Source organism: Spermophilus citellus (genome assembly GCF_964194105.1).
Source record: "Spermophilus citellus genome assembly, chromosome: 3".
Taxonomy (NCBI): Eukaryota; Metazoa; Chordata; class Mammalia; order Rodentia; family Sciuridae; genus Spermophilus; species Spermophilus citellus.
Genome location: NC_138184.1, coordinates 17,322,666 through 17,444,727, shown reverse-complemented (window position 1 = coordinate 17,444,727; position 122,062 = coordinate 17,322,666). Strand labels below are relative to the sequence as shown.

General features: G+C 44.6%; 1 protein-coding gene across 11 annotated transcripts; it reads right to left on the bottom strand.

Moving 5' to 3' along the window:
- Nucleotides 1–1,756: 1,756 nt before the first annotated feature.
- Nucleotides 1,757–115,431, bottom strand: GATAD2A (GATA zinc finger domain containing 2A). Of its 11 annotated transcripts, none has more exons than XM_081285312.1 (14): nt 115,162–115,295; nt 70,309–70,404; nt 48,849–48,969; nt 41,247–41,515; nt 16,965–17,097; nt 16,723–16,854; nt 15,657–15,746; nt 14,687–14,818; nt 14,357–14,524; nt 12,458–12,737; nt 9,735–10,045; nt 9,053–9,127; nt 8,581–8,776; nt 1,757–5,369 (listed from the first exon to the last, which is right to left on the bottom strand). In XM_081285312.1, the coding sequence occupies exons 3-14, from the start codon at nt 48,891–48,893 to the stop codon at nt 5,239–5,241; spliced, it is 1,962 nt and encodes a 653-aa protein (XP_081141438.1). In that variant the 5' UTR covers nt 48,894–48,969; nt 70,309–70,404; nt 115,162–115,295; the 3' UTR covers nt 1,757–5,238. The 11 variants fall into 11 exon arrangements, with proteins under 11 accessions (XP_081141438.1, XP_081141435.1, XP_081141441.1 ...); XM_081285309.1 differs by lacking the exon at nt 115,162–115,295 and adding an exon at nt 97,380–97,693; XM_081285315.1 differs by lacking the exon at nt 48,849–48,969.
- Nucleotides 115,432–122,062: the final 6,631 nt, after the last annotated feature.

Sequence of the window (122,062 nt, the reverse complement as noted above, 5' to 3'; positions counted from 1 at the left end):
TATGAGAAATATGTCCCTCAACCCTAACCTGCTCGATTTCATCTGAACCTCAATGGTACTAGAGGGAGTTTCTCAGCTGTGGGTGTTGCCATGCCAGCCACTACTCACTCACCTGCCATGCTTTCTGTTATCTTGGAGTTTGAGCACTAGCTCTCCCCTTACCCCCTTCAAATGGACTGTGGCCCCATCCCCCTCATTTTGCCCATGAGGCAACTGAGGCTAGAAGAGAGTGTGCTTGACCTTCAAGTTCTGACTGGGTTGTCACAGCTGAGGCAGAAAACTCAGGCCTTCTGCTTTACACTGGAGGATGGAGCCTCCAGTGTTCCCAGGGCCTCCACTGCACTTAGAGTGCATCCACATCCTCCTCACCTGTGTCCTTAAAGTGCAACCACTCTGTCCTCTTTGTTCTTGACCTGTGCCTCATCCCACCACCAAACCATTGCCCAGGCTCTTCTCACTCCTGGCGTCACTTTCCCTCGCTTCATTTGAGTTAACTTGATGTTACCTCCTCTGGGACACCCAGTTCTTTCCACCTGGATGGCTACTGCCACATGCCATCGGTCCACTGATGAATCTGTAGGAACCTTTGGGGCCCTGCTCCATGGCCACACAGGCCCAGGGCAGGGGGCAAAAAGTTTCAGGGACCAGGGCTATTGTCCCATTTCTCAGCTTGAGAAACTTGCTGAGACCACCGTCCAGGACTAGATCTGCCCCTGGTCCAATGAGGTGCCTATATGTGATCCAGAGAAGCACAGGGATCTTGAGGGTGGAGATAGGGCCCCAAAGTACCCCATAAGTATGTTTCTTGAGGTCAGTGTTGGGTTATGGGGCACTAGTTGGGATCTTACAGGTGGAGAACAGGCTTGGGTTTAATGTCTACTCTGCCCTCTACCAGCTCTTGTGCGTTGCTGAAGTGACTCAGCACACTATTGGGAGGCTATTGGGAGGTAGTCAGCTCCCAGGGTAGAGGGAAGGATGCCACCCAAACAGCAAAACAAGGTCATATTTTATGCATTGGAATGCAAAGTGATCCCAAGTTTCACTTTAAAAATAAAAATGTGCTAGTCACTGTGCTGTGATCCCAGTGACTCAGGGGGCTGAGACCAGTCTCAGCAATTTAGCAGGACCCTGTTTCACAATGAAGTAAAAGGGGCAGGGATGTAGTTCAGTGGTAGTAGAGTGCTTGCCTGACATTGAGGCCTTGGTGTTCAACCTCTATTACTGAAAAGTTTTTAAAAATGAAAACAAACGTGAGGGGCTGTAGTGTAGCTCTGTTATGCTTAGATGCACATGATCCTGGGTTTAGTCCCCGGCACCAAAAATAAAATGTGAAACTTTTAGCATCTGAAAACAAATTTTCATCAGATATCATTCACTTTTGGAGACACAGCCCACAGCTCAAACTGTGCTTAGAATGTGCATCTGTAATATCAAGTTCTGCAGCAAAGACCACTTCTCAAGGTACCAAGCCTGAAAATTGCTCCAGAAAAAAAATCCTGCACTGACTGGAGTTTGGAGGTTGATGGGCAAAACCCACTGGGATCTTGAGCCCATTCCTCTGGTCTTGTGGGGTTAAGTTAGGTCCAGAACCCCAGGTCTTGGTGCAGATATTGCCTAGGACCAAGGGTAGGTAGGGAGGGACACCATCCAGGTAAGATGCCCTAGTTGCATTCTTCCCCCATTAACAAAGCTGCCCTGAAGCTGGGACAAAACACAGGGAAATCAAGGTAGAGGGGAAAAAGAAAAGTACAGTTGACACATTATCCATTTCTTTATTGTCCTTCAGAGTCTAAAAGTTCCTCATGATACAAAGTATGACCACCAATTCCAGTCTCTTTGTTTTGGAACTTCTATTGGTTTGGTGGCAAACATTTTTTTTTTACATGTTTTATTATCAAAGATTTATAGTCACAATAAATACAAGTGACAACCTCCCCACCGCCCCAAGATTCCCTCATACCCTGCACTAGTGTAACCATCTATTACACTTTCTTTGTTAAGGATTATAAAAATGTTTGCTGTCCTTTTGATAAAAGCTGTTGAAATTCTTTAGGCTAACGTCATGTGCAGCATATAACTCAGCATCAAAAACAAAAAAAAAAAAACAAAACCCTACGGCAGAGTGGCATGGACCATCCTTTATTTCCGATATCCCTGTTATAAGAATATTTATATAGAAAAATTTGTGTTTCTCCAGCCAATAGGAGAGTGCATATGGAAACAAGACACAAAGAAGCAGCTGATTACCTCATTCCCTCTGCCTAGGGTGAGCTTCACAGAGGTCCTGGAGAGGTAGTTAGGAACCAAAGCTGCTCAGTGCTACTGTCCCACCCTCAGGGGACACCCATGCTCAGAGGTGTAGTTCTTCTTGGACTGGAGTCCCTATGATACAGTCAAGATGGCTAGAGCCGTGGGTGGCTCCAGATGGGAATGTGTGAACATAAACTGTCATTTCAAACTTGCCCCAACTTCAAAACACGTGATGTCCCCACCCTCGTTGACCACAGGTTTCCAGTTGCCTTGGAGGTTTGTATTAGAGGTAACTGGAGATTGTTATAATCAATCTTTGGGCCTGTGGGTTCCCATAGGCTCATGGCTCTCAAGAGCTAGATCCCTGCAAGGGCACTCAGGGAAGACCAGGACTTGCCAGCACTTCAGGGAATGGTGGCTGGTTTTGAGGTGCACTTTGTAAATACCCTTAATGCTAATAAATATCCTTTCCTGGTATGGCTCAACCCACACCCAGAGAGGTATTCAGTCATGCCTTTAGGTGTTAACAAATTTCAGCACAGAATCACCCACTTGGGGCTTTATCACACAAGTTATATCACAAAGAGGGAACTCAAGAAAAAAAAAAGTGAACTTTCAAGACAGTCAAAATGAAAGATTAAGGCATCTCACGCTGTCCCCTTTAAAAAAAAAAAAGCTATGTTCATGTCACAGTATGTCATCCCTGGGAATGCTCCTGGGTCACGGGATGGAGGGAAGGGTGCTGGAGGAGCCAGGGTCCCTACCACCCTGTCCTCTGCCTATGGCACCCTGGAGTCATGGTCTGAACTACAGACTGTCCTAGTTAATAGCCCTAAGTCCCAGAGGAAAAGTCCAACAAGGCTTGGATAGCTCAGGATGTGGTATGGGTGGGTGGGACTGGGCCCTCTCTTCAGACCTGGTCAACCCAAGCTGGGTGCTTAAACCCAGCACAGGGAGGACTCGGCTTGGTTGCTTGATCCTGAGTTTACTGCATAGAACCGAGGTTTGTTCAACAGGAAGAGGCCTCCCAGGCGCTCCTACTTGGGGAGTTGGAAGATTTGGCCCATGTCACTGAACAGAGAGGGCTAACAGCTCAGGGTAGTATAAGACAGGTATTTATTTGCCAGGCACACAGAAAAATGCGAGGAATAGAAATGCTTGCATACTTTTTTTTTTTTTGGTGTAAAAACACACCCTCCCCCCCTCCAAAAAAAAAAAAAAAAGTCAATTTCCCTCCTCTCCCCTGAATTCCTGGATACTGGAATGAAAGCCACCCTTCCCTCCCCCTTCTCCTACTGTAGCCCAGCGAAGTTATGCACTCAGAACAAACAAAAAAGTTGGTGAGAAATTCAGAGTTTAGCACAAAAAATTGGAACAATTTCCAAAAACTAAGTTCCTCTACTATCTGTCAAAAAATGTTTTCTAAAGACTGATGATATTCACACGTGAGCATGGGGGTTAAATGAGCCTTTATTAGAATGTTGTAGCAGTTGTGTTTGGAGAAGACGGTCCTACAGATAAGGATTTTAAATTAAAGTCCCTAAATGCATCAGTAGGAAAATGGGCTGGAGAGGAACTGGGGAATGGCGGTGCCCAGTCTTCTTGTAGGCACACAGATGTGCATGTACAGGGGATACCCTCACATGGGCCCAGGGTTGGCCCAGTGTGTGGTAGACGCAGAACGGCTTCCACCTTTCCTCACAGAACCAATTTTTAAGGAGTGAGAAGGGCAAGAAATAAAAAGAAAATAAAACTATAAGCAGACCTGATCCTTTAAAAAAAAAAATTTCTGTAGATTCTAAAGGGGAATAGAGAAAAGAAGTCTGAAAGCAGACCCTGACAGCAACCCCCAGCTTGAAGGAAAGGCTCTAACTAAACCCAAGTGGAAATCCTTAAGTCTGGGGGAAAGCAGCTTGCCACACACCTGGACGGCGCCTCCTAGCCTGGACACACCTGTGCGTGCTCACTGACAGGTGCACATGCCAGGGTGGCTTGAGATTGTGTCCATCAAAAAGATAGGAAAAGAAAAGGAAAAAATTTAATAAAATAAACCACAACAATAACAACAACAACAAAAAACCCCCACAGCAGCCCTCCCCCGCAACTTCCTGCTCAGGCTCCTGGGTGTGGCTGCCAGTTGATTCTCTCCTCCCTGATTTGAGGGCAGCACACGGCTTCGGGAATCCCTGGGTCTCTGGCTGGGTCTGGCTGCAGTTTGTTGTTCTGCTACGTGTGGGAAGTCTGGGGGTCTCCGAACGAGCAGCAATGGAGGCTTTCAGCTGAAGCAAGAGCCATGTTGGCTGTCCCTGTGTCCATCAGTCATCTGGGTTGGGCCAGCCATCTCTGCTGGGGGCTGCGGCACCATCAGTGAACCACCTTCCAGCATATGGGCCTGGTGGGACTACACTGTGCACGACAGAGACCCCTGGACCTGCACGGTTTACTTTAAACTCCATCATCATGAGGTGATTAGGGGGAAAAAAAAAAAAAAACAAAAAAAAAACAACTTCAACCTATAGGTTGCCATGGGGGGAGGCAGTTGAAGACTGGGAGTCTAAGATGGGGAAAAGCAAAAAAGAAAATGAAATGCCTCGCTCGACTTCAGAAGCCCTGGGTGCCAGCCTCGCCTGAGTGTGTCACAGTGTCCAAGATGAACCGCCTGTGTGTGCCTGCCAGGGGCGGAGGGAGGGGGCCAGGAGCACAGCCAGCCCCCCGAGGTCCACTTTTCTGCTGGTGTCGGGCAAACTAAAGGCAAAGAGAGAAAGGAAGAAAGCCCACGGAAAGGTCCCTCAGTTATGATCCTTGCCCACCATGAAGCAGCACCCCTCTCCCCAGCTGCGATGAGGCTCTGCAACCAAGGACTGAGGTCTTGCTTCAGTAGCAGCATGGCCATCACTCGCTCGCAGAGGGCAGTGTGGTGTGTCCTTTTAGACCAAGGGCCAGGTGGGAGGGAGGAGGGAGCCTGTCCTCCACTGGGCCTGGCTCACACTATTTCCACGTGGCCGACTGGGGGATGGAGCGTGGTGGGATCATGTCGAGGAGGTATTCTCGCTGGCGGTCCACAGCAGAGGATGTCTTATGAACTGCCAAGCTTGGACTGACAAATGTCAGGGTCCCGCCTGCAACAGAACACAGTGACAGGTCGAGATGGCCCCCAGTCAGCAGAGGCTCCTGGGAGAATCCTACCCACAGTGGAGGAGAGCACATGCTGTAGCCTAGACCTTGCCCATCACACAAACAAGATCACAAACCTACCAGCCCTACAGCACTGTCATCATCCCAAATCCCAGGCCTTGCGCTAAAGAGAATGCAAGAAAACATTTAGATCACCCTGAAAATATTCCCTGGCTCTGCAGAGTTAGATGATGATTAGTCAGTTATCAGGTGCTACGTGGACCAAGGTGCTTACCATAGTGCTGGGTAGAACAGTGAAACTTGCCATCAAGGGACTCGACCTCCAATGCAATGCATGAAGTCTGATGAAATACTATTTGGCCATTAAAAACAACCTGACCCTCAACTGTTTTGGGGATAAGGTGTTAGTATGTTTACCTAGGCTGGCCTCAAACTCCCTGGGCTCAAGTGATTATCCCACCTTAGCCCCCAAGAACTGGAATTACTGCATGCTCCACTGCTGGGTTAAGAATCTTCTTCTCCCCAGTTTTGGGAAATGAACCCAGGGGCACTCTACCATTGAACCACACCTCTATCCCTTTTTGAGAAAGGGTCTTACTAAGTTGCTCAGACTGTCCTGGAACTTGCCATCCTCCTGCCTCGGCCTCCTAAATAACTGAGATTATAGACATGCATAACTGACATGGCTTCAGCTAAGATTTGTTTTTTGGTACCAAGGATTGAACCCATGGGTGCTTAACCACTGAGACACACCCCAGCCCTTTTGATTTTGAGAAAGGTCTCAGTACATTGCTGAGTCTGGCTTTGAATTTGATTCTCTTGCCTCAGCCTCCCGAGTCATTGGAATTACAGGTGTGTGCCACTACACAAATTTCTAATGAGACAGTAAACTCATTTACACATTAGAGGGGTTCTGGCTGGCAAACACAAGAGAACGCTACGCACGTGACGGAAGAGGGCAGAAGAGAGATGGAAAATCCCCTGTGGTATTTATTCTCCTGGTGTAGAAATTATTGCCACTGCCATGGCCTTGTCTTACTATATTTTCCTATTTCTACAAATAACACTCTTATAACTGGAAAATAAACTAATGATTCCCATCCAGCACATGCCATTTTCTGGACTCACCAGAACTCTGAGCAACACTCTGCTACCTATCCTTAGAATATTTTTAGTGGAGGCTAATACATTTTATGGAACAAGGGCAAAGGACACCCCCCCCCCCTCACACCGCATGCAGAGTTAAGGCCTGCATTCCAGAAACCTGGCACCTGGGTCCTGCTAAGAGCTTCCCTCAAACCACAGCCCAGAAACCTGAGGCATTTGGGAACACCAGCAAAGCTGTTGGGAAACCATTATGCTTGATCTGTAATCCTACCAACCGATGCAGGGACGTACTACTTGTGCCTTCAAATTTCCTTTCAAATTTTACCCCTGAACACACATAACCAATTTCTTTTCCTTTCTCTGTGGTGGGTGCCAGAGATGAACCCAGTGCCTGCGCATGTTAGGCAAGTACTCTACCCTCTCACAGTTTCCTGATGGATTTCTGTCACTATGTCCACATATACTCATTTTTTACTTTTCGTATTTTTTTGTTTTTAGACAGGGTCTTGTTATGTTGCTGAGAATGGTCTCAAACTCCTAGGCTCAAATAATTCTCCTGTCTCAGCCTCCAAATGGCTGGGACAATAGGCCGGTGCCACTGTCCAACTTTCCTTCTTACTTTATTGCTTTCAAATTTTCCACAAAAGTAATTTCTGACTAGCCCCACAGTTCTTATCTGTTTGTTAAACATGCCAGGCAAAAACATGTCTGGATGGTCTATATTTACAAATGTGTTGTGATCTCCCTATGACCAAATAAATGGCCTCCCTTTCCTGAACTATCTTTACTGGTGCTCTGGCAGGGGCACATCCATAACCCCCGGGTCGCTACTTGAACAGAAGGTTCTCAACTTCTGTTGCAGAAACAGCCTGATTTCTCAAGTTCTGACATCTTGAAATGATGCCTCTTCTTCCTAAGGAGACTCAGGCTGCAGGGAACAACTGAGGACGCTTGGCAACTACATTGAGAGCACTTGCCCATCCCCTTCACTTGCCTTCCTGCCTACTTTTCATTTTCCTGTGCTTGGCAGACACACAAAATATTGAATCCTTATGTTAGCACATAAGTGAGAATATGTTACAAATAGGGAAGTAGGCTAGGAAATGACACCAGGGACAGTAGAGCCACAGTCAACTGAGTGCCTGTGTCAGGGTCTTCCTCTCCCCCAGCTATTCCTCCAGAAGGCTTCTGCTGCCACCTCATTTCACCCCAGCCCTCCCTCCTCCCTGCACTCCTGTTCTTTTGTACTTTGTACCACTTCATGTGTCCAAAACAGGATGGGAGGAAAGGGTGCCCCAGAGCAGTGGACAAAGGGCATGCTCTGGGTGAGTGAGAAACACAGTGAGTATATGATGAACAATGCAGTGACAGCACAAACAAATGTTAACTGTGGCAGGAAAAAGGTAGGTAGCCATGAGTGGGTAAGATGGGTCTGCGCTGAGGAGTCTGCACAGAGGCTTGGGGTGGGGGTGGATGGGTGGGCAATCACCTGCAAACAAGGTCTGCTCACATTTGAGTGTGGTTACAGCGAGTACAAACTGCCAGAGTGATCAGAATCTACTGGGGGCTGTCACTTATTCAGGACACACTACTCAGGGACTGGAAGAGATAAAGCCAAATTCAGAGGTGGCTCTTCTAAGGAAGCAGGTCTGCAGCATGGGGCCTTTTGTGCCACTTCTGATCATCGGGTGTATGAGCATCCTTGTTAAGAATGAGGAAGGCTGGGCGCAGGGGCACATGCCTGTAATCCCAGCAGCTCGAAAGGCTGAGGCAGGAGGACATTCGAAGCCAGCCTCAGAAATTCTGCAAGAATCTAAGTAACTTAGTGATAACCTATCTTAAAATAAAAAAAAGGGCTGGGGATGTGGCTCAGTGGTTAAGCACCACTGGGCTCAATCCCTAGCACCAAAAATAAATAAATAATGATGATGATGATGGTGATGATGGAGAGGCTAAGATATGAGAATCATTTGAGCTTATGATTTTCAGACCAAGGAAATGGCAAGATTCTGTGTCAAAAAGAGAAAATAAGGAAGGGTAGACCCAACAGCAGCAAGGTCTGAGCATGGAGCTGCAGAGGCCACCCACCTGTGCTCAGGGGCGTTTTTTTCCAGTTGGAGGTGGCACTGCCCTTGGCAGCACCTGCAGCTCTCTCGGAATGTCTGCCAGTCCTGCTGACCAGGGCTGTGGCTGAGGCTGTGTTCTGCAGTTTGGGCGACTGGCTGAATGTGTGCAGTACACCACGGGGCGTTGTGGCTGAGCCTCGGGACAGCTGGCTAGAGGCCTGCAAAGGAGAGAGGGGACAATGGATCATGAGGGGAAGGGGCAGCCACAGGCAAGATGCTCAACGCAGCCTCTCCTTGTTCTGGCTGACCTCTGCCCACCCACACAGGGTCCCTAAAGTCCAAAATCAGGAGACCAGGTAAGTTACACCAGGGGGAAGGAAAAACAGGGAGAGAGAGAAAAACAGAAAGACAGACGCAGGCAGCCTGACAGTCGGTGACTGACGTGGTCGCATCTGCGGTTGGGGGCATGAGGCTCCCGGTGCAGCGGTTCTGACCTGTAGCACAGCCCCGTTACTCCAGTCTCGGGCCTCTCCTGAGCGGAACGCCAACTTACGCCGGGGTTTTATGACCTACACAAATAGGGGTTGAAACTGAGATCAGCAAGGTCTGCTCCACTAGCTGGCCCAGGGTGACCTAGGGTGACTGAAGGTGTGCCCCAAAGGACAGGCCCATCCCCTGATGGCAGCACGATTGCCTGCCAGCTTTAGATGCCATATGAGGTTCTTCAGAAAACCTGTTTAGTGATTTACAGATGACTTCCGAGGAAACCAAAATTGCCAAAAGGCAGCTTCAGGTCTACAGAGGATGGGAAGGAGAAGCATTAAAATAATAAAAACAATAAAAACAAAAAACTTAATTTCAAACTTGCTTCTCTCCTTAATTTAGCAAGAATATTTCTGCTAAACACCCCTTTGGTATCTCAATGTGGCTTTCAGAATAGTCTTTTCAGACAAGAAGTACTTGTCAGCCAGCACACTGCAAGTCAAAGATACAAAATCTAAAGAAACTGCAAATTAGTGTTTTCGCCGCCAAACATCACCATTAAGTGCAATTTAGACGCGCAGTTAACAATCAGGCGGATGAGCGCTGAGTGGGACAGAACATCAGAACATCCTGCCTTCTAAGGACAGCTCGCTGCTAAGGGAGCAGTCCCCTCCTGGGGCAACCGGTTCTCACCTGCTTCAGGGCCAAGTGGGGGGCAGCAGTGGGCTCAGCCTTGGTGGTAGTTGTGGGGGCCGTGCCCTGCTGCAGGAGGCGCTGTTCAATCTCTTGCTCCTGTTGCAGTGCCTTCACAAAGGCAGCCTTCAGGCGGCTAGTATGCTCCACCTTGAGTGCCTTCTTCTGGTTGGATGTCATGCAGTTCTCGCACATGATGGCCCCGCCCTTCTCCTCCCGCCAACGGCATGTGAAGTCTGTCTTGCACTGTGCACACATGTAGGGCTCCCGGGATAGCACAGCGGCAGCTGCAGCAGCCGACATCCTGCCTGCTGCAAGGAGACAGGTGGGCAACTTGTATCAAAGGGACAGGCTGCTAGAATTTGGGGGCCCCACCACCTTCTGCCAGGACTGGACATGGGACCCCAAGCAGAACAAGAGCAGCAGATAGGGCCATGCTTCCCAACAGGATAGAACACCCAAGCTTCAGGGAATATATATAGTCTGTTCATTGCGCATCAACTTTGTGCAGGCACAAAGTGGCCAAAAGTTGTGGAAAACTGTGGGTTGAATATCCTTGGTATCAACACTTCAAAGACATCAGCAATGCTGGTCTGGTTTCCCTATCCTCCTGTTCAACCCACAATGCAAACAGGAGATCTCAGAAGAGGAGTTGATAACCATGTGAGGTTTCAACTTGCCATGGTGGGCATTCCAACTTAACAGACATGTTAACAGAATGACAGTGCCTTGTGGGTATTAAAGGCTGTGCATTAAAGGGGAGGGGACTTATCCTAGGAAGGAAGCTGAGGCCAAGAAAGGACCCAAGTGATCTCCAGATCACAATGTAGATTAGTGGCAGAGCCAGGACTTGAACCCCAAGATAGGCCTTAGAGCCTGGGCTGCACTGTTTGGCCATGAGAATAAAGTACTCAAAGAGAGCAGCAGGTGGCAGATGTTCTGGGTCCTTGGTCCCTTTCATCTGGAGATAGGAACAATGTCTCTTTGGCTGGCCATAAGGAGAGTCATTGGCATCTGCTCAGGTGCAGGGTAAGTATTCTCATTTGCTTTTTGTTCCTACCTTCATGGTGTTCAGCTCTTGGGGCTTAAATATTACTTGGTCACTACAGGCCACAGCACAAGACCAGGGGACAGCTGGGGACTGATGCTAAGAAACCCTCAGGTTTCCCTTTCCTGCTTGGCCTGGCCTTCCATAGCCCTGAGCACTGAGACATTTTGTGGGGCCCATCTCTGGGGAGGTCCCCTGTCCAACAAAGCAGATGGGATGTCACTTGTCCAAGCTGCCTGTGCCCAGGGTCTGCCTCAGGGCCCCTGTTCTAGCCCATGACTGCATTTTACAGGGACTGACAATAACAGCACATCTTGCACACATCCAATCCCAGAGGAGGATGTGGCACTTGTTTCCCAGACAGCTGCGGACAGTGTAACCAGTACCAGGTGAGACGCCAGGCAAAGCTGTGCTGAGCTGCCAGACCTGGGGGCTCTGAGAGGTGTCATGGGATGCTTTCAGGAAGAACCCAAGAGTTAGGTCCTATTTTGGGCAATGATAGAGGGAGACTGGCCCCTCATGACAGAAGAGCCACTTGCATAGGCAGTGGCAGAGTAGGCAGGTACCACAGTCCTGAGGGGCCTCCGGCCCACCCTGGTACCCTAGCAGCCTTTTTGTTATAGAGCACCTCAGCAGCAGTGTTTTTGCCAACACTTCCTTGTTGCAAAGGGCCCCAAACACAAGCCAGATTGTGCCAGAGCCCTCAATTCCCTGACAGTGCATCCCCTCAGTCTCTCTGGTAACAAACAAGACCATCTTAAAAAGGATGTTGCCTAGCCAAGGGGCCTGGTCCAGTCTCCTATGAAGCAAATTCCCAGATGACTGCACTATTCTGGGGTTGTCAGTGGGCTCAGAGACCCTGGGCACAATTATTCTTCAGGAGCCTGGGGAGTGAGAATGCACCCTCCTCATGCCCCAACAAAGTGGTGGGCATTGGAGGACCACAGTTCTGTTGCCCACACATCCTTTTTTATCTCTGCATCCCAAGTGGTTGGCAGGGAAAAGGTGCTTCTCCTCTGTATATTCCCTATACTACCATTGCCTCAAGTCTGCTGAGGGGGGCCAGTACTGGCCTGAGCTGAGAAACCAGTGGTAAAGCATCTGAGACTTCTGGGCCCTGACCCAGTATGCCTCCTCCTCTTCTCAAAGCATATGATGTGATCACTTGGGGAAAGAACTGAGGCTCACTGCCCTTTGACCTCACCACCAACTCCATCTCAGGACATAAACGTCAGTCTCTGTCTGAAGAAACAGGTTCCCAGAAGGCCAACTTTGTGACCCACCTCCTTCCAGAAGTCTCCAAGGCCGTTTCTGATAACAACCCTGCAGGCATCCTTTTCACACTGTCCCCAAAAAGGGTAATGAAGCGAGCCTGGTCCAGGCAGTCGTGTCCCTCCTCCTGCTTAGGGACCGAAAGAACTCAAGCCCATGCTTGCCCAAGGGTCCTGCTTAAGCCTGCCAGCCTCCCACAGATGCCTACCCTTCACCCCTGCCCCTTCTGTCCCAGGGCCATTGATGGTGGCTCCCTGGACCAGGGCCTCCCAAGTCCCAGTTCTCAGAGGTCCCAATAGGAGAACAGTGTTCCCTTCCATAGCAGAACTGACAATAAATGGTGTCACATCGTAGAGGCTCCAGTGCCTTCAGCAGCAAGCTGAAACCAGCCATGGCTGCTTACCTTGTGTCTCCAGTAGGTTCTGCACCACCTCCTCCAGGCCAACAAGGTAGATGAACTCATTGTTGGCAGCACTGGGCAGGAAATTCATCTCTGGGGCTGGGGGTTTGGGTGGGGGGATCTCCAGCAGTGTCTTCTCTAGTTGTTTGCGTAGTGCAAGCTTGGCGGCCGCCTGCCGGCTGGCTGGAGACTCACCAGAAGTAACCACAGAAGCCACACTGGTAGGGGTGGAGTTGGCCTGAGCGGAGGCAGCTGTTGTCCCCTTCAGTGATGCTGGGGTGGGCTTTGGGAAGACAACAACCAGGTCAGTGTGCCCAACTAGAGGCAGGCTTCCGCAGACTCCCTGCAGTACCAACATCAGTTGCACTTGACTGATGAGTCCTTAAAAAAGTAAATCTGAGCACTGGGGGTGTGGCTTAGAGGCAGAGCACTTGCCTAGCATGTCCAAGGCTCTTAATTCCACCGCCAGCACCCACATCCCAAATCAAAAAACCTCAGTAAATCTGTCTGAAATGAACAGCCCTAGGAGGCAAGTGATAGTCTAAATATGCTCATGGAGGCTTAGTGGACATCCAATACACTGCACACCATTAAAACTGATACTTTGCCTAATAAGGACACCCACGAGACCACCACAACCAAGACAGGTCTCAGAGGAGGTATGATAGGGGCTGCTTATCCCATGAACATATGCTGGTGCTTATCTGGGATGCTAATGCTCTAGTCAGTTCTGAATCCTTATTGGTGTTATAAGGGAAAGCAGCTCCAGGGCCCAGCCTGTCCCTTCACCCTCCCCCTTTTCCCCCATCCTCACTGCTCCTGTACTAGGTTATTGTCCTCATGTGGATCACAGTGGTTGCCCCTTCGTGGTCTCCACCTGCCCCACAACTGCTCACCCCAAAATCCAGAGTTAATTATACCAGTGCCCTTAGCCAGACCCCCTCCTCCAGTCCAGCTGGCAGCAGACTCCAACAATGGGGCCGCCTCTGCCCAACCTCACAGTGCACTGAGGACAGCAGAGACAGGATAAAAGTTTATGGATAGGTTAAATGGCTTGCCTAGGTCAGTCTTTTGCTGTGCCCAGGAGACCCCTGAGTAGAAATAGGACTGGTCATCATCTCTGCACTTGAACTCAACCTTAACAAAGGCAGGTCCACTGCCCAAAACTGCCAGCCTTGCTCTTGTCTAAGGAAGGCGGGCAAAAAGGAACCTTATCAAAGAAGGAAGAAAGGATGAACATGCTTGTCAGCAAAAGCCCCTGCAGACCCAGTAATTTTGTACGTCAGGCAAGGCTCTTGCTTCTAGCCTGCCCGCCTCCTGGTCCTTCTCTTCCCATCCTGCTACCCAGTGGGTGGGGACAGATACTCCCCATCTCAGAGGCTCTGTACAGAGGTGAAAGGACGAGTGGCTAAGAATAGAAGCACTGGTGCTTTGAGAACATCTGCAGACGTGCTCTCCTCATACCCGTGCCTGAGGACACAAGTCAGCTCGACTGCGCCTTGGGCAGATGGCCCTCAAGGGCTCTGGTGCCCCCCAGACTGTCTCTAGATCCATCTCCCATCTCACTTAACCCTCAAATCTGAGTGTCTCCCATGTGTTACCAGAACATGGATCAGGACAGCAGACCCCACTCATTTTAGCCTGGTTTTCACTGGTCCCATCCTTGCCTTCTCAGCAGCAATCCACCTTTGCTAGATGGCAAATCTGCCCATAAGCTTCATACCCCTATGGCCTGAGAAACTCGGGTTGGAACCCCTGTGGGAATGTTTAACATACCACCCTTCTTAGAGGAAGCACACAGGCCATATTCCACAACCTGGGAGACATATTGGTACCCTAGGACCAACTGGGGGCCCTTGAGAGAATACACACACCCCTTCCAGCCTTGGAACAGACCCTCACCTGTGGGAGGTTGACAAGCAGACTGGTGTTGGGGACGTTGGCGACACGGATGAGTCCCTGCTGGATGATTCTCTGTCCCTGAATTTGCACACTGGGCACAGAGGCCCGGGGGGCCAGAAGGAGAGGCGGTGGCCCCGTGGTGGAATGTTGTCGGATGTTGTGGATTTGCTGTTGGGTTAGGGAGGACAAAAACTAAGACAACAATAGAGGGAGGCACAAGGAAGAAGTGGGCACCACAGCCCCAGCCTTAAGACCAGAAAGAGTCTTCCTCTGGAGGTGGTGGTCAGTTGCTGGGGCTGCCAAGCTCCCAAACTTTGTGGCCCTGCTCACCTGGGCCCCCCTGACGAGTGGGGGCATGACGACCTGTGAGCTTGCCTGCGGTCCCAGCTTAGAAGACACTTGCTGACCGCCACGGACCAGGGGTGGCGGGATGACACTGCCAGGCATTCGAGTTGAAGAGGTCTGTCAATGACACCAATGTCCACATTTATGTGGCCTTTTATCTTTTAGAAAACTGATTTATTGTTTTTGTAAAAGAACGTAATTTTTTTTTAATGCAGAACAATGAAAACACGAAAAATGAGCTAAAACACATATTTATGTTAAATGCATACTCCCACAAGAGCCATGGAAACCTGGGCTCACACAGGAATGAGTTAGAACAATATAGTAACACACTGCCACAAGAAACTGGCCCTACATGTGCCCCCAACAGAGAGCACGTTAGATGGGGTGAGCACCACCTGTTTGAGGGAGGGCAGAAAAAGCCCTTTTAGCCCTGTGTCTGGAGTTAGTTCAGGTTGTGCAGGATTGCAGGCCACCCTTGGGAGAACTTGGTTCTTGTTCCAGACTTACTTAAGATGGTCACTTGGGGGCCCTCCCACTGTTGACTGTGGTTTTTTTTTTTTTTTTTTAATTTTTTTTTTTATTTTAATATTTATTTTTTAGTTATTGGCTGACACAACATCTTTGTTTGTATGTGGTGCTGAGGATCGAACCCGGGCCGCACGCATGCCAGGCGAGCGCGCTACCGCTTGAGCCACATCCCCAGCCCTTGACTGTGGTTTTGTCTGTGACATCAATAGTAGCCTGGTTGGGGGAACATATGCATGTTTTTCCCCCCCTTTTCCCCTGGGCTATTGGCTGAAGGTCTCACTCCAGCCTTTTCAGAAGGAACAGGCAGCCTCTGCTTCTGTAGGACCCGGGATCAGAGCTTCTCAGGAGCCTGATGGGCCTGTTCCAGACTACAGACAGCAGTACTGCAAAATGGGCATAATCAAGACACAAGGGGGACACTGACCTGAAGTGATGTCTTGCCAACAGGAAGGTTCTGGGTGCCTCGCACGAGTGGGGGAGGGGTAGTCACAGTGCTCCCAGTGGAGCCCGTGGGCTGCAAGAGAAAGAAATAAAGGAGATTGGAGGTAGAAAACGGATAACATCAGCCCCTTTCTCTCACTACAGAGTCACCAACATGCTGTTAAGACTAAGAGGAGAGGATTGATTTCCTTCCTCCTCCAAGAACACTAGGCTTTCAACCTGAAAGTGGCCCTGTCTGTACCAAGAGTTGGCCCATTCTATATGAGCCAAGGAGAGATTCTGCAGTAACCTCTCAGCATACGTCCCAGTTGTTTCCTGACTACTCCCACATGGGGTCCAGGCACCGGCTCTGGGCTACACGGGATGGATGTAGCAGCTGAGATAAAGGGCCCTGGGCCTAGACAGTTTAATCCCAATCTTAGTGAGAAAATGCTGGGCATGAACATTTTTTACTTGATTTTACTTGATTAACTCTATTTTTTGGAGTGATGGGGTGGGTGCTGGGGATGGAACCCAGGGCTTCACATATGCTAGGCAGACACGCAATCACTAAACCACACCAGCAGACCATCTGATTGTTGTCTAAAACTACATATTCCCCTAGAGAAGGGAGAGCAACAGACTTGATTTGCTTGACTGAGTCTTTAGTAATAGATGCTCTACATGTTAAACTTCACAAAAGTGACAGAAGTAGCAGGCTTTTTTGGAAATGAGCTCAGGATAGACCTCTAGACTCAGAACTGTGCTTCTAGCAGCACCAGAGACAACCATTTCCTAGACATGTTCAGTCTAAGAGAAGTGAGTTTTACATAATCAGATGAAATTATTTTGATATCTTCTTACTTGGACATCTTTCTAGCTAAATTCAAAATGCACACTTGAGTTTGCAAATGTCTGTTTGGACCTGCCCTACATTTCTGGGAGGAAACCCTAACCCTCTGACCAGCCTTTTCAGTCTCCGGCACACTGAGGAGGGGGTTGTCAAGGTAAGATAGTGGCTGATGGCCCCTGGTTCTGAAAACAGCTCCCAGAGTCCCAGAAGCACATACCTTCTGGGTGGTGGCTTCTTTTTGTATTTGACTCTGCCGCAACTTTTTCAACAATACAAGCTTTGCTTCTTCTAATCTTAACTCTTCTTTTAGCTGCTTGATCATTCTTTCTCGTTCTTCAGGACTACTTTTCTGAAAGGGTATGAGAATGAGGGTTGAGAGAGGGTCCTCAGTAGGGATGAGTGTAGCTGGGGCTGCAGTGGTAGTGTGAACAGAGGAGGCCCTCCCACCACCAAACTCACCAGGAGAGCCTCAGTGCTGGTCTCCTTCAAGGCCATCTTGGTCAGTCCATTCACCCTTGGGCTTGAAGGTTGCTCATTGTCAGAGAGCACAATCACATCGGGGGAGGGTGGTCTCCTTTCAGACTTCATGTCACTGGGAGCAGAGACAAAGGGTGATTAACAGAGCAGCAAACAAGACACACACACTGGACAAGAAAGTAAGAAAGTGAAAAGCATGTCAATTTGGCCAGACCTCCCTGCTCCTGTCTCTGCCACATGGTCAGCTCTTTCCTTCAGTGTACCGTAAGGCCCATCTGGTGCCAAGGCACCCAGGCCATCCTCTCTCCATGTATCACAGGGCACTCAAATCTGCCAATTCATAGCTAGGCCCCTTAACCCCTGCCTCCAAGTCCCCTGGGCTGAGGGTGTATGTGCTCCCAAGTCTAACATGGACATTTTGGAAAATGCTGTGGCTCTTTCTTTTACCAGGTGGCCTGGTTTTGGATAAAACATTTGGCTTCAGGTCCGAGGGCCCCAGCTCAGTCTCAGTTGGTTAGGCTCCTGAGTACTAGGCGTGATGGGATGCCTATGCCTCGAAAACCAGAGGCTGCCATCTATCTAATTGAAAACTACCTGATGGGGAGGAAGCTCAGCTCTTCATGAACCATTCTTTCTTCTCTGCTCAACTTCTCTTTCAGACATACTAATGACCTCATACCTAACAGTCCATCTGCCTCTAGAAAACAGAAGCTCTTTCCACTTCACAAGGCATCCTGAGGCTGCCTGGCAGACAGTCCTTTCTAGAGCATATATGGCAAGTGGCAGCAATGGCCACAGGTTATGAGACCAACAAGAATATCTCCCAAAGATCCAGATACTCTCCACCCCACCTGATGTATTCACAAACTAGTTTATTTATGACCTCCCCCATGCTCTAATACTGTATAGACTTTCCTGCAGATGACAGGGCCACCCTGTCTGTGATATCCTGTCACCCTCTGAACTCAACCCTGACCACCCCACAAGTCCCACTTCAAACTGCATTATAAAATGCTCTGATTACTTTTGTCCACAACCCCTTTGCTTTCTAATAAAAGTGCTTTCCTCCTTGCAATGGTCCATTTTGGGAGCTTACTTTTACTTGTGAACTTGACCTTGGTTCTGTTCCCCCTCTTCTCATTGATGACTCATGGCATCTTCCTACAAGCTGGGCAGTGTCAGGGGGTGACAGGGAAGCCCCCATAGCTTTCTTATTTTGTCAGGATACAGTCACAAATATCTAAGTATATGACTGTGAACAAATGCTGTTATATATCAGAATCCAACAACAGTAAGTTTCCATTCTATACTAACTTTGAGCCAGGCTCAGAACTAAGAACCCCATTGTACAATATACCGTTTAACCCATGTGGGACCATATCAGTGTCTGGGATTTTTCCCTTTTCTGTGAAGGATTACTTAGGATGTTCATTCACATTTGATGCTATTAAAGCCATAGGGCTGAGTATGTGCTTTGGTGTCACTGATATGGCACATGGGGGAGAGGGGAGCCACTCTCAGAAACAACACTTTGCTCCCAAATCAAGCAGCTACATTTGCTAATGACTGACACACTGCCAATTTTCCCCTGAAGATGCTTAGTATTTGGGTTGAAGGAATCAAATTCTTGGTTTTGTAGTCAAGAAAAGCTGCTGAAAACACAAACATGTACACTAGGTGGCACTGTGACCCAGGGAATAAACTTGGATAAAGTTAACTGGAAGTCACAGCTCAAAGTTGTCCCTGCTTTTTCCACTAGACCTCAGCGGGGTAAGGAGACAGTCACTAGGATGCAGAGCTTCACACTACTTTAAGAGCACAAAGAACACTTCCCACCATTCCTGAGGAAGCTGCATCTTCAGGAAGGGCATGCACAGAGTACCAGAGGATCAGGCTTTACCACCAATTCCCTAGATTCACCAAATGTCTACTTTGGAGCTGCCTTCATTGCTCTTTTCTGGCTCTCCTTGTTTCACAAGTCAGAGCTCTGTGACAGCTGCACCTGAACACTAGTCCTGTCCCTGATCTGACAACCAGCATGGTTGCTGACTGGACTGCCACAGAAATAAGAGGAGTTGGCCGATTCAGTATACAGTCTCTGAGCATGGGGTTCTCATCTAGACATTCAGATGTCTAGAAATGGGTAGTTTATAAATGACCCAGGATATTTATTAAAGTCTCACCCAAACCACCTCCAGATCTGTGCTATCTCTTCTCACTGACACCACCCATGATCAACTTTCAAGGTGACCGGATGGCTCCAATTCCATGCTCTCTGGATGTGCACACAGGTGAACACGTCCAAGGTGAATGGACCTGTGGCCCCAGCAGAGAGCTACAACTTCTGGTCTCTGTTCAGATGGGCTCCCAGGAGAACTGAGGAGCAGTCTAGGTGGCAGACACACTTCCTGGAAACACACAGGCTGAAAACAGCTGATCTCTAGGGGTTTATCACTTTTCATTATCTTATAGAGAGAGGGGTATGCACTTCTTTCAAAGATGAGATATCTACTAAAACTTGAATTTGCATGAGGAAAGAGGGCAGGGCTAGGGACAGAGGCCACTAAGCAGCTGAAGCTTCCTGAGAGGGCCACCCTGACCTCAGTGCTCCCAGGCCCCATCTTGGCTTGAGACTAATCAATAACTCATCCAAGAGATGATGTCATCACCCATCAATGATCACTCTGCATCCTAGCAGCCAGCAGGGAGTGAACTTCCTGTATGCTAATCAGGCCACCAAAAAGTCATGTGACAAAGGCATTTCCCTCCTTGGTCACATGACCCTTTAACAGTGCCTTCCAACGTGAAAACCATGGCAACGGGCGGTTCCAACCGGTTTGTGACACACAGCCTTCATTTTGAGACGGGAGGTAAGGGTTCAGGTGCTGTCAGAAAATGGAGGCGCCAGGCTCACCCCAGGGCCGCAGGCATTTCCTGTCACACCATCCCCCAGGGAACTCTGAATGTGTCCTGAGCACCAGGTTATCATCTGCAAGCAGAGTGGGCCACTTGCCCCTCTACTTTCCAAGATGAAAAACTTTCCTAAGCTCAAAATTTTAAAGAAAGGGCTTCAAGATGCTGAGTACCTTTCTGGAGAGTTCTTAATTAAAAAAAAAAAAAAAAGTGGCTCAAAATAATTGCAGGCATTATTTCAGAGTTTTTCGTTTTTTTTTTTTAATTTTATTTTTCATTTATTTATTTGTTGTTGTTGTTGTTTTTAATTATAAAAACCACTTAAGGTCAGGAGAATAAAAGCTGAGGAAATCTAGCCCACTATACTGCTTTTATCCATGGCAGTTCTCTCAGGCATCAACTTTATTTGGAAGATATTTCAGGGCAAATCCAATAAGCCCATCCTGCCTGCCCATCTTGAGAATGTTTATGTAAAATACAGTGATCAAAAGAGATTTTACATGACCTACAAAAATCTTTGGAAACAGGCCAGGCTGTTATAGGTATAAATGTCTTACCACAAGCCAGCAATTTTGTTACCTACCAGGAACTTTAGCAGAGTTTCCTGGAGGGGAGGCTGGGATTATAAACTTCACATTCCAATTACAATCCTACCCCACTTGCACAAGGCTATCTATTGCTCTTGTCTGATCACCAACCAGAAGCCAGCATGTGGTTAATATTTAGCATCTCCTTGGCCCATGCCAGGGAAGGACTTTTGTGCAGGGAACAGAGAGAGCCGCCACTGGGAGCTTGGACTTCATGGGTCTCCTCTGAACAGAACTAACTACAAGATATCCAGGGAAAGCATACTTCATCCCTCACATATTCATTTATTCACTCATTCACCACTCATTCACATTCACTCACTTGCTTGGATTTGCTTTTGAAAGTCTGGCTAAGATTCAGGAGCTGCCCTAGGTGGTGGGAAGAAAACTCTAGTAGGGCTGTCAAGCCAAGGTAGCGGTCATGGTTTGGGCAAGACAGAAAAACTAAGAAATAATGGTCAAAGACATAAACACAGTAAGATCTACTCTAGACACATCTTACTCCAACAACAATAAGTCAAAGAAGAAGAAAACTTTGAAACTACAAATAGCCTTGGCTTACGAAGCAGGTAAGTATGGCTTCTCCAGAGCTTATGGAAACATAGAACCTTGTGATTTGGGGCCTGGTTGATCAAAATCTGCATTCTTTTTTTTTTTTTTTTTTTTTTTTGGAGGGGGGTGTGACAGAATCTCACTGTGTTGCCCAGGATGACCTCAAGTGATCCTCCTGTCTCCAGAGTAGTGAGAACTACAGGCACACATCACCACGGCTGGCTCAGGTTGTACACTTCTGTAAATGCTTGCCTTGGAATCCTCTAGTCGTTCTCCCACACAGGCAGAACTGCTCACACCATCTCTCAAGGCCACACTGATTCATCCTAGCACCCATGTACCCCAAGTTCCTATCCACCAAATCCAGAACCTATGTCCCACACTGTTCAACTCAGTGACACCCTTCTCAAAAAATAAGGACTGGGAACATAGCTCAGCAATATAGCTCCCCTGGATTAAATCACCAGTACCCCCGTAAAAGAGGCAATAGTAATAGGGCTGTTCACTCTGAGGGCAAATGCTTACACCCAGGAGCCCTTTTACCAGTGCAGAGGATAGAGAAATCTCCGGTGGCCATGCCCATTCCCACCTAGAAGGAGCTATCTGCATGTAGTCATTCCAGGGTTCTCACAAGGCAGGACTGGAGCATCCTAACATCAGGTCCTGTACTGCCTCTGTAGAGCCAGTAGGATCATGTCTCAGGGGCGCCAGATAGGCCTGTAGGCAGCCTTGAAAACTCAGTGGCAATACCAGACTCCTGAAAAGCCTCAAGAGATTTCAAGGAGTAGAGTCCAACCACAGTGCCCCTCAAGGAGAAGTTTCTAGTCTCAGAGTGATCTTCTGGATCAGAACTGAGAGCTTCCTAGGGTCCCCAATTCCCAAGGCTAGGGAGACAAGGGTAGCAAACAGACTTCCTTGCAGACCTTCCTGGGCAGAGATTACAGAACCTACTAAATCTTTGTAAGTGGGTGCCCAGAGAGCTTTTCAAGGAGAATAAGTGAGCCTGGCCCAGAGCAGACAGCCTTGAGGGCAGGGATTGGGCCTACTGTGTGTGCTGCAGTAGCTAGGACTGGCAGTGCTGGCAAGCAAGGGCCCTGGAGAAGGGTTCCAGGATGAGGCTTATGAGTTCAGGAAGGATACAGCAACCCATGTAGGACTGAAAATCTCACACATGTAGGAGGCTACTTTCCACATGCACACAGATGCTGAGTTGCTAAAGGAAGTCCAAATCCATTTTATAGGATTTTTGAATTCTGTATCATGTCTTTTAAAGCAACAGATTCTGAAGCCCAACCTCTATCCTATGAGTCTAGGCACTTAGAAGGATATTAATAAAAAGTCCTAACATTCAGGTCAACCTTGACAAAGCGTACCTACCCATTTCCACAGAGGTCCATGGAGGAGGACAGAAGGTGCTAGCTGAGGGCAGCATGTTGGTTTACTTACAAGCCTCCTACAGTCCCCCTCATTGACCTAGGCTGGCCTTGTGGCTTGATCTCTGAACCAAAGTACAGAAGCTGCTCTACTGAAAATTTTCAAGGCAAGGTCACTGAAGCCTGTAGCTTCTGCGTAGGCTTTCATAATACCTGCTCTGGGGGAAGTCCGACTGCCCCAGACGGATATGGTATAGTACACCCAAAGCCAGCTGAAGGAAAGAGATGGAAATAGGCACAAAGATGACCAGGCCAGTCAGCCCAACAAGCAGTACCCAGGTGGGTGGAATCAGCCAACCAGCAGAACAGATAGTAGTATGTCAACATTGTTCCTTCAAACCACTAAGCTAATAGGGATACCAGCCCAGCCCACCCCTGGCGAGCTGATCCACATCCCCAGGACTCTGCTTCCTCCTTCAGATTGTCCCAACAGAGACCAACCATTCTAGACACTACCTTAAGACAAAACAGGGAGAGGGAAGGCAGGAAAAGAGGTTTGAGCAAGTCACCACCGCACTGAACTTTAAAGTTATCGCCACAAAGGGACCAACAGATCAAGACCTGGGGTGACACAGAACAGCTCTGGGAAGGGTGAGCAGAAGACCAGAGCTATGCAATGAAAAAAATGTGTCCCATGAAAGAGACTGGGAAGACAGAAGGCATCTTGGTGTCAGGCACTTCCTAGAGCAAGATATGAGGGGGCTGGGGATGTGGCTCAAGTGGTAATGCACTGGCATGCATGGGGCGCTGGGTTCGATCCTCAGCACCACATAAAAATAAAGATGTTGTGTCCACCGAAAACTAAAAATTAAAAACTTCTCTCTCTTAAAAAAGATATGAATCAAAACCAAAAAGAAATTCCATATGCTGCATTCACTGTACCCACTACCACCCAAGAAGCACTTCTAGAAAAGTCCTATGAGAAAAGGGTGGGGGGGGGGGGGGAGAAGGGAAGAGTCACCACTGGTTCTCCAGGTCAGTCCTACCACTGGGCAAATCTCATTTGACAGGACCTCGCGCACTGGGTGTGTCAACACACAATTGTGAATTATTTCACAGTCACTTGGGCATGGGACAGTTCACTGGAACCCCACAAGAGCCCATTCTCCTTTCCTAAAGGGTGGCCTTCTTTCAGAGCCACTCAATGTGATTAAAAGGGGAGTTCTACTACCTACGCACAGGCTGCAACCCAAAGCCAAAGAATATCTTGACTGGAAGAGAACACAGGCAGTGGACATGATGCCTGGTTCTTTCCCAAGGCCCCCGAGTCCACCTGCTTCTCGCCAGCCACAGGCCCCTCTGCAATTCCTTTGCCTTCCATCTTAGCATCCATTACCATAGCTCCAGCCCCGTAACCTGAGATCCTCTTGGCTGGGATGTCAAGAGAAAAACCCAGCATCTGCTCTGTAGGGGTCTGGGAGTCAGAATACATTTTGCTTCTTTGCCACAGAGGCCATAGAGGTGAACAGCTGGGATGAGATTTTTGAAACCCAGCCATCATTTTTCCTGGAGACTTCAGGTCCAACTATCACTCTGGGATTCCATTATGGTAAGCACTGCTATAGCTATGGCTGAACATCTCAGGAGAGAGGGAGTGAGCACTGTTCCCTTCCTACCCCCAACTGCAGCCCTGCAGCAGCAAATGGGCCCAGGCCCCCCAGTTGGGCCTAAGGGGTTCCATAAAGCGCCTTCTCTCAGTATCAGCAAGGCCAGGAGGTATACCCCAGCTTGTGCTGGAAGGTCATCTTCCAGGAATGCAGCAGGCCCCCAGGAGTCAAATGGCCATACTAGGGAGGCCCAGAGAAGCTCACTGTAACAGGAACTACTTTAGGGACATACACTATGGCTAAGGGCTATAGAGACAAGAGGAAGGCTCCAAAGGCCTACCATCTGCCCCAGGAGGCCAGTGCAGCATAACACTGCCAGTAAATGGTGTAATAGGGAGGGCTAAATTTCTAAGCATGTTCAGCTTAGAAATTCAGGAAGAAGCATTTGATAGAAAAGATCACAATCACAGAGGTGATCCTGTATTTTTTTTATTTGTCTTGATTATGGTAAAGGGGAAGTACCAGGAATTAAACCCAGGTGCACTTAACCACTGAGCCCCATTCCCAGCCCTTTTTATTTTTGAGACAGGGTCTCACTAAGTAGCTTAGGGCCTCACTAAGTTGCTGAGGCTGGATTTGAACTTGTGATCCTCCTGAGCTGCTAGGATTACAGTCATATGCCACTGTGCCTAGCTGATCCTGTCATGTATGAGAAAATCATCAACAACATCTGCTAACCCTTTGTGATGGCCAACCATCAAAATGTACCCTTTTTTTTTCCTGTAATCTTCAACAGCTTCACAATCACCCCCCAGTGAACAGGTAAGGAAGTGGCTCTGAGGGCTCAGGGATTGTTCAAGGTCACAGGGTTAGGGTTAGTATCCTGGGCTCACACTAGAGATTGGGCTGCCATATACACCCTTCACTGTGATGGGCCCTCAAAAATGGAGATGCAGGGGCTGGGGATGTGGCTCAAGCGGTAATGCGCTAGCCTGGCATCCGCGCGGCATTGGGTTCAATCCTCAGCACCACATACCAATAAAGATGTTGTGTCCGCAGAAAATTTAAAAATAAATATTAATAGCTGGCAACATTTGCGTGCTATGTCCTAGAGGTAATATGGAACAGGGATGTGGGCCTCCAACCTGACCAGGAACTTGTTCAGCCATAGCTATAGCAGTGCTTACCATAAGGGAATGCCTGGTTCTTTCCCAGGGCCCCAGAGTCTACTTGCCCCCAGAAAGGATCAGGGGACTCTCAGAAACAGAATCAAGAGGATAGGGTCATGGCACTCAGGAATCTAGATTCTGAGAGGGCCTAAGCTCAAGGAGCATGAAGGACAAACAGGAGGATGAGACAGCAACTGCAATATCACCAGCATCCCTCCTGTCTCTGGTGCCTGCACACGTGCAGGCCATGGAATTCCTCTAATGAGGCACATGGTGAAACTCCCCAAGCAGAGCAGAGGATGGACTCCTATAGCAAATGAACAGAATCACATCTCTTGGGAGAGAGACCAGCTCGCTCATCAACAAAAAGCAAGAACGAATTTACCTGTATACAAATGAAAACCACAAACAAGAAACAAGCTTTACTTTCCAGCTTGCAATGACCACAAACTTTAGCAGCACATGGAAAGTACTCACATCCTTTCAGACTTCAGGGTTTACAGTTGCTGAATCCTCACTAGCATCTGGCAAATTCCAACATGTCCTCCTGGCCCCAGGTCAACTGTGCCCATCCCCAACAGATGATGCCTGTGAGGACCACTAAAGAGCTAAATGAACCTCTGCAGCTTTGAAGGACTGTGGCCCAGTCATCAAACCACAAAAAGGGCTTAGTTTCTTCATTTACAGATAGGATGCCATGAATTGGTTATCATGAAATGTGATTAAATTTCAAACTGAGTATACAACTTTTCAGTGTTCTGGAACACAGGGTGATAAGATGAAGCACTCCTTTTGCATGTTGAATTAGGACAGTACCACGAAAAAACCATGTGTCAGCATTTGTGCTACTTGAAGGAAAGACTGACAGATACACCAAGGAAATTCAGACTTGGGGGTTGGGCAAATATTTCCCCCCAAATGTTCAAGACAAAGCCTGTCACTTCACAAAAAAATCCTGGAGGTCAGCGAGTGATCAAGTCCAAGCTTCTAATAGGCAAAATTTAAAATTTTGGAAAACTAATATTTACTATTCACCATGAGTTAACACCTTCCCAACAGAACAGTGGTGATATGTAGAGATCTGATTGTGATACAACGATGAAATGTGTTTCTGAATCATTTGTGTAACTCCATAAACTAAGTCATATTGACAGTATGCACCTTAGCTATGATGTGATGAGAAGGGAACTTTACCCTTGTGGTCTTTCTCCCTATCTAAGTCAAACCGTGAGAAAAACATCGTTCTAATGGAGGGATACAGACAGAAAACCTGACCAACACTCGTCAACACTGTCAAGATCATCATAAATAAAGAAAAGTTTGACAAGCTGTCTCAGGCCAGAGGAAACTTAGGAGATATAAGGACGATAAGGACTAAAATGTCATGGGATCCTGGGACAGAAAAAGGATATTAGGGAAAAACTAAGGAAACCAGAATAAAATGTGAACTTAGTTATTAACAGTCTATGCATATTGATCCACTACTTCTGACAAACGTTTTACAGAAATCTGTTAATAGCGGGGAAACTAGGGTGAGGTGGACAAGAATGATCTTTGCAACTTTTCTGTGAATCAAACTATTCTAAAAATTTTTATTTTATTTTTTTAAATTTATTTTATTTATTTATTTATTTATTTATTTTTGCTTATGAGACTTTGATTTTTATTGATTTAGATTCTAACCAGGAACTGCTTTTTTTTCATCAAATAATTTTTAAATACAATTTTTTGAAGTCTCCATTTCAGTTAATTCTTCTACTAGTTAGTTTCTTTTGATTAAAATGAAATTCACATAACATAAAATTAACCACATTAGCCTGGCATGGTGGCATGTGCCTGCAGTTCTTAAAATTTTATTTTTAAAAATATTTTTCTGTTCAAAATGCAAAAGAGTCCAATGGATTTTAATATAAGCAAGTATAAAAAGCTCACTAATGAAGTCTCAGAGTCTAAGATGCAACTAACTGGTAGAGAACAGCCACTTTTGTTTTGGTTTCACAAAGTGGGGGGGAAATGCACAATTATCCAAAATGATAACTGGAAAGCTCCTCTGTTCTGTCCCCACCACATGCTTCAACTCTAAGAGCATATCACTAAATGCAAAAGCAGAGAGGAGGATCTAATAGTGGTCTTCTTATTAAGCCAAGTATTCAAGAGATGGTTGATGATTTTTCAAATTTATGATAGTGAGGAATCAATATGCATTCAGTAGAAATTGTACTTGGAATATTGAATTTGGATCTTTTCCTGGGCTAACAATACACAGTATGATGCTCTTGTCTGATGCTGGGCAGAGGCAGTGATCGTAGCTCCAAGCCAGCCAGGCAATTGTGAGAAGCAGCAGCGACACTACAGCATGGTGTTAAGGTGCTCAGGAGGTCAGGCAGATTCTGTGCATTTTCAACTTGTGATATTTTCAAATTACGATGAGTTTACTGGTATTTAACCCATCGTAAGTAGAGGAGCATCAAAAAAATTTTATTCACGCTAGTATTCATAGGCTTATTATTGTCATTTTTAGTTGAATAAGAATCTTCAAAATTTCTAACAAGGTAAATGTCATAGATATATCCCGCAAATCTAAAGGCTGTTTGGAGCCCAGAGATGGAAAAGGGGCCACAGTGCTTCAGGCAAAGAGATTACTGTCATGGGAACCCACTCAGCCTCATCTGGCTCCATGGTCTAGCCATGATACATCCTGATGTATCATGGCTCATGTAAAATTTTTTCCCTGCTGCCAAAGTTGCGCTTTGAAAAGCAAGACTTACTAAAAGTTCAATAGGGCTCACCCCACAGATATGACAGTTTCCTTGCAAAATCTATTCAATCAGATGCCACCCAAATTAGCAACCCTGCTGGGCACAGTGGCACCCATCTGTAATCCCAGCAGGGTTAGGAGGCTGAGGCAAGAGGATCTCAAGTTCAAAGCCGCTCTTGGCTACTTAGCAAGGCCCTAAGCAACTCAGTGAGGCCCCGTCTCTAAATAAAATATAAAAGGCGGCTGGGGATGTAACTCAGTGGTTAAGTGCCCTTGGGTTAATTCCCGTTACCTACAAAATTTTTTCAAATTTAAAAAATTAGTAACTGTAATGTTGTCGGACCCTTATACCTACTATACAGCCCCTACAGAGTATTAAAAAAAAACCTATTCAGAAAAAACCTGGCACAGCCCAGGGTGACCTGGACACTGTGTGCCTGCAGATTGGGAGGTCAAGAATAGGAAGGTGGCTGGTCAGGGTTTCCTTAGGCTTCAAACATTGGGATACTACCCTGTATCTCATATCCCACTGCTCCCAGATCACCACTACCCTGGCCTTGGAATGTCCTATATTGTCCAGCATGTCTGTCTTTACTCTCTCATTAAAGTATCCTAGCCTACTGGACTCGACACAGGTCCAGAACATCATCTCTCCTGTCTTCAGAGGGGGACAACCAAACCCAACACCCAGTCACAGCTCCATGACTAGCCCTTCCCAGCTTCCAACAATCCAACCCAGCCTACCTTTCTGGCATCTGCTTTTAGCACTGTGTACCTTCTGACCCTGACCCCGTGCAACCTGATTTCTAGGCTATGTGCTCCCTTGAGTATATTACCTGGACCATTCAATTCCATGTTATCAACAAGACACTCCAGGTCCTCCTGAAGGGAGGTAAAGATGAGTCCCTGAGCTGACAGTTCTCTCTAGAAAGCTCCCCTGTGGGCTGGGGATGTGGCTCAAGCGGTAGCGCGCTCTCCAGGCATGTGCTGGGTTCGATCCTCAGCACCACATACAAATAAAATAAAGATGTTGTGTCCACCGAAAACTAAAAAAATAAAAGATTCTCTCTCTCTTAAAAAAAAGAAAGAAAGCTCCCTTGTGTTCAAGTTGTTTTTGAAAGTTGTCAAGAGTCCCTGCCTTGAGGAATTCTGCCATGTCAACAAGGTTTCAGTTCCACTAATACCTGAAGCTTTTCAATTTGGTTATTACATCACAGCTATTTTTAAGATTTACTTCCAAAAAGAAGCAGCCCTATGACTTGGAACATGAGGAAGGGGCACAGAGCAATGTGTGGTATATCTCCCGTCTCTCCACCCATCAGACACTACCTCCCTGTCTCCTGCTCCCAAGGGAGCACAGGGCCCTTCCATGTCACCATGGCACCTGCAGAGCCATGGCCACAGGAACTCAGTGTCTCCAAAGGCAGATGGTTGGGCCTGGTTGTGTGCCTTCCTCCCTTGGGGCCTGTCCCCTGTTCTTTTATTTTCAGATACTCTTGAGTTTCCAAGGTTCTTCTCATCAGCATTATGACAAATCTCACTCTACAATGAGATGTATACAAGTGGGACTCAGAGAGGAGGGGTGAACCAGCTCAGGCCACAAGTCAATCAGTACACATTGTATCAAAATTGCCAGACACCCATGTTCTTTTTCTAGCACCAGCTGTCCCCTCAGACTAATATTGTTATAATTTGTGTGCTTACTTTGAGAAAAAAAACAAGAACTCTTTCCAATCAGTAATAATTTTTTAGTTGTAGGTGGACATAATACATTTTTATTTTATTTATGTGGTGCTGAAGATCGAACCCAGGGTCTCACACACAGGCAAGACCAGTGCTCTACCACTGAGCCACAGCTCCAGCCCCATCAGGTAGGCTTTTCTTTTCTTCCCAGAGCTCTTTCAGAAAAGTGGGGAAATACTTCCAGGTATGATTCCTGCTCTCCCCATCACCAACATCCTGGGTCACACATGCCCTAGTAAAGTCCCAAATATCCACTCTGTTTCTATCTGTTCTATATACACAGGCTCCTGCATTCTGGTACTTCTTACTCCCTTCATTCTTCCTCTTCACCAGATCAGGGTGCAATGAGGGAGATATGAAGGGCTCCCTTGGGCCTAGGGAGCACTCAGGATACAAAGTGGCTATAAAACTACCGGGCATGGTGGTGCATGCCTATGATTGTAGTGGCTTGGGAGGCTGAGGCAGGAGGATTGAGAGTTCAAAGCCAGCCTCAGCAACAGAGAGGCAGTAAGCAACTCAGTGAGACCCTGTCTCTAAATAAAATATAAAATAGGGCTGGCGATGTGGCTTGAGGGTTGAATACCCGAGTTCAATCCCTGGTACCAAAAACAAATAAACAACTGGCTATAAACTAAAAGCAACCTATGTGAACCCAGTCTTAACTAGCATGGTAGAAGCTGGCCTTCCTCCTGGGACACCACAAATTAGATTTAAATTACCCGCCATAGTGTCTGAAGCATTAGTTACAGGAAAAGGAGCCTGTGGGCATGTAACAAAGCACCAGCAGGAATGTGTGCTGGAAGGAAGATGTCAAGAAGCACAACAGCAGAGATAGAAGTCAGTCATTTTAAGGTAGGGTAATGCTAAGGAAGAGTCTGAGGTTTGGTATGTGGACGGAGGTGGATATGCTATCCACCTCTATCATGTGAGCTGAGTCACTTTGGGGACTTAAGAAATAGGGCACCATGAGTCTGTCATCCTCATGCCTCAAAATAATCTAATGATTTTTTAAGTACCCGTGTATTTCTTAGATTTCAGTGATTTCAAATCTCCATCAAAGGTGTGGGATAAGGGAAATGGATAGAAAAACAGAAATGGGATAAGGGGCCCACAGGGAAGGGGCAAGGCAAAGACAGAAGCAACAAAGCCCTGGATGGGTGGCAACAACCAATGGCAGGAAGGGAGCACAGAACCCAGAACCAATTTCCAAGGGAACGTACCTCTCAGTTCCCAAGAGCTGAACAGCTAAGAAACTCAGGCAGGCTGTGGATTTCTAGGTGGAGCTGAAGGAGCCTCTCCCTGGGGGCCACCCAGCCTCTACTGTGAAGTTGCAGAGCAGCAGGCAGAATTAAAAGTGAAAGGCAGCAGCTAGTCTCCAACAGGTGCTGGGGAGGGGCTGGAACAGTGGCAGGGGAGAGGGCTGCTGAGTGTGGGGCCCAGAGAAGCTCAGAACATCAGAGGATTCCCAACCTCCAGACTGCAACATGTAGGGGAAGTAGGTTTCTTATTGTAGGACATCTAAAGCTATTGCACAATGACAGGGGTCAAGGAAGGCTATAGGAGAGCTATAGCGAGAGGCCATATACCACATGTTCCCTTACTATGTGAGAACCCAGCCCTGTCCCAAACCATCATCCTGACAGCTGGGCCACATTCATCCATCTTGCTCAAGCATGCATTCCAGCAGACAGCTGGCTGGCGGGCCATGCACAGCTGTGGTGGGACATGGTCGTGAGAGCAGGGGACAGAGATTCAGGTCTGCATGTTACTGGTGAGGACTCCCACCTACCCCCACACACTGGCAGCCAGTACAGCCACGACCAGATGAGTTTCAGCTTTGTGACAAACACATTGGGCAGTCATTCATCTCTTCCCACCACAGATCTGGCCTTGTGCATCCATGAGAGAAGAAAGGGAGACAGAACTAAGGACATGATAATACTTATTGGTCAGAGCCTGGACCCTCACTTCTCTGGGGACCAGTGGCTAAAATTGTAAATACTGACAACATCTAAAGAGGATAAAGCACCCAGGTCATCACACCCATGAGTATAAAACAGTTCAGACATTTTGTGGTAAAAATCTGGCAGTTTAACACAACTAAATACACAGCAACCCTTTGACCCTGCAATCTACTTGTCAGATTGGTGTATATTAAGAGAAAAACTGTAGCTCAATGGCAGAGCACTTGCCTGGCACATGTGAGGCACTGGGTTTGATCATTAGCACCATATAAAAATGAACAAATAAAACAAAGGCACACTGTCCATCTACAGCTATATATTTTTTAATTGGAAAAAAAAGTTTTTAAAAAAGAGAAAAGCTAATCATCCACATGGCAATATCTGAAAGGTCACGCACAGCAGCAGGACTCAAACCAGCCACAAGCCAGAGACCGTGCAGGTGGCTATTAAGAGAGGAAAGGATGCACCATGCGTTTTGCTCAGCAGCACACCATACACACACCAGGGGTAAAACAATCCCAGAACACTAGCAGTGAGGGAAGTCAGATCCTAAGGAGCACATACTGTGTGAGTTCTTTTCTAGGAAGTCTTTGAAGAGGCAAGAATAGTCTAGCATGAGGAAGTACACTGAGACAGGGAGGCAGGAAGTATATGAAGGGCTCTCCTCAGGGAACATTCTGGGTGATAAGGTTCTCTACCTTGATTGGGGTTTGGATTACTCGAGGGCATGCATATATCAGAACTTATGGTCTGGAGCTGCACCAGTACCTCTCTTGTTGGGTAAGTGTCCTCCAAAGATCCACATGATACAGGTTTGGTGCTCAGGCCATGGTATTAATGGAAAGTGGTGGAGCCTTTAAGAGGTGAGGCCTGGTGGGAAGGTTTAGGTCACTGGGGGCATACTCTCTGAAGAAGACTCTGGGACCCCAGTCTTTTTCTCTCTTCGCTTTCTAGTTTCCACAAGGTGAACAGCTTCCTCCACCACACACTCCCACGAAAATGTGCTACCTTTCCACAAGTTTAAACAGTGCTCAAAATAAATCTTTATATTCTTTTTAAGCTGATTAAACTTCAGGTATTTTTATTGCAGAAGTGAAGAACTGACTAATATAAAACCTCCTTGCAGAAACAGACCATTCTATTACTACCTTTAACATTCCTTCTGGAGCAGCTAGTGTAAAAGATCATTTACTCAACAAGAATTCTACCTACAGCCCTTGGTGTCATTTTGGAAGTTAAGTGATGCATACTTTTTCTGGCTGTCCCCATTTCTGCACAGAATGAAAAGAGGTTTTCCACACAATCCCACGTTCTAGACAGCAGGTAGTTGTAATATAACTTGGCTTTCAGATTTGTTTTTGCTTTTGGAATGGGAGTCAGATATTAATGAGAGTATAAAAGATGCCCACACAAATACATGACTGCCACACCAAATCCTGTTCATTACTTTTAGTAAGAGTATACAGTTATACAGCCATCACCACAATCCAATTTCAGACAACATCCACCATTCAAAAAGTTCCCTTGTGTTGCTCTGCAATCCCTACACTTGCCCTGGGCAACCACTAATCATTTTCCACCACTTATCTCCAATAAATTTGCTCCTGTGTGACACACATGAGCATGCTTGCATTTATCTTGTGTGTATTGGGTGGGGGCGGGGGATGTTGGGGGTGGAACCCAGGGCCTCTGTACTCTCCACTGAGCTCATGGCCAGCTCTGACCCTTCTTTTTTGGACACATCCTATAAGTGAAATTAAGGATTATGTAGTAAATCACTGTGGGTCTGTCTTAAATCCTTTTTTTTTTCCCGTACTGGGGATTGAATCCAGGGGCTATACCACTGAGCATCCCAGACCTTTTATTTTTAAAACTTTGAGCAGGATCTTGCTACATTGTCCAACCTGGCTCCAAACTTATCAAATCCTCCTGCCTCAGTCTTCCAAGTAGCTGGGATTATAGATGTGCACACAGCTTAGTTCCTCCTTTTTAATACTGAATAGTAACCTATTATATGAATGTAGCACCTTTATTTTACCCATTGAAATTTGGGTTGTTTCCCCTTTGGGACCATTATAAAGCATGCTGCTATGGACATCAATGGGTATGGGTTCTGATGTGTGGGTGTGTTTTAATTTCTCTTGGGTAGACTGCTAACCACACAGTAAGTTTTAGAGTTTTGTGTCTAGCTTGGTCAGAAAATGCCTACTCGTTCTATTTTATATTCCTGCTAGCAATATATGAGTTTCAGTTTCTATATATCCTTGTCAACACTTGTTATTATTTGTCTTCTCCTATTATACCTATCCTTGAGACAGTTTCATGGTCTAAGTATGGTATATCCTGGAAGAAGTTCTGTGTGTACTTTAGAAGATGTATCCTGCATTCTACAGATGTCAGTCAGGCCAAATGGGTTGGCAATGCTCTTTGAGTCCTCTATAAAACTACTGACTTTGTTTAGTTGCTCTATAAATCATTGATAGTGAAATCTCTAACTATAACTGATGAATTGCCTATTTCTACTACTAATCCTATCAGTTATGCCTGAGGTATTTGGGGGCTCTATTGTGGTACAAATACATTTATGATTGTTTTGTCTTCCTGATGAATTACTACAAAATGTATCTCTCTGGACAGTAATAGTTTTTATCTTGAATTCTATTTTCTCATAGGACAACTCCAGTACTCTAATGATTATCTGTGGTATATCTCTTCCCATCCTTTTACAATTATCCTTGAAACTAAGGGGTGTCGCTTATAATTAAGCAGGATCTTGCTTTTCTATCCAGTATGACAATCCCCGTCTTTCAATTGGGATATTTAAACCATTAATATTTACTTAAATTGTTGATATGGCTGTGTTTACACTTGTCATTTTGCTAGTTGTTTTTTTGGTATCTGTCTCCTCTCTCTCCCCCATTTCTCAGTAAACTCCTTTTGTGCAAAATATTTTTAATGTAACTGTTGGTGAGCTGCTAAGTATAAACATCATGGCAGTCAGTATGGAGGTTCCTCAAAAATACTAGGACTGGAACCACCATATGACCCAATTATATCATTCCTTAACATTTTTTCTAAAAAATTAAAGTCAGCATACTATAATAATATATAATACCCATCTTCTTGGCAGCACAATTAACAATAGCCAAATTGCTGAATCAGCCTAGGAGTCTTTCAACAGATGAGTGGATAAATAAAATGTGATATATTATCTCAATGGAATCAGACATAAATAATAATGAAATTATGTAATTTTGCAGAAAAAAGGATGGAACTCAAGTATTAAGTAAAATAAACTCAGAAAATCAAAAGTTATATGTTGTCTCTCATATGTGGAAGCTAGAGAGAAAAAAGGAAAAACGTGGCGAGGGTTGGAGGATCTGATGAAAACAGAAGAGAGACCAAGAGAAGAGTGGAAAGGGACTCAGAAGGAGGGAAGAGAGAAGGGAAAGGAGAGGTACTAGGTAATGAAACTGACCAAATTATATTGTGTGTATATGTATGTGTGTATACACACAACACACACACACAAACTGTACATATACAAAAATGTAACCACAAATTCCACTACTACATATAATAATGATGTATCTATAAAAATATAAATAAAGGTCTATCAACAACTAAAATATATATACATATTTTTAAAAAAACATAAAACTTTAAAAATTATTTTTAGTTTATCACCTTAATTTTTCTGTTATTTTTCAACTATATTTTAGAGTTATTCTTAACAGTTGCTTCAGTGACTGCAACAGCATTTTAATTAGTCACAATCTATTTAAGATTAATATTAGCTTGATTCTAGTGAAATATAGAAATTTTGCCGTAATACTGCTTAATTTCATTCCCTTTTTATTGTACTATCATTACACACACACACACACACACACACGCAACAGGTAAACTGTATAGGCCCTTTGGTCAGTTTTTAAAGTGTTCAAATCGTAAGGCTTTTCCATTAACCCACACATTTACTATTTCCAGTGCTCTTTTTCTTCCTGTAGACAAGTTTTCTTCCTGTAGACAAGTTGTCAACATGTCATTTCTCTTCAGCCTAAAGAACTGGCAAATGTGCCAGTAACAGTTTCTTCTCAATCTTTGTTTATTTGACAATGTTTTAGTCACCTATTTCTGACAGTTTTGCTGGATATAAAAGTCTGGGTGTGGTGGCGCATGCTTGTAATCCCGGAAAGTCAGGAGGCTGAGATCAAAGAATTGCAAGTTTGAAACCAGCTTTAGCAATTTAGTGAGGCCTGTCTCAAAAGTAAAAAAGGATTGGGGATGTGACTCAGGGTTTGAGTGCCCCTGGGTTAAATTCCCAGCACCCTTCCCTTGCCATGCCCCCAAAGTCTGGGTTGCAAGTCAGGCATGGGGGCTCACGCCTATAAATCCCAGTAACTGGAGGCTGAGACAGGAGGATTTCAAGTTCAAGATCAGCCTCAGCAATTTAGTGAGACCATGTCTCAAAATAAAAAATTAAACCAAAACAAAAAGGGACTGGGATGCAGCTCTGTGGAAAGTGCCCCTGGATTCAATTCCCAGTACCGAAAACAAAAATTCTGGGTTGACAATTTTCTTTTAAATACTTTGAATGTCATTCAACTCCCTTTTAGTTCCACTGCCACTAGTTAGAAGTCAGCTATTAATCACAGCAATGTTCCCCTATATGTGATAACTGGGGTTTTTTCCTGTTATTTTCAAGATTTTCTTTTCTTTTTTGACTTCTAACAGTTCCACAATGATGTGTTCTTGTATAAATCTATTTTTGCCACTCAGGATTTGTTGAGCTTCCTCCTCAACAAATTCCTCCTCAAATATGTTTTCAGCCATTACTTTTCAAATAGTTTTTTTTGTCTTACTCTAAACATAACCAAACCTGGCTAGTAGACTCATTGACCTCATCATTTATCCATCTCCAAGACTGTCATTTTGACCAACAAGGACAAGGGGCACGGAGGCAGGGATGCTGTTCTCCACTCCAAACTGAACAATTTCCCATTTTCACACCTACAGAAAAGCTACTGGTCCTCAACCTGCATGGGCTGGGCAAAACTTCCTCATCAAGTAGCAAGGAGAAAGTATAGGAATATAGTCCCTGGCAATTGCCATAGAATCTCACAGTTCTTACCCAGAATTTAGCAGGGTGTTTTTTGTTTGTTTGTTTTGTTTTTTAAATATAAACACTTTCAGATTGTTATGTGCCTCTGGCTAATTTCCAGAGTGCTAAAGTGATTTTGTTTTGGTTTTGTCACTTCCGATTTGCTTTATCACTGCATGTTTTGGAAAGAGGATTTGATGATCTCCTTGCTCAAAACTGAAAGTTGTCCTCCAATTAATTTTAAATACAAAACATATGTTAGGAGCTTAAGTTGAAAAAACTATCAAGTTAGCCAGGTGTGGTGGTACACACCTACTGTAATCCCAGCTCTGCGGGCGCTGAGGCAGGAGGATCACAAGTTTGAGGTTAGCTGAGGTAGTAAGATCCTGTCTCAAAATAAAAACTAAAAATGGGTGGTTGTAGCTCAGTTGTAGAGTGCCCCTGGGTTCAATCCCAGTATTCCCCACCCCCACCAAAAAAGGCTGGGTATATGTCTGGTTTGGTGGTAGAGTACTTGCCCAACACACACAAAGCCCTGGGTTCAACAATCCCTAGTACTACAAAAAGAAGAGCAAACGACCAAGTTAGACAGGAGTCAGGGAAAACAACACAGCCATTGATCCCATCATTTTATCTGCCTCTGCATGCTCCAAATCATCCCTCTATACATACAAACATGCATATATATGTATGTATGCACAAATATATGAATACACACATAAATATATATCTACACCTCTTTAGCAACTTCAATTCACTAGCTAATTTCTTAAAGAAAAGGGAAATTCCCTCTCCTAGAAACCATTCCATCTCTAACCTTTAAAATACCCAAATTGGGTCAGAAGATGGTAGTAAGACAGTTTTTTTTTTTTTAAGGCATAATTTTGAAAAAGAGCCAAAAAGAAATTCTAGAAAAGAAACAGGCAACCCTTGGTATTGGTAGAGGGGACTGGTTCCAGAACTCCCTATGGATAACAAAATCTGAAGTTGTCCAAATCTCTTAAAATATATATATATATTTTATATATTTTATATATTTTAGTTGTTGATGGACCTTTATTTTATTCATTTATGTCTATGCAGTGCTGAGAATCAAACCCAGTGCCTCACACATGCTCCACCACTGAGCTACAACCCCAGCCCATCAAGTCTCTTATATAAATGATATATTAGTATCTGCATAGAATCTATGCATACACACACACACACACACTTTAAATCATCTCTAGAACATTTTAATACTTAACACAGTTTAAATACTATGTAAATGTAAAATAGTTACACTGCATTGTTTAGAAAATAACCACAAGAAAAGAAGTCTATATGTCTCAATGCAATACTGGTGTTGAGCACTGAACTCAAGGACTTGTGCATGATAGGAAAGCACTATACCACTAAGCTACACCCCTAATCCCTAACCAAATATTTGATCTGAGGTTGGTTGACTCTGTGGATACAGAACCCACAAAAGACCAACTATACTACGAAGCACTAAAAATGAATCACTGCTACACACAACAACACAAGTAAATCTCACAAAGACAATGCTGAAAGAAAGCAAGGGCATATACTATACAAATCCTACAAAAGCAGAAAAAAACTAATCTATGCTGTTGGGAGTAATCACAAGAAAGTGATTACCAGCTGGACAAGATGGCATATGCTTACAATCAAAGTGACTTGGGAAGCTGGGGTTGAAGGATTCCAAGTTCAAGGCCAGACTGGGGAACTCAGTGAGACCCCAGTCTCAAAAGGCGCAGGGGTGCGGGGGGCACTCCCCACCTTGGGATATAGCTCAGTGCTAGAATGCCCTGGGTTCAATCCCTAGACCAAGAGTGAAGGTGAGAATGGTGGTGCAGAGAGGAAGGGGAGGAGATAAGAAAGTGATTACCCTTGGAAGTGGGCACAAGGGGGGGCGCTTCAGGAGTGCCAGCAATGTTCTGTTTCTTAATTTGTGTGGTTTACCTTTCACTATTCTTGCTATATTTCAATTTTAAAAGATGAAAATTAAATCATCTTGGCAGGACAATTTAAAATTGACATGCTGGATCTGTAGTCAAAGACTGTCACCCAACCCACACTGTGGTTAGATAAAGCTGTGCCCTATGTGAAATTAAATGCTACCTGAAAAACCAAGGCACAGCCACAATGTGCTGAAGGGAGGTCTCTCAAAGGGTGTTCCCAGCCAGACACATCCAACAGGGATTCAAAGACTAACTTGAGCCACTTACTCCAGAACGGATTACAGTTTTAGAATGGTCCTGGGCTAGACATGATCCTTTGTTCTCCTTTTTTCTTTCTCTCTTTTTTAAAATATTTACTTATTTGTTTGTTTGTTTTAGGTATACACAATATCGAACCCAGAGCCTCGTGCATGCTAGGTGAGCACTCTACCACTGAGCCACAATCTCAGCCCCCACCCTTGTTCTCCTCGATTCTGTCAAAACCTCACAAATGGACTTGCCCAAAGAACCAGACAAGATGCTCAATGTGAGAACTTGGGGTGAAGGGTACATTAGACTACCTGAGACATCTCATTCTGAGTAAAGCTACAGACTGAAGGGAAATTGTCATCAACACTGCCTAGGTGGGCTTCCGGCCTTACACTCTAAGTGCCAAAGCTGATGAGTATCACAGTCCTTGGTCACCCCATCAACCTGCAAAGCCCATTTTACCAGCAAAGGAACTCGGGCTAAGGTCAACCATTGAGGAATAGTCAGGGAGCATGGCTTGACCCCAGCTTTGCCTGCTAGTCTCCAGAGCTGGGCCATTTCCCTGTTCTCACACTGCTACACAACAGACCTGGAATGTCTCTAGTGCTCTAGGAGGACCCTTGCCCACTTCCTGGGCTAATCTCTGTTCTCTGCATCCTCATATCCTTTATATATAAGAAAAACATCCAGACTAAATTCGGTTAACAATGATATATTGTCTAAGTGACCTTAGTTTGGAAATTAATGGCTCATTGGGAAAAGGAACCAAGAAACTCGGAGGTCCAGTGTAGCCTTGGGCTTTGACAAAAGAAAGATCTGGGTTTGATTCTCAACTATGAGTTCTTTTGACAGTAAACCTCTCCCTCACATTTCATGGACCTACTCTGCAGAGAAGCATGGTGATTATGGGAGAAAATGCAGACTGGAGTAAGAGGAACCAGGCAGTTTCCCATATCCCGGTTTCTCATGCCTCGACTCCAAACCCACCCCTGGCTGCTCATCGATCTGAAAACAGACTATGTTAAAGGGAGGGTAAGGAGTCTTGCACCATTTATACATTCATCTTTTTATTCTCAGAACTGAAAATGAAGTTCTAGGTTTAGAAGCAGGGTGGCAGAAAGCAGTCAGAAAAGCTTTTTTTGGATGGCAAGAATACAATGCATGTCCCTGAAGTCAAAGATGCTTTCCCAACAGGAAGGGTGTTGGATTTTCCCACTTATCTCACATAGATATTGATTCTAAAAGCCAAGAGACACCAGGCTAGACAATCTCCTAAGTTCTTAGGATCCCTACACTCTGGACTCCAAAATGAATTTAGCACAAAGACTACAGTCTGGTAACCCTATGTCAGTCAACACAGATGGGGAGGGCGAGGAAGGTAGCAGTTTCCCCTACTCTGCAATGGTTGTCCCTGGGCAAAGAGATGTGGAAAGACAGGCTCCACACAAGGGAAAGACTTTGGTTAGCAGTAAGGGAAGATGAACCAGGGGTTATAGAGGAGACTGTCAAAGGGCTAGGGCCTGAAGTGGGCATCTGAGTGTGAACATTCTAGGGAGCTCTGAGGGGAGGGGTGATACAAGAATAGATGCTAGGTCTGAATCTCTCCCTGCAGGGAAAAAAGGGAATTTTTTTAAATGAAGAAATGAGGAGTCTGATTGCTTTTAGGCTCTGAGTCCTCACAAGAGCTAAGCATCAGGCAAAGTCACCCGACATAATTAGTGATAACATAGAAGGAACAAAAACAACAAACTGAACTCAGGCGCCACCAAGACAAGCAACTGAGAGGCCCCTTCCTCTGATGAGTAGAACCCCAGGCTGGGCTCCCAACTCCAATACCAAGTGATTAAGGCAGAGTGTAGAATCCCTAGCCTCCTGACCCACAGATCTGAAGAGCAGGGAGATAAAAACCACATGACAAACTCAAGTTTTCCTATAAACCAAAAGCACTGAGATGATTGATGTGATACATGTACATGTTTAAAAAAAAATATGCTGACAGTAAGGTATCTGACAGGGATAACACCCTCCTCCTCCTCCACCTCCTCCTCTCATACCCTATTCCCCAGGATCCAAGACCCCAGGAGGGAGGAGGGAGGTTCCTTGGCCAGGATGGCACAGCTGCCAGTGAAGTGATGTCAGAGTGGAACCTATAGATATGTGTATGACAAATCAGTAAAGGTGTTTCCTCCAAGCCTGCTTGGGTCCTAGAGTGTGGCTCACCTCTGCCTCTACAATGAATCTCTCTTTGGCTCCAGCACATCTCCCTCCAGGTCCTCCCACTCACCTGTGTGAGGTTCGCATATCCACTGGCCCTTCGCTCACCAGTCCATCACCTCTGCCCATTGTGGTGGCCTCTGCTGCCCTCAGCAATCCTTGGGCTGGACCTGCTCCTGGCTCAGGTGTCACCCTTGTATCTCCATCAGAGTTTAAGTCTGAAGCTGATGATCCTCTCTCCATTTTCATTTTCTTGCTCTCCACATCATCCTCTATAGGGTCCGGTTCAAGGGCTCGTTTCTGACTTCGTGTTCGGCATGCTTCCTCAGTCATTCTGAACTTTGAGGGGAGAAGACACAGCATTTTAACTGGGCATAAGGAAGTTACTACCTTTAAAAAACTTTTCAGGGTATTGGCTTTGACTGTATTCCTTGCTGTATGGTGATGGCAGAAGTAGGTACAACATACAACAAATGCAGGTCTGCAAAAGCATCTCCAGGATATTTCTTTATGGCTGGGGGAGGGGGGGCAAGCTTTATCTCAGTCTCTCAGGGGCTAGAAACCTGTGGGTAGCTGAACAAAAACAATGGCTGGGGGCTACTTATCAGATAGGAGGAATTCTGTGCTCTGACAAATCAAGAGAAAATAGAGGAATATTTTTCTAGATGGGAAATAAGATCTAAGGGATTGTGAGCATCTGCACTGGACTAGAGACATGTGGAAATCAGGAAGGGCATAATCACACTGTCCTAGAAGCAAGGTAGGGCCAGCCCAACCCTTCACTAAAGTGAATGGGTTGACCCCTGATGCTCCATCCACTTCAGTGAATGGAGGTCTCCTCACTCCCTGCTTACCTCCAGGAAGCAGGGAGTGAGGGTGACTTTTAACCCTCTAGTTGCCAGAATGGTACACTTTGAGGAAAATGAGGCCTGGCCCATCAATGTGCCACCACCCTGTACCTGCAGCATACACATATCTTGATTTAAAGAAGAAAGAAAAGAAGGAAAAAATAGCTGAATCAGTTTTTGATCCCGTGACATCACTGGGCTCCACATGACCCTTCCCAGGATTCAGTCTGAGAGACAAAGCACTTTCCAGAAAACCAGTCTGAACCGGTTCCAGACAACAAGCTGAAGTGCTGTTAACCCTCACAGAGACAGGATGAAGGACAGTGCAGCATGCCTGTCTGCAGGGAGGCAGCAGGCATTCCACAGCAGGATCCAGAACACAGGCACTTTTTTAAAGGGACCACTTTAAGCCCAGGCCAGCCTTCATGTCCCAACAGGTCAAGGGAAACAAGACTTGGGAAAGTTGAGGTCTAACTACTCCAGAGTTCAATAGGGGACAAGAAAGAAACAAGTTGCTGAGCTCTCATACAACTTCCCATGTCATAGTTTTCCGTGGGATAGTTAGAACCCATTGTGTGTGAGCCCCACAGAAAACCCTGGCTCACACCTTTGGCATGCTTTGTGCTGAAGCCCTATGATTCTTTCTGTGCTCTTGAAGGAGGGTACCCATCTTCCCAGCGCCTCAGTTTCCTTATTGGTGAATACCCTGGGGAGGCTTATCTCAGGTAGTGCTGGGCAGATCCAGTTTCAGAAACCACCTTCTGGCAGGCTGGGGGCTGAATGGCAAGAAGGGGTTCCATAATCATATACAGAACCTACTCCTGAGCTGATTCACTTGCCACCTCTTTTAAGGCACTGACTTCACAAGTGAACAATAGTGCAGGAACCTGCCCAAATGTGCTCTTTCGTGGGCTTACACTGAAAGGAAAATGTGACAGCTGCTTCATGCTCCTGGAGCCAGAGAAAGTAGACTGTTCGCACATGCTAGCCTGGCTAAGCACAGCCAGCCCATCCACAAGGGTCAAATTAAATAGGTCTCTCAGCCAGGGCAGACTGAGCTGCTCCTCATAGGTCTCAGAAAGCTCTGTGCTCCTGACCCCATACTGATGGAAGAGGGTGGGACCTAACAACTTCTCTCTCAGCACTAACCACATGCCATGATTTAGCTCTAACATGACCTAGACTAGGGATTTAGAGTTGGGTCCCAAACCTGGATGACTTTAGGCATTCAGATTTAGCTTCACTCACCCTCTCTGCGCCTCCTGCAGTTCCAGTCTACACCTACCACACACCCCACACCAAATGTTTGGCCCCCAGCTGCCTTCAGTTTGCCTGCTCAGTGCCCTTTTGTCTAATCCAGGCCAGCTGCCCCTCCAATTCTTCCTTCCTTCTAAAGTTATATGGCTTCTGCCTTTCCACCAACATGCCTTGACTACAAATGCTGTCAAACCTGCTCAATGACAATCTGTCTGTCCTGTCTTCCCATGAGACCCCAAACAAGTCTGCCCTCTGAATGTCCATCACCCTTCCCCACTGTGAGAGGGATGGAACACCTCTCCTTTAGGCATCACCCAAACCAAGAGTTTCTCAGATGTTCTTGTCTCAGATTAGACAAGAAAAGAGTTTCTGACAACTATCTTGGATGGCAGGTACATGCACTCCAAGGCAAAGACCAGAGAGGAGACTATCTAGTGAAAGTTGAAACCAGAACTTCAAAAAAGAAGCCAAACACAGTAGTGCACGCCAGTAACCCCAGGAAGCTGAGGCAGGCGGGTTACAGCTCAGTGGCAGAAGATCCCTAGGTTCAATCCTAGTACCAAAGGGTTGAGGGGGAAGGCCCCACTGAGGTTGGAAAATTCTTCCACTTAAAGGTGAAGTTGCAGCTGGGGATGTGAGGATGTGGGGATGTGAGGATGTGGGGATGTGGGGATGTGGCTCAGTGGTAAAATTCTAAGCCTAGGATGTATGAGGTCCTGGGTTTGATTCCCAGCAGCACCAAAAGGAAAAAAGTGGGTAAAGCTCCTGGTTTGGCCCAGTGCCTATAGGGGCTGGGGGTGGGCCAGACCAGAGATATGGACATATGACACTGACCCTTCCCTGTGACTTATAAACACCCCCATCTCCAGGCTTTCCCACACTGCCTCTGCTCCCACTAGACAGGGCTCCTCTGGACTCGTAAGCTCTGTTCCATGAAGCTCATCAAAACCCAAGACCTGGGCTGGGGTTGTGGCTCAGTGGAAGAGCACTTGCCTAGCACATATGAGGCATTAGGTTCAACTCTCAGCACTGCATAGAAATAAATAAATAAAATAAAGGTACTGTGTCCATCTACAACTAAAATATATACATCCTAAAAACAAACAAAAATTAGAGCCTAAGACCCTGCTTGAAATCCTCCCAATTACTCCACTTCGCCACATAGCTTCACTGTTAGCATGAGGGGCAGGGAAGAGCAGACCCACCCCACAAAGAGTTCTGGGGTCAGTGTCTCCAACAGAGGTCCCAATGCCAGGGTGTGCTTAGTGTGCAGTGTCTGGGGGAAGCCAAACCCAGGTCCAGAGTTGATGGTTGGCTTCATGTCCTGGGCCTTCCAGAGACAGGTCACTGGGTGGGTGCGGGGCCCATCCTGCAGAGGTCTCAGTGAGCTCTGACCTCCCCACTCAGACCTGAGCTTCCTTCACAGTCCTGTCCTTGAAGTGGACCCTGCTACTGGCCAATTCCTGGTCATCAGCGAGTGTGATCCTGGGGAAGGGTATGTGCTTGCAAGGCAAGGCTCCTTCTTCCTCAAGGCAGGCAGAACCAATATCCCCAGCAAACCAGGGTTTCTGGCCACTGCACTGCAAGCACAGACACAGTGACAACTACAAAATTGTCAGAAAGAAACCAGTTTTGATGGCTGCTGCCTGTAAATCCAGAAATCCCAATAGTAGTGGGCCCACATTAACGGTGAGGGCCCTGAGGCTGCCAGGGCCACTTATCAGCACCCACATCTCACTCCAAATACCCCAACTCCAGGCCTCAGGCCTACAAAGCAAGCAACACTTGCAGTGTCAAGAAAAACCTGATGCTTTGTCCTCTAATGCCCCCGGGCTAACAGGTAGGTGGGGGCACAGCACAGGTCTCCCTCAGCTGGAGTCTAGGCAGGCAGGTTCCAGTAGCCCTATGGGGGCCCTATATAGGCCAAGCCATGGGGCCTTCGCCAGCCCAGGGCAATAGGGCCACTGAGGCTTTAACACTTTACTGATAGTGGGGCTTTACGAGAGTGCAAGTTTCAATAATCTCTATTCTATTCTGCTTTATTTTAGTAAAATGCCACTATCCAACTGGTCTGAGAATCTCAGTCAGAAAACATGTTCTAAAACAATTGCAAGAGACTGCTGATAACAGAAAAAAAGAAGACTCAGGAAATCAAAGAACCCAGCACACTAGGCCAGTTATTGTCATCCCCCCCGACTGCCACTAGGGATTGAACCCAGGGGCGCTTAACCACAGAGCCACACCCCCAGCTCTTTTCATTTTTTATTTTGAAACAAGATCTTTTTTTTAAATAGTTAACTTTATTTATTTTTTTTAAAGAGAGAGAGAATACTAATATTTATTTTTTAGTTTTCAGCAGACACAACATCTTTGTTTGTATGTGGTGCTGAGGATCGAACCTGGGATGCACGCATGTCAGGCGACGCTTGAGCCACATCCCCAGCCCAATGAAACAAGATCTTGCAAAGTTGCTTAGAGTCTCACTAATTTGCTGAGGCTTTGTTTTTTGTTTGTTTGTTTTTTTATAAAGAGAGAGAGAGAGAGAGAGAGAGAGAGAGAATTTTAATATTTATTTATTTTTTAGTTTTCGGCGGACACAACATCTTTGTATGTGGTGCTGAGGATCGAACCCAGGCTGCACGCATGCCAGGCAAGTGCGCTACTGCTTGAGCCACATCCCCAGCCCATGGCTTTGAACTTTTGATCCTCCTGCCTTAGCCTCCTGAGCACTGGAATTACAGGCGTGCACCACTGCATCTGGCTAGTAAATGTCTCTTGATAACTTAAAAAACAAAGTTAATAGAAACAAATCTGAGCCCTACCCTTGAGGTCTTATTAACGATATTGTCTACACTATAACATGGTATCTATATTGTACTAACATTCTACAGGTTGAGTATCACTTATCCAAAATGCTTATGAGCAAGAGTTTCAGATCTGAGTTGTTTCCACCACCACCACCACCACCCCAGATTTTGGAATGTTGGCATAGACCTCACCAGTTGAGCATCCCTAATTAGAAAATATGAAATTTGAAATGCTCCAAAAACCCAAAACTTTTTCAGCTTCACGTTAGCACTTGGGGAAAAAAAAAAAGAAAGAAAGAAAATTTAAAAAAAATGTTTAGAAACATTCTAAACAAAAAAGTTTAGAAACATTTCTGGTGAGGGATGCTCAACCTGTACAAGTATAAAAAATATCCATATTCCAAACATGAAAATGAGACTTAGTAATAAGGTGGGTTAAGGAATGTGGTAGAAGTGACAGGACTGATGTTCTGAAAAGTAGATTTTTCTGGGGTTGGAAGGGAATAGTCAGTGAAGCAACCAAGAGTGTCAGGTGACAGTGCTGTGGGGACATAAGGGGTGGACCTGGGGTGGTCAGAGCATACAAAGCAGCAGGAAGCCCAGAGAGAAAGGACAGCATCAGAATTCAGTTTTGAAAGGAGACATGCCCCAAATGGAGTGCCCACAGGAGGAACAGCAGTCTAGTGCCCACTTGTTCCCACCAGTACAGAGGCAAAGTTGGAGAAGGTACAGGAAGGTGCTGAGCTCACAGTGACACCACGAAAGTGGGGTAAACTCAGGAATCTAGGAAGACAGGAGGGTTCTAACTTTTTCTAGAGGGTCATGCGGCTGGAGAACAGACAAAGAAGGAGGGCCAAGGAGAGCAGAGGGTGTGGGGAGTTCCCAGCACTTTGTGACTCAGATCTGGAAAGGGACAGCATTGGGGACACAGACTGAATGAATGGTGGGTGTACTCTGAAGATATATCAAAAGTTGGATGAGAGGGGAGGAGAGCTGCTTTGTTTGGTTTTATCTTCCCTGAGCAACCAAGATGGAATTACTTTTCTGAGATGGGGAAAGAAGGTCAAGAGTTTATTTAGATATGAAAAGCATGGGGGTACTGCACCTGGGGGCAGCCACTGTTCTCAGGGAAGCTAGAGACACCTTTTCCTGCCAGAAGGGAAGACAGTCTTCAAATCAGCAGGGTCAATGATAGGGTGCAGGTATGTTATTGGCCCATAGCTAGCCTCACTAGCATTGGGCCAACCTAAACTTCAACAGCATCAGAACATATAGGAATGACAGTGACACAGAGGTCTGCACATGGGTACTCACCTCCAGAGTGCCCCTAACTCCATGAAGATGCACAGTGCAAACAAGTCTCTGCATCCTGACAGTACCAAGGGTGGGGACTGTGCTCTTTCTCTCTCTCTACACCTTCATCTCCTGCCTGGGTCCAGAATCCCCATCTACTCTCCCCACTGTAGCATAGCCTGAGGAAGTTGCATCCCTTCTGGTGGCTTCCTATCTTTAAGTCAAACTCAGGTGTCTCAATGTGTCCCAGAAGTACCTGGGGATAGAGAAAACAGCTAAGCCATGTTCTGATGCTGTGTTTCACATATCTTCCTGAGTAGAACAGACACCTCAATCTGCCTAGATTGGCCTGAGTCACTTCCTGACTCACATCTCCGAGTAAAAGAATGGCTGGGATTCATTTCAGAAGGAACTGAAACCAAAAATGCCAGCTTTCAACTTTTAAATAACATCAAATCTCATTAAGGACAAGTACAAGGAATACAATTTAACTCAGGAGATAAAAAGATGTTCCAGGGGCTGGGGATGTGGCTCAAGCAGAAGCGCGCTCGCCTGGCATGCGTGCGGCCTGGGTTCGATCCTCAGCACCACATACCAACAAAGATGTTGTGTCCACCGAGAACTAAAAAATAAATATTAAAAAAAAAAATTCTCTCTCTCACTCTCCTCTCTCACTCTCTCTTAAAAAAAAAAAAAAAAGAATTATGTTAAAAAAAAAAAAAAAAAGATGTTCCAAGCAGTCAACTTCCATAACCAGAAATAGCACTGAACAGAGAGTGAGCCTCAACTCCGTCTTGCACCCAGTGGCTGGCTACAGGAAGTTGAGCCTCAGTTTTCTCATCCTTACATCATTGACATGCAATGATGCTGAATACAGTTTGAAAGAGAAGGACCAAGTTGCAGGAAAAGTACAGTAGCACACAGCTACTGTTACCAGGCCAAGCAATGATAACCATTGTACACCAGCAACTTGGGAGGCTGATGCAGGAGGATCCCAAGTTTGAAGCCAGCCTAGGCAACTTAGACTTTTGTCTCAAAATGAAAGAACAAAGGACTGGGGGATGTAGTTCAGCTGGAAAGCATCCCTGAGTTCAATCCTCAGTACAAAATATGAAATGAATCATCTATAGGGGAAGAAAACTGAAATAAATATTACTCAAATCAAAACTGAAAGGAACTGAACTAAAAATCAGCAGATGACTATCTCTAAAGGATGGATTATTAAGGAACTTTCACTTTCTGTAGTTAACATTACTGTACTGTCTAAACTCTTTAATGGTAACTATGCATTAGTCTTGTACATTAAAAAAAAAAAATCGAAGAATAAAAAGGAAAACCAGGGATTGGAGGTGTAGCTTAGTGGTAGAGCACTTGCCTCGTATAGGGGAGACCTTGGATTCCATCCCCAGAACCAAGGGAGGAAGGAAGAAAATAAAGACGCAATCTAGATAAAATAACACCACCAACCTGCTCAAAGTTCAAGTGTAAGCCAAAGGATGGGATAAGTGGCATCCAGACTGCAGGGAGGAGAGAGCTAGGAGCAGAGACAGGGTTGGGGACGGAGGCCAGCTCCTTCAATGGTTAAGACCTAGGAAGGACACAAGGTGAACATATCAACTTTAGCAGTCCAGGAGAGGCCACTGTCCCTTTCCCACTGTTTATCTGAAATGTCTACACAGCTTAAAAAATCTATCATGTGTACCACTTAACAGAGACTCAAGCTCTAAAACAGTAAATCCAACCCCTTGGCTCATCTCCAAAGCACATCTACCTGGGCACTAGCCTCCCTGAGTGATCACCACAATAATTACCAGGACAGTATCCCTTATCAAGGCACTGATGGGGACCCATAGCAACAATGCCCATATCACTCAGCAGTTTCATTTCTCCTGGCTTGATGCTAAACTCTTCATCGACCAAATTTTCTTTTTCCCATTCATCATTTGCCTTCATTTCAGTGAGCAGCACAAGTATGGGCTCAGTATGTACTATTGAGTTAAGCCTACATTTCTGTAAATTAGCCTTGCAAAAATCTGTGGTTCCTGTGGTGCCCTATAACAAAGCCAACAAGTCAAGTACCTTCCTGAAAAAATCCACCACTCCGACTCTGGAAAGCATGTGGTGTGGACTGAAGACTGCCTTCAGATGAGGCCAGGACAGAACAGGAGAGACGTTCCCCGCAGGGAAACGGCATGGGCCAAGCCACTAAGCAGGGAGGTCTCATGCCCAGGAAGGAGGCCCTGGTGAGTCCTGTGCTAAAGGTTTTCACAAAAAGAAAAAAAGACTACTCGCTAACTGAAACTGGATTATAATCTTAGTGGTTGTGAAACTAAAGACACACCAGAAATACAGGCATTTTTATTCTTATACATAATATCAGAATGGGCTCACAGCCCAGTTGTATGACAAGGAGCTCTGTGGGCCTTCAAGGACCCAAAATTAAGGTGCCAGAAAGAGACTCTCTCCTTGCAATGGTTCTAGAACATGACAAGCAGAGGTGAGGTTCCACTGGCTTATGCCAAATGCTTCTCATGCATACTAGGAATGACAGCTGCCACTCACTGAGAGCCTCCATGAGTGAAAGCAGGCTTGTGTGCCCCTCAACAAAGAAAGAAAATCGAAGTCTAGATGACCTAGATCTGAAGTCCAGGCCCATCCCTTCTCTTTCTACCTTAACACTCTGTGGACAAGTTGCCCAAGGCAACACCTTCCACTGTAGGGCTCAAAAAGTCTTTGGTTAACCACATTTAACTTCCTGTTTTCTCCTGAAATGATAAGACACTTGGTAGGGTTCAAGTGACACATGCACATGCCAGTATAGGAGAATAATGGAACACCCATCGTTGGATGCCTCCATGGCAGCCATGCTGGACAAAATGAATACTTATGCTGGAAGACCAGGCCACAAACAAAGTACAAACTCCCTTACCCCATGTCAAAGTATTTGGGATTCCACTGCTATACCCACTAGGTATGAGAACAGAGACAACTTGTCAACATTCCTGGAAGAGTGCCAGCCACACACCAGGAAAATGGCAAACACTTAATTCATGAGCAGATTCAAGTTTCAGAGGGGAGCTAGCTCTCTGAGGTGACTAGACTGAACCCCTCAGACCCCCCTTTTCAACAATGGGATCCTCAGATCCCATTCCAAGTTTATTGCTCCTTTATTGTTAAACAGAAAATGTGTATTATTCTTCCTAAAAAGAACTTTTACCTTAAAAAGGGCAAAACTCCTAACACCAATTGTGCAATTACCCCACAGATATCTCCACAGATGATACTCATACCCACGTACTATAAGATAAATACTATCAACTCTCATTGTACAAGTGGGGAAACTGAGGCACAACCTGGTCATGTGGACGTCAATAGTGAATGGCCAAAGCAATGCTGGGGGCTGAAAGTCATACTCTTCTAGGCAATGCCCTTCAAAATACTCCCCAAGTCAGACCCGAAGTTTCCAGAGGACTTGGAAACACCTCATGAGTAGCAGCTCAGGCTGACCTTGTATTCCCCACCCCACAAAACCCGAAATGAGAATGTTCATGACAATATATTGAGTGTCAAGAGTGAGTCCACACCTTTTGGTGTTTGCTTTCGAAGTACAATAAGTTCTGCTGTATCACAACACTTACACAGTGTTCCTTAAATCACTGCAGAATGTGAGACCAGGCCTTTAAAATGCAGAGCTTGGGCTGGGGCTGTAGCTCAGTGGCATAGCACTTGCCTAACATGTGCGAGGCACTGAATTCAATCTTTAGCAGCATCTACAAATAAAATAAAATAAAGGCATTCTGTCCATCCACAACTACCAAAAAAAATTATTTTTTTTAAATGCAGGGCTTATGGGAATAATGTGGCTAAGCACCATATTTCATCCAAAAGTTCATTCAAAACACACAAAAAAGTTAGACATCTGCTAAGTGTGGGTACACAGGCAGTGTGTTTGATGACTAAGAAACACACAATGTCACATGAAGTCTGGCCTCTCACCTTGGAAAGAGCATGTACTTATTGTGACACAGTGGGAAGCAGGTTAGTGTAACCTTACCATGAACTACACTGTAAGGAGCCAGTCCAACCACACTAGGGGATAGGAGGGGCTATAACATGCAAGACCTGAAAGGAACTTGGTGTACATCTGTGGTGTGGGCACTTTGATTTTGTGTACCATTAGTGTCCTGTTTAGATGGGAACCATTTTCTAGAGTTCCCTAGGGCAAGAGAACCAAACTTTTTCTAAAGGGAGACCACTCAATAACTTTGACTTCTGGGGACCATTTGATCTCTTCATGTGAGACCTCATGGTTCAGATAATGCATACTTGAATGGCTGTAGCTATGTTCCAATAAAAATATATCTAGGGGCTGGGGATGTGGCTCAAGCGGTAGCGCGCTCGCCTGGCATGCTTGCCGCCTGGGTTCGATCCCCAGCACCACATACAAAAAAAAAAAAAGATGTTGTGTCCGCCGATAACTAAAAAATAAATATTAAAAAATTCTCTCTCTCTCTCTCTCTCTCCCTCTAAAAAAAAAAAAAAAAATATATATATATATATATATCTAATACACTATCATTCCGCAGACCACAGTTTCCTAATCTCAGCCTGTGTTTCTCCTAGAGAAAACCACACATAAGCAAGCACAATATTTGTGCCATGCTCCAACTCTTCCCTAATGTATGTTGGAAGAAGCCTGTGTTTCCTAAACAAGTCTGATAACAGAATTGACAGGATTCAAATGAGTAAATTCAATTTGAGCCCTGAAGGTTAACTCTCTATTTTTTCATACTTTTTTTTTTTAGTTGTTAATAGACTTTTATTTATTTATATGTGGTGCTGAGAACCGAACCCAGTGCCTCACACATGCCAGGCAAGTGTGCTACCGCTGAGCCACAGCCACAGCCACAGCCCAAGGTTTACCCTTCAAAAGAACTTCTGTTTCAAAAAAATACCAATTACAGACAAGAGCACTTGCTGTGGCGTCAGTTTTATACTATCTAAAAAGCCTTACACGCGGGGCTGAGTTGTGGCGCAGTGGTAGAGTGCTTGCCTAGCATGTGTGAGGCACTGGGTTTGATCCTCAGCACCACATAAAAAAAAAAGCCTTACATGCTTGGAACTCTCAAGATAAACAGGCGGGGGAGGGGGGTGTGGTGGCTGGGGTTAAGGCTCAGTGGTAGAGCACTCGCCTCACACACAAGGCCTGGGTTTGATTCTCAGCATCACATAAAAATAAATAAAATAAAAGTTATTGTGTCCAACTACAATATTGAAAAAAAATTTTTAAAAAGATAAACAGGCCCCTCATTGAAGGAAATTATGTGCTACAAATCTCAATTACTGTGGCAGACAAAACTTTAACCCTTGTTTCCTCGGTGTGGGTGCTAAGTGTCAAGGTCAAAGCCCTAAGGAAAAGCATGAAGCTGGAGGGCTGCAGGCCTAGTGGGGATAGGGTGAGTAGCAAAGGAGAAGTCTTGCGGAGGACGGGGTGGAAAGTAACCCAAACACATTAAGGTTGAGTATCTGGAGGACTGGGGGGTCCCTATGGATACCCTGTGATGTGATGGAGCTACAGAGAATGGGTTTACCAGGTAATGAGGACTGGCCTTCATGAACCTCAAGGATGTTTTACCAGGTGGGGTGGAGGGGCATCCAGGAGGCAGAGTGCATATTACCTTTCTGGATGCTGCTCTGTGCTGCCTATGACCTTCCCACTTCAGAGCAGATTCTAGGAAGGCAGGCATCCTACACCCTGTGTTCTGTCCTGAGGAATGGACAAAGATCCCAGAACTAAGTCACTGGGCAGTCAAAGGTCAGTACTTAGTACATTTCACTTGAAGCTACAGCTCCACAACTCAGTCTCAGCCCCAGCCTGAGGACAACAGAGGAATTGCTGGGACCTAGCAAAGTGCAGGCTCCATCTGGTCAGCACCTTGGTCCTTCAATTCTGCCAACATTCTCATGAATACTGGGCCTGGTCATCACTTCACCCTCAGTCTGGTAGTATCCTGTCCAGCCTGGACTTCAGGACTGGATACGGGTTCTCTCTTTTGCTTGGGGTAGAGAAAGGCCAACAGAGCCACCACATAGATGACCACTTTATACAAAGAGAAATGGGAGGGGCTGGGGATGTGGCTCAAGCGGTAGCGCGCTCGCCTGGCATGCGTGCGGCCTGGGTTCGATCCTCAGCACCACATACCAACAAAGATGTTGTGTCCGCCGAGAACTAAAATATAAATATTAAAATTCTCTCTCTCTCTCTCTCTCTCTCTCTCTCTCTCCCTCACTCTCTCTTAAAAAAAAAAATTCTCTCTCTCTCTTCTCTCTCTCTCCTCTCTCACTCTCTCTTAAAAAAAAAAAAAAAAAAACAAAGAGAAATGGGAGAAACAAATCTTCCTGTCTTGTGGAAGGGGCTTTGTTGCTCTTTCAAAGGCTTTTCATAAGGTAGGCAGTGCCACTGTTAGCCTTCCACAGACAGAGCAAGGTTCTCAGGGCCTGAGCAGGAGGCCTTTGGCCACAACTATGCTGTGGGTTCCCAGGAAGCCACAGGCAGAAGAAGGAGGAAAGGGACAAGGAATACTCAGTATCTGTGACTTAAGAGCATCTGAATCTTTAAAAAAGACCTTCTCGAGAGACAATGGAGGGGCTGGGGATGTGGCTCAAGTGGTAGCGCGCTCGCCTGGCATGCATGCGGACTGGGTTCGATCCTCAGCACCACATACAAACAAAGATGTTGTGTCCGCCGAAAACTAAAAAATAAATATTAAAAAAAAAAAAAAGAGAGAGAGAGACAATGGACACAGGAAGGCAACAGAAACACCTTCCCACCCCTCAAACTGTAGCACTCTGGGCTAGTTACAAATGAAGAAACCCTGCTCCAAACACACACATAGGCTGTGCACCTATACTCACACAAATTCATATTCATTCATTCATTCATTCATTCATTCATTCTCTCTCTCTCTCTCTCTCTCTCTCTCACACACACACACACACACACACATTTTTACCCCCTCCTCCCATTTCTGAAGTCTTACCCAAATAGCTCAGAAAAGATCTCTTTCTTCTATGTTTAACTCTAAGCAAAAGAAACGGAGTTCTTGTAATTGATTAGTGTCTGCACAGCTAAGTGTCCCAAGAATAAGGTAAACTACAAAGGTTGGAAATAAGAAATAAGACCAGGTACAAGGGCCAGAATAACCAATTTGTGAAGTACACAAAGGAGCCCAGAGCCCTGCAGAATCTCTCTCCTGCTGCATTCCTGCCTACCTCCCTCCACCTCAACCCATTCTTCCTCAGCCTGGTGGTTTCTCACTCAGTTGGAGCAACAAGACATTTTCAAATCACTAGCAATAAGACTTCACTCACTGCTAGCACTTCATGCTGAAAAAACCACAGTAATTTTAGTATCCAAACAAGTCAAAGAAATGGCTACTGTGTGCTTCTATGGACAATGCATGAACTCAAAAGGAAACTTTTGCAGCATGAGGAGCTGGTCAGTTACTAACTGCCTAACTTCCTCCTAGTTCACAACTCACTTGGTCTGACATGGACTGTTGCAAGGCTCCTTAACCCAGACAATTCCAACAAGTACTCATCCTGCTCCAGATGGTAACTTGGAGGGACTAGTGACACTTCTTCTGTGGAGGGCAGGAGGAGGAAGACCTTAGGGTTCTGACCTTTGAGGGAACCGAGTTATGAGATGAGAGTTATCTGGTTACAGGACTACACTGGAAAAGGAGTACACCATACTGATCTAAACAAAAAGAAGAATCTAAAAATTACTCATTTGAGCTGGACCCTAAGGGCAGAAATTGAAAAGATGGAAAAAGGGGGAAGTAAGTAACAGAAAAGGTGACATGACAGATATATACAAGAGAATTAAAACCTGTCTCCTAAAAGGTAGATGAAGACAAATAAAAGGAGATTCAGACTTTTAACAACTGTATTTTAAATGCAACAAGGTAGCTTAGAAGCAACAGAGAGGTGACTTGCATGTATTCAATATGAGAGGCTCACAATGAAAATGGGCCTCCTGAATGGTTTACAGCCCTGAAAGAGCCCAGGAATAGGGAGGAAAGAATCCTGTCTTTCCACCTGTGAGAGTGAGAAGAGCTAAAACCTTTAATAAAGTCCTGAAAGACAGAGGAAAGTAATGCTGAGATCTGAACAGTAGCACAGAACATGCAAACCTTTTTTTTTTTTTTGGGGGGGGGGGAGGGGGCACTACTGGGGATTGAACCTAGGGCCCGTTCATACCATGCAAGCATTTTACCACTGAGCTACATTCCCAGCCCAGAACACATTACAAAAAGACATGAATACATACAATTTAAATGAAGTGTCTTGGGCTGGAGGTGTAGCACAGTGGTAGAGTGCTTGGGCTAACATACACAAGGCCCTGGATTCCATCTTCAGTACCACAAAAATAAATAAATAAATGAAGAGTCTCCCCTCATGCCACCAAATACACAAATTTAAGCACTGATGCTGGAAATTTAAGCACTGATGCTGGGGGTGTGCTACTGCTGAGCCATAGCCACAGCCACAGCCACAGCCTAAGGTTTACCCTTTGACAAGTCAAAAGAACTTCTGTTTCAAAAAAATACCAATTACAGACAAGAGCACTTGCAATAAGTGGGCTCCTTTGTGTACTTCACAAATTGGTTATTCTGGCCCTTGTACCTGGTCTTATTTCTTTTTTCCAACAGGGATACAACAGTCCTGGCAAGAGTTTTCTATCCAACTTTTGCAGGATCAAAAACTATTTACAAGTGTGTTAAATGTAGGTGTTGAGAGAGAAGCTAGGTCCAGGAGCATCTCAACTGCTGCCTCCTACCAGAGGCACTATGACAACCTAGGTGCATCCCCACTGCTAAATAATGGGTCCACTACTGGTTCTCCATCTAAAATGCTAATGACCACCAAACAGTGTCGCCAAACAGTGGGAGGAATCTGAAGCAAAATCAGACAAAACATTCTATCCATCATCTTCAGTCCTTGGTGAACAACCCAGAGACATGGGTTATCAAGAATGAAAGGAGTGCTGGGCACAGTTACACATGCCTATAGTCCCAGATATTCCAGAGGCTAAGGCAGGAAGATTGCTTGAGCCCGGGAGTTCAAGACCAGCCTGGGCAATGCAGCAAGACGCTGCTCAAAACCAAAAAAATAACAAAAAGGGACTAGGTTGAAGCTCAATGATAGATCACTGGCCCAGCATGTACAAAGCCCTGGATTCAATCCCCAGCACCACAACAAAATAGAATGAAAAGGAAAAAAAAAAAAGAAAGAAAGAAATGGTATATCCGGTGTTTGCTCTTACAAATAAACAAGTTTACAACAACATTTTCTTAAAGTAGAAGATTTATGTCATGCCTCCAAAAATGCATATTTGGATACCTTTAACAAAATTAACATGGAAAGCAAATTATTACAAACTGATATACTCAAGCTAAGTAATAGCCAACATTTAAAAAATAGAACTTTAGGATTAGGTATGGGAGCTCAGTGGTAGAGCTCCTGCTTATACACAAGGTCCTGGGTTCAATCCCCAGCACCAACAAAAAAAAAAAAAAGGCTGGTGGGGGGGATAAGTTAAATTTTGATGGTCTTCAAATTCCTATCTGCAAACCACATCTAAACCTTCTACAGTGGAAGACAGCACTTGGTAGCGTCTCATCCCAGCCCTGTGTCAGAACAAAGCAGGTTTTCGTTTTTTAGTTATAGATGGACACAATACCTTTATTTATTTTTATGTGGTGCTGAGGATGGAATCCAGTGCCTCATATGTGCTAGGCAAGCACTCTACCACTGAGCCATAGCCACAGCCAGAACAAAGCAGTTTTTAGGACAATTCATCTCTAGAAAATACAAGCTTCTTGCCCTAATAAGTGCCAGCCCGCTAAGAGTGCACCCAGCCACAGGGTATGTAAAAAGAGGCCCAGGAGAACCAGATTCCCAGGCCTCAACCTGGAAACAACTAGGGGATAAAACTGGAAAATCATTCCTTCCAAGGCAAGATGGTATAGGACCGGGCTTTAATCTTCCCTTAGACACAGCTGGATTGCCTGAAAATCTGAAACTGCCACAACATCAACAACATGCTGGTCACTGAAGTTCTCACACAGAACCCAATCAGCTCTTTCTCTCTTCACATCAGCCTGTGTCCTGGCCTCTAAGCATCCTTTCCCAATAATGAGATGAAAGTCTGTTTCCATCTTTAAGTCACACAAGACAACAGGAAAAAGTGCACCTACAATGATTACAAGTTTATGAAGAGAAAGGCAAGTAGCAAGTAATTGTCTTTAAAAGTACCGACAGTTCCAAGGGCTCAAGACTTGGCTTCATGTGTAATACCTTGGAAGTGTTCTGAACCCAATACTGCCTAACTGAAGCACTGCTGGAAGCAGCCCCACATAGGCTGCCTGAGCTCAAGCTCAACCCTATAGCCCCAGGGAGAGAAACAGATGCTGCTGACAAGCACACAACACAAAAACACAGGTGCCACCTATGAAGGGGAACCTAGGCAGTATTAAACCAACACAGATGAACAGTAACCAGAGCCCCATTTGAGGTGCCACAGTGAGGACTAAACTGGCTGAGTTTCCCCCTCCTGTGGGAGGAGACCAAAACTATGTCCTCTTTCATCTGCCTACTGGGCTGGGATCTCCTCAGCCTATGAAGAGTTAGGCCTGCCATTTCCATGCCATCTGTGATGTTCACATCACAAAATGGGAGGCCTTAACCCTTCAAGGGCTGTACTCCCTCAGGGCCCAGCTTAGCTGCAGTCAAGACCCTAGCTCCATAAAGCCCCAAAGATGAAAATGACAGGGAGGTTTTGCACAGAAAATTCCTGGAAGGGCAAAAAAACCTTTCTCTATTCCCAAGAGGGAAACAATGGAAAATGAGGGACGCGCATATTCATCTCTTATCATTTTCATCAGGGCACCCAATAATAGCGTAAAGCCATGGGCAGCTGGAGGCCAAGCACACAGTCCCTTTATCAAGTTCCTTCCTGCAAGTATCCGTACTCTTCAGTATCTAAGCTTCAGGGGAGGATCAGAACCAGTAGAGAAGGTTACTTCTTACTAAAAAGAAAGTGTCTGCACAGGGCCTACCACAAACAGTTCTTGGAGCACTTCCCCTACAATGTGAACAGCTGGAACAGAAATTCTACTGATATCTTCTTTCCTGTAAAAAAAAATCATCCACCTGTAGTGGGGGTGAGAGGTTCTGTAAACACCTATACTGCAGCAACCTCTGGGCAAGTGCTGAGCTGAGCATGAGTTCTGCACAAAGGGAGGGTTTCAAATTAATTCTCCTTTAGTAAAAGCATGCTACCTAATAAAATAGAAGCAAAGCCATGCAGCCTCTCTGACCATCTCCAGACACTCCACCCAAATTATTTTCTCAGCTGATAAGCTCACTCCCACCTCAGAGCCTTTGCACCTCTGATCTCTGCAGGAATAGTTCTTTCTTCACATTTCAGCTAATACTTTACATAAGCCACTTGACATTCTACTTACTCATCTCTGTATCCTTCCACTCCCATTAAGAACAGGGGACATGAGGGGCACAGTGGTACTTGACTGTAATCCTAGCAGTTTGGGAAGCTGAAGCAGAAGGTCAGCATGAGCAACTTAACAAGACCCTGAGCTACTCAATGAGATCCTATCTCTAAATAAAATATAAAAATAAAACATAAAGGGGCTGGGATGGTAGATGAGCGGTAGAGCGCTTGCCTAGCATGTGCAAGGCCTTGGGTTCAATCCTCAGCTCCACATAAAAATAAATAAATTAAAGGTATTGTGTCCAACTATACCTAAAAAGATATTAAATAATAAAAATAAAACATAAAAAAAGGGCTGGGTATCTGGTTCAGGGCCCCTGAGTTCAATCCCTGGTACCCCCCCCCCAAAAAAAAAAAACAGGGAACAAACACAGCTTCTTGTTCTTATTCAGTGCCACCAGGGTCATGTAGACACAATGCTTGGCACAAAAGAAACAATGGATACACATTTTTTAACAGATTGGAATAGATAATTTCAGAACTCCCAGCTGTTATCCCATTCCCCTTCCCTTGTTAAATCAGTCAAAATGTTTTCAGTTTAAAAGAAAAGATAATGATCAAAAAACTCAGCAGGGTAGAATGGCCCATCTAGGCAGCACTCAGGAGTTATAATTAGAGCCCAGGAGTTGGAGATTATCCTGGACAGCATAGGGAGACCTCACCAAAAAAAATAATAAAAAGCGGGTGTGGTGCCACATGCTATAATCCCACCTACTTGGGATGATAAGGAGGAGAACCATAAACTTAATGCCAGCCTGGGTAATTTAATTTAGCAAGACCCTGTCTCAAAAATAGGACAGAGATGTAGCACAGTGGTAGATCACCCCTGGGTTCAACACTTAGTATCACAAAAACAAAAAATCCCTTGTCTCACACCGTATATGAAAATTAAATCACAATGGATCAAAGACCTAAGTCTATGGAATTCTGTGAAGGAAACATAAAAGGGTAAAATTTCATGATTTGGCACAATTTGGCAATGGATTCTTAGATATCATAACAAAAGCATAACATTAAAATAAAAAAAGATAATTTTGACTGCATTAAAACATTTTGTGCATTAAAAATCAATACTGATATAGTGGAGTTGGGGAGGGGTGGAAAAACCATCAGTGAATCATGTACACAACAAGGATTTAGTGTCCAAAATACATAAAGAATTAATAGAGGCTGGGGATGTAGTTCAGTGGCAGAGAACTTGACTACTATGTGTGAGGCCCTGGGTTCCATCCCTAGTACCACCCACATCCCCAAATTTTACAACTCAACAAAAAGACAAGCAACTCAATTAAAAAACAGGCAAAGGGACCAGGTATGGTGGCAAACGCCTGTAATACCAGTGACTCGGGAGGCTGAGGCAGGAGGATCATGAGTTCAAAGCCAGTCTCAGCAACTTAGTGAGGCCCCAAGAAACTCAGGGAGACCCTGTCTCTAATAAAATATAAATAGATAGATAGATAGATAGATAGATAGATAGATAGATAGATAAACAAATAAGGGCCTGCAGGGGAAGTAGCTCAGCAGTTAAGCAACCCTGGATTCAATCCCTGGTACAAAAATAATGAAAATGGGCAAATGATTTATAGACATTTCTCTAAAGATATACAAATGCCCAGGAAGCCCATGAAAAGATAATAAGTACCATTAGTCTCTTGGGAAATGCAAATGAAATCATGATGACATACCACAGCATACACATTAGATGGCTATAATCAAAAAAGTGAAAAATAACAAGTGAGGGTCTAGAGAAACTAGATCTTCACAGATTGCTAGAAGTAATGTAAAAAGGTCCAGTGATATGGAATACAAACTGACAGTTCCACAAAAAGTTAAACACATAATTACCGCATGATTCAGCAATTCTATCCCTAAGTATATACCCGAAATAACTGAATACAAGCATTCAAACAAAACTTGTACATGAATTTTTTAATATATATATATTTATTTATTAGTTATTGGCGGACACAACATCTTTGTATGTGTATGTGGTGCTGGAGGATCGAACCCGGGCCACATGCATGCCAGGCTAGCGTGCTACCGCTTGAGCCACATCCCCAGCCCGTACATGAATATTAAAAGCAACATTATTCACAATAGCCAAAAAGTAGAAACAACCTAAATGTCCAACCATGGAAGAGTGTTTACACAAAATGTGGTATGTCTATATTCGATGGAATATTACTCAGCCATAAAAAGGAATGACGTTTTCATACAATGTAGATGAACCTTGAAAAGTGAAAGAAGCCAGACAAAGGGCTCACATGATCCCATTTACTTGAAAAACCAAAAGAGGCAAATCCATTTAGACAAAAAGATTCGTGGTAAGCCAGGGGCTTGAGGAGAGGAGAGTGGGAAGTGACCGTTGATAGGTACAGGGTTTCATTGTAGGATGATGAAAATGTTCTGGAATTAGAAGTGATAGTTACACAATATTGTGAATGTATTAAATGCATTTAATTGCACACTTCAAAATGGAGTTTTGGCAGGGACATTTATTTCTGTTTTTGTTGTTTTTCCTGGACTAGGGACTGAACTCTAAGGGTGGTTTACTGCTGATCTGCATCCCTAGTCCTTTTTCTATTTTAAGACAGATGTCACTAAGATACAAAGGCTGGCACTTTTTTTTTGGCACCACAGATTGAACCAAGAGACGCTTAACCACTGAGTCACATCCCCAGCCCTTTTTTATATTTTATTTAGAGAGAGGGTCTCACTGAGTTACTTAGGGCCTTGTTTAGTTGCTGAAGCTGGCTTTGAACTTACAATCCTTCTGCCTCAGCCTCCCCAGCCTCTGGGATTACAGGCATGCACCACAGTGCCCAGCTTGGCCTTGAATTTTTGATCCTCCTGCCTTAACTCCCCTAAGTAACTGGGATTATAGACTTGTGTCATTGCACCTGGCTAAAAAATGGTGAATTTTTATTATGTGAATATTACCTGGGTGTTTTTTTTTTAAAGAGAGGGGAGAGAGGGGAGGGAGAGAGGGGGGGGAGGGAGAGAGGGGAGGGAGGGGGGGGGGGAGAGAGAGAGAGAGAGAGAGAGAGAGAGAGAGAATTTTTTAATATTTATTTTTTAGTTATCGGCGGACACAACATCTTTGTTTGTATGTGGTGCTGAGGATCGAACCCGGGCGGCACGCATGCCAGGCGAGCGCACTACCGCTTGAGCCACATCCCCAGCCCCTCTTTTTTTTTTAAGAGATGAGAAAAGAACTAACAGGGAAAAGCAGTCTTATTCCATGACAGCACAGACTCCGATCCTCAGGGAAAGACACTTGTTTGGCACAAGATCCCAAACAGTCATAGAGCCTCCAATCATGTCATGAACTATGCATTTTCACGAGGATCTATGAGGCCACAGCTAGCCCACCAGACAGATGGGATTAAGAACCTTCTCACAGCAAAGGCACTGATGCCCAGGAGTGTGACCACATGGGACAATTCACTAATAAGAACCAAGGTGGGAAGAGGAAAAGGCCTCAGACTGCTGGGGTCACATGGGCCACTACCAGCTGAACACCTTGGTTTTTTGTTTTTGGTTTTTTTTGGTTTGGTTTTTTAAATATTTATTCTTAAGTTTTAGGTGGACACAATATCTTTATTTTACATTTATGTGGTGCTTTTTGCATGCTAGGATGCACTCTATCACTGAGCCACATCCCCAGCCCACCAGGTGAACACCTTTTAAGTCAGGCCTTGTCACTGGTTGCACAATGATTAAAAATAACATAATAAAATATTGGTATGGCTTTATATTAACATACTGCTGAGAATATGCCACAGGCCTCAACTCACAAGGTGTTTTGCTAATTCACTTGTCCAAACACTGGCTTCCCTTTCCACCAAGGACCAGGATAGGCTGGGCCCCAGGCACACCCCTGGGGATTCCAATAACATTTCTTCCACCTGAGAGTGGTCCATGCCTCAGGATTCTGTGGAAGAACAGGGCAGTGGGGGTGACAGTTGACACAGGACAAAATCTAAGATTCTTGGGGCTGAGGACCTTCCCACATTGTCAGTTGAATCCCCAAATCACTACTGCTAAGCTCTATGTTTCATGAAACAAAGTATGGATATGTTTAAAATTTTCTGTAATAAAAGGTTTAAAGGGGCTGGGGATGTGGCTCAAGTGGTAGCGTGCTCACCAGCCATGCGTGAGGCACTGGGTTCGATCCTCAGCACCACATAAAGATAAATAAGTGAAATAAAGATATTGTATTCAACTACAACTAAAAAATAAATATTAAAAAAAAAAGGTTTAAAGGTTGGGTTTGACCTAAGCCTTCCCTCAGTTTAACCCAAGTTTGACTCCAGTTTCTTGACAGATCATCCAGAGCAGGGAAACTGGTATAAAGTAGGTGGTCAACTGGTATTAATTGATAATACCAGTTGACCACTTAATTTATCCACTCCTGATTGGATACAACTGCTGTGGATGCAGGATACCAATAGGGAGAAAATACTGTTGTTTGAGGGAGAACTAAGGATGGAACCTAGGGCCTCACACATGCTAGACAATTACTCTACCACTTAGTCACACCACCAGCCCTTGACACTGGTGTTTAATAAAAATAATAACAACTTACATAATGGAGTCAAAGTATTAAGTGAAGAAGCACAAGAGGTGATAAGACATGTTCTAGGTACCCAGCAGGGGAGGAAAGGGTGGCTCAGAAGCTCACCTTCTAGAAGCTGCCATCAGCATCACAGCTAGTCAGATCAAAAACTGCCCAACTTACCACAGTGCTACTTGGGAAGCTGAGGTCAAGTTCAAGACCAGCCTGAGCAACTTAGCAAGGTCCTATCTCAAAATAACTTTTAAAAGAGCTGGGGATGTATGTAGCTCAGTGATAAAGCACCCTGGGTTTAGTCTCAGTATCAAAACAAAAAACAGAGCCCAGTTCACTTCTCAGTTTCCTCACCTGCAGGAATAGCACCCACTTCATGGCTAAAACTGTCCAGGAAACCATGAAGGGTAACTTCATGTGCTGTTATTATATAAAGAAAGCAAGCTGTAGGGGCTGAGGATGTGGCTCAAGTGGTAGCGCGCTCGCCTGGCATGCGTGCGGCCCAGGTTCGATCCTCAGCACCACATACAAAGATGTTGTGTCCGCCAAAAACTAAATAAATAAATATTTTTAAAAATTTTTAAAAAAAGAAAAAAGAAAGCAAGCTGTAAAGAGAAGCTGTCTGGTGGGCCAACAGGCATCAGGCCACAGCCTCTCACTAGCACGTCTACTAAAGGTTAAAATTCTGACAAGTTCACACTCCAACTTTTGTAAACTGCCAGTTTCCCTGCTCTGGATGATCTATGTGTCAAGAAGCTAGGGTTAAACTCAACTTTTAAACCTTTTATTACAGAAAATTTCAAACATATCCATAGAAGTAGTGAGAAAAATTGCCAGCCCATGTCCACCACTCAGGTCCCATGGCCATCAGGGGACAAATCTTGTGGGTTCTATATATGCTGCTCTTTTCTCCTACTCCTCCATTAGCTTTCTTGAAGCAAATCCTTCACAATATACATTTATAAATGAAGGGTTTAATGTTGGTGTCTACATGGCAAATGTGATCACAATGATACCTTCAACAATTTAAGAGCATCCCTTAATCTTTGTTGGAGTCACACACTTGGTTGAAATTTTTTTTTTTAAGTCGTAGATGGACACAATACCTTTATTTTTATTTATTTATTTTTATGTGGTGCTGAGGATTGAACCCAGTGCTTCATGCATGCATGTTAAGTAGTAGTGCTCTACCACTGAGCCAAAGCCCCAACCCGCCTTGATTGAAATCTTTATAGCATATGTGTATGCCACACTGGAGGCACACAATCACACCCCCAACCAGCACCACTTGCTTGCAATCATGTTCAAGAAATTAGGTCATTTGTCCTGTTTCCCACAGTTGGGTTTTGTGGGTGGTGTAACTTGGCCACACTCCTGATTTCCTGTAGTCTGGTAAGGTACAACCAACACACATCTCTCTAGAAGTACATGATGCCCTCCGTGGAAATTAGTGGTCACTGAAGTTTGTTGTCTCCCTTCACATCGCATTTCAACAGGTGTCTTCAAAATTAGAAATTTTTAAAAAATATTTATTCGTAAGTTTTAGGTGAACACAATATCTTTATTTTACATTTACATGGTGCTGAGGATTGAACCCAGTGCCTCCTGCATGCTAGGCAGGCACTCTACCACTGAGGCACAAACCCAGCTCCTAAAATTAGAATTTATAGTTCCATTGTTTCAGATAATTTAACAAGAATATGTCAATAGTAATGCTGTTCATTAGTTACATGTGGTTATTTAAAGTAAAATTAAGACCTTATTTTCTCAATCACACTAATCCAGGTATTACAAATGGACCACATGTATACAGAACATCCTCCATATTCCAGAAAGTTTTATGGGACAGTGTTGCTCAACTTTGCCCTCATTTACTATATCTTGGTCTTCCATAGTTCAGTTCATAGAAAGGAGGCAGGATAAATGCTTCCTTCTAACAATTTTCTAAACAAGCTGGTTTTCTAACAACTTCTAAAGAGGACTGATGAGTTTCTTCCTTTGAGCACCAACATGAGCCTGAGGATCTTTACATTTTTATTTATAAAATTAATTAATTAATTAATTAGAAACAGGGCCTCACCATGTTGCTTGGGATGAGATAACAATAATCCTCCTGCCTCAGTCTCACAAGTAGTAGGACTACTAAACTCAAGCTTACCTGTGGACTTCTTTTTTCCCCCACTTCAGCTAGGGATCAAATTCAGGGCCTTGAAAAGGCTAGACCAAGTGCTGGTCCACCACTGAGTCACATTCCTAGCCCCCACCCATGATTGATTGATTGATTTATGTACACCTGGGATGGAACCCAGGGCTACTCTACTACTGAGCTACATCCCAGCCCTTTTTCTGAGAAAGGATCTCACTAAATTTCCCAGGTTCGCCTTGAATTTGTAATCCTCCTTCCTCAGCTTTCAAGTTAAAGGATTATAGGTATGCACCACTGTGCATGGGTTAGAATTCAATCTAATTCTATGTTTTACATAAATACTGTTATTTTGTATTTATTTATGTTTTCTTTCATGTTGAATTTTTTTATTCTTATGTGTGAGCATTACTGCTAGGTTTTGGGATACAAATCTGAAATCCCAGATACTAGGAGGTTGAGCCTGGGCAGCTTGGCAAGACCCTGTCTCAAAACAGAATTACCAAGTGGGGGAACAGGTGGCAGCGGGTGTTATAGCTTCATAGAACACTTGCTCTAGTTCACAGGCCCTAGATTTGATCCTCCAGGACACCAAAAGGGAAAAAAGTTTTCTCCTATAATATACAACAGAAATAATGTTTGTATTGTGACCCTGAAACTAAAACCATGATTCTGAAAAAAAATTTTTAAAAATTTCTGTTTGGGGCTGGAGATAGAACTCAGTAATAGAGCGCCCTTGCCTAGCATGTGTGAGGTGGGGTTCTATCCCTACACAAAAAAATAATAATACCTATTTGCCTTTAAGATATATCTCACTAAAACATTTAATGTTGTGTGAAATAAATCCTCTCTGAGAAATCAGTTAATAGCTTGAGTCATAGTTAATATATACCTAGATACAATTATTTAATTTTGTCCATGATTTTTAGGGATTTTTCTGTTGCTGCCACTACCACTTGATGAGCTTTAGTTTTATAATTAAACAAAATATACACACATAGGGCCACAAAGACACAGAAAAGTCTCTCAGAATTCTAGTGATCTCTCCACTGCTCCTCCTGGAAGTGATCATGTGATTAATTTCTAGTTTATACTTCCTTTGGGGGATATATATATATATATATATGCAATAAATATATATATATTGCAAATACACAAATGACAGTATACCCCCAACTTTTTATTAGGTTAAGTAGTAGCATGCTGCATCTCTTCTTCCTTCACCTTGCTTTTTTCCCCACTTGTCATTTCACCTAGAAATCCAGTCACCACAACATATGAAGACATCCCTCTACCTCCCTTCACTCAGGGTCTCAATTACACCCACTGATGGATTTACTCCATCAGTTACCCAGCCTGAAGGAAAGTACATCTCTGCCATCCTGTTCTGCTAGTTCCAAGTGTGGTTAATAAATAAACCTGTCACAAATATTTCTTATTTTAGACAGTGTATCTTGGGGAAACATTTCTAGAAGTGGAATTGCTGGAGCAAGGGGGTAAAACATGTGTGGTTTGGGTTCTTGTTGTTTGTTTTTGTTTTGTTTTTGTGGTGCTGGGGATTGAAACCATGGCCTTGTGCATGCAAAGCAAGCACTCTACAAACGAAGCTATATCCCCAGCCCCCCCGTATGTGGTTTTGCTAGATACTACATATCCCCTCTGAGGAGTTGGGAATCCCCAAAGCAACTGCAGAAGTGCCTGACTCCCTCCACTAGGACAGTGTGGTCACCTCTGGATGTTTTCCCAGGTGACTTTCCCGCACACATAGTTCTTATTATCAGAACGACTAAGTACTGTTCATACTTTGGTCAAGGGTCATTTGCATTATTTTTTCTGTTGAAGCATCTGCTTTTCAAGTCACACCTATACTTGAACCTAACACCCAACACAAGGTCCAACTTTTAGCACATGAGCAGTGTGTCCCTAACCAAATGAACAAAACTCTTAACAAGTGAAATTCAGGGGCAAACATCACATTCACAACCCTGAAAAGACAGTCTGTGCTCTGAAATAAACAGGAACATGTGTAGGGTATTGTGTGTGGACTATCTGTATGCTTCAGGAATGGAAGGGAGCTGCTGGACATACCACAATTATCCTTTCCCCTTCTGTGACCTGCAAGGCAGGAATAAATAAGGGTCTGGCTGACCACAGACCACAGCTTCAACTAAAAGTGGATATAGGCTAGAGAGACATGCCCAAACTTATATTCATTCTATGGAGAAAACCTAAAATCAATTTGTATGCTAAGCTGCCTTAAATACCACAACAAAAAACGCACAAATTTACAAATCTTAAAAAAAAAAAAAAAAAAAAAAAACTACCCAATGGTGGCTTTTGCCAGTTTTAACACTAAGCATCATAAGCCATGACTATTCACAAACTCTGTCCTTTCTTATTAAGTTCCTCCGTGCACTGGGCAGGGAAGAGGATGGGCCCAAAGGAAAACCTGAGATGGCCTCTAGAAGTTTCCTTCTGAGCTCCCAAACTGTTCCCAAAGATGTTCTGTCTTTGTCTTCCCAGCTCTAAAATGAAGAGGGAGGTTGCCACTATGCATTCAACCAGTACTTGAGACTCAGAACATGTGCTTATGAGTTAATAAAGGGCCAAGATCAGGCAGGGGTGCCCGTGCTTGGAGAACTTTAAGTGAGCCTCACTGCCCTCAGACAATACCTTGGGATATATAACAAGGAGCAAGCTGCAGGTGCTTTTCCCTGAACAAAGGAGGTAAACTTTATAACACAAACACTCTGAGAGGTACATGGTTTCAAGATTCTGAATCTCTGGTCCTTCTCTTCATTCTATATAATGTTAATGTCTAACACACCCAAACAATAGTGACCTGACAGCACAGCAGGATCCTCAACTATCTCTAAGTAACCAACATAGACTTCAAATCTGTCCTTGTCTCCAAAGAATCCCTAAGCAGGGTTGGGGAGACCTGAAACTGTGCATCTGCCATGGACAACAATCTGGCAGTTGCAGAAAAAATTTAACATGGAGCTAACATATGACCTAGCAATTCCACTCTTAGGAGTAGACCAACAAGAATGGAATATAGGCATTCAAACAAAAATGTGCATGATTGTTAAATGCAATACTGTTCACAACAGCCAAACAGTAGCAACAACCCAAATGTTCATCCATGAATGAATGGGAAACAAGACATAAAAATGAAGTGTTAATAGATGCTACAATGTGGATGAACCTGTAAACAGATGTGGAAACAGATATAAAAGACCATATTATGCATGATTTCATTAATATGAAATGTCCAGAACAGGAAAATTTAGAGATAGAAAGCAGATAAGTGGTTACCAGGAACTAGGGAAGGAGGTATGGGGCATGACCTCTGATAGGTATGGAGTTTCTTTGGGGGGAGATGACTAGTGTGGTGACAGTTGAACTACTCCTCAGTATATACACAGACTCATATAAAAACCTCTGAGATTATATACTTTAAATGAGTGAATGATATACTTTATGTGATATAGCATGCATGAGACCCTGAGTTCAACCCCAAGCATTGTTTAAAAAACAACAACACCAGGAGAATTTGGTTTTGTCAGAAGACCATCTTAGAAATGATTTCCTAATACCAGATCGCTTGACCATATCTTCTTGCCATAGGCAGATAAGAGCTGAAACCTCACAAAACTGACCTCAACACTTGTCATATACCACACTCAGCACAGCAGGCAAGTCAGAGAAACCAGCTCTCAACATTGAGCAGCCAATAAGACACCACCAGAGTGGGGATAAGCCCCTGGGCAAGTTACCTGCCAACTCTGGACTGTGTGCACTGCAATCTGTAAAAGCAAGCAGCTGACCCAGGAGGTGATCAAGTTGCCCACAATATTCTAAGACATCTCGGTTCTATATATATATTTTTTTAAGATAGAAGGGGGAGGGGAGAATTTTTTTAATATTTATTTTTCAGTTTTCGGTGGACACATCTTTATTTTATTTTTATATGGTGCTGAGGATCGAACCCAGCGCCCCGCGCATGCCAGGCGAGCGCATTACCGCTTGAGCCACATCCCCAGCCCAGTTCTATATTCTTTTTCAGGTAGGTGACCCTGAGCCAAAATGTTACTGCTAAGCCCTGATGGTAACAGAGAAAATCCCATGCAGGTGTCAGGATATGACCTACTGGATTTGGACTCCACTTTAAGAGTTCCTTGAAGGGAAGGCCAGATCAGCTTTCCCACAAGGCACAGGGTAGGGTGAGGGGAACAGCTCCAAGCACCAGCGCAAGGCTTCCCACTGCACAGTGATTAAGGAAAAATTCTTAAAACGTTTAGAGCAGCATTGGGAAACTACAGGAATGGCCAGAGGGCAAAGGCCATCTGGCTGGAATTACCCTCTACCTCTGATCCTCACAGAGAGTGGGACCATCCTATTTAGGACCAGGCTTCAAAAACAGTGACCAATGGGAATGTTATCTTTACCCAGAAACTCAGGGTAAGATGGAGACAGCAAAGAGTGCAATCCCACAGCAACATATCTTCCTGTCTTCTCTAGAAGGTGGCTGTCAGTTTCTGAGGCAGTGCTTACTTAAAATGCCCAAGGAGCTACTGAGGCCCACTGAACAAGTTAGAGCTTTTCATTCCACACATACCAGACCCCAAGCACTCACCTGGCCTCAGGGTATAGGAAGAGAAGCACTGGTCCTACCAGTTGGCCATGGCCACAGCTATGTCAAAAGACAACTTGCATCAATGTGCTGACCAACCTAAACCAAAGGACAAAAAAAGAAATGCTGAGTTCCCAAGGAAGGATTCTGGAATATACTGGCAATTTAAAATGTCTCCAGGACAAAATGTGCAGCTCAATGATAGAGCACTTACCTATCTACCATGCACAAGGCCCTGGGTTCCATCCCCAGCCCTATAAAAAAATAAATAAATAAACTATCTCCAACCACTGGAAAAGCATTCCATAACAGGAGCAAGCTGAAGAAATAAACTTCTATCTATTCCAAGGTATGAACCAATATGAGGACAGCCAATAAACACCAATCATTCCAGGCATTGTTTTCACCACTATAAACGGAGATGTGAAGGTGGTAAAGAGTCATGTGAAATTAAATTATTTCTACCTTTCACATACTGAATGCACAGATAAATGGTTTGAATTTTTGTTACAACAGTAGTGACATTAATAACAGAAATAATAATTGCTGTTAACCCAGCATTTAACAGATGCTTAACAGTGTGTACCTGATACTATGCTTGAACACCACATAGATCTAAATCCCCAAGACAACATTAGGGGTAGGTTACAGGATCATGCCCATTTTATAGATAAGGGATCTGATGTATATGGATTTACCAGGATCACAGAGCACACAGGTAGTAGTGCTAAGAGCTCACTCAAGAATCCTATCCAAAAGTAGCCTCTTAGGCACTGGCCCAAGAAAGTCACCCATCATTCCAGGCAGTGTTGGGTTTGTTCTCAAGAAAGATGGGAGAACAATGTGATTGGGAATGGACAGACTTCACCTCCCCAGATAGAAGCAGCCTTACCTCTAACCTCAGGGATTATATCCACAGGGTTTACAACTACCCAGGGAGGAAGGGGCTGCCTATTGTACAGACAGGAAAACTAAGGCTCAGGAACATTTAAAAGGGTAGATGGTCTGGTTCAGTGGCAGAGCATTTGCCTAGCTTGTGCAAGGTCGTGGATTCCATCCCCAGCATCAGAAGAAAAATGTTCAGGAATTCTCAAGGTCACAGAGACAGGATAGCCCCAGAGCATCCACTCCTGGTTTGTGGAGTCAGACATCCAGGGCTGTGGGCCAGAGGCTGAACCTAGTGAATTGGCCAAATCCCAGACTCCCAACAGTTAGTCCTGTTCGTTATAGCTTGACAGATAGTGTCAACATCACCTCTGTTGTCATTCTTTGCACCCATATGACTACCAGGAGCTTTCTCTGATATGAAACCTTTATTTTTAAACTGGGTTCACAGGAATTCACAGGTCATGGGCAGCAAGAAACACTCCTACAGAAAAACCTGCAAAATAAGGATGAGAGCAAATGCCAGTGAACTCTGTTGAAAGAGGAACAAAAGAACACAAGGCACCCTCCTAAAAGAGGTCCAGGGTTGACCATAGACACCAGGAGGCTAGCTTCACAAGAGAGGTACTTTCTGCCATTCTTTTTGGCTCCATTCAGTCTGGGAAACCCAAAGGTTTCTTCTATACTTAAAATGAAGCCTCTTTACTGCAGAAGTGGAAAAATCTCCAAAGCCAGAACCCATACTTGCCAAGCACCTGCTTTATTACAGGACTACTAAGGTCAAAACATACTATTCCCATCTTAGAATGCTTTGACTTTTTTCCCCAACTTTACAAGAAGCAACTTTTTCCCCAAACTTTATAGAAGCACTACCAATGCAGTAGAAAAACATAATTCTAATCTTGAATTTAGACCTTTCCTGGGGTGGTGATGTGCAGTTCAATCCTGTCTCAAAATGGAAGGTAGCAGCACACACTGCAACTCCCTATGGGTCCTTTAACAAACAGAGGAAACAACTAATACTACAGTGTGGCGTATTATCAAGGTAGGATGTTTGTTCAGTAGATTAGATAGATTCAATGCATTTTTTATTTTATTTTTATGTCACTGTGGATTGAAACCAGGGGCACTTACCACTGAGCCACATCCATCCCCTACCTTTTTATTTTGAGACAGGGTCTCACTAAATTGATGAGACTGCCTTGAAATTGTGATCCTCCTGCCTCATCCTCCTGAGTCACTGGGATTACAGGCATGCACCAACACACCTGGCTGCATTTTTTATTTTTATAATATTTCCAATTATGATGGATTTTGTCCCATTGTAAGTCAATGTCATGACTTACAATGCCCTCATATGTATACCAATGTCAACTTTGTTTCTATATACTAGCAACAACCAAAACTCAAGGTCTTAAAAAAATCAATTTACATTAGCATAAATATGTGAAATACATAAGGATAAAGAAATTATAATGAAAACTTAAATGGAGAGAAATGCTAGAATATATTGATTTCTCTCCCAAATTTATCTATAAATTCAACATAATCCCAATAAAAAAAATTCAGCAGACGTTTTTGTAGAAATGATAGGAATTTCATTGAAATTCTAAATTTTAGGTAAAGGCTGAGGGTGTAGCTTAGTGGTAAAGCATGTGCTTTAGCATGTGCAAGGCCTTGGGTTCAATCCCAAGCATGTACAGAAAGCAAGTATATAAGAATGTAAAGGACCCAGAATAATGAGAACATTGAAAAATGGACAAATTTGATAGACCCTACCTGATTTCAAGACCTACCATAAAGCTTCAATAACTAAGACTGTGATATGTACACAGAAACAAGTAGATCAACAAACAACAGATCCACTCATGTGGGAATAACTCATTTTCAACAAAGATCCAAGTACTGGGCTCTGTGCAACCACAAAACACACAAAAATCACAACATAACAGTGCACCAGGGGATATAGTGTAATATGCAAGTTTTAAGGCACCTCAGTCTTTCAAACTTCACTACAGCTTTCCCCAGTTTGTGACAAATCCATTCTTCCAGTTAACCAGACTGAAATCTAGAATTGCCCTCTTGAAATTCCCCCAATATTCATCCCATAGGCAATCCTGATGGTACTCCCATCAAATACATCTGGAATTCCAACCACTTCCCACACTACCAATGATCATGTATTCCCTTCCTGCCAGCACAAGCACTTCCAAACTCGACTAGCTTGTTCAAGTCCTTAGCTCAAAGTTCATTCAGGGGGGCTGGGGATGTAGCTCAAGCGGTAGCGCGCTCGCCTGGCATACGTGCGGCCCGGGTTCAATCCTCAGCACCACATACAAACAAAGATGTTGTGTCCACCAAATACTAAAAAATAAATATTAAAATTCTCTCTTAAAAAAAAAAAAGTTCATTCAGTACAGCTGGGCCCGATGGCGCACACCTGTAATCCCAGCAGCTTGAGAAGCTGAGGCAAGAGGATCATAAGTTCAAGGTCAGCCTCAGCAAAAGCAAGGTGCTAATCAACTCAGTGAGACCGTCTCTAAATATAAAATACAAAAGATGTGGCTCAAGCGGTAGCACGCTCGCCTGGCATGCGCGGGGCCTTGGGTTCGATCCTCAACACCAGATTAAAAAAATAAAATAAAGATATTGTGTCCACCTAAAAACTAAATATTAAAAATAAAATAAAATAAAATACAAAATAGGGCTGGAGATGTGGTTCAGTGGTGGAGTGCCCTCCAGTTCAATTCCCAGTACAACCCCCACCCCCAAAAATAAAGGTTCATTCAGCATTAAACTCTGTCCTCTCCTGATCCCGAAGGCCCACTGGGTACCTATCATCCCACCCCACCCCATCCTTGACTTCTTCCAGCCCTACTGGCCTCCTGACCATGCCCCATATCTCCCACACCAGGCACCTTTCCACTGGGCTTTTTGTTTTTTGTTTTTATGTTTTAAACAAAATCCCAGCAACTGTCATTTTAAAATCAACTCTTCCAAGGGTGCTGTGGTGTGCACCTGTAGTCCCAACTACTGGGGGGCGGGGGCTGGAAAACAGTAGGAATACTTGAACCCAGGAGCTCAAGGTCAGTCTGGACAACAAAGTAACCACATCTTAAAAAAAAAAAAAAGAAAAAAAATTATTCCTTAATCTGCATTCCAAATTGTAAAGGACCTTTAAAAATATAATTATGCAGTATATATCCAGCACTTCCATTTTTTCAGAAGAGATTGTACATTTATCTGTCCTGGAGGTAGTTGCAACTCTGCACTAAGTTGCTGTCTGGTTCAACCATCCTACCCTTCAGGTGGCTGACACTCGTGTCCCCTCAGTTGCTGTCTTTGCTCCAGTGTCTTGTGGAGGGCCAACCTGCTAACTATACTCCTACGCTGCTCCTTCTCTTTCCACACTCTATACACAACACAGCTACTGTGTCTGTGGACTTTCTCACACAATAGTGTAAATGCCACAAAGAGCAGGGCTGTCTGATGCCTGATTTTATTTCAAGCACCCAGAACTGTGACACACAACTGTGCTCAATAAATATTTAAATAAATGAGAGGGGAAGGTGTAAAACTAAAACAGAAGGACCCAATCTGAGAAGCACGTGACAGCAGCCCCTTCCATATAGTTAGTGCAAAATTCACAAAAGCACCAAGACTAAGATCACTTAGCATTCTTAGAATGAGATGTGTTTCTTGAAAATGAACTATAATCGCTTTTCACTGATCTATCATTTGCACTGTTTTGCCATCTACCTCACACTGGCTGAGTTCAGAGAGCTTTTATTGTTTTATTTCCAACCCATACATTTAAAACAGTATCAAGTAACCCTTAAGTACACAATTACCAACTCTTAAGAGACTCTTCTGCTCCCCTGATAAATCATTATGGTTTGGCTTTGACCCTGCACCTGGGTACTCCACTTACTGACACATGTACACACAAGCACTCTCACATCCCTAACCCACAACCCACCCCAACACAACTTCTCAATCTAAGGGAAGATCATACTTGATGAGAAGGTAGCCATGGTGATTTACATGAAATCAAGTCACTGTGCTTTGGGTAACAGAAGTTCTTTGTTGCCATTTTATCCCCTCCAGTCCAAGCAAGCAAAGGACAGCTTCCCTTTTAGGAGGCACTGGCCAGACTTGAGCTATTCCCTGGGGAGCTCCAGTAACAGAGATATGCCCATGGCCACTGCAGGATGGTTTGTCTGGGGCCATAGGCACTTGGTGGGGAAGCGTGGGCTCTATGAGGAAAACCTAGAGAGCCATTGCCCCTTGCCAGGCTATACAGAAGCTGCAGCATACCTCCTTTCTCTTCCCAGTACCTGAACTCACCAATGCTTTTACTATCTCTAAAATTTTCCAACCAGGCCTATACCCAAATATTTACCACCTTGACTTCCATCCAATCCTGGGTACATGACATTAGGCCCAATGAAGTCCAAGATGAAACCCAACCATAATGTTTGCCTTCCCCTGCTCCTCTTCCAGACCACAAAATTCACTTGTTCTGCATAAACAACAGTCACCTGAGCCTGAAACCTCTCTGCTCATGATCCTATCAATTGTACTGCCAAATTCTCAAGGAGAAGAACTACCTGGTTCTAACAGAAAGTGAGAAACTGAAGCAAGGAAACAGTAGAGCATCTCAAGGAAGCTCAGAGGTCATGCTGCTCCAGTAAGCGCCCGCCTGCCAGCCAGTTGGAGAAGGATTAGCTTGGACCACAAGATTTTTTTTTTTTTTTTTTTTTTTGATAAGTCTTCTGCTGCTGGGATGAAACCCAGGACCTTCTTCAAGTTAAGCACGTGCCCTACCACTGAGCCACACCCCAGCCCAGATTCAGTTTTCTAACATGGGGACCGGACCAGCACACTATTGGTTGCCACCTATTTAGATAAATTAAGTTTTCCTGGGACAGAGACATGCCCAGTACACTCTAATCTACAGCTGTTATTGCTGCACAATGAGAGTCAAGAATTGGTGACAGAGGGGCTGGGATGTGGCTCAATTGGTAGCGCGCTCGCCTTGCATGCGTGCAGCCCGGGTTCGATCCTCAGCACCACATACAAACAAAGATGTTGTATCCGCCGAAAAACTAAAATAAATAAATGTCACATGCCTTTGTTGAGAAATTATAAAAAAAAAAAAAAAAAAGAATTGGTGACAGAGACACTAAGGCCTGAAAATCAAAAACAGTATCTCCATCTTGAATGATCAGGAGAAAACCTCACCCCTGACAAGCTGTGCTGAACATCTGTTAAAAGGCTTCTGAGGGCCTAGCATGTGTGAGGCACTGGGTGTGATCCTTAGCACCATATAAAAAATAAAATAAATGAAGGTACTGTATCAATCTACAATTAACAAAATAAAAATAAAAAATGGGGGCTGTGGCTCAGCAGTAGCGCACTTGCTTGGCATGTATGAAGCACTGGGTTTGATTCTCAGCACCACATATAAATAAAGAACTATCAACAACTAAAATAAATAAATATTTTAAAAGGGGGGCTGGGGTTGTGGCTCAGCTGTAGAGCACTCGCCTCACACGTATGAGAACCTGGGTTCGAACCTCAGCACCACATAAAAATAAATAAGTGAAATAAAGGTATTGTTTCCAACTACAACTAAAAAATAAAAAATAATTTAAAAAGGACTGCTCAGTAAGGAGACAAAAGTGACCCTGGTCACAGAACATTACTGACAAGATTAGTCAGGACAAGCCAGACATAATGACACAGGGCTATAATCCCAGCAACTCGGGAGGCTGAGGCAGGAAGATCACAAGTTTGAGACCATCTTCAGAAACTTTGCAAGGATCTGTCTCAAAATGAAAATTTTTACAAGGACTAGACATGTAGATCAGTGGTAGAGCACCTCTGAGTTCAATCTCCAGTATCCCCCCCCCCAAAAAAAAAAGGGCAGAAGCACATCTCAGTGCTCAGGCTCTGGGTTGGTCCCAGGGGACATAAACAGTATCTGTTCTCTCCAAGGCACAGAGCCTCATTAACCCTGTGTCCCACAGAGCAGCGGAGAATTGACTCCACGGACTACAAATGCAAAGAACCAATCTCAAGAGAGCCAAGGAGCTGACAGACGGCCACAGGCACTGGGGGGCCACAGACTGCCAGTCTCTACTCCCAGATGCCCATTGGGACCATAGTCAATATGTGCCTTGAGGCCCCTGGTTGGCCTATTCTCCCTCAGCTATAGGTAACCAAAGCCTTGATAATGGTTGGATTGTCCACTCCTCACAGAGCCAACACACCCCTTCTTAATTCCCTTAAAACCCCAATGCTCACAGCACCTCACAGAGGCCTTCAAAGCCCTGCCTGTCTTAGCCCCAGGTACACTTGTATACACATATTTAGTTCTGCACACATCAAGTTCATGGCTCCAATCACCTCACCTCCTCTTAAGTCCTCAGACCCACTCTGCCTGCCTCCACTGTTGGGCTTTGCACAAGCTGTTACCAATGCCCAGAAAGCCCTTCCTTCCTCCCTTCTCTCCCATCCATCCTTCAGGTTCAAGTACCAACATTATTCAGGCAAGCCCTCCCAAGCTAGTCCCTCCCCTCCAGACCTTTCCATCACTATGCACTACTGTCCCATTACTTCAAATATGGAAACTTACAGTTAGCTGAAACTTGCTATTTGACATCAAGTATCCCACCAGGTTTGTCCCCAAAAGGTTACAGGTCCCAAAAGAGCAAGGGCTCTTGAACATCTCCTCATCCAGCACCCAGATAGGCATGGAGGAGCAGCAAAGGGTAAAATGGCACCCTCTGTGTTGTCAATACCCAACCATGATTTTTCCACTACAGACTTGAGAAAAAAACATAACGATATAAATTTCCCTTAATTAGAAGCAAGTTAATAACCAGGAAGCAGAAACTAGAGACAGGCAAGGCCACAGCCCCAGGTCAAGTGCCTGAGTACATGGCTTCCTGAGCAGCACAGCTCCTGCTTACACATCTCACACTGGCACTTCTAAAGGTTCCAGAGGTCCCAGGTCTCCCAGGACTCCTCCCTCATCACCAATGATACTTGAGAGCTGCCCCAGTGCTAGTGGGGTCATGCTTTGCACTCCCCGCCCCCTTTCCCCTGCTTCTGACTCCTGAAGTTAGTATCCCACCCTAAAACCAATCTTCACAGGGATCAGAATTTTGCCCTCTCCCCTCTAAAAGGCTCTGCCTCCACCATCACATCACCATACTCTTCCCTTCTCAGCATTCCAGGCCTCCTTCCTATCATGCCACCAAACCAACCCAAAGGTTAAACATCCTCTGCCCAGCTCCCAGCTCTCCTGACAGTTAATGAATTCCAACTCCTTTAGTGAGAACTAGTTTGCTTGTCCAGACACCTTAAGACATCCCCTCATGACTCAAGGCCATCCTGAAGACCAAGAGCCCTGCCACCAGGCAGGATCTACAAAAGAAATTACTAGTACTTTTCCTACTAGGATTAAATGTTCTTCCTCAAAATACATCAGCTTCTACCTGGATGCTTCTTCTAGAGTTTCCACCCTCCCTTGCCAGCAGCTGCCTGGGCAAAAGTGCATAAAAGCTGGCTGGGCTTGGTGGCATGCCTATAAATCCAGCAATTTGGGAGGTTGAGGCAGGAGGATCACAAGTTTGAGGCCAGCCTCAGCAACTTAGTGAGGTCCTATGCAACTTAGAGAAACCCTACCTCAAAACAAAAAAATAAAAAAAGAGCTGGGGATGTGGCTCAGTGGTTAAGTGCCGCTGGTATCAATTCCTGGTACCAAAATGGGGGGAGGCATAAAAACCCCTATACTTAAAATGAACAGAAATTAATGTCTCTGAGACTCTATATAATGTTTATTTAGTGTTGAGGATGCACAGTGTAAGAAAATATCTTCTCTGTTAGTAATGAGAAATCTAGAAACTGGTGTTTCCTAATGATATTGTGAAATACACATTTATTCTTTTTTTTTTTTTGAGAGAGAGAGAGAGAGAGAATTTTAATATCTATTTTTTAGTTTTCGGCGGACACAACATTTTTGTTTGTATGTGGTGCTGAGGATCGAACCCGGGCCACACGCATGCCAGGCGAACGCGCTACCGCTTGAGCCACATCCTCAGCCCGAAATACACATTTATTCTTATACCTCATTTGCTGGCATCCTTAGGATCTCCAAAATCATAGTTTCTTGCTGTATGCTAATGAGCTGACTGATAGCCAGCAGCAAATAGGTCATTCCTTAAGGAGGATATGGGAAATGGCTAGTCACCAGAATTAGAGGTTGGGACCTTCATCCCTACCCCCTAGAGAGGACCGAAAGGTTGAGATGATCACAGTTGGCCAAGAACATCATCAGTCATGCCTATTTAACAAGGCCTCAAAAAAAAAAAAAAAAAAAAAAAACTCGAAGGACAGGATTCAGAGAACTTTTGGATAGGAAAACAAGTGGAGGTTCCTGTAGAGTGGCACACCCAGAGAGCCCATGGAAGCTCCCTGCCCTTCGTAGCATGACTCACAGCTTGTGCTTCTTTATCCACATCCTTCATAATACCCTTTATCATAAACCAATAAATGCAAGTAAAATGTTAGAGTTCTGTGAGCAAATTAACCAAACCAGAGGCAGGGCCCATGAACCCCAATTTACAGTCAAAGCACAGAGAAAACCACCTGGGGCTGGCTATGGGCATGGGGAGCAACACTGGGGAACTGAGAATATGTGGAATCTGATACTGCCTCCAGGTGGAGAGTGTCAACATGGAACTGAATTAGAGGAAAACCAGGTGGTGTCTGTTCCTAAATGGCTACCTGCTTGGTGGTCATGGTGGCGGCGGGGTGGGGTGGGGGGGTGGTATCACCCACACATCTTAGACCACAAAAGTATTTTGTGTTGTGAGAATATATGAGGAAAAACTTTCCCTCTATTTTCCTTGACTCCCCTTCAATATAAATACCAACGTGTCATATTAAGAGAACTCACTGACAAATAGCTAAAGGAAAACGTGAAATACCTGTGATCGCCAAGCAGTACACCAGAACATACACCTCAAATGCTCCTTGATGCTGCTCTCCCTCAATCCACTGAAGATTTTAGAGGTCCTAGGGTTACCCACCAAGCCAGAGGAAGTATACCCAGGCCCTGCTCCTCCAGAGACCGGAAGAAATCCCATGGAATCTTTGTGCTCCAAGGCTCTGCTCCCAAGATGATGTTACAATGAGCCTTCTAGAACTACATGAATCTTCTTTAATTCCCTATGCTTGGCACAAGATAAACTATCAATGTGAGCAATTTTATCCCTTCTTCCTAAGCTAACACTTGAAGGATAGAATATATGTTCTTATAAAGATGCAGATTATTTCCAAATTTTTAAAAAAGTTTGTTTATTGTGGTAAAATATACATAAAATTTACATCTTAATCATTTTTAAGTGTAAATTTCAGCACCATTAAAAAAACAGCACCATTAAAAAAACACTTATGGGCTGGGGATGTGGCTCAAGTGGCAGCGCGCTCACCTGGCATGCGTGCGGCCCTGGTTCGATCCTCAGTCCCATCCAGGACTGACCACTTTGTATATTTAACAGCAACAACTAGGATTGTAGAAATTCAACCAAAGAAACATACAGGCAGATCCATAGCCTAGAGAAGCCAGTTTTCCTCCTTAATCCCCCACCTCTATGAAGAAAAATGCCCATGTGACACTCCAATACTTCCTGGGAGGCTGGGACTGGATGCCTGCTCTCTGATGAGCTGCAGCTGGACAGACCTATGTCCTCGGGTGGCCTCTGCCACCTATATCCCCAAGAATCCTCTGGGCTGGCAAATGGAAGACAGAGAACAAGTGAGTGAGGTCTATTTAAGCTGGCAATATATAGAATACACAAGGGTCCACTTTGATTCAAATATGGAACCGCCCAGGCAAGCAGTCAGGTCAATGTCATCCACTCACAAATGTTTCAGACACCTCCACATCCAGTTAAAGACAAGAGAGTACCTTTAATGGGGCTCTCTGTCCCCATCCTCTACACCTATCCTGTCTACAACAATCCTGCCTTCTATTACACAGAATTCTAGAAACCCAGTTTGACACAATGTTTTACCTTTAAGAAGGTAGGAAGCACTTTTCAATTACAAAACAATCTACAATAGTCTGACCAAACACTTCCTTTGCTAAGAGGCAGAATTCAAATTCTCTGACCATCAGGTGCCAAGTCAGTCAACATGATCCAGTAAATTCTCAGATTTGACTGGAACCATCCACAAACCAAACCATGCCATGGCACAGACTAAGACCATGTGGCCAGCTCAGGGGGGACCTCAGCCCAGGAAAAGCCCAAGAGTCCTATGTACTTGCTCCAGGTCCAGACAAATAAACTAAATCTAGATGTTTCATCACTGCTACAAATTCTGACAACACACCACAGCCATCACAAAAATTGCACAACAAACTTTAAAATGCTACAAAGCAAAGTGCTGGGGTTGGTAGATCAGCACTGAGCCCTCTGGTTCTCTCTCCCTTCCCCTGGCCCCAGACATACATACATGAAAAAAGTGTGATGGCCATGCCTGTAACCCCAGAAACTCAGGAGGTAAGGCGGGAAGATTGCAAGTTCAAGGCCAGCCTCAGCAATTTGGTGAGACCTTGTTTCAAAATAAAAAATAAAAGGACCAGAGCTGTGGCTCAGTGGTAGAGTGCCCTTGGGTTTAATAGGAAGGAAGGAAGGAAGGAAGGAAGGAAGGAAGGAAGGAAGGAAGGAAGGAAGGAAGGAAGGAAGGAAGGCAGCTAAATCATAAGAAACTGTTCATAAGAAACTGTAACAATGGCAACATCTATCAGTAAATCATGGCTGGCAGTATACATCAATCAAGAACTGAGCCAGGCATGGTGGTACACACCCATAATTCAAGGTCAGCCTGGGCAACTTAGCAGGGCACTGTCTCAAAATAAAAAGGGCTGGGGATGCAGCTCAGTGGCAGAGAATCCCCCTAAGTTCAATCCCTAGTACCACTCCAAAAAAAAAAAAAAAAATTTTTTTTAAAGGATGTGTGAATCAACTCCATGCCTTCCTAACAACAGACAATAAAAGTTTGATAGCAGAATGCCAGAAACAGCAGAGGCTCCTCAAAGAGGGTCTTGCACAGAACTCAATTTTCCTCATCATTGCCAACCCCAAGCCTTACAGGGTAAACTGAAGTTGAAGGAAGCAAAGCCTCCTTGAGGTCTTAGATGGGGCAAGGAGGAGATGACAGTTGGATACCCAACTTCTCTGTTGTCAGTTTCCCACAGCCCTATATACAGACATACCCTATCACTGAATCCTCACAATCCATTGAGTCCCCAGCATTACAGAAGGATACCAAGGCTTGGGCAGAGGAATTACCATGTGGACACAGAGCCCTGCCAGCTGGGAGGAATTCTGCTTGCCACAGCCAAACAGCCAGCATCTAAGGAGCAAAGGGAAGAAACTATACTGTGGGGTCAGATACCTGGACCAGAACAGCCAGTCAGAAATGCCAAAATGCTCACTCCAGAATAGTTGGTGAGGAGAACTGAAGTCTGGAAATACATTTGGGCCTTTCCTTGCAAGGTTTTAGTACTAAAACTGATGAGTTATAAGATGCAATGCAAATTTCACTTGAATATCAGCCTTAAAATAAGACATTCTGAAAAAAAAAATCTGAAAGTTATGAAGCCTTGGGTTGAGCCCTCCATGGAATTTACCTACATCTAAGAGTTACCCCCAGAGAAAGCCAAGGGCCCACAAAAAGTAAGACTCTGCCACATAAAATCCACATCCAAGGAGGCCTAGCACATCTTTCTTCCTTTTGCACACAACAAAATGACTGTACATGTCAGACTCCACTCCAGAGGATGAGGATAGAACACCTGCACACATGGACAAACATACACAGGGTTGTCATTTATATGCAAACATCAGTCCAATGCATGTGGGCAAACATCAACGCATATACAAGGCCTCAATGCATATGCATATTTACCTACACATGGAGCCAATACGCGTATACACACGTGAACATAACACAAGTACACACACGTGGACGCACATGTACACACACAAGCAAACTCTGCCCTCCATACTTCTTTTCATTTTTTGACAATTTAGTGCATCCCAAAGAAGCACTGTTGGGCCAGAGTTGTGGCTCAGTGGTAGAGCACATGCCTAGCATGTGTGAGGCACTGGGTTCGATTCTCAGCACAGCATATAAATAAATAAAATAAAGGTCCATCAACACCAACAACAAAAAATTTAAATAATAATAATAAAAAGAAGCACTGTTACGTGATCAGGTTCCCAAACACCCACAAAGTCCATCTCTCCCCAGTGTCTCTGAAGCATAGTCCTGCCTGGATAACTCAACAACAAGTAAGGCATCCCCTGCAAAGACCACAAGGGAAGACAAGGGGACCACACAGGGTACAAGAGGAGAGAAGGGGACAAGGCAACATGGGTAGAGGACATGTCTACACTGTCTGCTACCAGTGGTCACTCTTCACTCACTTCTGCAAATTGTCTTTACTGGCCAGCCTTGCAAAGAATTCCCCATCAACTCCTTCTCCAACAAAGCCCACTTCACTGCCCCAGGCTGCCCTGTCCTCCCCGCCCCCATCCCATCCTCTGCCTCCAGCTACATCACACATACCTAGGCTCTATCAGTCACACCAGCACCAACATCTAGCCTGAGACCCAGGTTCTCTGTCTCCCAGACCCTTAGTACTGCCAGGGCTCCCAGAGATCCAGGCCTCCTCATGAGTGTTCTTCAGCTCTGATCAGGCGTTCCCCTGATCCTTCACTGAGAAAACTACCACTAGGCATACACATTCTCAAAATGTTACAGAAAAGCTCACTTACCGAAAACTTTAGGGACATCAAGAAAATCATCTTTAATGTTGACAAGAGATTTTGTTACTAAGAGGGGGAGAGTTTAACAGTGGCTACTAATTATTGAATTCTTTATTTGGTGCCAGGCAAGGTGCCAGCTCTTCACATGCCTGATTTCATTTAATCCTCACAACCACAGAACTAAGTACTACTGTTACCACTCACACATCACACAAGGTACAGCCATTACTCAGTTTATAAGAGTATTGCCTTTATTACCCACACTCCGTATGAAGTACTGCCACTGATACCCACACTTTAGACAGGACACTACCAATGATATCCCCAATCGACAAATAGGAAAAACAAAGCTCAGAGAAGTCAAGGGAACTGTCCAGTGTCACACAGTTAAGAAGTCAAGTCTGGGAGCTAATGTGTACCTCAGTGATACACCCAAGCTCCCCTATTTACTCTCCTTCAGTATAGAGCAAGGGCTTTGCATACAAAGCCCTCTGCAAAGCCATTGGTTGCATCCTCAGCCACACACAAACACACACACACACACACACACAAAGTCAAATGGGTATCCAAATCCAGGTCAGCTATCTTCAAGCCCAAACTGAAATCTGAACAACTGCCACATCATGAACAATCTTGACTATAAGACCATCCTAGGGCTAATCATTCCCAAGGCTCTGTAAAGAATTCCTTGAGGGGCTGGGGATGTGGCTCAAGCGGTAGCGCGCTCGCCTGGCATGCATGCGGACTGGGTTCGATCCTCAGCACCACATACCAACAAAGATGTTGTGTCCGCCGAGAACTAAGAAAAAATAAATATTAAAATTCTCTGTCTCTCTGTCCCCCCCCTCTTTAAAAAAAAAAAAAAAAAAGAATTCCTTGAGCAAAGACGTAAGGATCAGCACAGACGCAAGACTCCTAAGTACATGCTTACTTACCCCTTCAAAGAACTTCATGAAATTCCCAGAAGTGAGCCCCATTATGCACACCCACACACACTGTGGACTCTACAGCAGATTCAATGACTGGTCCTCACCTTTTGAAAAATGACAGACACTGGACAATTCCCTTGACTTCTCTGAGCTTTGTTTTTCCTATCTGTCGAGTGGGGGTATCATTGGTAGTGCCCTGTCTGAAGTCTGGGATTCAGTGTGCCCCCAGTGTGTACAACCAACTATCTGCCCTCTGTTGATGTTATGGTTTGAATGTGAGGTATCTCCTAAAAGCTCACATGTGAGACAATGCAAAAGGTTCAGAGGAGAAATGATTGGGTTTTGAGAGTCTTAACCCAATCAGTGAATTAATCCCTGATGGAATTAAATGAGTGGAAACTGGAAGCAGATGGGGTGTGGCTGGAGGAACTGGTTAACTGGGGGTACGGCTATGGGATATATAATCTAGAGTGTGGGGTCTCTCTCACTCTCTGCTTCTTGATCACCATGACGTGAGCTGCTTCCCTCTGCCACACTCTCCCGCTGTGATGTTCAGTCTCACCTGAGCCCTGAGAAACACAGCCGGCCTTCTATGGACTAAGACTTCTGAAACCGTGAGCCCTCGAATAAACTTTCCTATCCTAAAATTGTTCTGGTCAGATCTTTTAGTCATAGCGGTGAAAAAGCTGACTAAAACAGTGGACAAAACACTTCTGAGTCCCTGCTGCCAATCTATAAGCCAAGAAAAGGGGCTTAAAGGATTTGACAAGCACTTCCCAGCCTGGGTCATTAACCAGGACCAATTTTTATCTTCATTTCCAAAGAGACTGTACACATACCAACCACAACTCAGGACATAACAGGAACAAACCAGGGCCCCTCTTCGCCCTACCACCAGGACAGCACTAAGCATCTATCCACAAGAGACAATGAGCAGGGTTGACAGACCACAGGGCAGAGGACAGGTCTTCTAGCCACTGACATAGAAGCAAGGGGATTTTGAAGATGACAAAGGACACGAGATCTGGGGGACAACCCAGACCCAACTAGGAGGGCCTCTCAAAGTAGATGATGACATTCCCACCTATACCATCTGATCCCTTACTTCCATCCCTAAGCTCCCCAATCAGGACCCCAACAAGGACTTGGTGATCATCAGCCAGATGCTAAATCTTTTTATACAAATGCCCAAATCTCCAAGACTCCTACCTTTCCTGTGGCCACAACCCCTCCCCACTCTCAATGGAATACCAACTCTGCCAGAAGAGCCAGCACGTGAAAACATTTGAGCAATGCATGAAACAACTAAGCTTCCTAAAACCAGCAAGCAGCAGCTGTTAGAATAATTCATGTGGCTATTTCAGAGATGTATCTTAATCACCCTGGGTCTTCTTGGAAAAATGTCTAAAACTTCAAGCTGGAAAATGCTCATAATCCAGAAAATGCAGGTTTGTAATCAGATCCCAGGGCTCTGGGATCATAATGAGACTTTCCTGGACTCCTAAAATGCTAGAAAGCTCTTTCTCAGGCTAGGTTAAGTTCTGGGACCTCAAACTTCCATCCTGTCATTGTTAACTTCACTGTTGCCCTTCCTCTTTCTCAGGGTACTCCAGTCACCCGCTTCATGGTACCCTGCCCCATCTCCAACCCTCCCCACCAGAACTATAAAACCTCCAAGGGCCAAGAATGGGCCATCTCAGTCATCACCTCCAGAGGCTCAAAAGACTGAGCAGGGAAGGAACTTCCAACAGTTGTCCAATGGACAGATGAATTGTCTTCAGGCCCTGGTATCCACTTAATCCTCACCCAATCTTCCTGCAGTGTCTCTGGCACCTGTCCCTGCCTTTTATTTCCTGTCAGGCAAATCCAAAGCTATATCAATTCATGTCCGCCTTTTGTAAATGGCCTTTTCTCTCCCCAACTGGCCTCCCTACCTAACGTGAGTCAACACTCCTGCTCAGAAACCCTTGTGGGTTCTCCCTGCTTTTTAGGATAAAGTATAAACAGACTCCTATTTTAGATCATTGACAATAATTAGAAAAACTTATGGTTTCCAACTTTATTTCCCAGTAAAATTTTTCAAAAATCCTGGGGTCCAGGAGGGTAAAGTGTCCTTGGACATCTCTACAATAAATGACCTGAGACCAACCACATCTCCTCACAATAGTGAATGGGAGAAGGGGTGGGGGATGGGGGTAGGGGTCCGGGTGGGAGAATTGGAGCAGATGTCCCATCTTTTTCATGGCATGGGGTGGCATCTAACAAAAACCCTGTTTGAGCCAGGCATGGTAGTGCACAACTACCAGTAGCTAGTAATCCCAGCTAATCAGGAGGCTGAGGCAGGAGGATGGCAAATTTAAGGCCAACTTGAGAAACTTAGTGAGCCATAAATAAAAGGTTGGAAGGGCAGCTCAGTGTAAAGCACTTGTCCAGGATGTGCAAGGCCCTCGATACAACACCAAATACCAATAATAATAATAATAATAATAATAATAATAATAATATCCAATTTGTATAGCACACACTGGAGTAAAACAATGTTAGTTATAGCCTGAAGAGCTGAGGACTGAGGCTGCCTGGCCACAAAGACATCTCTACATTTCTATCACCCATCCTAGCCCACCAGCTAAAAAGTTCTGCTTAAAGAATCCCACTGCTAATAACATATCTCCTACTTTGGTCATTTCATAGTGTGGTGATGCAACATTTGGGCTGCATTTCACTCTTTGGGGCACCTACTGGTATAGCATAGGCTCTTCCCCCCCCCTTCTTGAGCTGGTTTTATTAAGTTATTTTTATTCCTATGGGAAGGAAATCCTCACTTCATTTAAGCTTTATAGCATAGGCTCTTAAACATCAGTAAATCCACTTTTTGAAATAACTTAAACCATATGGGTATGTAAACACAGTGGTAGAAGGCTTGCATAGCACAAACAAGGCTCTGAATTATATCCACAGCACTGAAAAAAAAATTAAAAATAACCAACAATGAGCCAGGTGCAGTAGCATATGCCTCTATCCCAGAGACTCAGGAGGCTGAGGCAGGAGGATCCCACGTACAGGTCAGCCTCAGCAACTTAGCAAGACACTGTCTCAAAAAATAAAAAGGACTAGGAATGTAGCTCAGTGGAAAAGCACCCCTGGATTCAATCATCAATACCAAAAAAATAAAGTTAATAGTAAGTGGTTCACAGACTCAGGAGTTGAACAGATGGAAGTCACACTAATTTTTCTAAGCAATTTTTGTTTCCTTTTCCCTTTTGCAATAAACGAAAGCAACAGAGTGGATGAGCTCCCATTACCTTAAACTTCACAGAAGGTGGGTGTAAGTAAGTCTCTGAGCTGCTCACTCAATACTGAGCTCCTTCCCCAAATAGCCACCCATCCACTTTTGTTGCCCTTTGTGGCATGGTCACCTGGTCTTATTTCTAGAAAAAGGAACCCCTTCCATACTCTCCAAGGGTATGAGAGCAAGCCTGTGCTCAACAGTGCTAGCAGCACGAAAGGCCACCCTTCCAATTCTGAGCCAAGAAAGCTTGACTTCCCAATAGTCCTCTAAAACCTTCCACCACCCCACACCTTCTCTGAATAAAATCGATCCAATCCCCTTAACCAGTTGTCCTGTGATACTGTTAAAACCACACCAGCAGTCAGAAGAGACTCTTCCACATATAAAGGGTACGCAAGGGGCTAGGGCTCAGCAGTAGTACACTTGCCTGACAAGTGTGAGGCACTGGGTTCGATTCTCAGCACCACATATAAATATTTAACAACTTATAAAATAAACAAAAGAATAAATAAATAAATGGTATATGAAAAATAACTCCCCTTAATGTTTTTAGCAGCCAGTATCCTTAGCAAAATGTAAAGGCCTCATTCCTGCCCTGGACTTGCACAGCTGACCATGGAAGCCCAGTGTGGGATCTGATATGTGGTCCGCTCCCTGCCAACTTCAATGAAATGCTGTTGGATCTTAAAATGGTCACCCACATATCACCTGAAGGACGTCTACAAGTGCAATTACTTTTTAAGTAATAGAGAGAGAAAAGCAGTTTTATGCTTTTAAAATTTAAAACGATCACCTACTCTATTCCAGAACAGAAAACCCTGCTGGTCTTTTTGGTTCTGTTTTTTGTGGTGCTGGGGGCCTCTCACATGCTAAGCAAGTGCTCTATCACTAAGCTAGAGCCCAGCCCTACACTTTTATTTTTCAAAGACAGTCCTCAGTCAGTTCTTCCTCTCCACATCCTGTCCCATTCTCACCTTAGACACCCTTGATAACCTCAGGGCTCAAAAGAAGAGAAGGCCCCAAGGAAGGAAAGTGGCCAATGGACCTCCGTAAATTAAGTAAGGAAACTAAAACAAAACAAAATTAACAAAGTCATGAAGAAATCAATAAGAACATGGAGATCAGAAAGACTAGGAAAGCTCCAGAAACAGAGTTATGTTCTTGTTCCTTCAAGTCAATATTGGGCAGGCCACTCTTCCACTTGGGCTCCAAGTCACACTCAGTAACACGAAGGAGTTATGTGGCTCAGATTGAAGTTCATGTGCCAGGTGTTGAGTTCAGCAGAACAAGGCGCACAGAAGAAGCAAGTCCCAGGTGAATCCTAGATTTGTCTGCTGCCCAACTACCGTATATAGTTACATTTCTAATGCTATGGCTTGACAAATACAAATTGACAGTAAGGCTACAAAAACACTACAATCCATACTCAGTACATTAATAGCAAGACAACTTCAAAAGCAAACCTGGATCAGGCACTCTAGTGCATTCCTATAATCCCAGCAACTTATGAGGCTGAGGCAGGAGAGGAATTTTAAGCCAACCTCAACAATTCAGCATGGCCCTAAGCAACTTAGTGAGACCAAAAGTGAATAAGGGCTAGAAATGTAACTAAGGCGTCCCTGGGTTCAATCCCCAGTACAAAAAAAAACCCACCAGACCTGGATCCTTCTATGACTAACATCTAAGACTCTCAATCTTTTCCCCAGAATTTAGCATCAGGAAATAACACTGTACTGTTGTAAATGAGACAAAAAGACTCAACTGAACTTCACTACAGGGCTGGAGTTGTAGCTCAGAAAGAAAGGAAGGTAGGTAGGTATTGCATCCATCTACAACTAAAACTATTTAAAAAAAAAAAAAAAAAAGAATTTCACTACAGGTTTGAGGAAGAGAGGCAGGAGACAGAGATGACCAACATACAAACTACTGGGATGATTAGTTCACCAAAAAGGTTCTAGTGAATGTAATCAAATCCCAAAGTGGAAGTCTTATCATCCTCTGAAAAAAAATTACCATTGAAGGGGGTTGGCATTAACCCTTAACAAGCCCAGGGATATGGTATTAAACAGAAAATGAAGTACAGGTATTCCATCAAGTCCTGAAAACATCACAGGCCAAGTGATTCAATCAATGCTTTCAAAACAAGAATTCAGTCTGCTGCTCTTTTTTCTCAAATCATCAGGCTTCACCACTGAAAAATGTTATTTCCTCTACAGATACAAATGGAGAGTGGCTACACCAAAGTTTCCAGAACTTGCCGGCAGGGTGAGCCTGTACAAAACACATAAGAAAACTAAAAGTCTAGCCAGGCATGGTGGCGCACACCTGTAATCCCAGTGGCTGGGGAGGTTGAGGCAGGAGGATGGCAAGTTCAAAGCCAGCCTCTTCAACTAAGCATATTAGGGTCTGTCCCAAAATAAAAAATAAATAAGGGGGGGGGGCTGGGATAGTGGCTCAGTGGGAGCACTCGGCTAGCACATGTGAGGTCCTGGGTTTGATCCTCAGCACCACATAAAAATAAAGATATTGTGTCTAACTACAACTAAAAATAAATAGATAGACAGATAGACAGACAGATAAGGGTAGAGATGTGGCTTCATGGTTAAGTGTCCCTAGGTTCACCCTCTGGTACAAAAAAGAAAAAAGTAAGTCTGTTGTCGCTACTATAAAACTCTACAACTAGAAACTCAAGTGACAGAAAACACTGGCCTGAAATCTGCTCACCTCCAAGGTCATGGTGATCAACCACCTCTAAGGTTAAGAATGTGTTCAATATAATTTAACAGCCCCTGACTCAAAGGCTAATTGCACAAAACAGTTGTGACTGGAGGAAATGAGAGTAGATGCACAAGTTTAGGGTCACAAGGTTTTTTTCTTTCCTTCCAGACAATCTGATGATATTTTAGGTGAGAATCCCTTACAGTGAGCTCCAAAGACCCCCAAATTGCTAGCTTGCAGTGGGATGTTGTTATAAAGAAAATCTAGCCAGGCACATTTGTTCTGTGCCTATAATTTCAGTTACTCAAGAAGCTGAGACAGGATGATCACAAATTTGAAGCCAGGCTGGGCAACTTAGCAAGGCCCTGTCTCAAAATCAAAATTTAAAAAAAAAAAAAAAAAAAAGAGCTGGGAAATGCAGTTAACCGATAAGAGTGCACCTGGGTTTAATCCCCTGTACCAAAAAAAAAAGGAAATAAAGAAAACCTAGCTCTTCAATGTTTCACTGTGCATGCATGATAACTGAGATGGAAGACTAGGGGATAGCTGTGTAGTTGTCATTTGCGGGGAGAAGGAACTTTGGCTTCACGATGAATCGAGAAGCAAAGGTTGGGACACTCCAACAACTTGCAAACATTTTCCACTTGTCCTCATAGCTATCCTATGAAGGCAAAGATACTGTTCTATGAACTCATGCAAAAGCTGAGGCCTAGTGAGCCAGGTGAGCCAACTAAAGTTGAAGAGAGATATGAAAGCATTCAGTGGCAAAGTCAGATCTGTCGGACTCCCAAGCTGGCTAGGGAGCTGTTAAGTCTAAAAGGGAAGTCCAGAAGAAGGACGAGATGGGCCTTGACTTTCCCAGTTGTCACAAATGCACAACCAACAACCTACTTCAAACCCTGGCCAGAGTCTCTGCAGTGATAAAATCAGAGGGGCAGGGGCCCCTCTTGGCTCCTAAAGGCAGGATCCCATGACAGATCTTCCTGGCAAACAACTTCCCATTTAACAGACAGAAAGACTGTCCCTGAAAGTCAGGATGCTGGGTTTGGTAGGCACAGAGCCAGGAAAGAGGCTACCTCCTTTCCTTGGTGGGACACAACCAACCCAGCCATTTGATGTCACTAGGGGAACCCTGAGACTAGAGGAAAACATATACAGTTTGAAATCAGAAAAGGTGAAGCCAAGTCTCAACTGCAGAATAATGGTAAAATGACACTTGCAAGTGTTTCCTTGAAGGGGACTTTGCCATCTTCCATCTGGAATGTAGGTACAGGCTATGGCACAAAGTTGAGGTAAGGCTCCAAAGGACACACAGCAGACAGTTCTATGAATATGGAGATGCTTCACGCACAAGAAGTGCAGTAGTTGTTAATGCTTTTTGGGCTATGGCTCATCCATTCTGGCCATAATAACAGACACCATTAACTCCCACCTTTGAAACACATTAGGCACAGGGGTAGACCATTTGCATTTGCTACCTCACTCCCTACACAGCCTCCAAAAGTAGACAGTAAACACCATCCACCCTCAGAAATAGAAATCAAAGGGCAGAGGTGAGTTGCTAGAAAGTAGTCTGAGAAGTTCACACCCAGGCAGGGGGAGGCTAAACCAGAGTCAAGCAAGACTCCTGCAGGAACCTGCTGTTCACTAATAGGACCACAGCCTCACCTGGCAAACAATAGGCAGCACTGGACTGGAGGCTGCTCCCTGGCACAGGAGGAGCTGCCACACTATAATGTAGCAGTATTCTTGAAGTGTACTCAAAGGCACCACCTGATTTGGGCTGAGTTAAGTTTCAAATTCAAACAGAAAGGTCTGACCAGTAAGGCAAGCCCAGGCAATACCAGGTCCAGAGAGAACTGCAAGAAGGACAAAAGGATTCTCCAACAAATCCCTCAAACAAGTAGACTTTCTCTGTAATCCCACAAAGCCAGAACCTCTCCTCCCCTCCCCTCCCCTCCCCCAGCTCACAGCTCCACCTGTCTCTCTTTGAAGATAAGTAGCCTCAAGGTCTTACAACCTCAAACCTCTCGCCTGTAACTCCTACCTTAACCTACTGGTAGCCCCCACTTGGGCTCTTCCCATCTCTAGCCAGCACATCCTAACTATCCTGTCTCAGATGTGGTTCTCTATTCTTCACACATAGATATCATATCTTCAGCCCTTTTATATTAAAGAACCTAAGAGAACCAGGAATCAGAACAGGAAACAAGTCACCCATGAAACACAGGATACCTTTAGGAAGGTGAAGAGAGAGAACATGAGTATAGTACATGGAGAAACTACAAGTAGTCCTGGCTGTGCCAATCTGGGGACCTTGAGACTGAAGCCCTTTACCCAAACCCTGGAAGGTTTCTGAGAATTCCCAGTCAATTCCTGAGGCTACCTGCAGGTACTCTATTCGAATAAGTTCCTTTGTCTTCTAAAAGACTAACCTACATTTTCATCAGTCAAAAAGAGGTCACAAATACAGCCTGGAAAGCACAGGGTGGGGGATGGGCCAAAGACATTCTCTCTACTAAAAAGTGATCTCTGTTTGTGGGAATCTACAAGCAGGTAGGATCTGTCCTCAGTCAGGATTTTGGTTTTTGAGAACACCAGTCTCCCGACTTTCTAATTGTAATTAATTAATTAATTCAAGACCCCTTACTTTTTAATGCCAATCTTAACACATTGCCTTTCTAATTCAATTCAGAGAGGTAGTTTTGCAGTTAGCACATAAAATAAGTTTCATTACCTGAAAAGAATGGCAATCTGAGGCCAGACTCAGTTACCTTCTGAAACAATTCAGATAACTCATGAGCATCCATTCTAATGACCACACTTAATAGGCAACATAGTTCTGTAAGCCTCAAACTATGACACTGACAACTTGTTCTTCTGGTTCCGTAGCACTTCCCAACCCCAAGACAAGATGGGTAGGAGGAAATCTCCCATGATGCTCAATTACTCCAGAACAGCTTTCTCCTGAAGAATTCACCTACTAGCCTAGTACACAGTCTTCCCAGTTTTCTACAATGTGCATAAATTAACTCAATTATCAGGAGAGAGAAAGGTGTAGAAAAAATAGCCCTGCCTATTCCACTTGATGGCACAGGAACACCAGGAGTCCAAGCAGGTACTGACTTCTCCAGGCAAGCATAATGAGGTGCCCATGCTTTCAGATGTTAATGTATGCTGATTAACTGAATTCACTTAAAAACATTATTATTATTATTAATTTAACTGAATTCACTGGTAAGGACCACTACATTTTGCCTGTTGGGAATTGACATATCCATATCCAAGACTCTGTTAAGTTGATCTTAATTTTTTTCCCAAGAGAACAAGTAATTTAAAAAAAAAAATCAACGCTTCAAAATGGTTTTCACGGTTTCCCCACCTATATATCCTTTAGAGGCATCCTTCAATCCTCTGCAAAGACCCAAAGAAGTCCTGGATTTAAGCTTAACCCCACCTGCCCCTTCCTTGTCCTATTCCCCTTCCATGAGGTCCCACTACTCTCAGGGGAAATCCTAGACACTATCTCATCCTAGGGAGACCCAGCAGTCTGCCCACCTGGCCTCCAGCCTGCCCATCTATTCTCTTATGTCTCTCTCTGCTCCAACTCAACAATCTTCCTTCAGGTCAAGCACTCTCCTGCCAGAAACTCTTCTCTCTTTCTCTTTACCTACTTAACCTCCCCTCATCCTGTGACACTCCTATGAGAAAGTCACAGTGTCCTCCTCTCTTTGGCCCCTGTAAGTTTCCCCATGTTTATAAGATGAATTACTATTCCTCACCCACTAGTCTCACCGTGAACTCCACCAAGCAGGGATTCTTTGCACAGCGCCAGAGGCACAGTATGTATGCCAATATGCATTGAATAAATCCACAAATCACTTATTGGAATGCCAAAAATTCATAAAATAAGTGATGCAAAACAAGTCAGAGAAGCTACCAAAAAGTTAAGAATTTAAGTCTTTAAAATGTGTTTCGTTACTCAAAAATGTTTATTAAACACACATACACACACAAAAAAAAGAAATACCCCCCCAAAATTTTAAGTCAGGGAGAACTCCTGCTAATCCTAATCCACTTTTTGTACAAGTCCTTCCAAGATTTTTTTCCTTCCCGTGTAGCATTTCCCCCTCATTTTCAAAATATAAGATTGCAGGATCTGCCAAATGATACTGCATTATTAGAGATGACCTGACACTAGAAAAAATGATGTAATCTAAGTGGAAATAACAATGTACGCATATAAATAATACACAAATCTTCCCATTTTCTTATCTACTTCCAAGATGAAAAGCAATCCTTATAAATATCAGCTTCAGAACTTTAGGGGCTGAGGTTGTGGCTCAGCGATAGAGAGCTCACCTAGCAAAGGTGGGGTGCTGGGTTTGACCCTCAGCAGCACATAAAATGAAATAAAGGTATGTGTCCAACCATAACTAAAAAAAAAAAAAATTTTTAAAGAACTTTAGAGAACAAATAAGGAATAAAAGATGAAGCAGGGAGTTAGTAAGTGAAGGGAGAAGAGTCTAGAAAATTATTCTCAAAATTCCCACACTCTAAACTGCTTCCTCTAGAAAATAACCAACTTTCTCTAACTCCAAAACCTACGAAGTGAAATGCAAAGAAGTAACTCCATGGCTCCACTCCTTAAAGGCAGCAGAACAGACATTTCTGTTTTCCAAGGACAAAGCAGGACTACAATGGTGTCCCCACACCACCAGATCATCTCCCACTTCCATGCAGAGATGCACAGGAGCCTAGATAAGAAAACTGCCTCATCTAATTTCAGGAGCTCCTGGGAAATGGCATGCAGTGGGCTTGAACACAGCAACATTCATGGGCTCTAGAGCTCCAAGCCAAAGTTCAAACCCTGCTTTGCCCCCCTACTCACCAACCTTGGGCCTCTTAAGAGTCCCAATTTTCTCACCTATAAAGTGGAGATTATACCACCAAACACAGGATCATTATAGGCACCAAATATGTCTGTGGTAGACTTAGCAGACAGTAGGCACTCAAATCTGGGGGCCAATCAGAGAATGAGCCCTCCTCCAAAGCTTGCAGTCAGGTCCAACAAGCTACTGATACTAGCATGTATTAACAAACTGCTGCCAGCAAGCATTCTTCATGTAATCTAGCTTAAAAGAAAACTTGTAACTACTACCAAAGAAAAAGTACATCAATAGAACAGGATAAGTCCAAGGCTGAGACAACAGCACAGAGGACTTCGTCTGTCCCTTGGTTTCTCTGTGCTACTGTAACCAGGAGGTGTCACTGTGTGAATGGGCACACAGAACCAGAGATGTAAGGAGCGCTGTGTACTCCAAGAAAAATGAAAGAAGTAAATGGGTATGGAAAAGAAAAATTCAAAGCTCAGGTGACTCACCCGGACTTTGTTCCAAAGAATCCAAAGCTCTTAAGATAAGGATGAACTACAGACCTAAAGATTCTGGGTCAAGTTATTCAAAATTAAGCACTCTGCAAAATTCCCAAGGCAGGGCAGAAACATGCATTCAAGGGTTGTCATTCAGTTCCTAAGGGAGGGATCCCCATTCCTTTCTTAGTCTGTGTGTGCACAACCCAAGTGTCCGATTGTCGCTGCGGCCCTGCCTATAAGCCTTTCCTTGTTGAAGTGATCAATTCCGATTCTTGGCAATAATCCCTTTAAAAGGCCAGCTGCTGCTGTCTAGTCACTGATGCCAACCCATTCCAGGTGGGAAAGAAAGAAATCAATAGAGCCATCTCCTAGATGGTGAGGCAAATTTAAAGTGTAGGGCCTTGAAAAAAGATGAAGCCCAGGGAGGGGGAAGGGTCCCGCGGCTCCCGGGGGTCAAGCAGGAAGGGCGCGAGCAAGGGAAGGGCGGGGGGAGGGCCGGCCCTGCGGGCGTGGGCGCGCGGGGACTCTTATTCTGACACGGGATCCGTCGCCGCCGCCACCGCCGCGGGGTTCAGCGCCGCAGCCGGCCCGCCTGGGACCCCCGCCCCCTGCGCGGGACCCCCGCCCCGCGCGCCCACGTGCCACCCGCCCGCCGCCCCCCCCTCACTCGTCCCGACTGCTCCGAAGCGGCGCCTCGCGGCCCGGCCCCTCCCTGGCCCCGGAGGAAGCGCAGGAGGAAGCCGGGAGACGCTGCGACTTTCCGGGACCCCCACCCCGCCAGGCCCCCACGTGCCCGGGCGGCGTCGGAGCCGGGAACTTTCTGGGGCAACACAAGAAAGACGCTCCCGGAATACAAGGAGTAGAACTCGCTTGCTCTCACTTTTCCACGCTTACCTGGGGGTCCCCCACTGACCCCAAGACCCTAGGACCCTGACTGGTCCGCGCCGCCTACGCCGCTCCAGTCTCCAACGCGTACCCGCACCCCATCTCTGGCCCCCGCCCCCAGCCAAGTTTGGTCCGGAACTTACCGGGCCGCGGATCAGCCGGGCCCTAGGGCAAAGCGCGGGTTCGCGGGGCTTCGGGTCCGGGGTCGCCCGCGGGGCCGGGCGGCGGAGGAGCCGGGGGCGCCCGGCTGTGCGTGTTCGCTACGCCAGTGGGGCCGCCCGGGCCCGCGGCGCTCGCTCCGCCGGTCCGCCCGCCCGCCCGCGCCGCCGGCCAGATAATGCGCCCCTCGGCCGCACACATGGAGCCCGGCGCCGGCGTCACCGCCCGGGACATGCGCACCAGGTCAGCGCGCCCGGCCCGCGGCCCCCAAAACACCGGGGAGCTCTTAAAGGCGACGCCGCCCGCCAGCGCCCGGCTGGGCGGGGCCCGGCGGGCGATGGGAGGAGCCTGGATGGGCGGGGAGGGGCCGACGGGCGGGGCTCTACGGCGTAGAAGGCGGGCCTTGGCAGCTAGGAGGGCGGAGCGAGGCAGGCTGGTCCCGCCCCGGAAGCACCGCCCCTCCCCATCGCGCTCCCATGCGGCGCTTGGTAGACTATTTGATTTCCCACGCGGGCTCGGGCGGGTTCGGTACTGGTTGAGTCCCAGCGCCCTCCACAGGCGGAGGGGTTGTCGCCCCATGGAGTAGCCGGGAGGGCCGCGCCCAAGGCTGACTCACGGCGCGCTCACTTCTGACCTCGCTCCAGCTGAGCTGGGCAACCTCTAACAACTCTGCAACCTCTGAAACCGGGGTTAGAATACCGCTCTCGTGGGGTCGTCACACGGAAATTCCCCTCTGGGGAACTTCGACCACGGTTTCTTGCGGATGGGGGGTGTGGATCAGGTGAACGATAACTTTTTCAGCACGGTGAACGGAATTCTACTAAGAAAGAATCCACCCACCTGAAGACACTTGGGGATGACTGCTCTCTTCGAATTGCCTCCCAATCAGCTCCCCCGACCCCAATGCCTCTAAGAGAAGATGAACACCCTCCCTCCCCCAAAGAAGACAAATCTGCATCCTTCCCTCTCCAGCGACACAGGGGAAACACAGTCTAACCTGAAAAAGAATTGGGCTTTGGAGATGTTAAACTATATAAAGAGAAAATACAATTTCAGTAGGGAAGGTATAAAGTTCGTAGAAACCTAGTATCACAAGGCTCTTTCAAGGCAAAGAATCACCAGAACAGACTCTTTCCGTGTTCTTTTTCCAATTTAAACAATTTGTGAAAAATTAAAAAAAAAAAAGCAATTTGTGATGAGATGCCTAGACTCCTGAAGAGTAGTGATTTAATTTTTTTATAACACGCCATACATATATACAATTTTAAAGTTCCCCAAATATAATTTTACCACGTGCAACATATTCTAATATTTCGTATTGTAGTTCATGTGAACAAGAATGTAATTCCCACGATTGGGTGTCTACCCTTATCTAGAAAAACGTTTCACTTAGAACGTTTTTCTGCTATATGACCCCTCCTAAACAGGAAGTTCCCAAAAGCCCCCTTTTAATTGTATCCAGTTTCACACACCTGGCAACTTTTTTCATTGATCCCTCCCCAAAATCTTCCGAATACTTAATACAACATCTGGTACAGGGCTGGGGTTGTGGTTTAGTTATAGAATGCTCACCTAGCATGTATGAGGCACAGGGTACGATCCTCAGCCCCATATAAATGTAAAATAAAGATATTAAAAAATAAAATAAAAAAACATCTGGTACAACCTCCCCTGGACCAAAAGAGAAGCACTCCTCAACCTAAAAATGATACAAAATATAAACTGATTACTTCTAAAGGTTTCTCTGACCCAGTTGTTAGTGTTTTTTTTTTTTTCTTGTCAGCAACTTGCTTTGCTACAAAGAAATTCAAATGTTCAAATTTAAACACCAAACAAAAACATTCTTATTCTCAAACAGGTAACTTGGTATAGGAATTCAGATACTTCCCGGATGCCATGTGCAAGGATAGATAAGAGCAAATATTTAGAATTTTCACTCTAATACAGTGGTTGTATATTTTAAGAACTGCTTCATGCTGTGATGATTAATCAGATGATGTATATTAAAGCAATACAAGCAAAATATTACTTCATGGCTCCTTACATGAGTCTTGATTAATGCCAACTTAATTAACTAAAACGGAGTAGAGGGTGGTCAGGATAGAGACCTGAGACTTGAGATGAATGTAAGGATTCCAGAGCCTGAGCTGGCAAGCCCTCTGTGAGTCACCAAAGTGACAACTACCCTGTATTAAAGAGGGAGGTATCAGCTATAACATATTAATGACACATCCCTGTGGTCTGAGTTATGCACTGGTGACTAGTGGGCTGCTCCAAAGGTCAGTGGCAGCTTCTCCAGGTGAGGAAGTCAGGGAATGGGGGATAGTGGGCAAAGGTGAAATGGCTACAGGGTTTATTTATGTGATAAGAAAACCAGGTGTATAGATGGATAAAGTGACAAATGGCAGTGAATCCAGGCCTGTTTGTGGGTCCTTGATTAGGCTTAGCTGCTTGGACTAAAATCCTTGCTGCCTGGATGCCTAGTATAGATTAAATAGCAAATAGTTCAGCTAGTGATTATGAAATATGATGCAATCACCTGCACATTGTAAACCTGAAGAAACTAAGAGATGACTTGGGCTAGAATCCTGTTTTTCTCAGCTTTCCCCTGACCTTAAGAGTAAGTTGTCCAGGCTGCATTTGTGGCTCCGTAGTAAAGCACTTGCCTAGCATGCATGAGACACTGGGTTCCATCTTCAGAACCACATAATAAATAAATAGATAGATAGATAGATAGATAGATAGATAGATAGATAAAGGTCTATGAGGGGGGAGTAAGTTGTACAGCTGAGGTTGTAGCTCAGTGGTAGAGTCTTTGTCTAGAATGTCTGAGGTGAGTTCAATTCTCAGCACCTCATATAAATAAATAAATAAATAAATAAGTACTTTAAAAACACTTGTGGGCTGGGCTGTGACCCCAGCACTTGCCTAGCATACATGAGGACCTTACAAGTTGAATCACACATACTCACACACAAACACTTGTTATTTAAATTCTTCTTTCAAACTCATTTTAAGCTTTATATCTTTCATAGACCAAATCCTTGCTAACAGTAGTCAGGCCTCCTTACACCCTAACCACTGTAAAATTGTCTATCTTCCAAATATACTATTATATAAACTTCTAAACACCATCTCAGCCCTTTCCTACACAGTTGAGAAACTGAAGAAAAAAACTGGAGCCTAATTCCATGTTTATGTCTCCTTTTATAGCAGAAATTGGCCAAAGCCTGGATGCAGTGTCAAATGGCCTGAAAAGGAGTAGCATCACCTTAGTGAATGAATGTTTAAGGTATTATACTTTTTTATAAGAAAATTTCTTCGAGCTGGGCAGTGGTGCACACCTGTAATCCCAGCACTCAGGAGGCTGAAGCAAGTTTAAAGATAGCCTCAGAAACTTAGTGAGATCCTAAGCAACTTAAGTGAGTCCCTCTCTCAATTTTTTAAAGAAAAGGGCTGGGGATGTTGCTCACTGGTTAAGCATTCCTGGATTCAACCTCTAATTAAAAAACAAAATGAAAGGAAAAGAAAGACAGAAAGAAATAAGGAATTAAATAAAGGAAGGAGAAAGGAAAATTTCTTTGAAAAATTTTTATACCTTTATTTATTTATTTTTATGTGGTGCTGAGGATGGAACCCAGGGCCTTGCATGTGCTAGGCAAGTGCTCCACCGCTGAGCCACAACCCCAGCCCCTTCTTTTGTTTTTAATTTTGTTGTTGTTGTTGTTGTTGATGGACACAATACCTTTATTTTATTTCTTCATTTTTATGTGGTGTTGAGGATTAAACCCAGTGCCTCACATGTACGAGGCAAGCACTCTACCACTAAGCCACAACCCCAGCCCTTCTTTGAAATTTCTGGTGAACAGAATACAAGATGCCTTAATATGATAAACACTAGATGACAAAAACTCATCCCAAGACTTTTATGGGCTGAGGCACCTGAAGGCACACTCTCCAAAAGCTGACAAGATGGTGAACAAAAGAACAGAATGACTGTAAATGTACATATGTGCATACACATACACACACACACTCATATACACCCAAAAGTTGGGGGTAAGCTCAGTGGCAGAGCACTTGCCTAATATACACAAAGCCCTGAGTTTGATCCCTGGTAACACTAACATACACATACACAATTATTTATTTATTATTATCCTTGTGAAAAAACACTGACTGCTCTCCCTACTTTACTTTTTTTACTATTCTAAAGTTTAAACTGTTTTTGCTGACTTCCCTACCAATGCTGAGGATTGAACCCAGAAGTGCTCTACCACAGAGTTAGGACCCAGTCTTTTTTTTTTTTTTTTTTAATTTCTTTTTAAGGAGAGAGAGAGAGAGAGAGAGAGAGAGAGAGAGATTTTTTTAATATTTATTTTTTAGATTTCGGCGGACACAACATCTTTGTTTGTATGTGGTGCTGAGGATCGAACCCAGGCCGCACGCATGCCAGGCGAGCAGGCTACCGCTTGAGCCACATCCCCAGCCCGGACCCAGTCATTTTTATGTTTTATTTTGAGTCAGGGGCTCACTATGTTACCCAGGCTGGCCTGAAACTTGTGATCCCCCTGCCTCAGTCTCCCAAGAAGTTGGGATTGTAGGTCTGTGCCACCACACCTGGCTGTTTTCACTGAATTTAAGGATGAAATAACCACAATAACTAAGGGAGGAATGTTTTACTTATTTCACTGCAAATCCATTCTCACTCAGTGAGAATACAAGGCAACTGACTGGGAAAGGAAAAGGAAAGATTAATTTCCACCTGAATTTGATTTACTTAGTACTTTGATAGTTTTGATACTTCTTCAAGGACCAGAAAATAGTTAAAGGTACTCTTACAGTGATGTTGTATGAAAAACACAACACTTCCAATGTGTTACCATTGCGACAAATGTCATTTTTCTTTTTTTTTTTTTTTTTAGAGAGAGAGAGAGAGAGAGAGAGAAAGAATTTTTAATATTTATTTTTTAGTTATTGGTGGACACATCTTTGTATGTGGTGCTGAGGATCGAACCCAGGCCGCACGCATGCCAAGCGAGCGCGCTACCGCTTGAGCCACATCCCCAGCCCGAAATGTCATTTTTCAATCGCAACATTCCCACACTAAATGAAGAGTTAATGGGAGACAGACAGCTTAACAGTACTGTTGTCCCCTGTGGGGCTGAGAATGTCATATATACCCTGGGTTCAATTCCTCAGCATGTGGGGGGGGGGGGACCTCCCTGAAGCTCCCTGACACACAGCTTTGTAAACTTAGTCCACTTCGTCAACATGCATTTGTTTTGTTGTGAATGGTGTCTGTAACCACAATTCCTTACACTTAAGAGTTTAGGCAATGTTGAATTCAGGCTCCATCTGAAGTTAGGCAGTTCCTTCCACAGTGAGTCTTTGGGTGGCCCTGATGATGTCCCTCCTGCTCCTACAGGGTTCTGAGCACAAACACTTCTAAAGGGTTAAGCACAAATTGTTCAGAAGTCTTTTTTTTTTTTTGTATGTATTTTTTTGATGATGGGCTTTATTCATTTATTTATATGTGGTACTGAGAATCGAACCCAGTGCCTCACACATGCTGGGCAAGCAAGCAGCTTTACCACTGAGCCACAACCCGAGCCAGCTCAGAACTCTTGTGAGCCAGAAGTGCATCTCCCACTGTCTTCATCTGCTTGTCTCACTAGTTGGCAAGGAATATCTCTTTTGTGTCTACATATGTTCCCACCTAATCTAGATCAATGCTAAGTCTTTGAAAAGTTAGTAAGTAAACTATGTGTCCTATGAATAAAGAAATTAAAAGAAGAAAAAGCAGAAAGTACTATTAAAATTTTAAAAAGGCTGCCAGTCTTGAGTATAGATATCAGCCTATTCAAACCTGCTCTGCAAAGAAAGAGTGTTAGTCACATCATCCCTGGGTCTGCCAGTAAACATCCTTAGTTTAGACAAAAAGGAAAACGGCATCCAGTTCACACCCCAGTTGTTAAACTGGCAAACTATCCAACTTACTGTTTTCTAAAGAGGAAAAACATTCCTCCAAGTATTTTTCTAATAGGATAGGTAGCCCCCTCCCCCATAGAGGTGGAGGGTCTTTCTAGTTTTATTTTCTCCTTCACAGAGTGATAACAAAGAACCACACCCTCTTGAAGGCCTAATCAGGCCTATATTTCACTACCTCTTGGTTCAGGAAAATTTTTCATTTCAAATTTAGGTCAAAAGTCAAACTTCCATAGGGATACTTTGAGAAGTTAAAAATAAATCCTAAAGCTTGAAAACATCATGAAAGTTTAAAAATTATTCTTGATGTGTTAAGATTTTAGACCAGGGCTGGGGATGTGGCTCAAGCGGTAGCGCGCTAGCCTGGCATGCGTGCGGCCCGGGTTCGATCCTCAGCACCACATACAAACAAAGATGTTGTGTCCGCCGAAAACTAAAAAAAATAAATAAATATTAAAAAAATATATATATATATTTTAGACCAGCTGAAGGTCAACCCAGTGGCACACATCTGAAAATCCAGAGACTGGGGAGGCTGAGGCAGAAGGTTTGCAAGTTTGAAGCCAGCCTCAACAACTTGGTGAAGCAGCCCTAAGCAATTTTTTAAAAAAGGAGGGGCTGTAGTGGCTCAGTGATTAAGCACACCAGAGTTTAATCCCCAGTATAGGGGGATATTTTTTTTTTTTAAATTTTGAGACAGGGTCTCATAATTTACTTAGGGCCTGCCTCGATAAATTGCTGGGGCTGGCCTCGAATTTGCAATCCTCCTGCCTCGGCCTCCTGAGTCACTGGGATTACAGCCACTGTAATGAAAAATGTGCCCAGCTAAAAAATACTTTATTTAGAGACAGGGTCTCACTGAATCACTTAATGCCTCGCCATTGCTGAGGCTGGCTTTGAATTTGTGATCCTCCTGTCTCAGCCTCCCAAGCCACTGGGATTATAGGCTACCACATCTGGCCTGTTTATTTTTTATTTTGAGACAAGGTCTCTCTAAATTGCTGAGGCTGGCCACAAACTTGCAATCCCCTGCCTCAGATTTCCTAATTGCTGAGATTATAGGTGTGCACCATGGTGCCCAGCTTGGATTCAATTATGGCACATTTTTAAAAATATTTTTTGGATGCTGATAAACCTTTATTTTATTCACTCACTTATAGGCAGTGCTGAGAATCAAACCCAATGGCTCACACATGCTAGGCAAGTGCTCTACCCAGCCCCATTATGGCACATTTTATAAGACTTTCTACCTTTGAGTAACTTCAGCTTTTCTTGCTGAAGTGCTCTGTTCTAACTCTGATTTTAAGATGAGGATACCTCATAAAATTGAGAGAACTTACCTGGCTGTTTTTATTTGCAGATCCTTGCCACCCACACAATTCCTTGCACCAGAATGCCTAGCCACCTAACAAGTAGTTTCTCCCTATCCCTCCTCCTTCCTCCATTCAACTGTAGCATTGTGCTGCACTCATTGGTTCTTGCACCTGTCTTTTCTTGGTAGCCTATGAGCTCCTATCTCCAGCCAAATGCCTAACCCCTAACAAGTTAAATTAGTATTTCCATATCTTTAGAAGGTAGGCTTTTGCTAGTAGATATGCAGCCACATGGAGTTTAGCTATTCAGTTTTTTCCTCATTTACCCCGTCATGCTTCAGAAGGCATTGCAAGTCCATATAGCAAGTATCCTAAGGTGATACTGCTGAAATGAACCGAGGGATCTCACTGGGAAAAATAAGTCAACCCAGGAACCTCCACAACAACAGCTCTCAGACATGTCCAGCCTGAGTCCCAACATGGATGAGCTTGCTCTCAAGCAGTATTAACTGCTGTAGATACCTGTCCAAACCTGAATGCCAACCTCAAGAGGGACAGTCAGCCTTGATATAATTCTGTAACAATACTTTTACCAGACACCTACAATAATCTGGCCACTTGTACACCATGCCCATACCACAGATCAAGAACCTAAGGATCAAAAAGATTAGGCCACTTGTACTTAGGCCATTTTCCTGAGGTCACAGACCAGGAAGTTATGGAATCCTGACTCAAACCCAAAGTTTTCTGGCTCTAAAGTTTCTACTGCACATAGTGACTTCCACAGTACCTTTGCACACAAACAGACATAAATAACTACAAACCATTCGTCAAGAGTACACTCTTGGGGCTGGGGTTGTGGCTCAGTGGTAAAGCGTTTGCCTAGCATGCATGAGGCACTGGGTTCGATTCTCAACAACATATACAAATATTAAAAAGTAGGGCTGGGGATGTGGCTCAAGCGGTAGCGCGCTCGCCTGGCATGCGTGCGGCCCGGGTTCGATTCTCAGCACCACATACAAAGATGTTGTGTCCGCCAATAACTAAAAAAAAATAAATATTAAAAAAAAAAAGGTCCATCAACACTAAAAAAAATCTTTAATAAATAAATAAGTAAATAAATAAATACTTACGAGTAGAATTCCTCAGGTATTTACATTTAAAAAAAAAAAAAAAGAGTACACTCTTGCTGAAACATCTATCTGCTCTCTGTTTCTCTAAGTTCTATATACACCTCCAGGACAGCCCTGGGAGAAGATAAGCTCCTGAGAGCAACATTATGAAAATGTGACAGGAAACTATCCCGTTGGCCATCTTGCCAAATAGGCTTCTGTACTGTGTGTATATTAGCCGAGCCCCAAGAACTGCCAAGTGAAAATCCACAGGTGGCTTCCAGCTCTAAAGGTAAGCCACTTACAAGAAAAAAAAAGGAGTACTTGAACATATTTTCTATGTTCAAACTGGGGCCCAAGTACTAAGCCAAGAGAAAGAAAGAACAGGAAGTGAAGACGGAGCAAGCATCTACTTCCCAAGGGCAGCAGGAGCCCAGAGGTGGGAGCCTGGTCACATGCACAGTTGCATTATTTGTCCACATCCACTTCCGGCCTAAGCCTGTCTCTCCAACTCCAGAGTCATTACTTGAGAGTGGAGGCAGGCAGAACAGACTACCAGAACTCTCATTATAACACTCTCCTCCCTTTCCCCTCTGTGCCTTAAATGAGAATCTAGGGCTGGGGATGTGGCTCAAGCGGTAGCGCGCTCGCCTGGCATGCGTGCGACCCGGGTTCGATCCTCAGCACCACATACAAACAACGATGTTGTGTCCGCCGAGAACTAAAAAATAAATATTAAAAAATTCTCTCTCTCTCTCCCCCCTCTCTCACTCTCTGTTTAAAAAAAAAAAAAAAAAAATCAGTGTCATTTGAAGACTCTGTTCTACAACCAAACAAGGAAAGAAATGAATTGGAGAGATTAAATGAAATTTAAAAAAAAAAAAAAAAAAAAAAAAATGAGAATCTAGCCCTACTCTCTGACTCCACCCCTCACAGATCCATCTACCTAAGAAAATCACCTGTTAAATAATTGGCCTATGTGGATTAATATCAAATCTTAAGAAAGGGCTGAAGGTATAATTCAGTGGCAGAGCACTTGCCTAACATGTTGAGGCCCTGAGTTCAATTCCAAGTCTGGTGGGTGGGGGTGGGACAACACATCAAATCTAAGATTTCTAACCTCGCCCTAATATGGGAAAGTCAAAATAGCACCTTCTCAGCCAGGCACTGCACAGTGGTGGATGCCTATGATCACAGTTACTCAGGAAGCACAGTTACTGAGGAAGGAGGATGGATCAAAAATTCAAGGCCAGTCTCTGCAACTTAGGAAGAGCCTGTCCCAAGGACTGGGCGTGTAGCTCAATGGTAGATCACCCCTAGGTTCAATCCCCCAAATTGCAAAATAATATATAAATACATGGCATCTTCCCAGTCCCAGTGGAAGAGGGAACATTAGGACAAAATAAACCCCATGCACAAAGAATCTACCAATACATGACAAAGCAATCATCTATTGGAAATCTCACTTTTCCTATGTGATCAACAACAGCCAAGCACCTCCTTCTCTGAATTTTTTTTCTTTTTTTATGATTTCAAGCAGCCAGGCATGATGGCTCTTGCCTATAATCCCAGCAGCTCAGGAGGCTGAAGCAGGAAGATGGTAAATTTAAGGTCAGCCTCAGCAATTTAGCAAGGCCTCAAGCAACTTAGTGAGACTCAAAAAGGGCTGGGGATATAACTCAGCAAACTGGGTTTAATCCCCAGTGCCCAAAAAAAAAAAAAAAAAAAAAAAGATTTTAAGCCAGCCAAATGTGGTGGCCCAGCTACTGAGGAGGCTGAGGTAAGAGGATGACTTGAGCCCAGGAGTTCAAGACCAGCCTGGACAACACTATGAGACCCAGACCCTGTCTCAAAACAAAAAATATTTCAGCCAGGTGCAGTGGCACATACCTGTAATCCCGGTGACTCAGAGACTGAGGCAGAATGATCACAAGTTTGAGGACAACCTCAGCAACTTAGTGAGACCCCGTCTCAAAATGAAAAATAAAGGGCTGGGGATGTGGCTCAAGCGGTAGCGCGCTCGCCTGGCATGCATGCGGCCCGGGTTCGATTCTCAGCACCACATACAAACAAAGATGTTGTGTCCGCTGATAAGTAAAAAATAAATATTAAAATTCTCTATCTCTCTCTCTCTCTCTCTCCCTCTCTCACTCTCTCTTTAAAAAAAGAAAAAGAAAAAGAAAAATGGGCTGAGGATGTGGCTCAGTGATTAAGTACCTCTAGGTTCAGTCCCTGATACACACATACACACACAATTTCAAGCAAAGCAAAAAGGGGTTTTAGAGCTATTCATGCATTGCCATGAAGAAATGCCACAGGACTCCAAAAACACACACCACTACCAACGTCAAGAAAAGCAAAGCTGGGGCTGGGGATGTGGCTCAAGCGGTAGTGTGCTCGCCTGGCATGTGTGCAGTCCGGGTTCGATCCTCAGCACCACATACAAACAATGATGTTGTGTCCGCCGAAAACTAAAAATAAATAAATAAATAAATATTAAAATTCTCTCTCTCTCTAAAAAAAAAGAAAAGAAAAGAAAAGCTGGGGGCTGGGGATGTGGCTCAAGCGGTAGCGCGCTCGCCTGGCGTGCTTGCGGCCCGGGTTCGGTCCTCAGCACCACATACAAACAAACAAAGATGTTGTGTCTGCCAAATACTAAAAAATAAATATTAAAATTCTCTCTCTCTCTCCCACTCTCTCCCTCTCTCACACTCTTTCTTTAAAAAAAAAAAAAAAAAAAAAAAAGAAAAGCTGAAAATATTCCCCATGGTGACCATCCCAGACTCTCAATTCTCCAAGTTTACAGCCACAGTCATCATGGATCAACTACTGCCAACAGCCAACAATCAACTGGGAAAAATGCCATAATTTCTGCCTCCTTTTAGAGGGAGGAAATAAGTTTAGAGAGGAAATTAAAAGAGGTAAGGAGGTTTTGCTTCTAAAGCTCCAAGAAACTCCACCCCAGGCTCTCAATGACACCAGCTGCAGTATTTAGGGAGATTCCCAAAGAGACCCCACAATATTAGTTCATTCGTTTATTTTCTTGTCTTCAACTGGGATGCAAGGTCCCGGAGGGCCCACTGCAACAATTCTGCTCACTACTAGACCCCAGCACCTGCACATGCATCTCAGACATACATTTGTTGCTGAATTTTTACTGACATAGGAAGTCACATCAACCAGAAGATTTAACACTTTCAAATGTTTAATCCAATTTAAGTTACATTTTTAAAAACTCATTTTCAAGGCCCTGGGTTTGACCCTAACAGGAAGAAAGAAAAAGGGGCTGGGCTGGGGATGTAACTCAGTGGTAGAGCATCTACCTAACACGTATAAGGCCCTGGGTTCAATCCTCAGCACTAAATAAATAAGTTAATTACAAATTTATTTATTTATTTAATAAAAAATGAATATTTATTATTTATTATAAAATAAATAAATAAATATATTTATTTATATTTATAAGGGACATATGAGCACTCAAATAAGAGTTTTACTTATGACAGCTTTTCTGTCATAAGTAAAGTTCTTATTTGAGTGCTCATATGTCCCTTATAAGCCAGTTTAGAAGAAAAAACTCTATTCAAACAACCATACCATTATAAACAAAGGCGTCAGAGATGATAAAGCAAAACTTAATACTAGAAATTAAAAATAACACCATCCATTCATTTGGGTGAAACCATTCCATACAGTAGTTTTATCCCATTTCCAAAAGAGGTCAGCTTATTTCTTATCATCAAGATCCCATAGGGATTGAATGCCCCCAGTGCTGTCTCCAACAGGAAGGAAACCCTGACTTCCTAGCTATTTCAGTTATATAAATCAACAGTTTATAAACCAGAGTTAGAAGCTGACCAGTGTTTGGACCCACATGCCTTTTAAAGCTGCCCACCAATGGATAACCATAATACATTACATCAAATAAATGTACCTAGATCAATATTATTTCTAACTATCCAAGGTCATTTATTGCTGTAAGGATCCTTCAATTAAAAAGAAAAAAAAAAATTTAACTTCCTGTTAGATAGAGACACAGTGGTGGCGCCACCATCCACCAGAGTGAAGTCTGTGGTACACAAGAGACAGCATTATTTCAAAGAGGAGAGAGATCACTTTAAAGTTGTTACCTTATTTTTTAAATAATAAACTTTGCTTCTTTCTCATATAGTGGAATATGTATCCTTAAAAGAATTGAAGTTAAAGCCCTGGGGTTTGATCCCCAGTTCAAAAAGGGAAAAAAAAATAATTCACACATATTTAAGTTTAGTAAATTTTCCTTTGCTTCAATAACAAAGTCATTTTGTATGTTGGGAGGGGGTTAATAATTCCAGGAACAAAACCATTTTTTTTTTCAAACTTGGGAACAGCCCACTAGGGGCCTAGTTCAGATTTTCACCCATTATTTCCCCCTAGGTTTTATCCATCAGGGGCAGAGTCAGAGTTCCATCTGTCCCCATACTAAGAAGTGAAGAAAGCTAGGCCCAATTCACCTGTCATGATTCTAGGGCTTTCACTAATTGCTAAGCAAAAGCCCTCTTAAAAATAGATAGATAGATAGATAGATAGATAGATAGATAGATAGATAGATAGATAGAGTGTCCTGATCACCTTGTTCCCAATCCACTGCAATTCCCCTCCAACCCCAGTATTGCCTTCACCCCCCAAACCCAAAAGAGCTGTTATTATCACTACAGCTCTAATAGACCCTAGTTCTAGGAGTGAGGGAATTAATTCTGATCTTCTTGAGGGCACTAAGCCATACACTGGCCCTCTCCAAGTACTATTATTGTGTGGCGTCAAATGCCTTTGTACACCGCTTTCCCAGTCTTTTATTCCCAAATCTGATCTATTACCATGAAAGAACAGTTCATCTTTCAAAGTTCTAAAGTGTAAGAACAGATCACTCGGGCTGAGGATGTGGCTCAAGCGGTAGCGCACTAGCCTGGCATGCGTGCGGCCTGGGTTCGATCCTCAGCACCACATACCAACAAAGATGTTGTGTCCGCCGAGAACTAAAAAATAAATATTAAAAAAAAAATTCTCTCTCTCTCTCTCTCTCTCTCTCTCTCTCACTCTCTCTCCTCTCTCATTCTCTCTTTAAAAAAAAAAAAAAAAAAGAACAGATCACTCACCAGGTAACTCCTGCATATCTCTCAATCAAGCAGTCTCAAAATATGGATAAGATTCTTTAAGTTTATGTTCACCTGTTTTTTTCTTCCCACAATTCTTCAGTTCTTATAATCTTCTATTTTGCCTATGGTCTAATTAGAGTAATACATCTCCCTACTTGCCCTTAACTCTCAAATTACACCCATTTGACAGAGGGAGATGCCAAAGACAAGGCAAATACAAATAGCCCACATAGCAAATTTATCTCACATCTGGTGAAATGAACACAGAAAAACTTTTACAAAGAGACTCATGGGGCAATGGGTTTTCCAACAGATTAATCAAGCTTTTTTCTCTTCAGGGACATTTAGCTTTGGCAGAATGTCAATCACTTCCTGGTATGGGAGTCCAGACCAGGACCCTAATATCATGTGCAACATAACCAATGCTTATTGCATGTCAATCATATATGGTGAGCTGTGCTAGGTGCTTCCAGTTCATTATTTCAGATTCACTCATTCATCTAAGAAGCATCTCACAGCAATAGGTGCCCTCACACAACTCATAGCATGTTTTCCCTCAAATATTTACAAACGTGTCAATTTTGTGCCATAATTTGTACAAAGCCACACAACCAGGAAGGGCACAACCAGAACCTAATCTTTCCCTTCACAATAGGGAGAGAGAAGTGGGTGCTACAAACAGAAACAGGAGAACCCTAAAGTTGGGGACTCCAAGGATAAATGAGGGAAGACTTTCTCCCTCAGATAATGAGGAGGGAAGTCTCAAGAAAGAAGGACTACCTTGCTATAGTTTGGATATGGTTTGAGCATCCCCCCAAGGCTTGACATATGTTAAAATTTAAGCACCATTGTGAGGTACTAAGAGGATGGGAATATAATCCAACTATTATGTTTAGAAGTAGGACCTTTGAAAAGTGATTAGAGTTAGAGTGGAGTCCCCATGATTAACTCCTGGGGACTTTAGAGAGAGAGAGAGAGAGAGAGAGAGAGAGAGAGAGAGAGAGAAGCCACAAACACATATGCATGGAATGATCCCAGTTTCTTGACACATCTTGGGACTCTACCAGAAGAAAACTATCACAAGATATGAGCCTTTGCACCTCCAAAATGAGCCAAAATAAACCTCTTTTCTTTACAATGTAGCCTACCTCAGGTATTTCATTACAGTAACAAAAAAGAAAAAACAGACTAAGGCAGTCCTTCTGACTTCAAAGACACCAGGTTCCCTTTTTATCACTCTATCCCACAGTCCTGTTTGTTTTGTTTTTGTTTTCAGTTGTCAATGGACCTTTGTTTTATTTATTTATATGTGCTGCTGAGAATCAAACCCAGTGCCTCAAACATGCTAGACAAGCACTCTACCACTGAGCCACAAACCCAGCCCCTCCTATGGTTTTCATTTCACATCTCTGCACTCATCTCAGGACAGTCTAAGCCCCAAGGTCCCCACCATCTTTCCTCTTCACCTCAGGGCAGTGCCTACAGCTGACCAGGAAGAGGCAGTAGAAGAGTAAAAGGTCTGTAGCAGCATCCTGCCTGGACTTGACTATCCCAGGAGCAAAGGGCCCAGGAAACTCTCCAACTGCCTCTCCACAGAAGAAAATAGCTCGAGTTGAAACTTGTGTCCACATGGTCCACCGACAGATTTAGAACTCAAATTATAGCCTCGGTAGAAGTCTTCACAAAGGACTCAAATTAAGTAAGACCCAGATGGAAAAGAACAGGAGAGAGACCGCCTTAAGTTAAACTGTAAAGTGAACTGCAGTTCTAGCAAAGTCAGAAGGAAGAACCTGTTGACATGCTAAACCAAACTGGAGTTCAGCCTATATTTCAGAACTCCACTTCAGTCAAGCTCTCCCCATGTTTTTAGTTTGAGACTTGTATGTGGACACGAAGTAGTTACAAGTTACTCAGGTTTCAAACTGAGTTCATTCCTGTCCTTTGGACAATCTCTCAATGCCAGCATTCATCTACTTGGGCTCCTGAGAACTCTGCATTTGGCAAAGCAGATAAAATTAGCTACTGGAGTGAACCTGGAATCCAGGGTGGGCCATTAAAAAAATACATAGACATTTGCAATAGCCACGTAAAAACTTCCTTTGGGCCAGGCTGAAGTTACCTAAAACTTATGGCAATGTAGTCAAATTCTGTCCCCTGCCTCTCTTTCACTCTTTCTGGATCTAATGTGACCCATTTCCTGCCTCTTGCCCTGCCTTTCAAACCAGGGGCACAACAGATCTTTTATTGATCAAGGGGTAAATCAGAAGGCTCAGGGAGAGAAAATGCAGCAGAAAGACCCAAAGGAGAATTTTCTTCTCCTTTTTTTTGTAGGGGGCAGGAGGGCGGGGGAAGGTGAGTTACACTATGCAAAGGGAGTACTGAGGGACAGGACAGGAAGTAGGTCGGTTCCACAGCTTGACAATGTGATAATGGAGAGACAATGTCTCCACTCTGTCCCTTTGGCCTCCAGACTGGCCTTACACTGGCCTGTGGTAGCCCCAGGGCTGGAAAATGAAGTAACCAAGGTGGTCATCTAGCAACAATCCCCAACTCCCAAGTCTTGCAGGTCTTAAGGAGGACAAGAGAAAACAAAGGGGTGTTTTTTGTTTTTTGCCTCTAAGTCTTCCAACTTCCCCTCCAGTCACAAAATCCTCCAGGCCAATGAAAGGTGAAATAAAAGTCCAGAGAAAACCCCCTGCCTAGAAGAAAGAATGAAAAGGAGGTGGAGGAACATTTCTGGTCTCTCCCTCCACAACAAAGAAATGGTGCCACAAATAGAAACAGGGGAACCTTGAAGTTGGGGACTCCAAGGATAAATGAAGGGAGAGTTTCTCCTTAGAGAATCAGGAAATAAGGCTCAAGAAAGGGGGGATACCTTTAGGCAAGTGAGAATGGAACCCTTCAAATGCAAGGGAACCTCTCAGAGAAATGAAATGATCCACAGTGTCTCCCCGCAAGATAAAGTATCTTGGAGGGGCTGGGGTTGTGGCTCAGTGGTAGAGCACCCACCTAGAGCATATGAGGCACTGGGTTCCATCCTCAGTACCACATAAAAATAAAATAAAGATACTGTGTCCACCTACAACTAAAAAGTGAATTTAAAAAAAAAAATAGAGTATCTTGGAAAAGTGGAGGCATATTTCAGAGATGGGCAGGACCCATAGGAGTGGGACATCTCATAGGAGGGGAAGAATCTTTAGAATCCCTCAGAAAATTGCAGCATGCACAGATTAGTAGACAGCTCAAAAGAAAGAGAAATACTTTGAAAGTTGGGGATATACCTCAGAGAAATAAGGATCCAGTCAGAAGTATGGACATCTCATAGTACCCCACACACACCAGGAAGTGAAGGAACTCATCAAAAAACATAAGGGTTTCATCAAATTGGTGATAACTCCTTTCTGGGGAACACCTCCAGAAAGGACTCTACAGAAAGCAGGAACAGTCCAGATTAACTGAGGAAACTTGGGAGGAGAAAGTTGCTCAAAAAGTGGGGCCAGAAAAGCAGGGAAAGTATCTCAGAAAGGTAGGGGGCGAAGGGGACTCATCAAAAAAGTGGAACAATAGCTCAGAGAAGCGGGGCCCTCCTCAGAGAATGTGGGGGTTCCCTATAGAGGCAAGGTGATGTCCTTAGAGAGGTGGGCATCCCCAAAGAAGGAGGGTCCCCTCAGAGAGACGGAACGTCTCCTTAGAGAAGGAGGCCCCCATCATGGAAGCAGGAGATACCTAGGGACCCCTTTACTTTCTGAGGCCCCTCAGACAATGTCTTCCCATAATAGCAAGGGTCTCCTTAAAAAAGTGGGGAGAGGGTCTCAGAGAGGCCAGAGACCCTCAGAAAAGGGGGTGGAGGCCCTTCAGAGAACCAAGCAGTCCCTCAAAAAGGTGGAGTGTCCCTCAGATGGGGCTCCCCTCAGAGGCATGGAGAAGGGGGTCCTCAAACAGACCGGGGTCCTGAGGGAAGGTGGACCCTCAGAAAAGTGGACGGGACTTTAGAAAAGATGCTGTTTCCCTCAGAGGCATGGGTCCTAAAGAAAGGTAGAGGTCCCCTAGAGACGCAGGAGTCCCCAGGAGAATGGGACACACCTCAGAAAGGCGAGGGACTCTCAGAGAACCGGGTCCACTCGGCGAACGTGGTGCCGGGGAGAAGCGGAAGCCCCAGAGGAATCCCGGGCACCAGAAGCCACGGACCCCCACCAGCGGCGCCAGCCCCGCACTCACCGAAGTTGCTCGACGTCCCTGTCGAGGGCGGCTGAAACCCGGGACGGCCACGGGCAGCGCGGTCGGGTCGGGTCCAGTCACGTCCCACGGCTGCGGCTCCCTCAGGTGGCGCCTACGGCGGCGACGGCAACGACAGAACGACCGACGACCGACCGACCGACTGCGCGGGCGGCGCGGGGCGCGTTTGGGCAGCGGGGTGCGCGTGCGCGCGCCGGGGCGCTGACCCCGGGCGGGAGGAGCTGCTGCGCCGCGCTCGGAGCCGCCGCTCGGTCTCGCCGCTCGGTCTCACACTGAAATTGCCCGCTTCACAGCCCGGCTTCCCCGGTTGCTAGGCAGATTTCGCCTCTCACACTTCCGGGTTGAGGCGCGTCTAGCCGAGTGGCGGCGCCGCAGGCCAATGAGGTCTGGCCGGAGCTCCTAGGATCCGCACCCCACGGAGGGTGTGGCCAGTCTCACGACGGACAGCACGCTGCGACCAATGAGCGCGTGGGCCGGCTGGCCCTCGGGATCGCGCCGGTAGCTGGGGCGGGCCCTAGTGGGTGGGACATAATGACTGACAGAAAAACTGCCAATGGGAGAGTGGAGCGGGCTACCGGGCCACTCAGGGTCCTTCGAAGGCAGGACTTCAACTTCGGGGCGGGAATGCCATGAGGGGTGGGGCCTGGGGGACGCGTCAATTCGTGGCCGGCTCGCTTGGACCCCGGAGGGTGGTTTGCCTGGGCCGCCCGGCGGCCGGCAACTGGCTGGGCAGGGGGTTCCCCGCAGTGCTCAGCAGGGGCGCCCCACCCACAATGCACCGGAGGCGGCCAGGGCCGGGCGGGCTTGGGGCTGTTGCGCCGGGCAGCGGGCGGGGCCGCGGGAGGCGCCTCTGAGGAGTCTCTGGGCGAGTCGTGGCTGGGCCTTGTCCCTGCGGGGCTTTGCCCCTGCGCTCTTTTCTCTCTGGAGTTGCGGCTTCGACCTTGTTCTGAGGAGAATGTTGGAGATTCTTGCCTTTGGCCTCGTTCTGAGGAGAATCGCGGGATTCTTTTCCCTGGCCCCCGTTCCGAGGAGAATCATCAGAAATCTCTCCCCTGGCCCTTTTCTAAAAGAGTTTTGGGGATTCCTGCTCTGCTCGCTTTTCTGTAGAGAGTTTCCAGGCTAAGGATGACTTTGTAGATTTAGGACTCCCGACTCTCGTTTCTGAAACCTGGGGCTCAGGATTCCCGCCCTCTTAATTAAAGGAATTTGAGGCCCACTGCCTTTCCCGACGACGTCTGGGGAGCCACCTCTGCCTCTTTGAGCACTGTTGGAGGCCACTGCTCTGTCCCACCGCTGAAGAAAAGTGGGTGATGCTGCGGGCCCACTCCAGCCATCATCTCTGAAGATAAAGTGTTCGCACCCACCGCCCAGAGGAAACATTTTAAGCTTCAAGCACCTTGCCTTTCCCCAGAGAAGGACTGTAGGAAATTGGTGCCCCCTCCAGTCTTTATTAAAGAAATGCCAGGGAGTTGTACTCGTTGCACTTTTTTTGAGTGTTGTGGGAAGGGAGCTCTTTTTCCTGAGAACTGCCACCGTCTGATTCCTCTCCCCTAGAATATTATGGGGAGTTATTCCTCTTTTTTGGAAAAGCTGCCCAAATAGCCCTTCCCCCAGTTTTGTTTTGTTTTATTTGAGAGGGTTGGTTTTTTAAGGGGGATGGTACCCAAGACCTCAGGCATGCTAGGCAAGCACTCTTCCCCTGGTCTCAAAATTGCCCAGGCTAGCCTTGAACTTGTGATCCTCCTGTCTGAGCTTTCCCAGTAATTGGGATTACAGGCCTGAGTCACTAGTCAGGCTTTTTTTTTTTTTTTTTTCTTTCTTCTTTTTTCTCCTTGTGCAGTCCTCCAACTCTTTCCCAAGAGATAAATATGTGGCCCTTCCTGAATCTGACCCATGTTGGTCCCTTCAGTTTCCTTCTGCTGGGAAGGGCCCTTGCAAGCATTCCTGCCTCCCACCCACCTCCATGTAAAATTAATCTGTCCCCCCAAACTGCAAATAGCATTTGTGCTGTAGCATATACTGTGGTCTATGAAGGATCAGAAGCCTTCACCCATCTTCCTCCAGTTTTACAATTCTTACCTTACTTCCCCCCAAAGGGCTCATCTTTGCCCTATTTTTTAAAATATTTTTTAGTTGTCAATGGACCTTTATTATTTTCTTTATTTATATGCAGTGCTGAGAATTGAACCCAGTGTCTCACACATGCTATGCAAGCACTCTACCACTGAGCCACAGAGTCCCTCACCTTTGCCCTCTTTAGGCAACCAAATGATTCAAATGTGCATTGAATCAAAGTAATGAAGGAAGCAGCACTGAGACAGACCCCAACACTGTGAGGATGCAGTATGGTGAATTTTTATCACCCCTACTTTGTTCATAGAAGTGTGCAAGGTGCAGAGATACTTGAATTATATGATGGGTCTTGTGAGCTAAGATGAATCCAATAAAGGGAAATGGGCCTGTTACAGAAGACAGAATGTTATACTAAAGATATACAAAGAAAATGCTGTAGGAATGTAGAGGAGGAAGTGATTAAATGAGATAATGGATGTGAAATCGCTTTGTAAACGAAGAAGCAGTGTGACCATGTTGAAAGGATGATTGTTATTGTTACAAGTGGGCTGACATTCCTGGAAGAAAAGTAAAGAATACATTCAGAGAGTCACAATGATGGGTGGTTGGCAGGGAGTCCTGTGGGGACTGACACCCTGAGTGAGCTCAGTCCCAACTGCCAAGGCTGACAGAGTCCTGGCTAGGGAAAGAAGCCATTGTAAACATGAAGACAACATGTTCCCAGAGCACCTTGTTGGCACCTCTACTTGTGGCACTTACCACATTCTGCAAGTATCTGAAGCAGGCAGAGTGGACGATAAACACTTGGACTTTGGTGGCTGGCAGAGCTGGGGTCGAACCCATGCCTGCCACTCCCTGAAAGGCCAGTTATTTTCCTCATCATAGAAGAGAACACTAGTCTCAAAAGGTTGCTGAGGATTGTGAGCTGAAAGTGATTTGCACTGTGCATGCTACACAGTAGGGCTCAGAAACTTTTCATTTTATTCCAGGCACTAATAGGAAGCCTTCCTAGTATAGGAAACCAGCCTTGTTCATTTAAGTAATCCCTTAGTGCTTTGCACTTCACTTCTTTATAGTTGTTGAACCAAACTGGGATCAAAGAGCAGCCTGTTGTCCAGCCCCATCATTTTATACATGAGAAACCTAGAGACACACAGGACAGTCGTGACTGATTCATATCTTACTACTATTTTATGGATGAATCCTAAGCTTGCATTGTCTAAATCTCAAACTTAGCCCATGTACAGAAAAGGTGTGGGGAAGGCTGGTCCTGTGTCCTTTAATCTTTATGCAGAGTAAAGCCATATTAAGAATCTAAAATTCAGGGGCTGGGGTTGTGGCTCAGTGGTAGAGTGCTGGCCTAGCACGAGCAAGGCTCTCCTTGTACAGTCCTCCACTCTTTCCCAACAGACAAATATGTGGCCCTTCCTGAATCTGACCCCTGTTGGTGGTCCCTTCAGTTTCCTGAAGGGAAATTTATTTATTTTTTTTTAATTTTTTTTTTAGAGAGAGATTGAGTGAGAGAGAGAGAGAGAGAGAATTTTAATATTTATTTTTTAGTTCTCGGCGGACACAACATCTTTGTTTGTATGTGGTGCTGAGGATCAAACCTGGGCCGCACGCATGCCAGGCGATCGCGCTACCGCTTGAGCCACATCCCCAGCCTGGGAAATTTATTTTTTATAAAATAAATAAAAAGGGGCTGGGGATGTGGCTCAAGCGGTAGCGCGCTCGCCTGGCGTGCGTGCGGCTCGGGTTCGATCCTCAGCACCACATACAAACAAAGATGTTGTGTCCGCCGAGAACTAAAAAATAAATATTAAAATTCTCTCTCTCTCTCTCTCTCTCTCTCTCTCTCACACACACACACACACACACACACTCTCTCTCTCTCTCTCTTTAAAATAAAATAAAATAAATAAAAATAAATAAATAAAATAAAGTTATTGTGTCCAACTACTATATATATATATATATATATATATATACACACACACACACACACACACACACACACACATATACATATATATATATAAATTCAGTTAAACATGGTGCTGCATGCCTGTAATCCCAGCTACTACTCAGGAGGGGAAGCATAACGATCCCAAGTTCAAGGACAACTTAGCCTGGGAGACCCTGTCTCAAAATAAAATTTTACAAGGGCTGAGGCTGTAGCTAAGTGATGTTTGTCCAACATACACCAAGCCTTAGGTTCAATCTCCCCTCCAAAAAGAAAAAAGAACGAGGGCTGAGGTGGTGGCTCAGCAATAGAGCGCTTGCCTAGCATGTGCATACCACATAAAAATAATAAAATAAAGGTATTGTGTTCAACTACAACTAAAAAATAAATATTTAAAAAAAAGAAGAAGAACGACAAGAACCTAAAATGCCCTGAGCCTTGAGATGGGAATGTAGCTCAATGGTACAACACTTGCCTAGCATGCTCATGATCCTGGGTTTCATTCCTGGCACTGCCCAAAATAAGAAACAAAAAAATAAAGAAAAAAATTAAAGTTCCCTGAGCTTCTTCCTTCTCTCAGAACAACTTTAGAAAGTGTTTCTTTGAATGGAGATTCTGGGTACAGTTTTAATATTTAATAGAGTCCCCAGACTCCAGAACAAAGGGCAAGTGGGGACCCTGGTAGGGTCAAGTCCATCCACAATAACTTCGTCAGTGGGAGCTTGCAAATACAGTGAGGTTATTTCAGGGATACACCCCATGCAGTTTGCTGACTGACCCCTGGAAATGTCAGGACCTGTTATTAAATCTCACCTTTTTATCTTAAGAATGCACAGAGTTTCTTTGGTTTTCTGGAAAAAGACATTCCCCAAAGTAGAGACAGTAGTTAGATGTAGGGATATCCATGTAGCCTGAAATTGTAAGCACAAGCAATCTTGGCTAGTGTGTTACTTAGTGGTAAAGTGCATGCTTAACACCTGTGAGGCCCTAAGTTCAATTTCCAGCTCAAACACACACACAAAAACCCATTTGGCTGGAAAATCATCAACCCAAAGCTAAAGGAATTTTGTCAGAGAGAATGAAATGCCACAGAAAAATGGATAACAGGGCTGGGGTTGTAGCTTAGTGGTGGAGCGCTTGCCTAGCATGCGTGAGGCACTGGGTTCGAGTCTCAACATATAAATAAAAATAAAGTTCTATCAACAACTAAAACAAAAAATATTAAAAAAAAAAAATGGATGACATAGCCACTGCTTCTGACCTAAGGGGTGGGGGGTAAGGGGGCGGGGGCGGGGGGAGAAGCACAAGACTATACCAAGGACATGCTTTCCTTTCCATGGTGGTAGCAGCGATTGCATCTTTGCACCAAGGCGTGTCCCTTCCTGGGTCTGGGAAATCATGTGGGCAAACTGGCTAAGTGACATTCACATCCAAATAGGGAAATGGGAACTGAGCCAGGCCACTCCATAGGCAGTAAGGGAGGTGGCGCCTCAGTGGCTAAAAAAAAAAAAAAAAAAAATGAAGGCCGGGTGGGTGCCAGCTTGCAAGACTTCTTATTGATCTCCTTCAAGACATCCTTGGACCAAGGAAGTAGTACCCATTGGCAATGAAGAATGACAACTGCTTAAGACCAATGGGAAGGGTACTAAGAAAGAATTTAAAGTTCTCCAGTGTCCCTCATCAACAGGAACAGTCCACAGACACAGCAAAGTGCCTCTCTATCATGCTTCCTAAGATTCTTGGACAGCATAATCCATTTGAATTTGCCAAACATTTTGAGGTTCACATATGTAAGTTCCTAATGTATGAAAAATCTTTATTTTTTGGTAGGTCTGTTGGAACTAGGATAGAATAGTGAGAAGTCACCTTCTATTCTCCCCAGAGAAACAGACACAACCAAACCAATGTACTGACCAAAGTAATCCTGCTGCTTCCCCAGGGAAAGTCAGGTGGCACCTACATTACCCAGGGGTGGAGAACTGAGTATAATTTTATTGATGTTGGTTGGCTAGAAAATCTGGAATTGAGTCCAGATGGAGTTCAGGAGATCTTTCAGTCAAGATTTTTGGATCTGTAGGTTGAAAACCTAGAAGCAAATCTTACCTGGTTCTGATTGACATAATTAAGTGCGATTAGTGATAAACTTTAATCACTAATTAAAAGCATTATCTAGGGCTGGAGATGTGGCTCAGCGGTAGCGCGCTCGCCTGGCACGCGTGTGGCCCGGGTTCGATCCTCAGCACCACATACAAACAAAGATGTTGTGTCCGCCGATAACTAAAAAATAAAATATTAAAATTTAAAAAATAAAAAAAAAAATAAAAGCATTATCTATCAAGTGCAGTGGCTCATGCCTATAATCCCAGCAGCTAGAGAGGCTGAGGCAGGAGGATCACAAATTTAAAGCAAGCCTCAGCAATTTACCAAGGCCCTAAGCAACTGAGACCCTGTCTCAAAATTTAAGTTAAAAAAACAACAGGCTGGGGTGGGGATATAGCTCAGTTGGTAGAGTGCTTGCCTCACATGTAAAAGGCCCTAGGTTCAATCCCCAGCACCACTACAAAAAAAAAAAAAAAAAAAAAAAAAAAAAGGGCTGGGGATGTGGCTCAGGGGTTAAGCGCCCTTGTATTTAATCCCTGGTACCTGGGGGCAGGGGTGGGAGGAATTCATCTTTCCCCTTTATGTGCAGAAAGGAGGAAGTAAACCAGTGCCACTAGTGTTAGAGCCAGGCTCAGTAGTGCAGGCCTGTAATCCTAGTGGCTGGGGAGATTGAGGCAAGAGGATTGCAGGTTGGAAGCCAGCCTCAGCAACTTTGTGAGACTCTGTCTCAAAATAAAAATTGAAAAG

Coding starts and splice junctions, on each gene's coding strand:
- GATAD2A (XM_081285312.1), bottom strand. CDS start 48,893: ATGCCACTTATCCCATCCTTTGGCTTACACTTGAACTTTGAGCAG. Junction 17,098..41,246: donor GATATGCGAACCTCACACAG/GTGAGTGGGAGG, acceptor CTCTGCTCCCAG/TGACATGAAGTCTGAAAGGA. Junction 14,525..14,686: donor CACTCGTCAGGGGGGCCCAG/GTGAGCAGGGCC, acceptor CTAACCCAACAG/CAAATCCACAACATCCGACA.